Genomic DNA, 144179 nt, shown 5'->3' with positions numbered 1-144179 from the left:
TTGCCTCTCATGGAAGGCCATCCAACTGGCATTTGTCAGCACAGCAAGAGTTTCCCAGGAATATCTCCGCCAGATTGTAACACTGCTTTGACCCGCCCTGTCACCAGATTTATCACCAAACGGGCATTTACGGGATGCCAGCGTCATCAACCTAAGAGTGTGCAGGATCCGCAGTCCCAGCTGCAACATCTGTGGGCAAATGTGAGTAGAGATTTCCCTAATAAAATTATCCTTTCACTCTAATATTGTATTTGCTTACATTTCTATAAAAGTCTCACTCGATTTCAACAACGTCTTGGTGCGTTATTGTTGTTGCTAATGAGTGTATGCAAATTAATAGTGCACACAGCAATAAAGTTAGCATGAAGCTTCTTTTTCACAGTGATAAGAAAGATGGTAACACACAGGAAGCTCCAATTCCGCAACTGATCCACTGTACTACCACCAACTGGGCAATGCACACTCACAAACTACTCTGGGTGCAGATTTTAATCAGTTAAGTTGGAAATATATATGGATAAGTATTAATTAAGTTAGGTTAGATGAAAATACAGTAGTGAAGACCTGCATTATTTGCAACCAAAAATATTGTTTTCGCATCGCATTCAAAAAGAGAAACTCACGTATTGTCAGTAGGTTCAAAGCAGATTTTTTTAAAAATGCAGCGTATTGCTGGAGTTTAGTTTAATGTGTTTGGCCTTGTGCAATATCAATACAGTGAAAGCCAATATTGCGATAACGATGAATAAGTGATATATTGTGCGTCTATGCCTCAGATAAGTGCTGCTGGACTTGGGTAAGAGCACTTAGGTTTACAAACGCCCCCACGGAGGCAAATGTAATTTAGATATGGAGCCTCCTACATTGGTTAATATGACAGATCCTATATGGAGGAGGAATGAGGCGGAGAGTTGAGAGATACGGCCACTGTATTTATCAGATTCCTGCAGAATGTGCTGCACTGATATACGAGGCTTTAATTGACAATGTGCAACCTGCATGAAGAACAACTCCCGGGAACATCTTTGTTTCATTATCGTACGTTAGCTCTCCACCTCGGTGATGTATGAATTTCGCAAAAAACACGTATGGCATGGTGGCCCTCCCCGTGCCCCTGCTTTACAGCAGAACTTCATTATGATGGAGTGTGCAGTGCGTGGTTGGTGCGTGGTTCAGAGTGTGATGTATGCACCACACAAACACACACACACGCAAGCATACACACACACACACACACTCTCTCTGGCTCTGCTGCTGTATGAGTTATGAGCTCATATATTCAGATATAAGGCCCTACAACGACCAGCTCACATCTTAATGTTATTAATGAAATTTTGGAGAGAGCAGGGTGAGGGCTGAGGAGGAAATCATCAAATTAATAACTCCTGATATATTTGTTTTTTATGGAAAACTAATCCCCCCCACATTTTGGCACCGGGCCCCATTTAAAGAGATAGTTGTGCAAATAATCATTTACACAGCTTACTCAAATATAGTCAATCAGCCAAAATATAATTTCAATTCCATAGTCTTCCACTGGAGCTAAGAGGCTTCCAACAGCATGGTGCCAAGCAAAAGCCTTTAGTTTACAAACATGTCGATTTACAGTGTCTTTGGTATGTGACGAACTACATTTAACAAAGTCACTACCCTCTCAGACAAAAAGGTACAGCAGCGGTACACTATTGGTAACTAAAGTATAAATGTATCTTTAAAGTTACAACAGCAGTTTTAAATAAAGTTCTGTTACCTGAAGGTACAGTGAATTCTCTTCTCCAGAAGGAGAGCTGAGCTTTTGTAATCTTTCATTATAGATATGTGTAAAAAATAAGAACTTATAAGAATATAAGTCCTGAGGATGAAATTGGGCATATGAATTTTAAAAAAAATTAACAAATCACGTATCTTTTTAAGGGTGACTGTCTGTGAGGTGTGTGGTGTGTTCTCCATGTGTCTGCGTGGGTTTCCTCCGGGTGACTGTCTGTGAGGAGTGTGGTGTGTTCTCCCTGTGTCTGCGTGGGTTTCCTCTGGGTGACTGTCTGTGAGGAGTGTGGTGTGTTCTCCCTGTGTCTGCGTGGGTTTCCTCTGGGTGACTGTCTGTGAGGAGTGTGGTGTGTTCTCCCTGTGTCTGCGTGGGTTTCCTCCTGGTGACTGTCTGTGAGGAGTGTGGTGTGTTCACCCTGTGTCTGCGTGGGTTTCCTCTGGGTGACTGTCTGTGAGGAGTGTGGTGTGTTCACCCTGTGTCTGCGTGGGTTTCCTCTGGGTGACTGTCTGTGAGGAGTGTGGTGTGTTCTCCCTGTGCCTGCGTGGGTTTCCTCCGGGTGACTGTCTGTGAGGAGTGTGGTGTGTTCTCCCTGTGTCTGCGTGGGTTTCCTCTGGGTGACTGTCTGTGAGGAGTGTGGTGTGTTCTCCCTGTGTCCGCGTGGGTTTCCTCTGGGTGACTGTCTGTGAGGAGTGTGGTGTGTTCTCCCTGTGTCCGCGTGGGTTTCCTCCTGGTGACTGTCTGTGAGGAGTGTGGTGTGTTCTCCCTGTGTCTGCGTGGGTTTCCTCCGGGTGACTGTCTGTGAGGAGTGTGGTATGTTCTCCCTGTGTCTGCGTGGGTTTCCTCCAGGTGACCGTCTGTGAGGAGTGTTGTGTGTTCTCCCTGTGTCCACGTGGGTTTCCTCTGGGTGACTGTCTGTGAGGAGTGTGGTGTGTTCTCCCCGTGTCCGCGTGGGTTTCCTCCGGGTGCTCCGGTTTCCTCCCACAGTCCAAAAACACACGTTGGTAGGTGGATTGGCGACTCAAAAGTGTCCGTAGGTGTGAGTGAGTGAGTGAATGTGTGTGTGTGTTGCCCTGTGAAGGACTGGCGCCCCCTCCAGGGTGTGTTCCCGCCTTGCACCCAATGATTCCAGGTAGGCTCTGGACCCACCGCGACCCTGAAATGGAGAAGTGCTTACAGATAATGAATGAATTAATATCTTTTTAAGTGTTATAAGATTGCGCTCATTGAAATCACAAACTTGTGGACAAAAATTTAGGCTGTGGCACATAATATGCCAATTCTTGCAGTTTGTGTCCTGTCAATACAATACACTTCCTCTTAAAGATAAGACTGTCCAAGGAATCATGCAGAAGATGTGATAGAAAGTCAATAGACCAATGCGGCTGAAGATTTGCTGAATGCCATTAGGCATGATTTGCTTTTTCCATCTAAGGTATAAGTTGACCCAGATGGGACTCGAACCCACAATCCTCAGCTCCGAAGGCTGATGCCTTATCCATTAGGCCACTGGGCCTCTGTGCTTGTGCTTTAAGGAGTTGTCAAAATTGTAACAAGCTTTATATGTGGAATCATAGGGCACAAGGCAGGAACACACCCTGGAGGCGAAACCAGTCCTTCACAGGGCAACACACACACACATTCACACCTATGGACATTTTTGAGTCGCCAATGCACCTACCAACGTGTGTTTTTTGGACTGTGGGAGGAAACCATGCAGACACAGGGAGAACACACCACACTCCTCACAGACAGTCACCCGGAGGAAACCCACGCGGATACTGGGAGAACACACTCCACTCCTCACAGACAGTCACCCGGAGGAAACCCACACGGATACTGGGAGAACACACCACACTCCTCACAAACAGTCACCTGGAGCAGGACTCGAACCCACAACCTCAAGGCCCCTGTGACTGTGTGACTGTGACACCACCTGCTGCACCACCGTATCACACCCCCATTGAGAATATTGAATGTTTGATTTGTTTATGTTAAATAGAAAGTATAATTCCACCTGCAACTATATCATCTTGTTACCGTAAGTGGTCATTTTAATTTTTCTGAAATGAAGGGTGTTAATCTGGAGTTTGTAACTCATCATCATCATCGTCTTTTCTGCTTATCCATTTCAGGGTCGCGGTGGCAACAGGGCAAAGCAAAGAGGCCTAGACATCTCTGTCCCCCACAACTTCCACCAGCTCCTCCTGAGGGATCCCCCGGTGTTCCCATGCCAGCCAGGAGATATAATCCCTCCAGCGTTTCCTGGGTCTACCCCGGGGTCTCCTTCCAGTTGGACGTGCCTGGTATATGAGCGTTTGTAACTCTTTCTCCTGTAACAGCTTCTGCTTCACGTTGGCCACGTTTACATGCAGCCTGGTAATCCGTTAATAATCCGACTAATAGCTCAATCGGAATAGAATGCATCCATGGATACACCTCAGTCGGAATAAAGTAGTCTGATTGGGGTCATTCTGTTTGAATGAGGTGGGTAATCCTTTAAATAATCCGTTAAATAGAAGAATAACAGCCATGTAAACATCTGTATCTGTTAAAACCTATAAACGAATAATTTATCTACGTACATTCTGCGCATGTGCACACATCACATGGAAATTTTGCTTCCACTCAGTGTCTGTGAATTCCATCAGAATGACTCTTTCCCACCAGTCTTTACTGCGCACTTTAATCCAAATGTTTCTGGTCATCGGCAGTGAGACTCACCAGCTTATTTGCTTTGGGATGCGGCGGAACCTGAGGTGTTTCTCTCGCTCCTTAATATGTGAATCTCACGTTACAAATATCTCACGTTAATATGTGAATCTCGCATTACAAATATCTCACGTTAATATGTGAATCTCGCATTACAAATATCTCACGTTAATATGTGAATCTCGCATTACAAATATCTCACGTTAATAGGTGAATCTCGCATTACAAATACCTCACGTTAATATGTGAATCTCGCATTACAAATATCTCACGTTAATATGTGAATCTGAATGACTCCAAAATAATGTTAAAGCAATGAAAGAAACGACGGCACCAACTGAAGACTCGGGAAACATTTTGCTTCTCCTCTCTGACTGAATTCATTGTAATGTACAGTTACCATGGTAACGTTTACATGTCATGGTAACGTACAGTAATTGTTACTCTACGCATGCGCGTTACTTTGGATGAGATTACTTGTAGCGTACATGTAAATGAAGACTGAGAGTGAGTTTTTTTGGGACTGATGAGTAGAGTGTACATATAAACACCTTAATCTGAATCTGTAATCGGAATGAATTAAATCGGATTGGAGAAAATCTTTACATACAAACATACCTAGTGATCCTCAAGCTTCAATTAAAAGACAAAGAACTGTGCATTTAATTACGCACTGGAAATTAACCATTAAACACCATTCTTAATATAGAATACTCATTAATCAATGGATAATAAACAAACAAAAAAAATTACTTGACTTTAATAACTTTCTTTAGAAATGTTAGTTAATGAGGAAAACATTACGCACACTCATAAACACACTCACATCTCTAACACCTGGTAGGACACACACTTACTGTCGAGTTGTTAAATAAGTGATGATCTTAGTGTGTGTTTAGTGGGTCTTTTTTCTTCACTGGATACTGTAATAAAACCAGTGTTTTGTCCATTGAACACCAGGGCTTTACTGAAGGTTTCATTCATTCATTCATTATCTGTAACCACATATCCAATTCAGGGTCGCGGTGGGTCCAGAGCCTACCTGGAATCACTGGGCGCAAGGCAGGAACACACTCTGGAGGGGGCACCAGTCCTTCACAGGGCAACACAGACACACACACACACACACACACATTCACTCACCTACGGACACTTTTGAGTCGCCAATCCACCTACCAACGTGTGTTTTTGGACTGTGGGAGGAAACCGGAGAACACACCACACTCCTCACAGACAGTCACCCGGAGGAAACCCACGCAGACACAGGGATAACACACCACACTTCTCACAGACAGTCACCTGGAGGAAACCCACGCAGACACAGGGATAACACACCACAGTCCTCACAGACAGTCACCCGGAGGAAACCCACGCAGACACAGGGATAACACACCACACTTCTCACAGACAGTCACCCGGAGGAAACCCACGCAGACACAGGGATAACACACCACACTTCTCACAGACAGTCACCCGGAGGAAACCCACACAGACACAGGGAGAACACACCACACTTCTCACAGACAGTCACCCGGAGGAAACCCACGCAGACACAGGGAGAACACACCACACTTCTCACAGACAGTCACCCGGAGGAAACCCACGCAGACACAGGGAGAACACACCACACTTCTCACAGACAGTCACCCGGAGGAAACCCACACAGACACAGGGAGAACACACCACACTCCTCATAGACAGTCACCCGGAGGAAACCCACACAGACACAGGGAGAACACACCACACTCCTCACAGACAGTCACCCAGAGCGGGAATTGAACCCACAACCTCCAGGTCCCTGGAGTTGTGTGTCTGCAACACTACCTGATGCACCACCGTTAAGCCCCTGAAGGTTCCAAAATGGTTGTTTTAGTTCTCAAGGCGAGTACCAACAGTACCCACTGTTTCTCAATGGTTTTCTCCTCTCTCATGTCTTTACAAAGCTGTGAGTGAGTGAAATTGACACCGCAGTCAGCAGTGAATGTTGTGTTTGATGAGGATCTGTTTAAAAGTTTACTTTATTGTAATATTCATCTAAATCTATCATCTCTATGTTAAAATTTTAGGGTTGGCGTTTGGTGGGTGGAGCAAAGCTACCATCAGCTGGAAATGTTTAGCTGTACTTACACACTTCACACCCATCCCTCACTAACTGCCCACACCTGTGTGTTTCACTCACTGTCTCTCGTGTTTCTCTCGGCTCATGGCCTCTCGGAGCTGCTGCAGTCTGTTCTCCAGCTCCGTGTTCTCCTGATCCAGCTGAACTGTCTCCATCTTAAGCTCCCGCAGATTCCTAAACAACAAACCACACATTCAACATCTGATATTTACACATACACACAAACACCTCAGGAAATACAGGGAATACACACATCAGCTCCTATAAAGAAGTATGTTTTGTCCTGTAAAGATGCTCTTTAAAAAATAGAAAAACATAAGTATGATTACTACACTATTTAAACCAATCAGGAGGCAAGACCAACTGAAAACAGGTAGAAATGTAATAAATTAATAGTGTTGTATGTGACTAGTTTGAAAGTTGGAAGCATGTAATGATCTTAAATGTCTTTGTTTACAGTAACTTTAATATTAAACTTCACAGGAATTAAGGAACCTAAACCACAAACCTAGAGAAACAGGCAATTTTCCCTACTCCATCAAACTACTGCTGGCACAATGCATTCAAGGAGGCAGTGTTCTAGTGGCAAACAGCTTGTCCATCAAACTGTCAGATAGTGAAGTGTTATTCATTAGAACAGATACTTTAACACGTGTAAGAACTACGCTTTCCCACAGTGCATTTGCGTGGTTGCACCTAGACACCTCCATTTCACAACTGCAGCATGTACAGCAGATGTTCAGGCAGGTCTAGCATGCTAAAGATATTATTCATAAATTAGCATAATCATTCAGGTTTCCCCTAGAACCATGAACACAAGCCAAGGACTCTTTGTTTTTGAGAGTGTAGGAAACCATTAGGATATTATCGGAGGGAAAGCAGGTGAGACGCTTTGTGTCTGAAGCATAAACGTTCGCTAACAGTAAAACAACACGAAGAGCTGCGTGGTGTTCTGCAGAGATTAGCAACAGTGTGATTTACACGCTCTAATAATGATGTACATGCAGAAACAGAGAAACACACCGACCTGGCATTTAACTTCACAGACTTGGGCTTGTTGGGGAACACCACAAAGTCGTTTAGATTCATGGCTTTGTCTGAGGAGAGCTGTTTTTCCAAATATAATTTCCCCTGTGAGGTTTGGAGGAGTCCTGATGAATGAATGAATGAATGAATGAATGAATGAATAAATACATAAACAAATACTTACAAAGACAAAGACATTCCAAATGACATGAAAAAAAGACAATAATTATAATACATGTCAGATACACCCAAGACATGGTATAATGTCACAGCCACTGTGAAATCCCTGCTTGGAACCTGGATCCAAGTTCTGCATTTGAAGACGTCTGAGGGATGTCAAGGGAGTGAGCTTCATCCTTTAGCGCCTGACCTTAATTAGGTTTTTGTGGCTGCCATCAAATCCTCACAGCAATGTTCCAATGTTGACTACAAAACGTGGAGGCTGCTATATGGACCGCTGATTATTAATACCCTGTTAATGTTTTTTTTTAAACACCGTGCTCACTCACTGTCCAATCTGTTACACACATAGTAGCTCATTTCCTACTCCTCCATCAGTGCTGCTAGCTAGATGTGTTTGTATAGATGGACTAGTCCAGCAGAGACACTGAGACACTCAAGCAGCACTGTGTCTGATCCAATCACAACACATTAACACAACACAAAGTCAGTGTCAATATAGCACTGAAAAACCCAAGTCAAACACACAATGAGTGTAGGAACGAGGTGGTTCTAAAGTTATGGCTGATCAGTGTATACTTGCAGATTGATTAGTGGGACACCAACGGTACCACAACACGTGTAAGAAAGGACACTTCTGGAAAGCTAAGACGTTAAGTGTGTTATTCAGTAGCAGCAGTGAAACTGCTCACAATTAACAGACCCTCAGTTTGAACTTAACTGACGTTAAAATGCATTACAATGCTGTTTCATATCTTCCTCATACAGAAATATAACGTCTACTTAAGATATACATATACAGTTTAAGACGATACGACTTTAAAAAGCGATAAACAGTAAATAAAATGCTATATTTGACTGTAAACCAACGCCTTATCTACTCACTGAGCTTCGTTTACATTCCAGAGGCGAATGTCGTCAGGTTGTGTGTACTAACGTCTCCCTGGAAACGGTCGTTAGAATGGGGAAATCTCGCGATACTTGAGGTTCTGTTAAGAAGGGTTTTTTTTCACGAAAGGTTTGGGGCTGACAGGGTTATTCCCGTTTTAAAATGATAATAACAACATAACAAAGATAATATAATGTATTATATATATGCAGAGATTCTCTTCTAATACAACTGAAATATATTTTTCTGAGCTGCCTGCCTGAACTATAAAACTCATTAAAATTAGCTTAAATTATTAATAAAATATTAAATAAATGTTACTAATATAAACAGTAAGACCACGTCAAAATAATCACTTATAAAAATTATGCAGTAGAATAAAATATAGCAGTAGTATTTGTAATATTACAAATTACAATATTTGTAAATTATAGGAATTTGACTTCCTAGCCTATAAATATATTGAAAGTGTACTTACAGAGCTGCAGAATAACAAATGACTTGTACACTCTGTATATATTAAGTGTACCTTAATGTAACTTAAATTACATATTAGTAATGATTTAGTATAAATTAGTGGTTTCAAAATAATACACTTGAAGTACAGTCTCATTTTCCACAAGGGATACCCTTAAACAGAGTGATGTCAGTATTAGAAATCACTTTCAAAATGGCTTCCTACTCATTCCCTACAATACAATACAGTAAATTGAATTGAGGGCACGGTCTCATGTGGGTTTTTACCAAACATTTATGGCTTTCACAGACAGACTTTGTGGGTATACTATGTGTAACCTCCGCTAGGGTACATTGGTTGTACACTACTTGTTGGGGTGCACTTTCGGATAGCTTGAGTGTGCTAAAATGTGCTATGTTTTCATAAATCTTGCGATGTGTGGACATAATAAACAGCACAAAGACATAGTACACTAAGTAGTTAAAATGAGAGAAATAAAAAAGAGATCCAGTGTTAGGGGAGGTAAAATTAATGCATATAAATGTGCATAGAACATCCTTTTTTATATAATATTATTTATATTACTCCACAAGGGGGTTCTCATAGTCTAGACTGCAGCCTTAGAAGGATGTTACGCCACAGAGGCTGTTCCAATGTGAAGGATGCTTTGTGTACAACCAAGAGATGTAGCCTTCTTTTTGGGAGGTTTGGAGGACCCTCCAGATTTATCTTTCACATCCTTAAATTACCCACAATTCACTGTTCACAAGTCTCAAGATTAAGAAATATTTTTATCAGTTGGTCCAGACCTTTGAAACTGCACATCCATTCCCTTAAATGGAGGAAAGAAAGGTACTGTAAGCATCTGCAAGACACAGCATGTTTCCAGTGATGTCATCACACAGCCTCCTTATACCATTCCACGAGAAAGCTGTTGACTCCTCTGAAAGAGTCTTCAGAGGACATTTGCCTTCACGTCCTTGTTTAATGAGTGATATTTTTGTAGATTGTGGTATGAGTGCCAAAAAACCCCAAAAACAAATGTTAATAAATTTTAGGGTTAGATGTGCTGTAAGTGAAAGGTTGTGTCTCAAGTTCCTTCATACTCCCTACAAATTACATTGCACAAAAACTAAATAATTAAATAATAATAATAGCGAAAGCAGTTCTTCAACAAACACAGTGCACTAAAACAGATTTGTAGCCATTTTTGAGGGGAAAAAAATGAGAAAAATTGAGAATTTAGTTCTCATCGGTTCAATAACAGCTCTGTTGGGACTGAATTCAGGACAGCAGCTATTAAAGGACAGGGATGTGTCTTTGACGTGCACCTCCTTGTGGAGCAACTTGAAAACGTGAGTGAAAATGCAAGTGAGTGAGTTACAAGCCAGTTCCATCTGGTCCATGAGATGTGTTGCTCATGTGCAGCTGCTGGAGAGCGCATCATTTCACTTCATGTTTTTCTACTGAGATTATACACACTGTAACCACAACATGTGTTTCTTAATACACCTGAAATGACTTATTATGCAAATGTCTCAAAATGTAGTACATACAGTACGTGCAGAAAAGGTCTTCTTCCAGTTGCAGGCGAATAAAAGAAAGGTTTTAATCTGGTCAGAGACTCATGTTGAAAAGGTCTTCGTTCGGTCATGGGTCTGATTTAGCCTGCAGTTCTGTCCTGCTGAAAACAAACTGGACCTTAGTGGTGGCTGTGTATGGAGCCCAGAGCTGTGCGGCCCGCGCCCTGCTGCAAATGGACACAAATAGCCAGTAATTAGGTCTTAGTGTTTTCCTCAGGCAACAATAGGCCTGTTATTGAAGTTTGGACCTAATAAGGCCCCCACTGCTGCTACAAAAAGCCTGAGGATGGAGTGAGGGTCCCGCAGTGGGATAGAGCGCCTGAAATTGCCTAATTAAAGTAATTTCAGCGCTAAACTCAAATTCCACAGATCTTTTGTTTGAAATCTTTGAATGAACCTAAGAACCTCAGAGTCATGTGCATGCTGAGTAGCCCAATTTGGTCTAGACAAAAAAACTATTTTGCATAATGGAAAATTGCAGCTCCTTTTCTATACTTTTTCTACATTACGCTGACTTTCCTGTGTGAAACGGAACACTACTGAGATGGATTGTGTTTTCAATAATTGCTAATCAAAGCGAGACACATTTGCCAGTATGTCAGCTTGACAACAATAAATTACTCCCATGACCATTTCCTGAAGGAAATGCAGAATACTAAAAGTATTGTAACATTGTTTAGGGTGTTGCTAAGTAGTTACTAAGGGATCAGAGAAGAATTATACAGAGCAGTGGTTCATAAACTGGTGAGATGATATTCTGTCTGAGTGTAATAAACTATTCAGCAGGTTAGAGCTGCACAATTAGTTGTTTTCTTACTGTTCCTCCAAAATATAGAAATTGAATGGATGTCTATTTATTTTTATTAATTTATTTATATACTGCATTGCACTTATTACAATAAAGTTTACATTTATGCAACTTAGCCTTTGCTTATTATTCTATGACGTGGTTAATGCTTGAGGGAGATCCCTGTGTTGGGAAAGAGGGGGATGGCAAGATTTGACCAGTGTTTTTTGGTGGGGGCCACCACCAAAAAATTGAAACATTGGTCTAGAATGGTAGTGGCCAGTCTCGCATTGCCAGACTCTCTAGGGAGAGTCTGCTGTCTTTCACCACAAACCACCTACTAGTGCAAGAAAAGACACGCAAAAGGACCAATCACAAGTATGCTATTTTGTCATGACATTTAGAAGGAGTTGATTCATTTTAGACCAGTACCAGTACAAAATGATACACGCAGAAGTGCATATACACGGATGTACAGAGAGCCAATCAGAATGCATCTGGCAGAATCGTGAGAGTGAGGCCAGGTTTGTGCACTGTAAGTATAAGAATCTCCATCAACTTGTGGATGGAGCGTCTGTGGCTGAGACTAGGTGGCTCCTAAAGTATTCCAGGTGGTTGCTATGGCATTGCTAGCCTCGATCACATTAGAGGGTGTACAAATGTTTGTATGGTATTTTGAGTTTTTAATATGCATTGCTATGAGAAATATAACACTTTTAAATCTGAGCACTATAAAAGTAAACTCAGAAAATGGTTTTAAAGTTGTGTACACTTCAAAATTTCACACTCACGCTCTCTTTACTTGCTGATGAAAAGTTAGCAGATTAAAAAATTGTCAGAACGTACGGGGCATTCTGCAAATATAAGGTTAATTAATAACTGCTTGTTTATTTCATGTATTTAAATAAAACCTGAGTTGTTTTTATTATTACACTTCATTGTTGAAAGTTTGTAACGGAAGACTCGGGGCCTGGACTTGCTGAGTTCTGTTGAGTTTTATGTGTACGGAGATCTGCATAGAGTGCTGAGTTTTGTTTAACGAGAGAGGAGCGATCTTTCTGAGTGACTTATTGATGATATGGTCATTACGCTCCTGCTTTTAACAATCCCCTCATTATGTTTCACATCAAGAAGATAAAAAGCCTCTGGCCAGGATAAATAATCCATTAACTAAAGCATTACACCCAGCAGAAGACTCTTGTGTGTTTTATATATTTATGAATCGCTCTGTTTGTCCTGACGGTTTCATTAATACTGGACAAGTATAAAAGCCCTTATCCACCTGCTAGTTCAAAATAAAAGACCAAATTAAATTCCCTGTCCATTAATCCTAATGATAGCATAGAAGTTTAGACTTAATATTGTCATTTTGCTTTAATTTTTAAAACATATTACAAATTTTGCACCCATTTAATTTGGAGCTACTGCCTAAAGTCACCATGCCCATAGCCAAGCAAGAGGGATTAACCCTATTCTGGCTTGTGTGGCAGTGTAGCTCCCTGCCACTGGGTGATGGTATTTTCTTTGTCTGTTCTATGCTAACATTTTTAAAACAGCACATATCTGCAGAATCCAATAAATCCATTCAGGTACAAGAGTATTTTGACAAGTTTATCTGCCTGTGGTTCAAGTAGGACTCTCCGGTGAGGGCACAATAAGACCCTCGGGATTGGGCTGCCGAGCAGTGGAACTGTTCTCTGGAGTGATTGTGTTATTTTGAATACTTATGGGGTGAGTGGGAATGGTGGAGTGATGTTTCTCCAGATCTAAAAATCCAACATCTGTACCTTACCTCATTAGTGTTCATATGGCTAACTGCAATCAAATCTAAAGAGACATGTTTCAAAATGTAGTGTAAAACCTTCCCAGAAAGTAGTTTCTGTTTATCTGTCAGTAGCAGGTGTTCCAGAGTGAGTGAATACTGAATATAGTTCAGTTCAGGCTGAGACATTTTTTTAATGACACAAAAATAATCTGTCTTTTTATTATTCCTCTGAACCCTTATTTCACTGAGAAATATTGCTCTAGATGATCTCCCCGTGTCTGCAAGGGTTTCCTTCGGCTGCTCTGGTTGCTCAACAGTCCAAAAACACACGTAGGTGAATGTGTGAGTGTGTGTCGTCCCCCGAAGGGTGCGTACCCACCTTGTGCACAGTGATTCCGAGATATACCACTACATAGGGTTACAAATTGACACCAGTGTTGAATGAGCCTGACCTTCAAGCCCTCAGATGGCACTGCATAAGAAACTGTCATGCTACAATTATAAATATAGCCAGATTGACATCAACTATAGGCACAAAAGCCAGTGCCTCTCATGGTATCAGTGACCATGGTATGGGTACCTTGCAGCTGGGAGTATGCTTTTTCCTGAGAAGCCCATGGTTATTTCAGCAAGACAATGCCACGTCTCATTCTGTATGTGCGGCAACAAAATGGCTTCATAGACCCAGAATGCGTGTGTTTGACTGACCTGCCTTCAGTCCAAATCTGTCTCCTACGGCGCATCATTGTGTTCAGTGGCTGAAGTCTTGTATCAAGTCAGAATGGGCAAAAATTCTATTTGCAAAACGTTAACAACTGGTTTCCTCAGTTCTCAAATGATTAAACAGTGCAATTAAAAGGAAAGGTGATGTAACACAGTGGTAACATGACTGTGCCAGCCTTTTTGGACTATGTTGCAGGTGTCAAATTATAAATGTGTTTATATTTACTAAATTTAATAAGTTGGTAAGGGAATGCATTGGAAATGTATTTGTGATTTTGTCAGACAAAAAAAAATTATGTATATATATATATATAGTAGGCAACACTAATGTTTTGATCTAAAATGTTTGACTTAGTGCTTTACTTCACTCTTTCTTTTTTTTTTTGATTCCTGTGGTCTGAAATAAATGCGAAGAGAAGGAGAAAGTGCTGAGAGAAACCGCAGTCTGTGTGTCCTGCAACAACCTCAGCCCTCATTTATATTCAACTGAAGCTAAAGGCCAGAACTTTCAGATGTGATTTCACAAAGGCATTCCTACTCATCTGGACCAAGATCTCTCTCTCTGTTTCTCTCTCTCTCTCTCTGTAAATTAGAAGAGCAATGGAACTGTGTTCTCTGGAGTAGCAGGAGTAGTGGGAGTAGTTTTTGTGAGTCCGAACTTATCAAACAGAAGTAACTGACCTCACCTATGCAGCTGAGGCTGTCGTGAAATTCTCAGAGAAATCTCACTAAAAGACAGGTGTGAGACATGGCATGTTCAGGTTGAGACTTGAGCGGCTGATTGATTTAAGAGAGAGAGAGAGGGGTGAAGAAGAAAATATATGAGGCTTATATGAGGGCGAGTGAGAGAACGAAGTGTGACATCGGTGGAAGGACAGGAGAGAGAAGCGACTCAGGATAGAGAGTCGCCAAGATCGAGTCCGGAAGAGGGGTCCAAACCTGAACGACTGATTGAGAGAATCAGAGAGAGAGTCAAATACCATTACTTTAATCAGGACGACCTCCTCCTCCAAAGTGGGCTAATGTCCCCAAACATTTGAAAGGACTTCAGGAAAAAGACACTACAGAGTAGTGTATAATAGTGTAGTAAGACGCTGGCTGCTGGGAAACACCTACCTTGTATGTTCACTCTGGCCACTTTACTGGAAACACCCCCCATTTTGTATGTGTGAATTATGTAAGTAGTGATATAAGGAGTTCAACTGACCCATGCAGTGCAGGCCACAAAATGAAAGCCAAATACACACGTGATTGTCATTTTTTTCCCTCCTTTTCCCAGTTTTCCTACGTTTTCTTGCCTTCGCTGCCATCTAGAGGTCAGCAGTGGGACACTTCCAAGTCCAGAGTCCAGTCAAGTCCCATTAAATTCCGTGTTTAAACCCCCAAAGAGGTTCTGAAAATACAGGGCCAACTCCTTTTCCAGTATTCATCCAGGGTATTTTTGTTTTTCAATCTTTGTGTAATCCCCTTTGGATTTTGAAAATTGGAAACAGATGGAATACGTTTTCTCAAGCAATTTTGCAATGAAAAAATGTTAGATATAGTGACTACACTTCAGATGACTTGACTATTTCTTAATAAATTTATGGATTGATTGAAGCATGAGCCAGAAATGAAACATTGTAAAAATAAAACAATCCTACCTCATGATTGAAAGAGATCACTAACAGTCTATTATCTTATATTATCACATATATTGTAAGAATTTATTTCAGTTTTTCTATGTATTAGTACATTTCCCACAATGTAGATATTAGCTCTCTAGGCAAAATCACTTTAAAGAAGAGAAAAACAAAACATCCACGAATAGGTCAAATAATCTCATAGTATTTAAACAACAGTTACATAATGAGAAATATTAGCTATATTCGCTACATTTAAAAAGAAGTTACTTGTCAAGAACAGAGTATTCTGAATTAAAATGCTGGTTCTAACTGTATCTGGCTCTATTCAAATGATCTAACAGAAAATGGTCCAGTGTCAACAATGCAATTCATCACTTTAATCTGGGAATTATCTCTTAAATCCCTCATTATGTGAGATGCAAGGATCATGAACCATGGCTGTGAATACAGCACTTCTGTCCATATACACTGAGTCTCATAAGGCTGATTAAATCAGAGTGAATTAGAGTTTCTATCCTTTGTAAACAATCCAGACACTTGTGTTTTTTAATGGGTTTAGAGCTCAGTAGAATATTACAGAAAGGTGTTAGTGTACAGGGCAATATTACAGAAAGGGTAAATAAGGGTAAGTAAAGTTCCATTAAAGTAGAGTTCCGTTTTACTCTTTATAACATTTTTATTAATTCTAATTCAAATACCATGACACTGTAATGACATCTCTGTGTATGTTTTCACTAGCCCCTAAATGTTTCTTTAAGGAGTAGCATGTCAAACAGGTAGTGGAAAACCAAACATGCATAAATGTGTCATTACAGTGTTGTGGTATTTGAATGAGAATTTATAAAAATGGAACCCATCCATCCATTCATTATCTGTAACGCTTATCCAGTTCAGGGGCACGGTGGGTCCAGAGCCTACCTGGATTCATTGGGCGCAAGGCGGGAATACACCCTGAAGGGGGCGCCAGTCCTTCACAGGGCAACACACACACACACACACATTCACTCACACACTCACACCTACGGACACTTTTGAGTCACCAATAAACTTATGTGTACTTATGTATACCAACATGTGTTTTAGGACTGTGGGAGGAATCCGGAGCACCCGGAGGAAACCCACGCAGACACAGGGACAACACACCACACTCCTCACAGACAGTCACCCGGAGGAAACCCACACAGACACAGGGAGAACACACCACACTCCTCACAGACACTCACCCGGAGGAAACCCATGCAGACACAGGGAGAACACACCACACTCCTCACAGACAGTCACCCGGAGGAAACCCACGCAGACACAGGGAGAACACACCACACTCCTCACAGACAGTCACCCGGAGGAAACCCACGCAGACACAGGGAGAACACACCACACTTGTCACAGACAGTCACCCGGAGGAAACCCGCGCAGACACAGGGAGAACACACCAACCCCTCACAGACAGTCACCCGGAGGAAACCCACGCAGACACAGGGAGAACACACCACACTCCTCACAGACAGTCACCCGGAGGAAACCCACGCAGACACAGGGATAACACACCACACTCCTCACAGACAGTCACCCGGAGGAAACCCACGCAGACACAGGGAGAACACACCACACTTGTCACAGACAGTCACCCGGAGGAAACCCACACAGACACAGGGAGAACACACCACACTCCTCACAGACAGTCACCCGGAGGAAACCCACGCAGACACAGGGAGAACACACCACATTCCTCACAGACAGTCACCCGGAGGAAACCCACGCAGACACAGGGAGAACACACCACACTCCTCACAGACAGTCACCCGGAGGAAACCCACGAAGAGACAGGGAGAACACACCACACTTGTCACAGACAGTCACCCGGAGGAAACCCACGCAGACACAGGGAGAACACACCACACTCCTCACAGACAGTCACCCGGAGGAAACCCACGCAGACACAGGGAGAACGCACCACACTCCTCACAGACAGTCACCCGGAGGAAACCCACGAAGAGACAGGGAGAACACACCACACTTGTCACAGACAGTCACCCGGAGGAAACCCACGCAGACACAGGGAGAACACACCACACTCCTCACAGACAGTCACCCGGAGGAAACCCACGCAGACACAGGGAGAACACACCACACTCCTCACAGACAGTCACCCGGAGGAAACCCACGCAGACACAGGGAGAACACACCACACTCCTCACAGACAGTCACCCGGAGGAAACCCACGCAGACACAGGGAGAACACACCACACTCCTCACAGACAGTCACCCAGAGGAAACCCACGCAGACACAGGGAGAACACACCACACTCCTCACAGACAGTCACCCGGAGGAAACCCACGCAGACACAGGGAGAACACACCACACTCCTCACAGACAGTCACCCGGAGGAAACCCACGAAGAGACAGGGAGAACACACCACACTTGTCACAGACAGTCACCCGGAGGAAACCCACGCAGACACAGGGAGAACACACCACACTCCTCACAGACAGTCACCCGGAGGAAACCCACGCAGACACAGGGAGAACACACCACACTCCTCACAGACAGTCACCCGGAGGAAACCCACGAAGAGACAGGGAGAACACACCACACTTGTCACAGACAGTCACCCGGAGGAAACCCACGCAGACACAGGGAGAACACACCACACTCCTCACAGACAGTCACCCGGAGGAAACCCACGCAGACACAGGGAGAACACACCACACTCCTCACAGACAGTCACCCGGAGGAAACCCACGCAGACACAGGGAGAACACACCACACTCCTCACAGACAGTCACCCGGAGGAAACCCACGCAGACACAGGGAGAACACACCACACTTGTCACAGACAGTCACCCGGAGGAAACCCACGCAGACACAGGGAGAACACACCACACTTGTCACAGACAGTCACCTGGAGGAAACCCACGCAGACACAGGGAGAACACACCACACTCCTCACAGACAGTCACCCGGAGGAAACCCACGCAGACACAGAGAGAACACACCACACTTGTCACAGACAGTCACCCGGAGGAAACCAACGCAGACACAGGGAGAACACACCACACTCCTCACAGACAGTCACCCGGAGGAAACCCACGCAGACACAGAGAGAACACATCGACTCCTCACAGACAGTCACCCGGAGGAAACCCACGCAGACATGGGGAGAACACTAAATGGAACCCAGTTTATTTAAAGGTAAACCCGTAACGTCTACCATTGTGGCTAAGTGCTGTCCTCTCTGGTTTATTACATTCTGTTTCTAAGTGATCAGAAAAAGCATAAATAAGTCAGTATTGATCACCTATGGAGCAGGAATAGAGCAATATCCTCATGTCGGTTCATGATTTTCAATGTTTGGAATTCTCTTTGTTGTCTAAACATACTCCAGATGTGAGCAGAGAGAGAGAGAGAGAGAGAGAGAGAGAAAGCCTAGCATAGCAGGCTAAGCCCGTCTGTCTTTCACTCATTTACAGACACTGGGGATCCATAAAAACACATCAGACTGGTTTTTAGCACGAAAACTATGCCGTTAAGGGCCAGTGAGAACATGCATGAAACTGTATGCTACAGTAAGTGCCCAGTCACCCTCTAAACAGTGCCTCGAGTAAAGTTTTACCAGATTATTTCATCTAAAATGACCCGCCAATGGAAAAAGTAAAAGTCTCCAGTTAAATTAAATTCAAACAATTTATAGGCACTACGACTTTTCTCACAGCAAATAGTGACTATATTTTTTGGTTACATTTGATTGTTTGTTTGATTGTTTGTTGTTGCCTAGAATACAAAATATACACACCTCATTTCTTAATAAACACATCACAAATCTCCACTTCCCCATCCGCACTGACTATGATTTTTCTTAAATATAATTTTGAACTAATGCATAACTGTAATATAATTATAATTATTATAAACATTATACACCTAATGGCCTGGATGTTTCAGAGGTTCAGCAGGTTACCTCTAATGGCTGCAGGGCCATCATCTGTGCTGCGATGGTCTGTACAGCGGCCCAGACAATTTTGTCACCACAGCATTTTCTCCTTAAACTCCCGCTGATTAGACCCAGGCTTAAACTGCATTAATTTCATGGAAGAACAGACAAAGCGATGGAGAGATGAACTTACTGACAACGGCAGGGCCTGCATTATTAAAAGCTGCAGGGACAACACCAAGAGGAGTAAAAAATAATGTGAGAGGAGGAGGGGAGAGGGTGGGCAAAACACTGTAGGAATGCTAAAGAAAAAGAGAGAGTGATAAACCAGGGTAAGACCAGCCTGTTTATACTATCAATAGTTCATCTAACGTAATTAATGTTATTCTACTGCTGTTTGTCTTCTCAGCTACTTTCCTAACCATACAAAAGCCTCAGACTTGTCTAGAGCTGGGTATGGTTCAGGTAGGTCTCATTCATTTGCCTTGTAGTGTCCAAGACCCCCCCCCACCCCCCACCCCACAGTATCACAGCACAGCCCCCTCCCACCTTTTTGCAACACCTGGTTTAAGGCATTTTGGAGATTATATGGTGAATTAAGTCATTGCTGATTTCCTACTGGATACACAGTGTATACCCTCGTATCAGGTGTACTACCCTCGAGCAGATAATTGTATCTATTAAGGCTGATTATCCACAGCTCACTCTCACCCAGCTGGAGTGGCTTTTATCACTGTACCTTTCCTGAGGATGTTAGTAAAGCTGTGGATGTGAATATTTTAAACTTAAAGGCTTATCTTATTTAGTACAATGTTCTAAAAATATACCAGTTATAACTAAAAAAATATTTGCCTAAGGAATTAGGGAACAGTTTTCAAATACGTTGTAATAATCTCATAATATCATTAACTTAATATGATTACATGAAGTACAAGGCAGGAACACACCCTGCAGGGGGCGCCAGTCCTTCCCAGGGTGACACTTTTGAGTCGCTAATCCACCTACCAACGTGTGTTCTTGGACCATGGGAGGAAACCCATGCGGACACAGAGAGAACACACCACACTCCTCATAGACAGTCACCTGGAGGAAACCCACGCAGACACAGGGAGAACACACCACACTCCTCACAGACAGTCACCCGGAGGAAACCCACGCAGACACAGGGAGAACACACCACACTCCTCACAGACAGTCACCCGGAGGAAACCCACGCAGACACAGGGAGAACACACCACACTCCTCACAGACAGTCACCCGGAGGAAACCCACGCAGACACGGGGAGAACACACCACTCCTCACAGACAGTCACCCGGAGGAAACCCACGCAGACACAGGGAGAACACACCACACTCCTCAATGCCGCCCCACTTTTAAGCTCTGTTTTAAAAGATAAATATAATGATTTGTTTGAATTTAATGCATAAAACACATTATATGTACCATACCCTTTCTTTCTGACACCATGAAATGTGGTCTATGAGTAGAATCGGGTATACCGACTACACTTAAAATGATTTCACTTGCTGAGTGATCATTTTTTTTGCAGTGCAAACTCAGCCCTAATAGACCTGCAATAATGCCTCAACACTGCCTCAATCCACAGTCTAGATTCTCCACAGAGGCTCAGTACCAACGTCAGATCAGATTATTCTGCTCATTATCGTCTCCCTGAGCCTAACGAGCAGGAAACATATGGGTGTTTTCCTGTGAGGGTCAAACTCACTCCGGCTAGTCTTCATCCCCACTTCAGCATTGCTTGTAGGAAGGTCTTACTGCCAAACGAAATCCAAACTTAAAGTGGACATATGCAAGACTCGCTTTCATATTTCCACTTGGGTCTCTACTGCTTCTATAAACACTCCAAGCATGAAAAAAAAACTCCATCTGAATTTGGTATCAGGAATCATACGTTTCTACGAGCCGTTTGTATGGCTCCCTTGTTGTGACATCACATTAGGGAAATTTGCAAAGATCTACCCTGGCATTCTTGAAGGTGTTTGTGCAGGCAGAGCTAGACCACCCTATACACTCATGACTCACGTTGCGTACGGACCCGCAAATTAACTAAGGCCCCTGTCTCAAGTTAGGGAGAGTTTGTGTATCATCAGAAGATGAAGAGAAACTATCATTCAAAGTAGAAAAAAAGACTATGAGTCTGAGCTGAAGGAACAGCAGTGAGGTAAACCTGTGGCTGTTCTGGATTGTTAATAAATAATAGTCTACGTACATAGCCACGGGAATATATTTAGAGGTGGCGTGCACTGCACAGCTGCTCTTCACCACCTTAAAAGCCTTGCAGTGCCACAGTGTCATGAAGCAAACTTGGAAGCAGAAAACTGAACATAAACTGATGTTTTTATATGGTCTAGTATTCATTTAAACTTCCCCAAACACACCAGAAGAGTTTAAAAGTTGCTTAATGTTTCATACCACCTTAAAAAAGTGACGTATTTATTTCCAAGTGCTAAGTTGAGTTCTGGGCGACATGGTGGCTCCAGGGACCTGGAGGTTGTCGGTTCAAGTCTCGCTCTTAATGACCGTCTGTTGGGATTTTGGTGTGGTGTCTGTGTTGGTTTCCTCTGGGTGCTCCAGTTTCCTTCTATTCCACCTTAAGGACTGAAGCTGTTACAGAATCAGACAAATGCATGGGCTGGGTGGGCGTGGCCAGCAACATCTTATTTGCATAAAAGTGACATAGCCTTTAAAGAGCTCATTCTGAAAGGGACTGAAAGTGGCAAGAATACAGCTGGTGATATCTCGTATGGTTTCCTCCGGTTGACTGTCTGTGAGGAGTGTGGTGTGTTCTCCCTGTGTCTGCGTGGGTTTCCTCCGGTTGACTGTCTGTGAGGAGTGTGGTGTGTTCTCCCTGTGTCTGCGTGGGTTTCCTCTGGGTGACTGTCTGTGAGGAGTGTGGTGTGTTCTCCCTGTGTCTGCGTGGGTTTCCTCCAGGAGACTGTCTGTGAGGAGTGTGGTGTGTTCTCCCTGTGTCTGCGTGGGTTTCCTCCAGGTGACTGTCTGTGAGGAGTGTGGTGTGTTCTCTCTGTGTCTGCGTGGGTTTCCTCCGGGTGACTGTCTGTGAGGAATGTGCTGTGTTCTCCCTGTGATATCTCCTTTAAACTGTGTGCAGTTCATAATTTACTATTTTGTCTTGGTTCAGTTGTTTTATTTCTACCTACTCCCACCGTAAACAATTTGATCAAGACCAGTTCCAGCCATATTTTAAGGCTTCCTCAATCACACGATAAATCTGCAAAGGGTGAGGAGCGCATGCTTCCTCCAAGACATGTGAACCATGTGAATCTTTTCAAACTGCTGCTACAACTGTGCAACTGGAGCTCAAGACATTTGGAGGGGAGTGCATAGAGTCCACACCTGTTATGCCCTTAGAAAGATTCCTCCATTGGCTATGACAGTGCTTGATGTGGAAGCGGGAAAGCCATCATGCCCAACCTGTGACAGGGACAACAAATGAGATCTTGGACTCCCGGAGTTACAGTTCTCTCTGTGTTTTCACCAGAGATCAAGCCAAGCTGTATGAACTAAAATTCACTAGAACCACTTATTTGCACAGGACGGTAGGTATTAGAACTTTGTTGTGAGGATTTTATGGAAGCCACAAGAGCTTGAGGCTTGGTACTGATGTTAGATGATTAGTTCTGTGTCTTAAACTTGCCTGGCCTTGCTAAAAGCAAGCGAATTATAGGTTGTTGTTCCACCTCGTCCTTGGACTTGGACTATTCCACTTGGAGAATAGCTCAGTCTTGCTCTGGATCTTCCTTGGCACCACCCATTTATGCCCACACATGCACCTATATTCATATCCACTCATTCTGCGCTCCAAAGCACAGGCTGCAGACAAGCTGGGTGCTATTTCTCATCTGTCATGTCACAGAATGCTGTTCCAGTGCGAAGGATTCTCAGGCTACAGCCTAGAAATGCAACTGTTTAGTGAGATTTGAAGGCAATACCAATGTATCTTCTATTGCATTCAGTTAGCTCACTGCACATAGAGACATGGAGAAAAAAAAAACACTGTGGAAACCAAATTGTTCCAGAGCTCTCTTTAGAACAGTGTCTGTGATGATAAAATCATTGCTATATTTTTAAGACTTTGATAAGTTTGTACCAGTCTGCCTGTTGTGATCATGAGTGTTGGTGACCTCCAATAACGGCAACTTCTGCCAACATGCCTCCTGCATTCAAAGATTCAAGGATTTTATTGTTGTGTGTGCAGTAAACCACAGTTACACTGAACACTCATCCATTCATTATCTGTAACCCTTATCCAGTTCAGGGTCGCGGTGGGTCCAGAGTCTACCTGGAATCATTGGGCGTAAGGCGGGAATACACCCTGGAGGGGGCGCCTGTCTTTCACAGGGTGACACAGACACACACACTCACACCTACGGACACTTTTGAGTCGCCAATCAACCTACCAACGACTGTGGGAGGAAACCAAACACATCACACACGGAGAACACATCACACTCCTCACAGACAGTCACCCGGAGGAAACCCACACAGACACAGGGAGAACACATAACACTCCTCACAGACAGTCACCCGGAGGAAACCCACACAGACACGGGGAGAACACACTTTTGTTGAAAAAACAAAAGTTGGATCCAAAATGGCCGACTTCAAAAAGGCAGGAAGTTAATATTACCTACCATTCCAATTTTATTAAGGTGTATTCATATAAATGGCCCACCCTGTAGATATTACCTACTCTACTCGGCTCTACTCACTTTTTGGTCCCTGGTACCTGGGCTCATGCGCAATATCACTACACAGAATGGTTCTGGAGGCGGAGCTGCCTTCAAGGCAGAAGGATCATAACTGGTCACCAGCCAAAAGGCAGGGATGAATGTGATTGGTTAAAACATGGAAATGTTTTCAAGGAGGTAAAAAGATGGTTGCCATTTTGCATTATTTACTTGCATTGTTTAAAAAAAAATGGCTGGGAAATATAATAATGCTCTTAAACTAGAAAATCATTATTTGACAAACACATTCACAAATTCCTTTTCTGACCTCGCTCAAGCCCACGGACACTCGTCTGACTCGCTGTGATCGGACTCGTTACTCATCCATTTGACTGGATCTTTTGATCCTCGTCATCCTCTGCAGCTTAATGAATCACACAGCTGTGTCAGCACCCCCCCTCCCTCCTTTTCTGTCTTCACTCTTTTACTTGCATCCTTTCATCTCCTGCCACCGCTATTTCCTCTTTCAGCTCAGTCTTTCTGCCTCTCTTTCACACACTTTTTCTCTTAGTCTCTCTCACTCTTTCAGTCTTTAACTTCACTGTTTCATTCTGTCATTCGCTACAGCTCACCTCTGTCTCTTTTCTGTCTGTTTCAGTCCCCCCCTCTCTCTTTCTTTTTTTTCTGTCACTTTCTGTTTCATATTTCATCCTTCTCCATCCATTCTTCTTGCTCTCCTCATTCTGCTCAGTGGCTTGTTCTGACAGCTGTCCATCAGCCTTTTATTGAGGTTAATGTGGAAGGGTGAGTCTCTCTCTCTCTCTCTCTCTCTCACTCACACACACAAGAGGCCAGTGTTTTCATCATTCTGACGGCCAGGAGAGAGCTGGAGACTCAGAGACTAATGGTGGTGACTCCACCTGTCCTATGATCTAATATTGATGCTGAGCTGCTATTATGAGTCAAGATCATTCAAGGTCACTGTTTTAAATCGGACCATCCTCTCTCTTATTCTCCATCAGAAAACACTGTCCTTTACCCAGGAGTGGAAATGACCAGGATGTGCGCCGAGTCCCGCGCTCTACACTCTCTTCACATAAGTCAAGTTTGCTGATGATACTGGAGTCATTGGACTGATAACTGGAGGTGATCAGAGGAGCGCACAGCATCATTAATATCACAGCCCACTGCCAGCACAGCCTCTTCACACCCCTACCATCGGGGAGACACTACAGGAGTGTGAAATCAAGAATGACGAGACTCAGGAACTCTATCCACGCAACTGTGTGATTAGTGTGACTAGAACTGCTTGAGCCTGATACTGTATTCCATGCCTTTATTACACATGCTAAATATACATTTGGCCAAAATGTCTCATTTTCCTTCTTATTCTTTTTCATTTTATTGTTTTTCTTTTAATGGGCGGCACGGTGGCCCCAGGGTCCTAGAGGTTGTGGGTTCGATTCCCGCTCCGGTGACTGTCTGTGAAGAGTTTGGTGTGTTCTCCCTGTGTCTGCGTGGGTTTTCTCCGGGTGACTGCCTGTGAGGAGTGTGGTGTGTTCTCCCTGTGTCTGCGTGGGTTTCCTCCGGGTGACTGTCTGTGAGGAGTGTGGTGTGTTCTCCCTGTGTCTGCGTGGGTTTCCTCCGGGTGACTGTCTGTGAGGAGTGTGGTGTGTTCTCTCTGTGTCTGCGTGGGTTTACTCTGGGTGACTGTCTGTGAGGAGTGTGGTGTTTTCTCCCTGTGTCTGCGTGGGTTTCCTCCGGGTGACTGTCTGTGAGGCAGTGTTGCTATCAGTGTGTGAAGAGTGGGAGAAGAGGGTTGCATTGACAATCCAACACAATGGGCAGCACTTTGAACACATTTTGAACACAAGTGGTCAGAAACTAGTAAATAACTCATGAAAGAATAAAGTTATGTTAAAACCAACCATTGTTTTTCTTGTGAAATTCCCAATAAGTTTGATGTGTCACATGACCCTCTTCCCATTGAAAAAAACAATAGTTGGATCCAAAATGGCCGACTTCAAAATGGCCACCATGGTCACCACACATCTTGAAAAGTTTTCCCCCCTCCCATGAAAACGTTCAACAGAGTAGAAAACTGTAATATTATACCTCAGGTGGCGCTACACAGTGTCCTTGTTGGCTGGGCTTCTTATGGGGCTGTTTTTGATCATGTTCTTTTTAAAATACAGATTAATTTCCCTGTTATAGTTTTACGTTGATGACTGACACATGACTTTGATTATTCATGTATATTACTTCTATTGATTTGCTCCAGTGTTGACCCAAACAGGACGGTCTCCCCCTTTGAGTTATGGCTGCTCTGAAGGGGTCTTCCTCTTGTTCTGAGGGGGGTTTCCTGACCGTGTTGCCCCTGGCCTTTTGGGGCCTAAGTCTGAGGATTCTGTAAAGCCGCTCAGTGACAACACCAGCTGTGAAAAGCTGTGTGCTCTATAAATAAAACTGCACTGGGTTGAATAAGAGGTTCTGCGTGGTCCAGCCAAGAACTTTATTCTTATTTCGTGTGATCTTTTCATTGGCTTTTTTTACTGACACTCCACCTGTCAAAGCTCCAGCTCCAGCTCTACTCTTCTGCACCGAAACTGAGACTCTTACTTAAGCTGCTCTTGAAGATGTCATCTGCCTTGTGAGTCTCCTGTCTCTTCTGATACAGTTGTGTATTTGGGACTGCCACAGTTCTCCCTGCTAGAGTTTCCTCTGGTTTCCAGGTGTCTTTGGCTGGTAGAGGACACTGTACTTTACAGTTTTTCTAAACATAGGCTTACGATTAGAATGGTCTTTTACGCTAGAGATATAATAACACCCTGCTGTCCACTAGTGACCCACAGCCACAGTCTGTCCACAGACACACACATACACACAGCACAGACACACACACACAGCACCAACACACACACACCATCACACTACACACAGCACCAACACAAACACACACAGAGCACCGACACACAGCACCGACACACACACCATCACACTAAACATAGCACCAACACACACACACACACCATCACACTACACACAGCACCAACACACACAGAGCACCGACACACACACACCATCACCCTACACACAGCACCGACACACACACCATCACACTACACACATACACCATCACACTAAATATAGCACCAACACACACACACACACACAATCACACTAAACATAGCACCAACACACACACACACACACACACAGAGCACCGACACACACTCGCTATCACACTACACACAGCACCGACACACACTCACCATCACACTACACACACACACCATTACACTACACACAGCACCGACACACACTCGCCATTACACTACACACAGCACCAACACACACACACACACCATCACGCTACACACAGCACCAACACACACACACACACCATCACGCTACACACAGCACCCACACACACCATCAAACTACACACAGCACCAACACACACACACACACCATCAACCTACATACAGCATCAACGCACACCATTACACTACAAACAGCAACACACACCATCACCCTACACACACACACCATCAAACTACACACAGCACCAACACACACCATCACCCTACACACTGCAACGACACACACACACCATCACACTACACACAGCACCAACACATAGTTACTTACCATGATTTGTAAATACTTAAGTACGAGCGTCAGTACTGTGTCTGAGTGAAGTGAATGCACTCTACATCCTAAAGTTTGTAGAAACCCATTTTTTTGTGAATTTAGCTCCATATCGTCCAAAGATCAATAAATTAGAATATCATCAAAAAGTTTAATTGTGAAAAGTGAAACTCATTTTTAATTTAGATTCATTACAAACAGTGATCTATTTCAAACATTTTTTTTCCACTTAATGTTGATGATTATGGCTCACAGCCAATGAAAACCCTAAAGTTTTTGATGATATTCTCATTTATGGAGACGCACCTGTATCATCCAGTGTGGGCTAGAGGAGTGTGAAGACTGATGGTGTGACACAATGATCTCATCAAGATGTTTATAACCCTCATCATCATCATCATCTTCATCATCATCATCCAGAAAGCGAGAGAGAGATAAGGAGCATTTCAGGACGTGTAGAACATGGAGATGGGTTAAGAACCGGTAAACTGGAACTGATTGAGAGTGTTTATGCTAACACTGTGCTAACTAGGGAGCCTTTAGCTTCTGTTATCTATTATCTACAGTAGGGTCTTTAGAGTTATGGACCTATGCAGTGAATCACTGTTTTGATCAGTGTTTTCTTTCACTCTTTCTTTCTCCCCTCACACAAGAACACATTTAGCTTTAGATTCCATCCTGAGAGGAGAGAGCCATTCTCTCAGCTGTGTTTTGTTCTTATTGCCAATAACAGCAGCCTCCTTCATCCCTCCGTCCTCCCATCCTCCCATCATCTGTGGAGAGACGGAGAGCAAACGAGTGAAGGAGCTTTAACACCTCACCGTTCCTCCACGTTTAAGCTTCCTGAAGAGCTCCCACTTCACCTCCAATATACTCTCAGTCTGTTCATCTCACCAAAATCAACCTCCTAGAGAGAGAGAGAGAGAGAGAGAGAGAGAGAGAATCAAAGGCAAAGAGAGAAAGAAATCTCTCGGATGCCTCTCAGCAGTGGTGCACACGAGAAAAACCCATATATATCCTCAACTCTCTGTAATACTCTCTCTCCTCACTCTTTCTCTCTCTCTCTCCTTCAGAGCCACAGGACACTCCCTGGCGCTATTCAAATATACAGTGTGTGTCTTGTTATATGGACCAATCAGCCACAACAATACAACCACTGAACAGTGAAGTTAATAACATTGATTAACATCTTATTACAATAGCCCCGGTCACAGGGGGAAGTATACAGGCATCAAGTAAACACTCAGTTCATGACGGTGACACATGTCGGAATAAAGGAAAACGAGCCTGGAATAAGGACATGAGCAACTCTAATAAGAACTGAGGGGCAAAAGTGCATCAGGAGTGAAGGCCAGGCTGTACAGCCCAGTCCCACAGACAAGCTACTGTAGCATACACTTCTAAAAATGTAGCCTCCAGGGGTCAGAAAACACAGTGCATCGTAGGCATATGGATGACACCTGACCATTGTTGCAGATATTCATTATTCATTAATCCATCCTGGGCGGCACGGTGGTGCAACATGTAGGTGTCGCAGTCACACAGCTCCAGGGACCTGGAGGTTGTGGGTTTGATTCCCGCTCCGGGTGACTGTCTGTGAGGAGTTTGGTGTGTTCTCCCTGTGTCTGTGTGGGTTTCCTCCGGGTGACTTTCTGTGAGGAGTGTGGTGTGTTCTCCCTGTGTCTGTGTGGGTTTCCACCGGGTGACTGTCTGTGAGGAGTGTGGTGTGTTCTCCCTGTGTCTGCGTGGGTTTCCTCCGGGTGACTGTCTGTGAGGAGTGTGGTGTGTTCTCCCTGTGTCTGCATGGGTTTCCTCCGGGTGCTCCGGTTTCCTCCCACAGTCCAAAAACACACGTTGGTAGGTGGATTGGCGACCCAAAAGTGTCCGTAGGTGAGTGTGTGTTGCCCTGTGAAGGACTGGCGCTCCTACCAGGGTGTGTTGCCACCTTGCGCCCAATGATTCCAGGTAGGCTCTGGACCCACGGCGACCCTGAACTGGATAAGAGCTTACAGATAATGAATGAATGAATTAATCCATCCTGCTACACAGCAGCTATTTTTCAGGAATAGTTTGAGTAACATGAAAGAGTTCAGGGTGTTGACGTGGTCTTCAAATTTCAGTCCAGACGAGTCTGATCCATGGAGGCCACTGTCCACATTTGTCAGAACCTAAAGGGACACTTTGGTGGTATTTTTACCTTAAACTCACAGATATCGTGATGTTTCAGTAATAGGGAGTATAGGGTCTCTGTTGTTGCTACTGCAGGCTCAGCACTGTAGAAACTGCACTACATCTATATTTTGGAGGAGGGTTGGAACCCCCCAACCCCCGCTTCGCTCCTACTTCGCCTTCATTTCAGCACAGTGCTGTAAAAATAAAATACACCCAGGAGCAACAATCCTTAAATATTATCTAGAGTTTCTTTTAAGGATCTGGGGCTAAGGCTTGGTGCTTGGTACCACAGCACACTTTCAGGACTGAGCTGATTTGGCAGAACAAGTGGGAACACCGTGGAGCAGCCGCACACGAGCCTAAGGTCTGTGGCTTAATGTCGAGAGTTAGTTGGATTGTATGGTTCAAGACTATGTTCCTATTGTTGACGTGTAGTGTGTATATGTAAGAGCTAACCCTCCAAAATATACACTTAACATATGCTCTGGACAAAACGCAGCCCTCAAACCCAAGCACAAACAGTCCCACAGGCCCAGTGCTTGCTGTAATCGATGTTTCTGGTGAGGAACCTATTTGTTTATTCATTTATTTGTAAATGAAAAACTATTTAAAAGAGAGTATTTGCTGGTAATCAAACTGCAATTAAAAACACATTAAACCAATAAAAGCAATGCAAATGATTTGTTCTCTCCGACTTTTGAAAGCGGAGAGAGACAGAGTGGGCAGTGTAATGGGCTTTCTGGTGTTTAAAGCACTTTAAAAGCCACTGCGGAGGACATGTGGGGACAGAGGGGTGTAACCACCTGCCAGAGGCACAGAGGAGGGAGAGGAAAAAAAAAAACGAAAAAACGAGAACCTGAAAGCCTCAGTCGCCTCATCATCTATTCGCTGTAATCTTTCTGATGGAGCTGACACCGTCGCCTCAGTCTCTGTCCTCACATCACACCACGGACTGCGTTAAAGCCAGAGTTCAGCGAAAGAATCAGATTTACACAAATCTAGCCCCAGTCCAGGGGCCCAGAAAGATCTGCCGTCTGAAGTCTAACCCGGACTCTACCTATGAGACGACGACCATTTCTCAGTCTCTTTTTGCCGGTTCCCGTTATTACATTCCACTATATATTTCTTTATTATAATAGCCACTAATTTCCTTTTATCACCCCTTTACTTCTTTTCTATCCCGTGCTCTTACACGTTCCCTGCTGCAGTTGTGTTCTCACATCTAGTTAAGTTCTTTGAGCTGTGAAAGGTGACACTGAAACACTGCCAATGGATGTTTTCCACCGTCACGCCACGGTGCGAGTGACAAAGTAGCGGAGGTATGTTCAGAGAAGACTCTTTATTGAAAAAGGACAAAAACTAAACCACTAAAGCAGGAGACATAACACTGGAGAGAGACAGACACTAAACTAAAACACTGAACTAGAGGAAAACCAAGGAGAAAATCACCAATCAGAATGAAGGAGAAAGGGTAAACAATAAAGAAACCAAAACGAGACCAAAGACAGAACTAAACCAGGGCAGAGAAAGAACTTAAAACTGTGGAGAAACATAACAAAGGAATGATTTTTCATCAGATTTTTAAATGAATCTTGAAGTTTATTGTGATGTGTTTACATCCAACAGAAAGAGAGAGCGAGAGAGAAGAGAAAAAGGGGGGAGCGAGTGAAGACTATATGAAAAAGAAAGTCAGGAACACAGAGTTACAGAAAGAAACATACACAGATGGTGAAAGGTAAAAATGTAATGGCTCTAGAATCAAAATGCCATGTAATAATAATAAAGTATAATAATAAAATGTAATAAAGTGACCAGTGAGTGGAAGTAGAAGGGGGGTGTTTCTAATAAAGTGACCAGTGTGTGGAAGTAGAAGGGGGGGTGTTTCTAATAAAGTGACCAGTGTGTGGAAGTAGAAGGGGGTGTTTCTAATAAAGTGACCAGTGAGTGGAAGTAGAAGGGGGGTGTTTCTAATAAAGTGACCAGTGTGTGGAAGTAGAAGGGGGGTGTTTCTAATAAAGTGACCAGTGAGTGGAAGTAGAAGGGGGTGTTTCTAATAAAGTGACCAGTGTGTTGAAGTAGAAGGGGGGTGTTTCTAATAAAGTGGCCAGTGAGTGGAAGTAGAAGGGGGTGTTTCTAATAAAGTGACCAGTGAGTGGAAGTAGAAGGGGGTGTTTCTAATAAAGTGACCAGTGAGTGGAAGTAGAAGGGGGGTGTTTCTAATAAAGTGACCAGTGTGTGGAAGTAGAAGGGGGGTGTTTCTAATAAAGTGACCAGTGAGTGGAAGTAGAAGGGGGTGTTTCTAATAAAGTGACCAGTGAGTGGTAGTAGAAGGGGGGTGTTTCTAATAAAGTGGCCAGTGAGTGGAAGTAGAAGGGGGTGTTTCTAATAAAGTGACCAGTGAGTGGAAGTAGAAGGGGGGTGTTTCTAATAAAGTGGCCAGTGAGTGGAAGTAGAAGTGGGGTGTTTCTAATAAAGTGACCAGTGAGTGGAAGTAGAAGGGGGGTGTTTCTAATAAAGTGGCCAGTGAGTGGAAGTAGAAGGGGGGTGTTTCTAATAAAGTGGCCAGTGAGTGGAAGTAGAAGGGGGTGTTTCTAATAAAGTGGCCAGTGAGTGGAAGTAGAGGGGGTTGTTTCTAATAAAGTGGCCAGTGAGTGGAAGTAGAAGGGGGTGTTTCTAATAAAGTGACCAGTGAGTGGAAGTAGAAGGGGGGTGTTTCTAATAAAGTGACCAGTGAGTGGAAGTAGAAGGGGGGTGTTTCTAATAAAGTGGCCAGTGAGTGGTAGTAGAAGGGGGGTGTTTCTAATAAAGTGGCCAGTGAGTGGTAGTAGAAGGGGGGTGTTTCTAATAAAGTGGCCAGTGAGTGGAAGTAGAGGGGGGTGTTTCTAATAAAGTGGCCAGTGAGTGGAAGTAGAAGGGGGTGTTTCTAATAAAGTGGCCAGTGAGTGGAAGTAGAGGGGGGTGTTTCTAATAAAGTGGCCAGTGAGTGGTAGCCTCCACGTTCACTCAGATCACAGAATACTGGATTTTTAAATGTTCCCAGAATTCAGAAGGCCTCAGCTGGGGGAAGAGCCTTTTCTTATAAAGCCCCCCAACTCTGGAATGATCTTCCAAAAAATGTTCGGGACTCAGACACAGTCGCAATCTTCAAATGTAGGCTAAAAACTCATTTGTTTAGTTTATCATTTGGTAGCTAATGCTCCCCCATAGATAAAGGCGGCAGAGCCGGGGGGTCCATGGACACAGGGAATTATAGTATACTGAGACGCTGGTGCTGTCGTCCCGCCGCTTCTCGCGATCACTCAGGTTTGTTGACGGTGGAGCGGAGGGATGCCAGTGTTTCAGGATGCTCCCGTGTCTGTGTGTCCTTCTGGTTCTCTCCTTTTAGTTAATGCTGTCATAGTCAGATCTGCCGGAGTCATTAGCCACACTCTGGAAATTTTCATATTTTCTACTTTACAAACACAAAACAGTTCAAAACTAATTCCATCCCTTTACATCTTTCCGAGTAAACGACTGCCCACCTGTCTGTCTGGACACTGATGGATGACTGTCGAGATCCTCCTCCACGCTTCAGACCAGCTGCCCACGCTCCAGCAACCACCAAGTGCCTTGAAGCTGTCCCTACACTGAAGTTCTCATGGACTACTAACTATCATCACCAGTAGATTGACCAGAGGAGGATGGGTCACCCCTTGTGAGCCTTGGTTCCTCCCAAGGTTTCTTCCTCAGCTGGGGGAGTTTTTCCTTGCCACTGTCGCCCCTGGCTTGCTCACTTGAGGGTTTTACATTTGTCTTTACATTTCATGTCAAATCTTGTCTTACTGGAATTCTGTGAAGCTGCTTTGTGACAACATCAGTTGTGAAAAGCGCTATATAAATAAATTTGATTTGATTTGATTTGATTTAGTAGAAGGGGGGTGTTTCTAATAAAGTGGCCAGTGAGTGGAAGTAGAAGGGGGGTGTTTCTAATAAAGTGGCCAGTGAGTGGAGGTAGAAGTGGGGTGTTTCTAATAAAGTGGCCAGTGAGTGGAAGTAGAGGGGGGTGTTTCTAATAAAGTGGCCAGTGAGTGGAAGTAGAGGGGGGTGTTTCTAATAAAGTGACCAGTGAGTGGAAGTAGAAGGGGGGTGTTTCTAATAAAGTGACCAGTGAGTGGAAGTAGAAGGGGGGTGTTTCTAATAAAGTGGCCAGTGAGTGGTAGTAGAAGGGGGGTGTTTCTAATAAAGTGACCAGTGAGTGGAAGTAGAAGGGGGGTGTTTCTAATAAAGTGACCAGTGAGTGGAAGTAGAAGGGGGGTGTTTCTAATAAAGTGACCAGTGTGTGGAAGTAGAGGGGGGTGTTTCTAATAAAGTGGCCAGTGAGTGGAAGTAGAAGGGGGGTGTTTCTAATAAAGTGGCCAGTGAGTGGTAGTAGAAGGGGGGTGTTTCTAATAAAGTGGCCAGTGAGTGGAAGTAGAAGGGGGGTGTTTCTAATAAAGTGGCCAGTGAGTGGAAGTAGAAGGGGGGTGTTTCTAATAAAGTGACCAGTGAGTGGAAGTAGAAGGGGGGTGTTTCTAATAAAGTGACCAGTGTGTGGAAGTAGAAGGGGGGTGTTTCTAATAAAGTGGCCAGTGAGTGGAAGTAGAAGGGGGGTGTTTCTAATAAAGTGACCAGTGAGTGGAAGTAGAAGGGGGGTGTTTCTAATAAAGTGACCAGTGTGTGGAAGTAGAAGTGGGGGGGAGGGGGGAGTGGGTGATTGAACTAAGAGGCCAGTGATTGGAGGTGGAATGAGGGTGTTTTTAATAAAGTGGCCGCTGTGTCTAATGTAGTGAATAAATGGTGATTTGAATGGAAAGCTTAGTGTGAAACATCACATTCGCTCGATAGTGAACTATATGCGAACCAAGCACACTTCAGAAGACTGGAGCAAACAGCATTTGGCAAATCTGCGAGGGAAAATAGAGAGAAATCTTGTCTTATACAAATGCAAATGTAGCTTTTTTCTTTTCCATATCCGCGTGTGTGTGTATATATGTGTGTGTGTGTGTGTGTGTGTGTGTGTATATATGTGTGTGTGTGTGTGTTTCTACTCTCAGTGCAATCTGCATAAATTTGAGTCCCCTCAGCTTTCCCTCTGATTTAAACTGAAATTCAATTAAATAATTTCTTCGCTTTCTGTCTCCTCATCCCTGATGAAATTGCTTAATAACAACAACAATAATAACATCTTATCTCCCTTCACTGAGGGGGGGGAGAGGGAGAGAGAGGGAGAGAGAGAGAGAGAGGCAGGGGGCTGGTTAAAACTGGGACACTTTTAAAGACCATTAAGCTTCAGAAGGACATTTTAGTCGTAGTCATATCTCTTTGGACAAGGCTGTTTCATTTAAATATGCGGCATAATTCCAGTTCTGAAGAGAGTTTGTTTATTTGTTTATTCTTTTATAGTGAAATGTTTAATGTAGATTCATGTGGTAATTGCTCAAAAATGAACACAAATCTAAGAGCCTGTCCACACTTCCACATTTTAGAATATAAAATATAATTACAACAATTTAATACAAGATAAAACACTGAATTCTTAAGCTGCAGGCAGTGTTTATAATATTTTTACAAAACAAAAAAATCTCTGGAGCAGCTGCAACTTAGCTTAGCCATGCTAAATAACAAGAATTAGCTAGAACCGGGCGCTCCGGTTTCCTCCCACGGTCTAAAAACACACGTTGGTAGGTGGATTGGCGACTCAAAAGTGTCCGTAGGTGTGAGTGTGTGAGTGAATGTGTGAGTGTGTGTCGCCCTGCGAAGGACTGGCGCCCCCTCCAGGGAGTGATTCCGGGTAGTGTCCGGACCCACCGCGACCCTGAACTGGATTAGCGGTTACAGACAATGAATGAATGAATGGTTTTTGAGACAATGTAAACAATACCTGGCATTTAATAAATAAATAAACAAATAAATACCCAACCAACAGTGAAGACCCGAGGTTCTGACAGGAATAATACACGCTTACGAAAGAGGCCTGAGCTGTTTTTTCTCCCAGTAAAACTCCATGAAGTCCCTGTGTCTCGGCTTCTCCTACAAGACAAACATGAGAGCTGCTGTTGTAAATAGCAGCAAGAGAGGAAACACTGCTTATTTAAGCATATAACTCAATTTGAAATGCTAATATCAGAACAGGCTCAAGGGCAAACTGTGATGCAGTCCCGTTTTCATCCTGCGTTTCCAGCCAGGCACCATCCTACACATATATTACACTCCGTGCATAAAATGAATTCCGAATTTGGGGATGGGAATAATTAGAATTTCAGATGAGCGCTGTTTCCCTTTTATTATCGTTACTATCATTATCCTTATTATTATTATTGCTATTATTATGATCATTCTTGCTGCTATTTCAGGAGATCTTCTTAATGATAACAGCTTTCCCAGAAGCCATTACCCTCCACTGAACACTGCTCCAGCACCACTCCCTGACCTCAACGCTCAAAGCCAAATCTGTCTGGACGCCTGCTTGTCCAAAACGTCCTCTGAAATGAAGAGCATTAATCAGGATTTTGTTCCTATTTACCGTAGCAACCGTCTCTAATTTTCTGGGAAGTCCCAGGGCTAGATGTTGGAACACTGCGGTGAGGATCTGATGGCGCTCAACAACATAAAGTCTAGCAAGGTTCAATGAATGCAGATCCACTGCTCCATAGTCAGTGCAGGGTTGTAGTTCCCAGCCAAGGGTGGCACCCTTCAGAATGCTTATTCAAGCTGTACATGGACTAATACCAGAACTGAACTGTTTCTGAAGTTTGGTTCTTCTCAGTGGTTCTTCCTCAGGTTCTAGAATGGTTTGGGTTCCTAAGTGGAAACGCCATTGAGAAGAACCTCCTAGGTTCAGTGGTTGTTTCTCACGTTTTTCTCCATGCGAGAACTGGTCCCTGAACAGTGGTTGGTGTTGGGCAGTGGTAACACCATTGGCCTGGGAAGCCCTTGGGAAAGACTCCTAACACTGTGTTGGCCTACTTGTAATAACAGTACCTTTGCAAGCCGTTCGGATAAGAGCATCTGCCAAAATACCTTAAATATAAATGGACATGAACATGAAGAGGGACCAAGGCTCAAAAGGAAAAACATCCTAAAATCATGAGCTTCTCCGTCGTTCTCAAATAAGGTTTCCGGAAGCTGAACAGAAACTGAAATGAACGAATGAATCATGTACAGCACGACACTTAACACTGCTGCACTACCTGGTCAGGTCCGGCCTTCTGTTTCTGAAGAGCTCTGCAAACCAAAATTATAACACAACAGTACATCAGAGTACAGTGAGTAAGCTCTCAACAAACTCAAATTAAGGCCTTGGTTAGAACTACATCACCAACAAGAACCTCTGCTTATCCACAAAAAGATGCACATCCTGAAGTCTTTTCATTTGAACAAACACAGGTTTCTCTGACGTTAACAAAACTGTACATAAACACTTCCTATGAATCATTGTACAAAAACATATAAATACATGAAAAGGGTTTAGATTAAATGCCATAAATGTGTGTGCCATTGGAAGGACAGGGGCAGGACAGGTAAGAAGACCTCACCTAGCCCTTGATAAGACGACTACAGTCAGATCTTAATAATCAAACCTTAATAAATCCTACTCTCATCTGATGAAAACATAATTTGACTGAAAATTGTCTTCCTCTCGTTTTTTCTTTTTACCACAACATGTCCTGACAAAATAAATGATCATTTGGCTCTAAAAAAAAAAAAAAAGTCTCCTGCTTCCATGGCAACAGAAGCCCACACTGTCAGACTCCATCAGGAATAAAGGTGATATCCTTAACTTCCGATCTTCTGTTTCGAATATGTTTTTTTTTCTTTTCTGATATGTTTCATCACTGTTTTAAACCTGCGCCCCCTACTGGAAGTATACTCCATTAAAGACTAGAGAATTCCTCAGATCATTTAACATATAACCTTTTTACACTATTGTAACATAGCTGTGAGGATTTGATTGCATCCAGCCACAGACATATTAGCTAGGTCAGGTTGTGATATTGGATGTGTTTGTTGTCCATCTATGGTACAGAGCTCCATCACGCCGAAGAGCACAGATCCACTGGTCCTCTGCCCAATACTGGAGGGATTTATAATCCTCCAGCTCACACTTGGCATTGAGCAATGCGGTATTAGGCTCATGTGCAGCTGCTCCAGAGCACCACATTTCGTATGATGCGTTTTTGTTGTTGTGGGGTTTTTTTTTCTCCTCCGAATCTCGGGACAAAGCGTCCTTGTCTCATGGTCACACTCAGGGTCCAGCAGAACTCATGGCCAGAACATTCAGACAGAAACGAATGTAGCTGCTTAGACTCCTGAGAACAGACACATAATCAGCATTAAATACAGCACGGACACTCAGATTTAAAGTGAGCAAAAGAGTGGGAGGTTCTGGAGTGTTCAAACTCAACGACAAGCATGGGCTTGATGGTCCTAATGCCCCCTTGTATTGGACTGTGGAGCAGTGGAACTGTGTTCTCTGTGGAGTCGAGGAGGCCCATCCAATATCTTTGGGATGAGTTGGAGTGTTGTTTGTGATCCAGAACTAATCATCCACCGCCAGTGCCTGACTTCACTGATGTTCACGGTTGATATAAAATCAAGTGTAAAGCCTTTCCAGAAGAGTAGAGAAAACATATTTCCAATTAATTCATAAATACCCTTCATTTTAAGGGGAGATGTTAATGTAAATAAGAATGCTTCTGCACATAATACTGCTGATTAAATCTGAGTTTATTAAAAGCAAGAATGGAGAGGAAGGGACCGAATGAAAATCTGTTCCTCGCTGCTCACTCCTGGGCTCCCGCGCTGAACCGAGCTGAGGCTCATTCTCATTTAAAGGAACAGGAGCTGAATTGAGTCTGAACGTGGCTGTTTAGACGAGGGAACGGTGTTTTGTCATTTGATCCTTGTGCTATTTTGACAGAGGAAATATGTAAAGTTGTGGAAAAAAGTGTATAATAGGTCCCTTTTAATGTCTGGGAAAACAAGAGAAGCTTTATTTGGTCTTGAACGCTCCAGAGCTGCTGGCCTTGGGTTTTCTGTGACAGGGAAGAAAAGAACCGAAATATCAGGTGAATCAGACCGGTTAGATTTTTTTGTAAATAAAAAATACAGCTCAAAGTTTGAACACAATTTTATTTTAAGTGTCTAATAACTTTGTAATTACACATTAACATCACACAGCAGTTGTGTAGTTAATGGTGATATATTCATATATCGAGCATATATTAGTCCACGTCAGGTTGGGAGGGGGCGCCAGTCCTTCACAGAGCAACACACACACTCACACATTCACACACACCTAAGGACAGTCGCCAATCCACCTACCAATGTGTGTTTTTGGACTGTGGGAGGAAACCGGAGCACCCGGAGGAAACCCACGCAGACACAGGGAGAACACACCACACTCCTCACAGACAGTCACCCGGAGGAAACCCACGCAGACACAGGGAGAACACACCACACTCCTCACAGACAGTCACCCGGAGGAAACCCACGCAGACACGGAGAACACACCACACTCCTCACAGACAGTCACCCGGAGGAAACCCACGCAGACACAGGGAGAACACACCACACTCCTCACAGACAGTCACCCGGAGGAAACCCACGCAGACACAGAGAGAACACACCACACTCCTCACAGACAGTCACCCGGAGGAAACCCAAGCAGACACAGGGAGAACACACCACACTCCTCACAGACAGTCACCCGGAGCGGGAATTGAACCCACAACCTCCAGGTCCCTGGAGCTGTGTGACTGCGACACTAACCTGCTGCGCCATTATATTATATTATACAGATGCACTTGCTATTATAGCACATGTAAAAATAGAAATTGATGAACATCAAGGCTGTACTACTGTAAATGCATAGATCACAGTGAATACATTATTAACTGAATTGTTGTAGAGTTGTTGTTGAGTTCATTTGCTATTACACAGTAATAAGACCCAATATTTTCCAATGCTGGAAACAGCTCATAAAACATTCCAAATCCCGAAGGAAGAAAAAGGAAATGGAAGTGACCCTAAGCCTGTTGTTTACTCGCTGCTTCCTCTCTGTGAAATTACCTGCTCTCAGGTACACAGCCAAATGAAAAGAAAGAGATTACCCAGGAGGCAGTGCGGCAGAGAAAAGAGAACAACAACAGGTTCGCTGCCGTTATGAATGAGGGGAGGAAAAAAACAAACAAACCAACACACACACACACACACACACACACACACACACACACACACACACACACAGCAGAGACTAACAGTGAGCAACACACACTATACGCAGATATTATCCAGTGAACACATAATAGTAAAAGGAAGGGAAAAACTACACTCCATCCCTTCAGAGACTCTGATATGATTTTGATATATCACCCAATCAATATATCAGTCAAGTTCTAATAATACAATCCTCACCCTAGAGTCCTGGGTATGAATTTCCCATAATTCTTCACCACACCGACCCTCTCCCCGTTAGTCTGATTTCCCAGTAGTCTGTCCACCTGCTCCAAAACCTCTCCAGGAAACAGACTCTTCTTGCCAAATGCTGTTTTAGAACCTGTGGAGAAATAGGAAGCCCTTAGAATAAGCACTATATGGTCAAAAATTTGGGGACACCCACTCATCCAACTTCTAACAAGAGGGTCACTACACTGAGTTTACTAAGTAATATTTATAAAACAGACAGACAATCATATCCTCACAGTAATGTTCCGACACTGACTGTAAGGCCTTCTTAGAGGAGGAGATACTGAGTATTCATCTTCTTCATTTTAGGAGAACTACTGGATGTGTAAGTGCCGACAAATATTTGTGTTTTTACACAGTACAAAGTTTTTAATCAAAAAAGAGCTTATGACGACATGTTCCTACTCTCTCTGGGCTTGGGAAACGGAGGTAGAGTTGGAATGGAGGATTCCCGCTTCGTCTCGAAACATAAATGTGGATTGGTGATGAGGTCTGGTTTGGTGAGTTCTCCGACTGGGGTCAGCTCAGGGAGTCGGAGCTTAGTGAAGACTCCTGTAATCAAACACCATTTAAAACATCCTCCATTTTAGCTTCGAATGTAGATCATGTGTAAATCAGTCATCTTTTTCTTAAATAAAATAGTATTATGTTTAATACTGAAACACGTAAATGTGTTGTTAAATGTATAACCCCATTTCCAACAAATTTGAGACAAAATGTAAATAAAAACAAAAAGCAATGATGGACAAATCATTCAAAAAATATATTTAATTTAAATTAGTACAAAGGCAAAGTTTTAAATGTTGGAACTGAGAAAGTTGATTTTAAATATTTGCCCATTTTAAATTTGAAGCCAGAAACATGTTCCAAAAAAGCTGTTGGGACAGGGTCCATGCCGGACGTAAATTGGCCTTGCTTTACTGAAATAAACATGGCATTCCCAGAAAACGATGCTGTCTGGATAGCAGCCCGTTGCTCCGAAATCTTAATACAGGAGGTCCTCGGGTTACGTCAGTCCCGAGTTATGATGTTTCGTGGTTACGACACATCTCCCATTTACTGCATAAAGCCTTGTTTCGACTTAAGTGATTTTGCGTCGTAAACGTTGTAACGTGAACTTCGTGTGTGGTGTGCGCGGCGGAAGAATACACGGTTACGCGGCTCGGGACCGAGGAGGATAGGAGTTAGGATATGATAAGTGCTTACAGTATGTTATTTACGTACAGTATGTACGTATGTTCCAACTTACACCGAAAATCGGTTTACGACGCGATGTAGGAACGGATCAACGTTGTAAGTCGAGGACCCCCTGTATTTATCATTCAAAGATGTGTAAGTCACCAATGCCATGGGCACTAACGGACACTCGCTTTAGAACTGTGCGCTGATAACAAGCCGGATGGTTCCTCTCCTCTTTAGCCTGGAGGATTTTGCCAGATACATCAGGATACATTTTCACTTTGCCTCTGTCTGAAATGAGCCTGGGCCCAGACAAGATGGCAGTGTTTCAGGATCCTGTTTAAATCTGGTTTCATCGTTGTTTTTGTGGATGCAGTGACAGCGGTTTTGGGAAGTGTTTCTGAGCCCATGCTGTGATTTACAGAAACGTGTCTGATTTTAATCCAGTGCCATCTGAGGGCCTGAAGACCACAGCTAACTAATACTGGTTTGGGCCTTGTCCCATCTGTAGATATAGATTTCTCCAGAATCTCTGAAACTTTTGATTATTTTAATGGAAGAAATCCCCAAGTTATTTACTGTTTAAAGTTGAGAAACCTTATCCTTGAAATAAATACAGCCCTTAAATTATTTGCACATTTGTAAAACAAGTGAAGATTTTTTTTTTTTTAAATAAAAAGCTATAGACAAACTGAGTTGAAACTGACCAATAGAAGAGTTGAGTGCTCTATTTGCATACAGACGCTTTCTGTCAATCATCGGTAAGCCATGTGCCTCCTCTAAGACCCACCCTTGTACAGCATCAGAATTGCAGGTGATGTGGGGTTGCCTAGGAGACAGGAAACAGATCAGAAAAGTGAAGGCTCTAATTCATAAACACACACAGATGGAAAACTAATTCAGAGGAAGCTGCAAAGTTTTCTATTTTTTTCACTTGATACATTACAATATTTAGCACAGTTCCGATTATTTTAGCCATGCCTGGAGCAGATGCCAGCCCATAGAGCTTCTGCATCAATCTGTCAGTGCGTATATGTATCTATTTATCAGCCTGTGTCCCCAGCTATCTGTCTGTTTATCATTCATTTATATCTGACTCTATCTGACTCTCTAGTAGAAGTAGGACTGTTATTTTAAGTCATTTACACTGGAAACATAAGAAATGTGAACGCAGTTCTTTTAGATTACACACACACACACACACACACACATATATATATTATAAGCACTTTTAACTAGTTAAATCTGATTTTGAATGATAATACAAAATGTTTTCATTATAAAACACGGGCCAAAATCAGGTGAACAAAAGTAATGACATGGCAGCAATAAAGGAACTTCTCCTGCTGTCAGTTATGACTACCAGCAGCTTCTCTAACACGGACACAAAGGCAACCTAATAATGTTGTATAACCTCCTTTCTCCCTGTCACTTCCTCTGTTTGTGTTCCTTTATTAGGTATTTTTTTTACATAAACCAGCTTTTTCATTTTTTTTAGTGTCTTTTCCACCTGCTTCATCACTTCATTATGGCTATATTACTGAAGGAAGCGGTTGCCATGGAAACCAGCAAAGCACACATGGTCCTCGGGTCACCAAGACTACATCTAGACAATGTTTCACCTAAAACGATAAAAATAAGTCGAAGAATAGGCCTAAAAAACATAGTTTGGTAACACGTCCTACAAATCCTGCATTTATAACACTTGTGTTATAGCAAGAAACAGATGCCTTATTTTAATAATGCATAATGAACATGAATATCAAAGTGTACTACATTGTTATTAAAAATAATAGCCATGTTTATAATGCCTGCTGAATGACACTGTAATTAGGAAGCTCTTAAATAATGTTGAAACTATAATGTTGAAACTCTCGTTGATGCGCAACAAAAAATGTAATGGTCATAATGCTTTATTAATCAAATATAACGTTTTGTAAATATGTTACAAACACGTTATAACATTATAAAGAGCACTTAATGTATTTCTAATGTATTAAACATTAAATATAATGTATGATGTATTTCAATAATTTTATATACACTTATATATTACGCAAACGCGTTTGGACACTCTTGTCTCTTACTAAAGTTCTTTAGATTGAGAAACAAACTAAGGGTGGTTAAGGAATAAGAAGCATATTTTAAACTCTTCTGAAGCTAAAGTAATGAATTCCAGCCGTTCGTTTCAGACACTGAGTTAAGCTCAGGGTCTTTTATTAAAGAAAGTGGCAGCTTTTCATCGGTGAGTTTAGCCAAAGTGCAACCATTCCTCACTCGGCCAACAGCCGACTTTAATGAAGGCATTCATCAGAGGGAGATTACACCCGTGCATCACACAATGTGCTCACACACCGAGACACTGAGCTCCACAGCTAAACAAACGACGGCACAGTGATACTTTGGTTAAAAAGTTTGTGGACAGCTGCTAATCCTTCTGAAGTGGAGGGTCATAATCAGGAGTTTGCTCCTCTTTGCTGCACACTGGAAGATTGCTGTGAGGTGCGTTGATGGCATTCCGCCAATCAAACATTAGTATGGCCGTCCAACATCAGTACCTGACTTCAGTAATGTTTTTTGAGGCTGGAAGTCATCCAAACCTCATCAGCTGTTGGGACATGGCTGTGAGGATATGATGGTACTCACTCAGTAAGAGCATATCTGATTGAGTATCTGTAAGTGCAGTCTGAGATGCTAATTGGTGGAAAAGCAAAGAAGCGTGTTATCTTCTGTTTGGAGGTTTTTTCTTTATCACTTCAGATAAAAAAGATTTTAGGAGAACGAGAATTAATCACCGTATTAAGAGTGAGAGGCGGAAAGGGAGAGAGCGAGAAAGAAAGATAGAGAGGAAGACAGGGAGAGACCATTAAAGAAAGGGAGGTGAGAAATGATAAAGACAAATGGAGAAGGAGTGAGATGAAGAGAGGGATAAACAGGCTTTAGATAAGTTTACATTAAATAGTTACATTAAGAGAAAGAGGAAGAAACAGAGAGATAGACAGATGTGAATGGGATGGCACCAGAAGGTACAGAGAAAACGTGGAGGGTGAAAGAGAGCGAAAGAGGTTGAAGTTTTCCCATTAGAGTGAATGAGATCTTACAAGTGTTAGATTTAAAATTACTGATTATTCAGTAATACTCATTTCTATGTCAATTTACCCATAATTACAATACTCTGTTTATTTATTTGATTGTGGGATTTATTTATTATTTTTTAAGTGTGTGTGAGCCTTGATACCTCCCATTTAACGTAATTTTAAATATAATAAATATACCTGACAAAATTGGGGTCAGAGTTAGGAAACAAGAGGGTGGAGCTTTAAAAGGTTCACTATAGTGTTTAGGTTTATAATACACTATTAATACTTTACACAACCTTAAAACTCACTGTGTATCAGTCTGTTCTTCATCATCATCTTTCTCCACTACGCAGTGCCCAGGATCCTCTAGACTCTCTGGACTCCGTGGACCGACTGGTTTATGCTGGACACCTGTGCACTCCTCTGTTTCTTTCTTCTCTCTTGTCGACTCCTCTTTCTCCATCAGGTCTTCCTCAGCCCTTTCCAAGCTCCAGTGCGCCGTCTGGAGGAGAAACACGAGAGTTCAGTTTCGCGTAAATGAATGGACTATTCAGGTATATGAATGATCTAGTTTGGTGATGGACTGATTCGGTGAGTCAATGATTCTTTTTTTCCTTCTCATATGGAGTAATGTCTCATACTGTGAGTGAATCAGTGAGCTTCAGCTTCAGCTTCAAACGTAGAACCTACTACATAAATATGAAACAAAGAGCCTTCAGAGAGAAAATATATGGATATTTAAAATGTCATTCAAAAGACCTTTGTAGTTTTTAGTAGTTTGTAGAATAATGAATTCAGTATTTATCTTTTAATAAGAATTACACACTGAAATATGTATTATGCATGAAATAAGCAGCCAGTGCTATGGCTAAGCATTTCCTCTTTGGGTTTCCTACATCATAAACCTATGGATCCTATCCAGGGGGGGCTACTCATTCAGCCCATGTGACCCTCATGTGCAGTGCCCGTGGGAGTAAATTAATAAAACAGCGATAAGATTAAAGAGTTAACAAGGAACGATGTGTCATTTTAGAACATAATTACGTGAGGTGGTAACCTGTGAAATATTCAAAATATCAGAAAGAGTCCCTTTAAAAGGATGATTGCTTTCTGAGTTGGACGTGGTGCTGTATTAAAGGGAAAAGCTGAAAGCTTTGCAGCTGTGGCTCTGATCTATAAAACATCCTCATGGCCCCGGGCTCTGCAACAGCAGCAAGAACAACAACAGCAAAGAGGCAAAACTTTACAAACATAGCCTTGAGCTGCTCTAATGTAGGCCGCGGCTATTTGAAACGAGCGTGTGTTTGTGTGTGTGTTTTCTTCCTGCAGCAAGCTTTGTTCTGAGAGTTTCCTGTCAGTGCCCTGCTGGCCAGCAGCTGGAGAAGAAGGCCGCACACTTTTATCAAAAATCAATGCAAAATAAAAGTCTGCCAGGCACCAGATAGCTCAGCAGGATACGTACAAACATAAAACAAAAGTTCAGCAAAAAAAAAATCTCATTTTCACAGTTTCTCCTTCTAGTAACAAATATAACAAATCAGATTAGACTCAACCCTGAAGTTTTGCTTCTATGGTTTTGCCCTGGAGCTACAAGGATAATGTAGCAAACAGAGGGGTCTAGTAACTATTTAAATGTATTCAAATTCTTTAAACTATAGATAACTTTATTAACACGCCATAGAATTAATGAATGCAGCAGGTTTAAGGCAAACTCATTGCGAACAGAAATGTTCAATGGAACTCAAATGGAATGCTCTAGAGCAGCCAAAGCCTAAGGTCACCACGCACAACCCCGAGCAGAGCAGGGTAGTGGGGAGCAGGGGAATTGTGTTTTCTGATGGAAACTTAGGGCTGACATTTGTGATCTCAAAATTCATAATTTAAATTAAAAGACCAGTTATGAGGTTTTCTTATGACAATGATTACAACCAGAAGCCCACCTTGCCAAAGATCCCTATAGTGTGTCCAGGCAGGAAACTTAGGGCAAGGCTACAGTCCACCGAGGCGCTGAGAAGGAAGAGACTGTCACCATGGAAACATGTCTCCAGGTGTGTGACACGGTCAACATGTGGGCGGAGACTTGAGAGCAGAGGTGGAGCTTGTTTGGTCACAGTTTCAGAGGGGTGGATACAGTAAAACTGATGGAAAGAGAAGAACAGTTAGCATTCGTATTCTCCCTGATCTCTTTATCAGAAAGTAGTTTCCAATGTAGTGGGCAGCGTATGGAGGTACAGGTGTTTCTAATAAAGTGGCCGGTGAGTGGAAGCAGAAGGGTGTGTTTCTAATAAAGTGGCCAGAGATTGTAGGTAGAAGGGGGTGTTTTTAATAAACTGGCCAGCGTGTGGAAGCAGAAGGGGGGTGTTTCTAATAAAGTGACCAGTGTGTGGAAGTAGAAGGGGGGTGTTTCTAATAAAGTGACCAGTGTGTGGAAGTAGAAGGGGGGTGTTTCTAATAAAGTGACCAGTGTGTGGAAGTAGAAGGGGGGTGTTTCTAATAAAGTGGCCAGTGTGTTGAAGTAGAAGGGGGGTGTTTCTAATAAAGTGGCCAGCGTGTGGTAGCAGAAGGGGGTCGTTTCTAATAAAGTGGCCAGCGTGTGGAAGCAGAAGGGGGGTGTTTCTAATAAAGTGGCCAGTGTGTTGAAGTAGAAGGAGGGTGTTTCTAATAAAGTGACCAGTGTGTGGAAGTAGAAGGAGGGTGTTTCTAATAAAGTGGCCAGTGTGTGGAAGTAGAAGGGGGGTGTTTCTAATAAAGTGACCAGTGAGTGGAAGTAGAAGGGGGGTGTTTCTAATAAAGTGGCCAGTGTGTGGAAGTAGAAGGGGGGTGTTTCTAATAAAGTGGCCAGCGTGTGGAAGTAGAAGGGGGGTGTTTCTAATAAAGTGGCCAGCGTGTGGAAGTAGAAGGGGGGTGTTTCTAATAAAGTGGCCAGCGTGTGGAAGTAGAAGGGGGGTGTTTCTAATAAAGTGGCCAGCGTGTGGAAGTAGAAGGGGGGTGTTTCTAATAAAGTGGCCAGCGTGTGGAAGTAGAAGGGGGGTGTTTCTAATAAAGTGGCCAGCGTGTGGAAGTAGAAGGGGGGTGTTTCTAATAAAGTGGCCAGCGTGTGGAAGTAGAGGGGGGTGTTTCTAATAAAGTGGCCAGCGTGTGGAAGTAGAAGGGGGGTGTTTCTAATAAAGTGGCCAGTGTGTTGAAGTAGAAGGGGGGTGTTTCTGATAAAGTGGCCAGTGTGTTGAAGTAGAAGGGGGTGTTTCTAATAAAGTGGCCAGTGTGTTGAAGTAGAAGGGGGTGTTTCTAATAAAGTGGCCAGTGTGTTGAAGTAGAAGGGGGGTGTTTCTGATAAAGTGGCCAGTGTGTTGAAGTAGAAGGGGGGTGTTTCTAATAAAGTGGCCAGCGTGTGGAAGTAGAAGGGGGGTGTTTCTAATAAAGTGGCCAGTGTGTGGAAGTAGAAGGGGGGTGTTTCTAATAAAGTGACCAGTGAGTGGAAGTAGAAGGGGGGTGTTTCTAATAAAGTGGCCAGTGTGTGGAAGTAGAAGGGGGGTGTTTCTAATAAAGTGGCCAGCGTGTGGAAGTAGAAGGGGGGTGTTTCTAATAAAGTGGCCAGCGTGTGGAAGTAGAAGGGGGGTGTTTCTAATAAAGTGGCCAGCGTGTGGAAGTAGAAGGGGGGTGTTTCTAATAAAGTGGCCAGCGTGTGGAAGTAGAAGGGGGGTGTTTCTAATAAAGTGGCCAGCGTGTGGAAGTAGAAGGGGGGTGTTTCTAATAAAGTGGCCAGCGTGTGGAAGTAGAAGGGGGGTGTTTCTAATAAAGTGGCCAGCGTGTGGAAGTAGAGGGGGGTGTTTCTAATAAAGTGGCCAGCGTGTGGAAGTAGAAGGGGGGTGTTTCTAATAAAGTGGCCAGTGTGTTGAAGTAGAAGGGGGGTGTTTCTGATAAAGTGGCCAGTGTGTTGAAGTAGAAGGGGGTGTTTCTAATAAAGTGGCCAGTGTGTTGAAGTAGAAGGGGGGTGTTTCTGATAAAGTGGCCAGTGTGTTGAAGTAGAAGGGGGTGTTTCTAATAAAGTGGCCAGTGTGTTGAAGTAGAAGGGGGGTGTTTCTGATAAAGTGGCCAGTGTGTTGAAGTAGAAGGGGGGTGTTTCTAATAAAGTGGCCAGCGTGTGGAAGTAGAAGGGGGGTGTTTCTAATAAAGTGGCCAGCGTGTGGAAGTAGAAGGGGGGTGTTTCTAATAAAGTGGCCAGCGTGTGGAAGTAGAAGGGGGGTGTTTCTAATAAAGTGGCCAGCGTGTGGAAGTAGAAGGGGGGTGTTTCTAATAAAGTGGCCAGCGTGTGGAAGTAGAGGGGGGTGTTTCTAATAAAGTGACCAGTGTGTGGAAGTAGAAGGGGGGTGTTTCTAATAAAGTGGCCAGCGTGTGGAAGTAGAAGGGGGGTGTTTCTAATAAAGTGGCCAGTGTGTTGAAGTAGAAGGGGGGTGTTTCTGATAAAGTGGCCAGTGTGTTGAAGTAGAAGGGGGTGTTTCTAATAAAGTGGCCAGTGTGTTGAAGTAGAAGGGGGGTGTTTCTGATAAAGTGGCCAGTGTGTTGAAGTTGGAGGCTTGGGGGGGGGGGGGGTGTTTCTAATAAAATGGCGAGTAAATAAACATACACAGTACAGGTTTCCAATAAAGTGGCCTGTGAGTGAAGATCTTGTGAATATGCATCAGCAGGACGAGGACTAGTGCATACCCTCATGAATCCTGAAGAAAATTGTAAAATACCTCTACAATTAAAATGAAAATAAAAGGATCCCTGACCTTGCCTGCAGCAAGAAGAAGAGGCAAAAACAAGGAAGGCAGAGCTTTGTGTGAAAAAGTTTTGTAGGGAGATCCACAGGGGTAATTAGGTTATAAGAGCGGAGGTTTAGTACACACACGGCGGAGCAGACAGACGCTTGAATCAAAGCCATGTTCGTCCTGGAGAGAAACCACAGCAATCCATTAGAGCCCTGGAAAGCCAATTACATCAGACAAGTGGGCTGTCCCTCGCCTAAACACCAGGCCACAAATTATCACGAGTTGTTAAAGCGGTAAAATGAAAACGAACACCCAATCCATCCTCATCCGAGCGGGCAGCTATATTTCCACAGAAAGTTATGGAGAAATTGACAAACACCTCTTTCTCTGCTCATCAATCACTCTGTTTGGCTGTCAGCCTCAAGGACGAGAGCGTGCCTCTGACGAACTAGAGGAGGAGGCAGTCAATCTCTCACAAAAACACTGCGGAAAAATGACGTTTTGCTGAGGAACAGAGGTAGGAATTTAAAACATGGCACCGGCTTTAATCATTAACCGGCATGTTCTTGATCTTCAAACATAATTAAATATATTTATATATCTCTGATATAGTCGGTCTAAGACATGTTTAACGTTTCTTGCTGGTATAATAAGGGGATGCTATGCTAATGTAGCTAACGGAAGTCTTACACACTATAAGTTGTGTGCATAGTGAGTTCAGAGTCTATAGTTAGAGGATGCAGTCAACTGTGTTTACAAAGTGTGAAACTCAATGGGATTCTGCACATGAGTCAAGTGTCCCCATGCCCAATGCCATGCATAGACTAGAGGAGTGTATGAAGCCCCCAGTTATGGATTGATCTGAGTGTTGTCTGGAATAATGGAGCGAAATACAATAGCTTTGGAACAAGCTGGAATAGTGTTTCTGATCCTGAACTAATCATCCATATCAATACCTGACTTCACTAATGTTTACATCAAGGAAAGCCATCAATTTCTCACAGAAACACTTCAGAATCTATTATTATAGTCTTTCCAGAAGAGTAGAAAGTGGCGTCGTAAACTACAAATCCACAAAAATGGAGATACATGTTTTTAATTGGACAGTGACGATATTAAAGAAGTTGCATTAACACATTAGAAGTTGATTCAACAAATTCTGGACAGGTCTCTCACCTGTATGTCCCACACCTTCACTCCTCCTTCCATGTCTGCTGTGGCCAGGTAGCGTCCACGACAGTCCACGGTCAAAGTGATGGACCCTGAGTTGTCATGAGCCACAAACTCAGCGACAAGATGAGCGTTTCTGGAGTTCCAGAAACTAACGACACCAGACCCTCCACAGGACACAAGGTCAGCTCCACCTACAATCATTACATTATCACACATCATTCCCACAGGTCTCTTGAAATAACTGTGGTTACAACAGCTCTCCCTGCTACGCCACAGCAGGGTCTTCACACACCCTTTACATGCATAGAAAGATTGGAGAAACGGGTTCGATCTGTTTGGAACACACTTAAATTATTTAAAATTTCAGTCTCTCGCTCTCTTAATTCCTTCCTCTCTGGCTTCTTGGTAATTCTCCATTTCCTCTCTCTGTTTCATTGTCTGGTCTCCTCTCCTTCCGAAGCCCCACTCTCATCTCTGCCCCTCGATTATTTACCTGCTGAAGCCACTCCTTTCCTTCCTTCCAGAAAGGCGAATTTGGTGATGCCGTAGCTCTTAGAGGCCTCCTCTCTTTTGAGAGCACTAGAGGGCAGCTTATAAACAGTGCTCACTGATGATTGTCTGTCATTTGAAGTGCTAGCTTTGCTCAAGCTGCTATCTGCAAGGAAATACAAGCCAAAAGGTCATTCTTGGTAGTCACTGAATGAACTATTTTATACTCCGTAATGTGGGTAACTTTACATGTTTAGTACACAATTTCAAATTTTTATTAAAGACTGGGGCGGCACAGTGGCGCAGCAGGTAGTGTCGCAGTCACACAGCTCCTGGGTCCTGGGGTTGTGTGTTTGAGACCTGCTCCGGGTGACTGTCTGTGAGGAGTGTGGTGTGTTCTCCCTGTGTCTGCGTGGGTTTCCTCCGGGTGACCGTCTGTGAGGAGTGTGGTGTGTTCTCCCTGTGTCTGCGTGGGTTTCCTCCGGGTGACCGTCTGTGAGGAGTGTGGTGTGTTCTCCCTGTGTCTGCGTGGGTTTCCTCCGGATGACTGTCTGTGAGGAGTGTGGTGTGTTCTCCCTGTGTCTGCGTGGGTTTCCTCCGGATGACTGTCTGTGAGGAGTGTGGTGTGTTCTCCCTGTGTCTGCATGGGTTTCCTCCGGGTGACCGTCTGTGAGGAGTGTGGTGTGTTCTCCGTGTCTGCGTGGGTTTCCTCCGGGTGACCGTCTGTGAGGAGTGTGGTGTGTTCTCCCTGTATCTGCATGGGTTTCCTCCGGGTGACTGTCTGTGAGGAGTGTGGTGTGTTCTCCCTGTGTCTGCGTGGGTTTCCTCCGGGTGACTGTCTGTGAGGAGTTTGGTGTGTTCTCCCTGTGTCTGTGTGGGTTTCCTCCGGGTGACTGTCTGTGAGGAGTTGGTTTGTTCTCCCTGTATCAGCGTAGGTTTCCTCCCACAGTCCAAAAACACACGTTGGTAGGTGGATTGGTGACTCAAAAGTGTCCGTAAGTGTGAGTGTGTGAGTGAGTGTGTGTCACCCTGTGAAGGATTGGCACCCCTCCAGGCTGTGTTCCCGCCTTGCGCCATGATTCCAGGTAGGCTCCAGACTCACCGCGACCCTGAAGTGGATAAGCGGTTAGACAATGAATGAATGAATGTTAAAGACCTGACCTGACTTGAATTTGAGGTCCTGATGACGTGTGTGTATGGTCAGTTTTCGAAGAGCATTTTCAGTGCTGTTGTTCCACACAATTATCTCACCATCTCTGCTACCTGCACAAAACACATAAAACATTAACTAAACTATAATCAAATTATTACAGACAAATGTAAAAAAAATGAGTCCCTCTTATTTGATGATTTTGACCAATATTTTGACTATAATGTAGACCAATGTATCTATTTCCAATTAACCTCTAGAAAATGTCTAGTGCAATGAAGTTACCAACAACCAACAACTGAAAATGACTACTACAAACCTCTCCAAAAAATTTTGATCTTGTAATATGCAATAAAACATATATAAATTCACCAGTTTGATGCCTGCAACTTCAAAAATCTTGGGATGTAATATAAAAGTGAGAGGTGTACAGAAAATGTATGTCATAGTGTTATAAAGCATTACATTCATAGCGAGAATATAAAGATATAAAAGGAGCTTAAACTAAGGCCCTGACATTGCAAACAAGAGCGTGTTCTGCTCATCACTTCATGTCAAACTTCAGGCGGGAATTTTCAAATAGTTCAAACTTAATATGTGTCAATGCAAGATTCAAAAGAATTTAGATCCTCTTTTCATCTACTGTACCTATTATTGTGGAGTGATTCAGGAAATCTGAAAGAATACCAGTCGGTATAGGGCAAGGCTGGACACCAATGTTGCATGAGTGTGACCTTCAAGTCCTCACATGGCACTGCACATTGCCATGTTACAGTAATAAATATAGCAGCATGAGCTTGGCAGTACTTCAAACAACTGTTGGCACTTAACAGAGCCCACCAATGCATGAAGAAATGAGAAAAAACGAAAGCCATAGATCAATTCTATATGGAACCGCTAACAACGTCTCTGGCCCAAGCTCCACAGGAGTCCATGTTTCAGCTTGTTTTCTTAAAAAAAATCAACAATGCTTTTCCCTAATGGTTAAAGGGACCATACAGACTTTTATCAGTAATTGGTTAGCAATAAGTAGGTTTTTTACCCTTCTGCTGTAAAGTTGTTATTTTGGGAGATACATGGTTTAAACTGGACAGCGACGATGTACAGTTTGTGTGCTTGACTGACCTGCCTGCAGCCCAGATCTGTATATAGTGCATAATGAAGAGGAGATTCAGAAAATGGCAATCACACACTATTCAGCAGCTGAAGTCTTATATAAATCAAGAATGGGATAAAAAATCCATGTCAAAATTGAATAATTGGTATATTAAATTTTAATATTAGGTGGTTTTTCACTTTTTAAATACATGAAGAAAGAATAATCTCTTTAATTTCTAAACTTTAACAAAGCTTTATAACCTTGCAGTATTGGTGACTTCACTGCGTCAAAGCAGGGAGCTGGAGATGGAGAGGATTTTACAAAGAGGGAAGTTAAAGAGCTGTGGGCCCAGGGTCCAGGGAAACAAGAGGCTGGACCTCCATTATTCATCTGCCCAGTGGCGCTACTTATCCACCAGCACTAACAGTGTCCATTCTGCAGTCCACCCTAATCACAGCTTTAACAGAGGACCATCTCTCGCTCCAATCCAGAGCTTTACACAAACCGTGACAGGACTTCAGACCAGACAACAAAACATAGCTAGAATACAGTGCAGGTTAAAGAGACAGTATGGCATAAAAGATCATTTACACCACCTTCCCTTAACACAAACAAGGCTGTCACATTAAGACAGTACGATATAAAATACAATTTACACCACATTCCCTTAACACAAAGCTAATTAAGCTAACAGGAATACAGTACCAGTTAAAGAGACAGTACGGTATAAAATACAATTTACACCACCTTCCTTTAACACAAACAAGGCTAATGTAACTAACAGGAATACAGTACTAGTTAAAGAGACAGTACGGTATAAAATACGATTTACACCACCTTCCTTTAACACAAACAAAGCTAATGTAGCGATAGCTAACAGGAATACAGTACCAGTTAAAGAGACAGTACGGTATAAAATTCAATTTACACCACCTTCCTTTAACACAAACAAGGCTAATGTAACTAACAGGAATACGGTACTAGTTAAAGAGACAGTACGGTATAAAATACAATTTACACCACCTTTCTTTAACACAAACAAAGCTAATGTAGCTAACAGGAATGTGGTACTAGTTAAAGAGACAGTACGGTATAAAATACAATTTACACCACCTTCCTTTAACACAAACAAAGCTAATGTAGCTAACAGGAATACAGTACGAGTTAAAGAGACAGTACGGTATAAAATACGATTTACACCACCTTCCTTTAACACAAACAAGGCTAATGTAACTAACAGGAATACAGTACTAGTTAAAGAGACAGTACGGTATAAAATACGATTTACACCACCTTTCTTTAACACAAACAAAGCTAATGTAGCTAACAGGAATGTGGTACTAGTTAAAGAGACAGTATGGTATAAAATACAATTTACACCACCTTCCTTTAACACAAACAAAGCTAATGTAGCGATAGCTAACAGGAATACAGTACCAGTTAAAGAGACAGTACGGTATAAAATTCAATTTACACCACCTTCCTTTAACACAAACAAGGCTAATGTAGCTAACAGGAATACGGTACTAGTTAAAGAGACAGTACGGTATAAAATACAATTTACACCACCTTTCTTTAACACAAACAAAGCTAATGTAGCTAACAGGAATGTGGTACTAGTTAAAGAGACAGTACGGTATAAAATACAATTTACACCACCTTCCTTTAACACAAACAAAGCTAATGTAGCTAACAGGAATACAGTACCAGTTAAAGAGACAGTACGGTATAAAATACAATTTACACCACCTTCCTTTAACACAAACAAGGCTAATGTAACTAACAGGAATACAGTACGAGTTAAAGAGACAGTTCGATATAAAATACAATTTACACCACCTTCCTTTAACACAAACGAGGCTTATGTAGCTAACAGGGATACAGTACGAGTTAAAGAGACAGTACGATATAAAATACAATTTACACCACCTTCCTTTAACACAAACGAGGCTTATGTAGCTAACAGGGATACAGTACGAGTTAAAGAGACAGTACGATATAAAATACAATTTACACCACCTTCCATTAACACAAACGAGGCTTATGTAGCTAACAGGGATACAGTACGGTATAAAATACAATTTACACCACCTTCCTTTAACACAAACAAAGCTAATTAAGCTAACAGCAATACAGTGTCAGTTAAAGAGACAGTACTTTATAAAATACAATTTACATCACCTTCTCTTAGTATGAAAAAGGCTAATATAGAGATACAGTAAAGAGACATGTTATAAAATATCATTTACATCACCCCTTAACACAACCAAAGCTAATACAGCTAACAGGAACACAGTATAAATTAAGAAAATAAATAGCTAAAAGTCAAATTTATGATATTCACTGTATTATTTATAAATTACTACTAAAATGTATGCTGCAAAAACTAAAATAATTTGATAATTTGAATAATAAGCTAAATTTGATAAGCCAAAGAATGGAATAATTCAAAAGTCTGGAATAGAGGTGGGTTCTCTCTCTCTCTCTCTGTGTGTGTGTGTGTTAGGGAAAGTTGAAGCTGAGTTCAGATAAGGAGTGGAGAGCCTCGAAGGAAGTGAAAACACACTCCAGTGAGTGAGAATAAAGATGTGTGTGTGTTCGTTTCAGACATAGACTGATAAAACATGCATACACTTGGATAAAAGAAGCTCAGTAACTAACAAAGTTTTAATTATTCCCAGATGATCCAGGCACCAAAGAGGATTGCCTTTATGTTTCCATTCTCCTGCTCTTGTTCCTACATTCTTATATAATTTACCTTTTTTTTTTTCCTTCTGTTCCGTTTTCACCCGCTCCGGGTGATTGTCTGTGAGGAGTTTGTTGTGTTCTCCCCGTGTCAACGCGGGTTTCCTCCGGGTGCTCCGGTTCCCTTCCACGGTCCAAAAACACAGTTTGGTAGGTGGATTGGTGACTCAAAAAAAAGTGTCCATAGGTGTGAATGTATGTGTGTGGCCCTGCAAAGGACTGGCGCCCTCTCCAGGCTGTGTTCCTGCCTGTCCAGTGATTCCAGGTAGGCTTTGAACCCACCGCGACCCTGAACTGAATAAGTGGTTACAGAAAGTCATAGTCATACTCCAATTGTCCCCTTTAAGTAAGAAAAAATGGCCACTTTATTTGAAAAACCCATAACCCTATTTCCACAAAAGTTAGAATGCCGAGCGAAATGTAAATAAATCAGAACGCAAAGATATGCATATGCTTTAAACCCTATATTTAATTGAAAGTAGTTCAAAAACAATATTTAATATTTAGAAAAAACATTCCAAAACATTTTGGAAGCTGCAACAAAAGACTGATAAAATTTAATTAGGTTAATTGGCAACAGGTCAGTGACATGATTGGGTTTAAAATGAGTGACTCATAGAGGCTAAGACTTTCAGAAGTAAAGACAGAAGTGTTCAACATTCTGTGAAAGACTGCAGGAAAATAGTGAAACAATTCAAGAATAATGTTTCTCAACTTAAAATAGCAGTAAGTGACAAAGCCCAAAACCAGTATTGGCTGGCTGTAATCTGCAGACCCTCGGGTGGACAGGGGAGAACAGTGCTGTGTTGTTTGAGCCTTGTGGCATGTCGTAGATATTTCATCAAGACCCTCAAAACTATACTCACTTGTCGAAATGGGGAATCTAAAAGTAACTAAATGAAGAAGTGAAAAGCTGCTCTCCCACCTTACAGGTAATAGGACAAGAAGTAATAGTATCCAATACATTTGTGTTTGTGTTTAATTTGATCCTTGCGTTTATTATATTATATTATATAGAAAAATGAAGAGAGCAGGAGAGTGATTGAGAGAGAGAGAGAGAGAGAGAGAGAGAGAGAGAAATGGAGGAGTGTACCTGTAACTAGGGTCTGGTCTGGTATGAAAGCTGCACAAAGAATATCATCTCGGTGTTGAACTCCACCCTTCCACTCAGACGGCGCCACAACATACTGAGAGAACGAGTTCAGTCGGAACACTGTGATCATCCTGAACACATACAAAATTCACACAGAAAAACAAGGGGAAAATCAAACTTTGAAATTCGAAAAGCAGAAAATCTAGAAATTTTTTTTAGAAAAAATCTGAAATATTTTAATCACTTTAAAAAGCTCTGTGAGAGAATTCAAATCACTTTAAATCAGGGGTTCTCACAGCAGTCCTTAGAGCTGGTTCATAAGTTATTAATCTAACCCAAATTGCAACAAATCCAGCCTTTCACAAACATGTCCATCTCCACTGGCACTCCATTACAGAGAGGCACTTGCACATGAAGTCACACTCTCAGACGTGCAGGACTCTTCTAATGCAGAGAGAGCGCCTAACAACAGGAGTAAAGTCTAGGACTAAACCTATTCCACACTCCAGCAGAAGAAGGAAGCTGCTGTCACCTTAGGGATGGCACAGTGGCGCCAGCAGGTAGGTGTCGCAGGCACACAGCTCCAGGGACCTGGAGGTTGTGGGTTCAATTCCCGCTCTGGGTGACTGTCTGTGAGGAGTGTGGTGTGTTCTCCCAGTGTCCGCGTGGTTTTCCTCCACGTGCACGGTCCAAAAACACACGTTGTTAGGTGGATTGGCAACTTAAAAGTGTCAGTAGGCGTGAGTGTGTGGGTGTGTCGCCCTGTGAAGGACTGGCGCCCCCTCCAGGTTGTGTCCCACCCGGACCCACCACGACCCTGAACTGGATAAGGGTTACAGATAATGAATGAATGAATGAATGAATGATCTCCTTAGTATCTCTGCAGTTTCTCCTAAAAATCTAGTAGTGTCTTTTTAAATATCTCAGTCATACTGTCTTAATATCATTGCAGTTTCTCCTGCACAGCACTGAGATCAGATGGAGAGATGCTGAAGATTTTGCTGAATTTTTTCTGCTTTTCGAATATTTTTCCTAAGACAAAGAGCCCAGGAATCTCACATGTGGAAGCTGGATCTCACACTGGGATCAGATTTCACAAGCTATTTTTCTGATAATGTATTCTCGGTAAAACTTTAAGAGAATCACCATTAATTTCTCCTGCACTAATGATGTATAACATTTAAACAGTATATTTTTCCTCTAGGGTGTTGTCATCATCGGAAGTATGTGCGTTTTGTCCTCACCACACACAGTCTGTGGATTTGTAAAGACATTGTGAAAAGAGTCATATGCACATCTCTGAAACATCATGACTTAACAATCAAGGAGGAACTACCTTTAATTTGTCCTGTTTCCCCATCCCAATGATAGCCATGTTTGCATGAAGTATTGTGGTGTGTGGTCTGTATAAACGTTCTCTCAGTGTTGGAAGGACTTATTGTCTGCTCAACACTAATGCCTTCGGGACAGCCCTTAATATGGTGAGCCCTCCACATGAAAACATGCACAGAAGTGGAGTGGATGGGCCAGGAAGGAGAGGCCAGAACAATACTTGAAAAAGACACCAATGTCTGGGGGGATTGAGGACCAACTGGTTTATAGGTTTTGTCCCAGTGAAGTCAAAATTCATTTATTCATTCATTCATCTGTAAGCGCTTATCCAGTTCAGGGTAGCGTTGTGTCCAGAGCCTACCTGGAATGATTGGGCGCAAGGTGGGAAAACACCATGTAGGGGGCACCAATCCTTCACAGGGCAACACACACTCTCACACCTACGGAAACTTCTGAGTCTTCAATCCACCTACCAACGTGAGTTTTTGGACTGTGGGAGGAAACCGGAGCACCCGGAGGAAACCCACGCGGACACAGGGAGAACACACTGCACTCCTCACAGACAGTCACCTGGAGGAAACCCACGCGGACACAGGGAGAACACACCACACTCCTCACAGACAGTCACCCGGAGGAAACCCACGCAGACACAGGGAGAACACACCACACTCCTCACAGACAGTCACCCGGAGGAAACCCACACAGACACAGAGAGAACACACCACACTCCTCACAGACAGTCACCTGGAGGAAACCCACACAGACACAGGGAGAACACACCACACTCCTCACAGACAGTCACCCGGAGGAAACCCACACAGACGCAGGGAGAACACACCACACTCCTCACAGTCAGTCACCCGGAGGAAACCCACGCAGACACAGGGAGAACACACCACACTCCTCACAGACAGTCACCCGGAGGAAACCCATGCAGACACAGGAAGAACACACTGCACTCCTCACAGACAGTCACCCGGAGGAAACCCACGCTGACACAGGGAGAACACACCACACTGCTCACAGACAGTCACCCGGAGGAAACCCACGCAGACACAGGGAGAACATACCACACTCCTCACAGACAGTCATCCGGAGTGGGAATCAAACCCACAACCTCCAAGTCCCTTGAGCTGTGTGACTGTGACACTACCTGCTGCGCATACATATATGATTCATTCTTTTAAAGAGCTTAGTGACGTAGTAGCGGATTTATCTAGTGATGTAAACACAGTGTACGTACTGCTGAGTTCATCAGGTTGATTGATCTTACCATTTTAATCCATGGAACCTAATATAAATATAATTCCATTGTGGTGGCCTTACATTGATTTTTGACATGATTATATCCATTTTTAAAAGCTTCAATATTAAGAAGAGGGAGAAATTGCAGCAAATTGTGCAAATAATTAATTATATTTCTTGATCACTCATCAGCCCTAGTTTTATTACAAACCCACAAAGAAATCATGACTATTTGCTAGATGAGACTGCAGAAACGTATGTGACTCTAGGAACCTAAAAGTGTCAGAGTCCAAGTCTCAAAAAAGGCTGTGTTAGTTTGTGTCTGCCAGGCAGAATAAAGCTAGGACACGGACACACACACACAAACATATCCACTCTCAGCAGCAGCAGTGCTCCTGGCACATCAGCACTGATGCTAACCAGCGATGAAGGGTTGCTAACATCAGCGTGAGATGAAGAGAGAGAAAGACACACACACAGAGAGAGGAGGACACACTTGGAAGGATGAGAGGGAGAAACAGTGTAAGAGATGAGAGATGAAGTGTGTTAATCTAACGCAACATAAACTAGATCTGAGCTCCGATGTTCGTAATGACAGCCATGACAAACACACAGCACACAGTCATCTTTCAAATGGTGACTTTCTCTCATTATCTTCCTCTCTTTCTCTAGCTCGCTTTCTTTTTTTCAGCTTGGTGCTTATATTTCAAAACCTTGTTATAGTTAAGGGGCTTTCAGCACACATTCTGGTTCCCTCTGTCACATGCCACCGTCTTCTGGTCTCTTCTCACTGGACAATGGCCATTAAAAGATCGGGGACACCATGCCTTTGAGGAAGATTTTAATATAAATTAAAATACTCCTAGTAGGGTATAACGCGTTACACAGACAGCCTAGAATGCCTGGTTCAACAGAGAGTAGGGTTTCACTGTTTAGTCACACAGTAGAACAACTAATGAACATGTAATTAGGTTTCCTATGCTGCACAGGGAGAAGGGTATCACTTGTTGAAGGCAGAATAAGGTGCCTACAGAAGGTAAACGTGTTGTCTGATCAGCTGTTTGACCTACGTATGACACTGTGTACAACGGACTTTACACAAGGATTCCTTTACCTCTCCCAGCCGACCACTAATACTGTCCCCTTTAGCAGCAGAATCTGAGAGATTTTCACGTTCTGGCCTCTCCCTGCATTTAGGATATGATGACAATGTCCATTGAAGTCCCATACCTGCTACACACAAACACACACACACAAATAGAAAGATAGCAGCGCATTAGTATAACATAAACATAGCCAGAGGCAGTAGATAGAAGCACAAATTCAGGATGATGGGTTTAAACAACAGGGAAACAGCCAGAGATTTAAACAAACGACCTCATACACCTTCGACACCCTGTACACAGAGGAAACAATGTGTGGTGTGGGTTTTTACAATGTGAAACTAATCAGTCGGCAAAATAAAATAAAAGCCAACCTCATCATTGCATTTTTTCAAAGTGCTACTAAGACCGTGTCAGTAGAGTTCCTCATGCTTGAAGGAGAACACTAACCGTCCTGTTCTGTTATGTTAGCCAACGTATTGTCTCTGTACGATCAAAAATATGTATCTCCATTTTTACGAAGTTTTAGTTTACTACATCATTTGAACACAGCAGCTGTCCTTCACACTGTGTGAGTATGTCATGATGAACGGACCAATAGAAATGCTCCAAAATGACTTGAAATACATTTTTATATAGACTTCCATTGAAAGTTAGGAAGGTTATTTCCTTCTCCTGTAAAACTTCCATCTTGGGAGATACATGTTTCTCATTGGACAGTGCTGATGTGCCTATGGTAATGTTCCCACTAGTACCAGTGCTGATGCTACTACATCTACAGTATTTTTATGAATAGCCGGTGTGTAACACTATATAAGGCTGAATTTTAATGTTACCATGCATTCATAAGGCATTAGAAATACTGCTATACAGCTTTAAATGAATAATCCTTTTCTAATAAGGATTAAGAGAAAGATCTGTTGTGATTTACTTTCTCACTGATAGATAAACCTGCACATCCTATATAGTACTACTACTGCTACTAATAATAATAAAGTTTTAGTGTAGGTTTTTGACAGGACGTTAATATACTTAAAAAAAAAAAGGGAAAAATAGATTCCAGTTGAACCCCTTTTCAAAAAAAAACGCCTATAAGGAAGGAAGTCTCTGAGTTTTAAATATCTGTGAAAGCTCAGCAAGAGAGAAGTAAATGATGAATGATTATTCAGCCTGCAGCTCTACAGCGTAAAAATCAATGAGTGTCGTTGTCTGGTAGTGAACTCTGACCTTGACCACTCCGTCCATGCCGGCGGTGAAAAGTCGTGTCTGCGTGACGTCCAGAGCCATCGCCGAGATCTCAGCATTACCATGACAACGAGAAAACTGCCTGAACTTCTGACCTGTGTCCATGAGCCAGCAAGTCACAGCCGAGCTGGCGTCACTGCTAATGACCTTGGATTACCGCACAAATGGAAGGAACGTTATTATTTACACTATGAACAGGTATGGGCTTCTGGGCAGTGTAGGGCAGCTTTCATAAGGCTACATAACAACTACAGTACATTAGATATAGACTTAACTCTATAATAGTAATTATAATAATGGGAACAAATCAGAAACTAATAATACCAGTGATTTATGCCTTTTACTCACTCTATTATATAAACAAATCCTGCACCTACTTCATCATTCGTTAAAAGACTAGCCCCAAACAAGAAAAATATATCATAAACACAGTACGTGCAGCTTTATCCCTCATAAACTCTGTAATAAATCACTGCTTAAATATATTATTTTTTAAAAATAATCACATAATTCTACCAATCTTACCAATCTAAGATACACATTTGCCAGTTGTTTTGGTTTAAACACTGTACATTTTGGTCAGTAGGGGGAGCAGCCAATGCTTGACCTCAAAGTCTGCCTTCCAACAAGCCTCGAAATTCCATGTCTTCATTGTTTTACTCTAAGTGTGCTTTGTGTAAATGATAAGCAAATGATTCCTGGCAGGTTGGTGCTTGATAGCACACACTGAAGCTGATTCTTCAACAGCACTCAAAGCTCTGCATTTTTCCACCTCATACAACAATCCTACATCATTCAAAGTGGTCAAATCTGCACTTGATCTATGCAGCTGTGATGAATAAAGGCCATTGGGCAGGAGCTTTTAAATGTCACACTTCAGTCTCGCCTAGCCCTTCACTATGTGTTATGTTACAGCATTATGTCACTGTAATACACTGATATTTGTTACAGCCGGCTGTGTTTCACCAAAAAAAGTGTCATGACAGTGTGAGTTGTCATGACAACCTTACGCAAGAGCCCTGCAGCCTTATGAACACTGTCCAAAGACTCAACCAAAGTCTCATTGATTCAGAGAGAGAGAGAGAGAGAGAGAGAGAGAGACTCAGCAAAAGTGTTTAAACATTCCCTGCACACCTCCCTCTGCTCTAGCCCTTCCCCATTTTTCACTGTGACAGATTAAAGAGTGGGAATCTGCTCCTTTAAAATCTCACAGTAAACAACAAAGCAACAGATGCAGGAGCAGTTTGGAGCGCCTCTGATGGAGGATATCTTCCAAAAGCAACAGCGTGAGGGTCTCTCCATCTCTCCTTCTTTCCGTCTCTGCGGATGTTGAACTGAGAGACGGAAAGAGGGAAGAAGAGAGGCCCAGAATGGTTTTACTGTGGCACTACACTGCCCCCACCTGTCTGAAGAGGGAGTTGTAGAGGACGCAGGTAACAGCGCTTTCACGATTCATCACTCTCCTCCCTGACTCCAGCTCCAGCTCCGTCTTCAGCTCCAGGACGAGCAAAGAGCTGTCAAAGGTGAGAAAGAGGCGAGATCTCTCCTCATGGAAGAAGAGGAGGGTCTTACAACCCTGGATTTTGGGAAAGATTCCTGAAATGCGCTGGATACACCGCTCACTGGCCACATCCCACACTTTTAACACCTGAAGAATAAAGCGTTCAAGCAGGGAACATACACAAACTGTGAGACATTTACTCTGAAATAGAAGGAGTTTATGTGTATTGTCCTTGTTACAGGAGCAATGAGTCATTTCTTCATAATATGAAAAAAAAACATCACGTAGAGACCTGTGTCTCAGAGATCTTGTCCTAGACATGCCCATGTGATTCCCCATGTGGGGAACAGTGGAGAATAAATAAGACTTATTAATGAACTACAAAGCAATTCATTTCTTCATTTCATGTCAGGACTGTAGTCCACCTGTTTCGCTGCATAATTTATAAACCCCAAGTCAGGATTCCAGAGGACAACCACAGCAGGAATGATTTGGGTGGTGGATTATTCTCAGCACTGTAGTGACACTATGTGTTGGGCTGGTATGAGTAGATCAGACACAGCAGCATTGCTTTGAGTTTTTAAATCCCTCAGTGTCACTGCCGTACGGTGAATAGTCCACCAACCAAAAACACCTAACCAACCGCATCCATTGTCCACTGACGGAGGACGATCAACACAAACTGTGCAGCAGCAGATGAGCTACTGTCTCTGAATTTACATCTACAAGATGGACCAAGGAGGTAGGTGTGTTTAAGTGTGTACAGTCTGTTGACACAGTGTTTCAAAACTTGAGCAGCACTGCTGTGTCTGATCCACTCGTAGCAGTGCAACACACCCAAAAACCACCACCACCACCACAGTGCAATGGCACTGCAGCGCTGAGAATGATCCACCACCCAAATAATTCAAAGTGCTCCTCTCTGGTCAGTGGAGATAAGGAAATGGGTGTAGACAGAAGGTAGATGTTCCTAATCCAGTGATCGTTCATTATGTATGTATTTAGTTATTTATTTCTCCTCCTCACCTTGTCTTTTGAAAAGCTGATCAGCTGTTTTTTTTCCACCATGAACTGCACTGCCACCACACTGGTCATATGACCTCGAAGGATGCCCACAGGTTTGGACACAATGCGCGGATCCCAGAGACACACCTGGTTATTCACGCCTGCTGTGGCTACAGGTTCCAGAGAAGAAAACACAGTAAATCTGTAATGCTACCACATATCTCATAACAATCTGATTCCTCACTGTCCATGTCACAAAGAAAACCCTTATCTTGCTGGTGTTCAGTAAGAAAGTGTTGGAGAAACCCATTTACCCCCTTAGCCTCCATTTTGTCTCGGGGTAGTTGTGTCCCAATTCTTCTTGGAAAAGAGGGGTAGGGTCGAGGGGGAGGTCTATAAACCCTTTGAAACTGAGATTCTTCAAGGAAACATTTCAAACAATGGGCTATCAATACCTTGTAAATTGATAGCACAGGCAAGATGGTGACACAACCAACCAAACACAAATGTCAGTATTTTCTGCTTTAAAAACTACAAATTTGTATTACCTTATTTTAAAGTAGTTTCAATGTATTATGTCCCTTTACTTCATAAAAAGCATAAAACATAAATAAGCTTAAATAAACTTAAATGTCTCTGAATTTCCAGTTCCACATTAAATGCTGAAGCAATTACATTCTAGCGCCTGTGGCTACTACAAAACTGTGGACCTGAAAGTTTCAAACAAAAAGATGCCCAATAAGCCTCTGAACTCAGAGATTTAAGAGTGGGCTATAATATATGATTGTGCAACACTTTCTAAGACATAATGACTTAAACCTAACTATGTTTAAGTCCAGAAGCTCTGATATCACTGCAGACAGGCAGCAGAGCCCCGAGAGCTGCTCGTTTTTTGTGTTCTGGTCACGTATCTGACTCTGGAAGAGTCATCCTGTTTCGTAGGGGAAGATTTTAACCACTGCACCTCAGTTCCAAGGGGCAAGATAACACTCAAAAATGAGTGCATGGGGGAAAATTAAGATTATTGCTGATGTAATTTTAGATTATTTTGGGTTTTGAAAGTGGTCTGTGGCTGCATTTCCTGGCCATTATGTCATAGCAGACTGTTTCAATATGAAGGACCCTTTGTGTGCAGCCTACGTTCAGAGCGATTTAGAGGACGCAACTGACATATCCTTCATGGACCTCAGTTACCCACATGAAGGAGAAGAGAAACAAGACATGGCGAGCAGAGCTTACTTTAAAATTTAAGTGTCTCACGAACTGGAATTTATCCTCCTTACGTTGTAACGTGTAAAATAATTGATTCATTAAATGTTTTTCTCTACCATATTTAATCAATAGTATTTCAAGCTACATAAGTTTATTAGCATTTTACAGTACCCTAGCTAGCATATATTTTATTTATACTTTATATAAGCATATTATTGTTAATCCCAGTTGAAATTTAAAAGTTTAAAGTTGAAGTTTGAGTGTTTAAGATTGTGTCAGTTTTAATAACATTATAAAAATAGTATTACTTTACAAGATGATAATATTAACAAGCAAATACAATCTATTTGAACTTGCAGTCAATTTTTTGCTTCGAAGCAGATAAGACTTTACCGGTAATGTTACAACACAGCCTCCTTAGACTGTCTCATTTGTGTGACCTATGTTATTAACCCTAACCCGAGGACACGCCCTACCTCGGCTGCAGCCTAGGCTTTGGAAAGCTTCTAGTGGGTGGAAGTCCAAGTTTGTGATTCAATTAAAGTGTGCAGTGTGTGAAAATACAAGGAACTGGGGTTCCAGTAAAAACTAAGCTGTTGAATCTGACTAATACCGATGAGGTTGAGTCCTGGATGGTAGTCCAGGTCAGAGATTCCTTCCTTTGAGTTAAAAACAGAGATTGTAAGTGGTCTGGACTTGGACTCCTTCCTGGCTAGGACCAAGCTGTTCTTATCTGAACTGCTACAGGACACAAATGCCTCCAGAGAACTCAGGAACCGCACTGTGGAGATCAAAAACACCATTAAGGTTTAATGTCCATTAAGAAAGAAAACTCAAAGCACAGACATCTTTAATATCTCTGTGTTTTCTCATAATATCACTGTAATTTCTCTTTGATGAAACGAAATACATGGATGGGCGGGGGAAATCAGGTCACATTTAATTAGTGACCCTAGTGTGGAATGTTTTTATAAAGAGACCTGACCCTAAATCCACTCTGAGGACATCAAACACATGCGTCAGAACAATTTGAGCCATGTGTAGCAATTTTTATTGGCACATTAAGGGAGGAAAGGAGCTACAGGCAACAAAGGCAAAAAATTCTGCCACTCCAAGGATCAAACCAGGTCCTTCACACTCAAGAGGAGACGGACAGCTTTTTTGGGGAAGACACGCGTACCTTTTTACTGAGGCCTGAAGGCCAGCACGCCAGAGAGGTTCGTTCTCTCTCTCTCTCCCTCTCACTCACACACACACACACACACACACAAGGGCTCCATGTCTAATCCTAAACACTAGACGACTCTCCAGGGTGGGAAGAACTTCAAAAGAATCCCGCCTCCAGCCGGCGAGATAAAGCACCCAGCAATTTTCAATTAACAAGTCCTTTTCATGTTTCGTTGTATTTCCTTCTGCTCTCTGGTGTTTGTTATTCTTGTGTACTTCAGCTCCTATTCTCTCCGTCATTCTCAGCTGTCTCTGAGGAGCTCGCTCAGCCCCCCCCCCAACCACACACACACACACACACAGAGAGATGACTGCTGTCAGCTTCAGGTTGTGTGTCTCAGCGAGACATGAAGCTGCCAATAATATTTCCACAACAGATGCATTCAACAGCCTGCCTTACACCCAACGATTCTGAGTAGGCTATGGACCCACTGCAGCCCTGATCAGGATGAAGTGCTTACAGAAGATAATGAATGAATAAACGAATGGATTGATGGATGCATGCTTGGTGTGATCCTCCACAATCTGAAATCATACTCATTCAAACCTGAAAACATGGGAAAATGATTTGAAACCTATCATTAAAGGAAAACTAGGCAGTATGTTTAACCCTAAAACTACAGCTTGTAAACCCAGGTGAGTGTTTACATGCACTTAATAATCCATTCTTAATCAGATTTCTGCAGTTTACTGATAATTCAAGTGGTCAAATAAACAGCATACTCAGATTTCTGAGATCAGTGTAAGGTTTAAAAATCAGATTTAAACTCACATCCCAATTTCTATTGGATTTCTCAATCTGCGCATGTGTGCAAACATAACTGGACAGAGCATAGAGCCATCTCTGATACATCCTTTGAAGTTTACACGTCATTCTGCATCTGAAAATTCATCAAGTACCACTCCCCAGTCTTCACCACAAACACACATCCAGCAGCTGGGGTCTCTGGATGCACTGCGTCCAAGAACGGACGCACATTTAAAAAAAGGTTCGTCTCCATCTTGTCGGAAGTGTAGTGAAAGCTCTTAGAAGAACACCACTGCCTAATATTACAAAAACATAAGAAAATAAGATCCATGTTCACACATAAAGTGGGCCCATGTTGAAGATTTCTGTGATCTTGTTGGCTGTTGCAAACCAGAATTCTGATTATAAAAAAGGTTTTCCCATTATCTGATTTCCCGAGTGCATGTGTTGATCAGATTACTCACAAAGTCCGAGTTTTTTGCAGTGATCACACTATAAGTGTGATTCTTCACTGACCTGTAAAAGGAAGAACACAGCTTCTGTTGTTGCCTCGCCAGGCTCATCAATGCAGAAACTGCACTATGTAACTTTTGGAGGAGGGTAGGGAACCAACCCCCCACCCCCCTCTTGATTTCAGGACAGTGCTGTAAAAGTGAATAACACTCTACTTCTCTACGGAGCCCGGAAGCAAATGTACAAAATCTTATCTAGTGTTTTTTTAACAGATGGATAAAGAGTGTTTGATCCCTGGTGGACACTTATGCCCCTTGCACACATGGATGGTAATCCAGAAATGTTCCGGAGGTACGAACACATTCACCCTAGACTTTATCCTGGTAGCGCCCTAGTAAAGATTCAGGGTAAAGTTGTTGGAAATATTCCAGTACTTCTCCAGCACACACTGCACAGGCGCTGCTCTACTATCTAAAGCATGTGTTATATTTCCTGCTGTAAGAGTGTGCCTGATGCAGAAAATCACCCGTGAGGGAGAAAATCTGTGACCTGTGTGTGTGAAAGACCGCTCCGGGACATGGACACAAACTGATACTCCAGAGTTTCTCTAGAAATTCTCTGGAGTTCATGTGTGAAAGAGGCAGTATGGTTCTCCTCCAAGCACAATGAGTTGAGGTGACCTCATGATAATTGTAGTTTGTAAAGGTTTCATGGCTAGCTTCATATTTGGAAGCCCATGCTGCTTCTTTCTCTCAGCTTGGATAATCAGTGGTGGTTCATTGTCATTCTTTTTAAAAGGAATGAAAGAGAATGATTTCCACCAGGACATGGTGCTACAATATATGTCTAAAAGCTGGCAGACCCTCAAAAGTTGGCTGCCATCAAATCCTCACAACAATTTTCCCGAAGACTAGAAGCTATTACTGCAGAAATGACAGAAGAAACTCCCTATTAATACCCGTCGTTGCAGAATAAAACTGGCCACAGATGTTTGGCCACATAGTGTATCTCAGAATGCTAAAGCCCTCCTCTAATCTCTCAGGTGAAACTCATTGGGTGTGACATCAAAAAGAAGAGGGAAAACTGGCGAGGCGTCACTTTGATGGCCTTGAGTAAGCACTTACTAAACTGTGCTGATTTGCATATTAATTGATACGTGTGTAGTGAAGGGTGGAGGAGCTGTCTGAACACAGCAGCGAAAAAAAAAACCCTGAAAAATAAACCCCGAAAATCTAGCCATACTCATCTTCCAGCACACAACACTCTCCAATATCACACTCCTCACTGATGTGATACCACAGGCAGTGTGTGTGCGCTTGTGTGTGTGTGTGTGCCCTAAAAGAGCAAAGGGTTTCCAACAAAGGGCTTCTTTTAAACACAGACAAAAGAACATCGCTCCGAAATCTGTCACATAACTTTTACATAACCACAGGCCTCCAGTCAACAGAGTTTAACCAGAGAATTCTCATACACTCTGCTTTTTTTTCAGGTTTCGGAAACTAAAAATCTGCTATAGAAATTATGGTGCTCTTCCACTGCATGATACCTACTCTACTTGGGTCTCCCCTCTTATTGGTACCTGGTTGGATTTTCAGTGCCACGGCTACACCACACTGCACCCACACCCTTGAAATGTAGCTGGTGACTAATCAGCTACTCACTAAATCTCTAATGGGAAATGCAGGCTATAGAAACCAGCGTTGTTTACATAATGTTCATTCACGTGTTTGTTTGTTTTTGTTTTTTTAAAACACGGCTCTTCGCGCCATTTTCTTGTTGCACTGTCCAGCTCTCACTTGAATCTTCCTTTGACGACCAATCCAAATCCAAAATTTGATCTCTACTGTAGCTTGGAGATTTTACAAGCAGCTAGTTTGTTCTGGATGTCTGCATTTCATTGTGATTGACAAATATATCCGGCCAATCAATTCTCTGCAAGGTTTACAAGTCACATTTAGTCCCTACTCATCTCACTTGGAGCATGAGTGAGCAAGGACTATAAAAGCACCCAGTCAAGGTATAAAGTACAGAATTTGCGTAATGGAAACATAAAAGAGCGAAGTACAGTCGAGCAGAGTAGTGTAGGTACTGTAGTGGAAAAGCACCTTAATAGTATCTGATGTGTTCTTGGTATATATGTGTGTGCACCTAGTGTCTAAAGTGAGAGTCTGTTTGTCTGTGTGTGTGTGTGTATGTGTATTAGACCCACTTGTGTGTACCCACTGTGTGTTGTGTGTTCATATGTATCTATGAGACTCACCTGTCCGTACCAAGTGCCCATTGTGTGATGCGTGTGTGAGAGTGTAGCAGCAGTGATGGCGATTCTGCTGGAGCTCTATCCAGCTGATGTTGATGGTGGAGTCTTGCTCCACTCCTGCTGCTGCACTCGGATGCTCAAACAGAGAGATCAGAGCAGATCTGAAACACACAGCACTCACCTTACACACACACACACACAGACACACACGGCATAACAATAAGAAAACTGGTGTAGTGCGGGCCCAACTGTATATCCAAATGCTTATGGATCCTCATCAGCATTTGATTACATCTAAATTCATACAAATTAGTGAGGTCCAATGCTGACGTTGTAAGATTAGGTTTAAATAACAAGCACCACTCCAATGTGTCCCAAAGGTATTGGATAGTGGTCCATCACTCCAGAGAATGCACTGCTCTACAGCTCAAAACCAGTGGTTTTATTCTCCTCTAGCCCACACTTGGCATTGAGCATAGTGACTTTGGGTTCATGTGCAGCTTCTCCAGAGCATCACATTCAATGCTATTTGTCAATGCTTTTCTATTTAGAGATTATACAAACAGTCTGTATACAAATGTATATCTAAAACAGTTATGGGTGCAGCTTAAAGTAGTTAAATTAGAAAAGGTGTCTACAAACATTTAGATTTTGGTGTGTTTTTTTTAATACGCAAAAGGGATATTTGGGAAGTCTGATTTTGTCTTTACTAGTGTCTTCTCAAGAGCAAACTTCCAAAGTTTAGAGTAAAGATTAAAATGCAATCAAACAGACGTTACAGACGTGTAAATGTGTAAATTCTCAGATGTGCAATTTTCTTTCTAGAAGTATTTATGCTTACCTGTCCCCCCACATCCCCAAAGCTGAGGACAGCTCGCTCTGGACGTTTAGGATCATACCAGTAGTGGAGGCTAATGGGGGGGTGGTGAAGACCATGGAGTTTATACTGAAGACTGTACTCCGGCTTGGACAGCAGGTTGTAGAAACAGACCTCTTTACTGACACAGGAAACAGCAATCTGGACAATACAAATCAATAAAAATATAACAACAATGACCTAAAATTATAATAATAGAAGTCATTCAACAAAAAATATTGATGAGCTGCTTTTTGTGCTGTTGCTGAATGGCTTCTATTAGTTTTTCTTGTGCTCTATGCATTCTATTTATATTTAGGTGGGTCTTGAGGTGAAAACTGAACACCTAGGGAAACACCTAGGCTGTTATTTCCAAGTTCTCACTGGTTTCTCTTTGAGTGTTTACCTTGTGGACATTGGGCATCACCACCATGCCTGTTACCCAGAGGTCTCTGGGCTTGATGAAGTGGTTGGTGAGGCGGTGTGTGTGGAGCAGTTTGAGATGTTTATCCTCCCACACGGCCAGGGTGGCGTCTTTACCGAGGCTGAAGTAGCGTCCCGTGGAGGGAAGGTATGTGAGACTGTGTATAGCCTTTCTGTGAAGCATAGGGAGTGTGCCTTCAGGACTCCAGCGAGGAACTGCCGGTGCACTTGCGTGGTCCTAATCAGTGTGGATTCATTTCATACAGTGTTTAATTAGTTAATCAATTTATTAATGAATTATCAGTTCATCATGGTATCAGACATCCAGCCATCATCATTAATTAATTAACCAAGGTATCAATCCGATTATTATTAGCCTATAAATGTACGTGTTTAGCAGTAACCAATTAATCAGTTAATCACTTAACAGTTAATCATTACGTGTCTTAAAAGGGTAATATGTAACATATTGTATGTATGAAATCAGAAAATGACAAATGTGGGTCATCAGAGATTAGGAAAACATGGCAAGTTGAAGCACTAGCAGCTCTGACAGCAGTGCCGCAGATACCGGATATTCTTTTGAGGAGTTTCCGGTCCAGAGCATGGTTCTATTGGTGTTTCAGCATGTGATCCCACCCACTGCCCAATTACAGTACCGTTCCCACAGCCGAGGTTGCCAGGTATAACAAACAATAGCTGACACAAACACAGCATGTGTTAGCCATGTAAGCGAGCGAGCAAACAGAGAATGTTAGAATCCGTCATACTTCCATGATCAGAGATGGAATCATTTGAAAGATGGAGGCATTTTAGAGACATTGAAGATGGAAATCAAATATGAGGCTGGTAAATACTGGAAATATGGTGGTGACTAGTTCACTTTTAGCCTTTCGTTAGCATAGGTAGTTATTTTAGTAAAATGATGTACACTTTTCTTCAAAATAATTTGATTATGACACATTCTGTTCACCTACGACTTTGCAAAGTTCTTGAACTTGTCTTGCTCTTGTTTGTGTAGGTTTAGTGTCCTCAACCTGGCCACCTTTGTGAGCTTCATGTCTGGGGAAGCGTTCTGCGGTAGCCATTTTAAATGCCTGCTGTCAGTGTTACAAATAGCTAATTTAATCATTAATCCAAAAAAAATTGTTGTTATATTTTATAGGCACACTTCAGTCCTTATTTATAGTTAATTATGTTTCTATTTCTTTGTGAATTTCTGCAATAAAAAAAAAACATACATCTAATAATTAATTTGGGCACTGATCATATTTCAACTTTCTTATGGGTAATTATGTAAACAATACTTTCATTTATTTCTTCTGCATATAGACAGCTGTATATATGCTTTATGTGTTTTATATCCATATATGTGTATACACCAGTCAGCCAAAAAAAAACATCTCTGACCCATCACCATATAAACTCCAAGACATCATAGCATATGCATGCAGAGCATATGCAAGCAGAATAGCATATCCTCAAAGTCCTGTAAGTTGCAAGGTGGGGTCTCCACGGATTGGACTTGTTTTTCCAGCACATCTCACATAGGTTTAATTGAATTGACATCTGGGAAATGTGGAGGCCAAGTCCACAACTTGCACTCTTTGACCTGTTTGGCTGATCCTATACATACACTCTCAGGAAAACTAAGTAAATGAGACCTTGAAATATACAAGAGTGGTCCGGTTGTGTTCCCTAAAGGTACATTCTCTTCTCCAGAAGGTGATGTCAATATTTGTAAGCTTTCATTATATAACTGTGTAGAACACAAAAACGTAATATACATCCATCTGGAGATAAAACTGGGTATAAGAGAATATATGGCACAGAGCACATGAATCTAACTGTGGCTGTGTAAGCGTTACATTTGCTTGTTGTGTTTCGCAGGTCTCTAACACACCTTCTCACGGAGACCCTGCAGAAAGAATGAGGACAGTCTGTCCCAGTCCACATATCCTTCACTGGACACGTCCACGCTGTCAAACAGTTGTCCATATTCCACCACGGAGCCCTTGCCAATCACAGCGCAGCACTGGGCCACAAACTCCACCCTCTCCATGCGCGCTTTCTCATCAGAGCTCTCGGACGGCTGAAGAAGGGAAATATTGTGTAGTGTTTTGTGTAGTTGTGTTGTTATAGGGTAATTCCTCATATGAGCATGATACCCACAAAAGTAATATGATACACTTCTGGTGGAAAAAAACACCCGCAAATAGGTCCTAGACTTTTCCAGGTGAGAGAGAGAGAGAGAGAGAGAGAGAGAGAGAGAGAGAGAGAGAGAGAGAGAGAGAGAGCTGCAATCAGTGGTGCGTGCATGTCATTTGCAGTGTGCCCGGAAGTCATTTTAATGTAACAGAAATGTAGTTACAGAAGAGCTGAGCATGCTCAGTAACACAGAGGGAAATCATTTTTGTTATATATATATATATATTATTTTTTTGTTTTGTTTTGGTTTTTTTTTGCTCCTCTCAGTTTTACAGGAGACCCAAGTAAACTCACAGGAGCGCAGCCACAGCACTCACTCGGTCACAGTTTGCAGAGTCATGAGCACTGCTGTGAATTTTCTGTGTCTCCTGCATTCACTCTCTCTCTTTCTCAACCACACTCCTCCCTCACTCCCTCCCTCTCTCTCTCTCTCACCTGGAAAAGTCTCTGCATATTTACTAAGTCCTCCACGGTCAGACGGTCCTCCAGTGGCTCCACCCCTTCCACCATTGCCATGGTTATGCCTCAGAGAGCTGTCTGTCAAGCGTCAGGAAAAACAAGTGTAGATTCCCTGAGGTGTGGGGCACTTCTGTCACACTGCAAAACAGACACACACACATTCTATGTTACAACAGAGACAGTATATCTGTAATCAGACATATTCATAAAAAAAACTATGTTCAAAAGTTTGTAGACACTCCTAATGAGTGTATTCAGCTGTGAATAATCTCTATAAACAAGCATTTCGTTCAATCACATGCTCTGGATCAGTCACACACACACGAGGCTAAGCTCACCAAGCCCAACGCTGAGTGTCAGCTAGAAGGTATAAAGCTGCACTGCAGTGGAATTTGTTTCTCTGGAGTGATGGAGCCCCATCCAACACTTTTGGGATGAGTTGAAGTGGTTATTGTGATCAAGAAATAAACATCAGCACCTGAACCTGACATAACTAACATTCTCTTATGCCTAAATGCCATCAGACCCTCATAGAAATGTTCCTAAATCTAGTGAAAACTCTTTCCAAAACAGTAGAGAGACTGTCACTGCAGCATAGAGGAATTAATGCATTAATGCATATCTCCAGAGCAGAATTTTATTTTTAGTGTTAAGTTTAATTTCATATAAATGTACATTTGTCAGGAACTCTGCCGTTCCAATGTTACCCTGTGAGCTTTACAGTAATTACTGGTTTAAAAATAAAAGTCATGTAGACTGTAAAAAATGTGACCCATTAGTTACTTTAAAAAAATTATGGCCACAAAATGACACGTAATATTAATGAGTAGATTCTAATTTTCAAAGTTTTAATTAACATTCATTGAATAAATAAACTAAATTTAAGCAAAAAAATTATGTAAACGGTTGGTTGGTGTGTTCTCCCCGTGTCCGCGTGGGTTTCCTCCGGGTGCTCCGGTTTCCTCCCAGCCCAAAAACACACGTTGCAGGTGGATTGGCGACTCAAAAGTGTCCGTAGGTGTGAGTGTGTGAGTGAATGTGTGTGTGTGTCTGTGTGTGTGTGTGTTGCCCTGTGAAGGACTGGCGCCCCCTCCAGGGTGTATTCCCGCCTTGCGCCCAATGATTCCAGGTAGGCTCTGGACCCTCACGACCCAGAATTGGATAAGGGTTACAGATAATGAATAAATGAATGAATGAATGAATAATAAAATGCAGTTAAAATGTGTTTGATTTAGTAATAACATGCATTATACATATGAATTAATATAGCTCAAAAATATTTAGTAAATACAAATTAATTTCACAAGGAAATTGAATTAATATTGACTATTTATCTGAGTAAACTTAATTATTCATTCATTATCTGTAAGCTCTTATCCAGTTCAGGGTCGCGGTGGGTCCAGAGCCTACCTGGAATCATTGGGCGCAAAGCAGGAATACACCCTGGAGGGGGCGCCAGTCCTTCACAGGGCAACACAGACACACATTCACTCTCACACCTACGGACACTTTCGAGTCGCCAATCCACCTACCAATGTGTGTTTTTGGACTGTGCGAGGAAACCGGAGCACCCGGAAGAAAACCCACGCAGACACGGGGAGAACACATCACACTCCTCAGACAGTCACCCAGAGGAAACCCACGCAGACACGGGGAGAACACATCACACTCCTCAGACAGTCACCCTGAGGAAACCCACATAGACACAGAGAGAACACACCACACTCCTCACAGACCGTCACCCGGAGCGGGACTTGAACCTCCAGGTCCCTGAAGCTGTGTGACTGTGACACTACCTGCTGCGCCACTGTGCCGCCCTAAATTTAATTAATATTTACTAAATATCTTGCAAGTATTTATTTAAATTCACTAAATATCTTGCAAAAATTGACTAGCATGTACTAAATATCTGGAGAAAGCTTGTTTCTATTTACTAATATCACGTGTCACTTTGTTGCCATACTTTTTTTATTTTAAATCAACCAAATATGTCCATTTTGTGCCATGTTTGAGTCAACAGATTAATATGCATAAAAATAATACTTTGTAAAAATGTATTCAACTCTTGCATTTATTGAACTCTTGTATGAACATTTATTCATACAAAAACTGAAGTACAGAATTACAACAAGGATCACAGGTCACAACTTATTGGTGCACTTATATCACAACAATGTAGAGACTGCACTCATACCAGATCAATTTAATTAGGATTCAGCATGCACCAACAAATAGATGAATGTTAGTTTTAACTTCATAAGCAAGTGTAATGTTTTAGTGTTGGTTTTAGTTCATTCAGAAATGTTCATTTTGGTTTGGTGATATATGAAGTTAAACTAATAGCTATTCATCTATTTGCAGGTGCATCCTGAGTCCTAATTAGACTGATCGGGTATAATTGTAAACAAAATACGATATCTTGTATTTCAAATACATTACGTACATAGAATATAAACAGACATAACCTTGCTTACAGTTAAATAATTTAAACCAGGCTGTAGACAGTGAGAAAACACAGGTCATAACATTTATAGAAATGATTGGAATGGGAGTTTTTCTTGCTTTTAAAAAGTACTAATTATACTGTTTATAGTAGGGCCCTCAGGTCACGGTTGAATTTGGTTTTACAATTCAGATTCACAGAAAAATGTAAACTGGGAGCCATTTTGGGTACAGCCTCTTTTCGAACACTACAAAATGGCCGCACCACCAATTAGCGCAATTAAACCGTGAATATAACACCGTTTCTGACACAGAAATAATATCAGCAGTAAAAATTAAGAGTGGTCTGAATGGTCTACTTTAACAGAAACCATCAGGCAAAAAGAGAAAATGCTATTGGGAAAATTTTTTTTTAAACTTGGCAGGAAACTAGAGATTAAAAATAAAAACTAATTTAGCTACGTGTTCCTACAGATATTATGAAAAATGTATTCGGATATATTGAGTACGGAATGCTAACATAATACGTAAAATGTTAAATGTTTCGTAAACAGACAAATCATTGCCTCTGATTTCGTGGTGTGCAATGTCCTCTAATTTGCTGAAGTCTATGTATTAAGTGAGAGTGAGCTATTGCTGCAATGACCGTTGGAAAGTACTCTGACAGAGACTGAGCGTCCTGTCATGGCTTCATTATACCGACAACAGACACGTGAAACGACATTCAAACTACAGAAAGCACAACTTCATCTTCCCTAATTCAGGATTGTAATCACAAAAACACTTTATTTTTAATCAAACGTTGTTCCTCACCACTTGCTAGTTCTCCAGTCTGTGCTCGAATCCGGTCTTAACGGTGTTTACGCAGCACCAGTGTTTGAAAATAAAGTCTCAGTCCGTTAGGTCTCTCTCTCCCTGCTCATAGCAGAGGCATCTGGTGTTTCTTTACACAACGAAAAGAACTCCAAACGTTGAAAACCACGAACAGAAATGAGGATTACTCTATTCCTGCTCCGTGGTTTTGGTGTTTACTAAAAGTGCTAAAAAATTAAACATCTCGAGTTACAAATTACTGTCTCTGGTAATTCAGTCAGTGAATTAAAAACTTACAGACAAGTTAAACTCCATCCACGTACAAACAACTGTCGTTTATCCCCCGAAAACACACCGATCCACCTTAAAAATGCGGGGCTTAGAACTGCGTGTCCCCACATTTAAGAGCGTCTCAAACAAAATACACAATTTTACATAAAAAATTGTTCTTTCCCTATTAATAATTTAAAAGCTGTTTACTTTGGGAAGTCCGAGGACGTTCAGAACCCAGGACCCAGATAGTAGCAAAATGTTATCGGCCCACACTCCGGCCGAATCACGCAATCCAAAAAATCCAAAACACTCTACTGTGTGGTAGATTCATATACTCCTGACCCTTGAACTTACACAATAAAAAATAAAATAACTTGTCCCATTGAGACAAGTTCAGACAGGTCCGTGGGTGTGCTGACACTGTTGACCCACTGAGGGCAAAGTTGGAGGTCCACTAGTGTTTTGCAGCGTTTTCTGAGCGGACCACTGGTGATTAAATAGAATTTTACACAAAATGCCACATTTTAACACTTCATTCATAATTTAATTTACATTTTTTCCTTCATTCGGTTCTTTTGTTTATAAATTTATAAAAAAAAATTGTCTTTATAAATATAAAACTAGTAACATAGACTTCCTCTTTTTTAGACTTAAAAAATGTCCGGCCGGAACTTCACAAACGTCCGGGATTTTGTTTTTCTAGAGCTTACATAGAACTTCGAGAAGCGTTTCGTTCACAATCTAGCCCCGCCCTCGCTACTCCGATTGGTTCGCTTGAGAAGGGGGCGTGGTGAAGTAGCCTAAAATCTTCTGATTGGACGGTCTGACTGTAGAGCCACCGTTATTGGTCGATAACCTTCTTTGTAAACATTTAATTGGTCAGTCTGCACGTCAGTAGTCGTCCATTGCTCCTTTTTACAGTGGAGCTGAAAGAATGGACAGTGAGTTTAGAAAAGTGGTGGTCATAAGGTTATGATCAGTGTAGTCTTTATTTGGAGGTGTCTGAAAAAACGTCTTGCTTCCGTTTTTGTTTATTAACTTGTGTGAAAAGTCCATCATGAAAAGTGAAATCTGGTTTCGTTGAAAGTTAAAATGTTTCCTTCTTGTGAAATGTTACCTCCTTGAACAATGTCTGAGGCGTGCTCCCCTTAGTTTGAAAAACAAAAAACAGCACACTCGTTTTAATGATCCACTGCAGCACAGTTGTTCCCAGCAGTGAAATCCCCAAAGACAGACATTACCCAAGCCTTGTTTCATTCCCCAGACATTAATCTTCATACAGACTCTCACATCCTCTAAAGAGAGCAGCTTCACATACTTTACACTGCACTTTTACACTTACCAAAACGTGAGGAGAAACCTGTTGAGTAATTTACCCATAACCCCCTCCCCTTGATTTCAGGACAGTGCTGTAAAAATTACTTACACTCTGCAACTGTAGGGGGAGCCCAGGAGCAAAAACATCAAATAATAATTTGTTATACTGGGTTTTTTAAAATGCTCTATATTATATGATTTATACTGTATGTGTTTAGTGTTGCTCAGTAGAAAATCATGCTGGTTCAATTTCCTGCTTGGGTAGGCACACCATTCTTTGCTCAAGAAACCTAATAAGGAATTCCCTATGGTGGAACAATTAAAATATATCCATCCTTTATCTGTAAGCGCTTATCCAATTCAGGGTCGCGGTGGGTCCAGAGCCTACCTGGAATCATTGGGCGCAAGGCGGGAATACACCCTGGAGGGGGCGCCAGTCCTTCACAGGGCAACACACACTCACACCTACAGACATTTTTGAGTCGTCAATCACCTACCAACGTGTGTTTTTGGACTGTGGGAGGAAACCGGAGCACCCGGAGGAAACCCACGCAGACACAGAGAACACACCACACTCCTCACAGACAGTCACCCGGAGGAAACCCACGCAGACACGGGGAGAACACACCACACTCCTCACAGACAGTCACCCGGAGGAAACCCACGCAGACACAGGGAGAACACACCACACTCCTCACAGACAGTCACCCGGAGCAGAAATCGAACCCACAACCTCCAGGTCCCTGGAGCTGTGTGACTGCGACACTAACTGCTGTGTTACTGTGCCGCTCAAATTAAAATATACACACACACACACACACATTTTTTGCCCTTATTTCTGCTAAACCAACAGGAAAACACGCAGCTTTCCAAGACATACACATACTCTATACTGAATCTCAGCGAACCCGTGTGGAGAGAAAGAGAGCTGAGGTCTTTCTCGTTTTTCTCATGGTCCGGAGTTCCTCAGGGAAAAGGTCTGTGACCATGCCTGATTTTCTCCACAATGTTTAATGGCTCGAAATAATCAGAATTAGCTGATTGGATCCTCCACCAACGGAGACCAAGGCTTTAAAAATCAGGTCACAGCCATTTAATTAATATCTTTTTCAAAACAGGCTTTTTAGAGGGATTAAAAAGGGCTGAAATAGATATGGAGCACGTATTAGTGAAATCCTCAGGGTAAAAGCAAAAGGGGGGAGGGACTACATTTTTCTAAATGAAGACACAGAGAAGAAAGAAAAAAAAAATAAAACAAAAACAGAAACACGTTCCAATGAAACCTTTCCAACATGTGCGGTGCATTTATTTGAATATTTAGGCTACCAAATATTTATTAAATATACAACAACTCCCATCTGTCCATTTTCAGCGGAGTTGAGTGCTGTCAGATGGGAAGAGGAAAAGTCCAGTATTTACAGAGGGGGGAAAAAAAGATAAAGGGAAGAATAACTGAATAAAAAACAGCATGGAAACTCTGGGTCTCATCCCAGCTAAAGGAGAGAATTAGTGATTAGATGAATGGGATGGGGGGAGGAAAGAAATCAGGCCTGAAGCATATGCCCCAATGAGACAGGATTCATAAATTACACAGTCCAAAAAGTTTGTACATGTTCATACAAAGGTTATAGTAAAGGTACAAATGAAAGCAGGGGGAGCGCACAGAGAGAGAGAGAGAGAGAGAGAGAGAGAGAGCAAGAAAGACAGTTTATTTTCTTTATGCAACTGTTTTAAAAGTCTGAAGGATCAGGTTGGTTTGGTGGATCAGCCGGTTGGCACTGATGAACACGTTTATTGCCCTGAGAGAGAGAGAGAGAAAAAGAGAAAGCAAGAAAGACAAAAAAAAAAACTCATTCATTAGTAATTGTAATCATGTAAGAAAATTCAACGTTACGTTGTTAAACATATGATTATCATTAACGTATTCTTTCACAGAAAGGGTTGCCAAGTAACTGAAACTAGGCAAGTGGTAAAATATATATAAATTCAACAGGATGTTCAGTTTGGCTTCATCACATACAGAACCTACACCTTGAGGCTATTTCTCAAAACAGCATTTCTGAATTAAGTCGACCTGATCCAACAGAAGAAAAGCTGTGCTAACAGTTTTCAATTTTTTTAATTTAACTTTCCTAACGGTTCCTACAGAACTGTCCTACACTCACAATAAAAACAAATTGATCAAACATTTGTGGACAACTCTTCATACGTTAGTGTAGTCAGCTACTTCAAATTCCACAAATTCACTTATGCATTGTTTTGAAAAATGAAAGGGATGATCTGGAGCTGCACACAAGTCTAATGGTGCTGTTCCACCGCATGGGTCCAGCTCTACATGACTCGACTCCACACGGCTTGGCTCACTTAAAGCTGGTCCCTTTTCCACTGGCACAGCTTCCCTGCAAAATGGAGCGGGCGACGTCGCAAAACCCCTCACTAACAGGAATCGCTGGCTTTGAAAATCACAACAAAGGTGGCGGCGGTAAAGTCAGGTGTTGTTTACCCATCGTGTATTCACGTGTTGTTTTTGGACTGAACTCACTCAGTTTTACTTGTTGCATGCTGGATACTTTCATCGCCCATCGGCCCAAGGAGCATATAAATCTCTTCAGAACACCTTGGGGTACAGTTACGAGCTGCCGTTGTGAGTCCCATAAAAATAAATGTGAAAAATAAGTGAAAACTTTGTGCTGGATTTGAATCTGCTCTGCATTTTGTGGTGATTGACATGTCTCTCTGGCCAATTAGTGCTCTGACGGGTTTACACGTAACCATTTAGTACCTACTCAGCACGCTTGGAACCCAGAGCGAGCTGGGACTGAAAAAGTATCTGATTCCAGGAACCAGGTACTAGATTTGACCAGTGGAAAAGCAAAGGAGCCGTGCTGAGTTGAGTTGTGTAGGTTCCATGCGCCATGACATCTTCCAGCCCAATACGAAGTGTGTGCTAGAAGAGCTTAAAGGCTAAGCACCAGCTCTATGAAAGTGTCAAACAAATAAATACAGTGGAATTTGAGTTCCTAACTTGTGTTTATTGATAGTCAGAAAACATGCTATTTCTTACTAATTCAAGGAGTAAGGTTTAAAAGACCGTTGGTCCCCCCCCCAACGGTGTTCGGAAACTCTAATAGGTGTCTTGCCTGTGACGTAGATGGTGGACAACAACTCTAGAAGCTGCACTTAATTTAATGCAAAATGACGAAAAGGTGTGTTGTTTTTGGCTGCAATCATTCAATGTACAGTGGGACATCTGTGCACAAATGGCCCAAAGGAAAGGACCATCCGCTCACTCCGTTATCTGTAGCTCATTTCACTGGCGCTTTTCCAACAATATGGGCATGTAAGGACACCAACGAAAGGTGTTCAAGAGCCTCTGTAACATGGAGGTAAACAGGGTAAGGACACTCACTTCGCCTGTTTTAGTGTTAGTTAACGTTAGCTTGACTCGCTAAACTCGGTGGCTCAGATTATACTCGGCTACGTAGCTGCATCACGGAGGTTTATAGTGTCGGATGAATTCGAGTTCGACTTCGATCACATTTACAAGAATAACGGTACCTCTACATTTGAGTTTAGCTTATTGCTAGGCTATTGTCATGAATAATGTTGGTTATTTAGCTAGATACTGTCATAACAGTCAGTCATAACGGTGTTTTACCGCGGCGTTGTTCAGCTGTTGTCCACCAGTGACGTCACGGTCGCGTTAAAAAATTTCCGTAGCGACCTCGGGTTTTTCCATCATTTTAATAAAATTGTCAGTTTTAAAGCAAATTAAGCTGCTATTTTCATTTTAATTCATACTTATATATGTCAGTAACTAAAATAATGTGAAATATTCATGGAGGTCCATTAAGTGGTGCTTAGCCTTTAAATCTTCCTGGGACCGTGCTGTGGAAATGAGAGACTGAGCTCTATACAAAACTTTTGGTGTTTGTGATCATCCAACATTATGAATTTTGTAGCTGAAAGCCATCAAATCCTCACAAAAATGTTCCAATATGTAGTTTAACATTTCCCAAAAGAGTAGACTGTTATTGCAGCAAAGAGATACTTTTAATTTCAGAAGAAACACTGGATATGTCCACAATTCTTTTCATAATAACAGACTCTAAATGTACGTCTGAATGTTTTTTTTACAACAGTGCTCTATATACTGTACAGTGTCTAAAAACGTATTTGTGGGCAGAACTTAAAATGTCAACTGAGAATGAGACCTGTTTTAATGAAAGCTATCAACAAAGAGAGTCACATTATTGATTCTTTTCCTCATGCTCCACTGAAAATGAAAGGACAGTGTACACTCGGTATGCGGTCAAGTTAATACTATGTTGTGTCAGTCATGCTTTGATCGCGACACGCTTTTGGATCACGCGTGATATTTAACTAGGCTAGAATCATATCAAACAACAATAGCATGGCTTAAGGCATTAAGGAGCAAAATCAAATAGCCCATTAAAAAGCAGATAAAACAGGAGCAAATTAAAAATGCATAAGGTTCTGAAGAGCTGCTTACTTTCCATCTTTGAAATAGGTTTTCAGTGTGTCGCTGAAGCTTTTGGAGTATTTCACAAACTCTTTCTTCTGATGCTCTAGTGCCTGCAAAACACAAAGGAATGTTACCACGATGAACAAAGTGAAGGGGCTTCCCAGTTTTAACAAATGCCAATTAAGCACCAGCAGCGATGTAGATAGTGTTCTTACAAGCACAAGAAAAAGTTCACCAGTGCAAATATCATCACACAATAACATACAAAGTTGTGCTTCCTATGGCCTGGTCCACTCTTTTTCTATTGCTAAACACTAAAGTACAGCAAAAAGCCCTGTGTATTGCTTCAAATGTGTTTTAAAGCCACAGCATCCTTTTGACGAAATTGTAGTCCAACCATAAACAGAGCACAAACCCACGATATCCTCACAGACGCAGGACCACAGAGGAAACTGTCATACAGCAGTTAAATGTAATTGTCAATGTAGGGGTTTTTATTTGTAATTTGTATTGGTAATACATGTTTGTGTGTGTGTGTGTGTGTGTGTTACTCACTCTCCTGTTCTGGTACTGGTATTTTTTAAATACATTATTGACTGTATCCAGCAGCTCTTTGATGGCACTCGCTATATCTCTGTGGGAGGTAAAATGTGTGTAGTTAGATACAGCTTCAGATAAAATTCTTTCTCTCTCTCTACCTCTCAATTGTTTTTAATGAATAGAGACTAAAATTATTCTAATCTGCTCATCAAACTAAGAATTTGGAGGCTATTTAAAATGTATAAATGCCATGTGTGTCCATAGTGAAGCGTAATAAATCAACATCAGTAAACAGATCTAATAACATCTAGTTGTGCAACTGGTTTATAACAAAATTGTGTGCAATGAACATGCAATAAAATGAATATCTAGAACAATCAAACTTAATTTCAAAAGTTATCAGTTCACACATTTATATTTACAGTGCATTCATGTATTTCATCGTTAATAATAAAGGAATAAAAACATCTAAAATTGCTTTCTAAAGTCTAACATTTCATATCATTGGTGAGTATAAGACATAAGCGTTAAAGGTGAAACGGTGTGTGTTCTGTTACTTGATGGTCTGGAGAAAGCGAACTCTGTCATTGATCTCGTCAGGGATTTTGCTGAGAATCTGCTTCAGAGCTCGAGCTCGTTCATTCAGCTCCTGAAACTCTCGCTCCTGTCGATCGATCATGTACTCTACAGTTACAAAACACACACAAGTCAACGAGTGCTTATTTATTATTGTATTTATTCTGAAACAAACACGATGTTTGCTGCAAGGTTTACATTGTGAAGTAAAGACAAAGGTTTGTCTTTTGGAGTAAATGTGTCCTCTCTCCCACAAAAATGTATTTCAAAAGTAGTTTTTTGTACATTTTCATCATTATCGCTACTGACTCTTCTTCATGTCATGAAACAGCTGTAATACTGACATCTATTAACCTGGACATATCAAAGAGTCAGTATTAAACCTTTATTAAAAAAAATAAAAATAATAATAAATAAAAACAACTCCCTCATTTATTTTTAAATAGTACTGAAGACACTGATTCCAAACTTTTGAATTGGCAGGGAATGTATTAAAAGTACGCTATCAGCTCTTCATTCTCATCATAAATGAGTGCACTTCCCCTCTCCTTCCCTCTAAAGGATTACAGTGGAGAGAGTAAAGATGGGGCTTAAGGTATGAAAACGGGCCTGGCTTAATGATGGAGGTAAATTTTAAATTCAAACACAAGCCACTGCCTGGATTCTCTCTGTGTGCCTGTGAATTCATTAGGAGCATAAATCTGAAGATGTGACAAAAATGCTTGCAGAGAGAAGGAAATTAAATTATGAGGAGAAAAAAAATATTACCATAAAACACTTTTTAAAAAAAAAACATTTGTGGGGAAACAGCGCCACCCAGATGAGAGAAACTGCACAACAAGCAGCTGAACTCTAAATGGTTACAGGGTAGGTATATAATAATTGTCACCACCATTGTAAAGTTTAATCCACTTTAAGTAAACTTTACAGAGGAAGAACTAAACTTCTCTTAAATATAAATGTACATTAATGCAGTAAAGTTATTATTACAAATAACTACGGATAATTTTGTATTTCATCATTCACCAAGAAAAGGCAGCTAAAGTTTTCAAATGGGGAAATGGAATAACAACAATCATGCTTCATCTACCTGGACTAGCATCCTGGCAGAACACAGATTTAATTTCTGAAGTTATAGATGAGAGTCAGAATAAATTACACACCTTCAACGTCGTCTGCTGCCATGCGTAATAACGACTCAGTGAAGTTGATCTCCACGCTCTTCTTCTCTAAAATCTTCATGATAATTTCCTGCGTGAGTCCAGGATTCTCTTTCTCTGCCTGAACACACACACACAAAAAAAACAAATATCACTTATCCAGTTCAGAGTTGCGGTGGGTCCAGAGCCTACGTGGAATCATTTGGCGCAAGGCAGGAGCTCACCCTGGAGGGGGCGCCAGTCCTTCACAGGGCAACACACACACCCCTACAGACACTTTTGAGTTGCCAATCCACCCCGGAGGAAACCCACGCAGACACAGGCAGAACACACCACACTCCTCACAGACAGTCAGTGGGAGGAAACCCACGCAGACACAGGCCGAACACACCAAACTCTTCACAGACAGTCACCCGGAGCGGGAATCGAACCCACAACCTCCAGGTCACTGGAGCTGTAGTGACTGCTACACTACCTGCTTCGCCACCGTGCCGCCCTCTTTTCCGATTAGGCACGCTTAAACTAGGGCTTAAGTTATCTGGCTAAACAGAGATATCCTGTTTTATGAAAGACCCTCACATGTCAGATATAAACCAGATCTGAAAGCAGATTTCCAATATGAATTAATTTAGGAATACTAAAGTAAATACTCTGAAAGCTGCAATCGTTTTTCCACAGCATTTTAAGAAACTTTTGTTAAAATGAATGTTTTGTAAACCTTAATGTCAGTATGTTTGTTGTAAAAAGAATAAATGTGACAATTAAAGTGATGGGAACAATCAACATTAGCCAAGAGCAGAATCAGAAGGTCTCTGCTCCAAATAATCAGTCAAACAATTATTATAATGCTGGTTTATTACAAAGAGTTTTTTTCTTTTACATTTGAGGTCTCTGTGTAAATACAGGTGCCAAAAGAATCAAATCATGGTCAAATATGACTTTATGTAAAGAATCAAATTTACACTGAAGTGATGCAAGGTCTCACTCACTCACACACACACCCCCACCCCCCATTGGAAAACCTAATAGATCATTAAATAATCATTAAATGCAGAGTATTACATTGGTAGGCACTCTAAAAGCTGAGTCATTACAACAGAAGGTACAGGAACCTGCATGTATTTGTTTTTTGCACTTGAATTGTTTTATATGGAATGATAAGGGACAGTTTCCACTGGAAATAAAACGATTAGCGCTGATTGGATGGTATATGTGTTTGTGTAATAATTTTACATATTCTACCATACAGTGATTTTCCTCACAGCTTGGAATAAAACTAAAAACTCTGTTTACAAGATGATTTGGAGATCTTGTACTTTATAGGGACAGCTTAGCTAAAACCTACTGCAGATCCATTGTACAAGTAACAATAATAGGTCTCCCTGTTACACCCAAATACAATCCATTCACTAAGATATAAACTTATTTCTTTAGTTTTACAGTGGAGGTGGAGGGGAAATATATGTTAACTCATGTAGAGTCAGCTAACCACAGGAAATCCAATTTGTTGTTGTTGTGATGTTATTTACATTTACAGACATCCAGTTATTCAGGTGTCCAGCTATTCACTGTAGGGAGATATGGGAAATTTAATAGTAATAATGTGGGTATAATTGTGAGCATTTTGCCTTGCCTGTCCCACCTTAACTAGAGAAAGCAGTTCAGTAGTCAGTATCAGTGAACAGTTCAGTAATAGAGCTATTTTATGTGGTTTCTATCACTTTAACACACACTCGTCTAAAGGCTAAGCCCCAGCTCTATCAAAGTGTCAAACAAATAAATACAGTGGAATTTGAGTTCCTAATTGTGTTTATTGATAGTCAGAAAACATGTTATTTCTTACTAATTCAAGGAATAAGGTTTAACCCCCCCACGGTGTTGGGAAACTCTAATAGGCGTCTTGCCTGTGACGTAGATGGTGGACAACAACTCTAGAAGCTGCACTTAATTTAATGCAAAATGACGAAAAGGTGTGTTGTTTTTGGCTGCAATCATTCAATGTACAGTGGGACATCTGTGAACAAATGGCCCAAAGATCCCAAAACACCCAGAAAATGGACTAAATTTGTCAACTCTAAACGGGCACTTTGGAAAGGACCATCCGCTCACTCCGTTATCTGTAGGTCATTTCACTGCCGCTTTTCCAACAATATGGGCATGTAAGGACACCAACAAAAGGTGTTCAAGAGCCTCTGTAACATGGAGGTAAACAGGGTAAGGACACTCACTTTGGCTGTTTTAGTTGGTGTTAGTTAACGTTAGCTTGACTCGCTAAACTCGGTGCTCAGATTATACTCGGCTACGTAGCTGCATTACGGAGGTTTATAGTGTCGGATGAATTCGAGTTCGACTTCGATCACATTTACAAGAATAACGGTACCTCTACATTTGAGTTTAGCTTATTGCTAGGCTATTGTCATGAATAATGTTGGTTATTTAGCTAGATACTGTCATAACAGTCAGTCATAACGGTGTTTTACTGCGGCGTTGTTCAGCTGTTGTCCACCAGTGACGTCACGGTCGCATTCAAGAATTTCCGTAGCGAGCTCGGGTTTTTCCGTCAATTTAATAAAATTTTCGGTTTTAAAGCAAATTAAGCTGCTATTTTCATTTTAATTCATACTTATATCTGTCAGTCACTACAATAATGTGAAATATTCATGGAGGTCCATTAAGTGGTGCTTAGCCTTTAATATGCCTTAATGGTGCTATATAAAATTTTTTTATTATGCTTATCATTATGATTATTATTATTATTATTTGTAGTAATAGCAATTGGTTAATGCCTATTAATGATTAAATTGTTGGTGGAAAGCCATAGCCATGTGCAGTTGATAATATATGGTGTGTTAAGCAAGATGTCTATTAAGATTAAGCTTCCAAATACTAAACAAGCAAATAAATACCAAGATAATGAATGAATATTCAAATATTGAAATATTCAAACTATTCAAACCAGTTCTACTAAATTCAGTCAGTCCCTCTGTCCATTGTTGTCAAGGTTAAAGCCATTTCTCTTACCTTTATGAAAGCAGCCCTCAGGGTCTGTGCTGCAGACAGGTTTACTCTCTCCAACTGCGAAAAAAAACACACATGAACAGTTAAATATCTTCAATCGCTGCAGTCTGAGCCACATACGTGCACATGTTATGCACATAAACCTGTAATGGGCCAGAAAGGGGGGGAAAAAAAAGAATCATTAAGTCTCTGGCAGGAGTGGGCTTTTGGCTTTAATTAAATAGGCGCATAATTAATTCTCCAAAGACAACGTGGGTGTGAACATGAGAGGAAAACATCGGCCAGACATCGCTGAGCTCTGCTGATTGAGGGATTGAGGGAGTATAATAAGGATTATTGGGTCTTTGTATAAAAGTGTAGGACTTTGGGACTTCAGAGAGTTTACCATGTGTGTTGTTCTGTGGCCTTCACATTTAATCTATGTTTAAACTTTACAATACTTTCACTCCATCTTGCATAAGCAGCCATTAGTAATCAAAGACCGCACTTGTTAAGGTTTGTGTTTTTTTAAGCTATATTTATCCAATCAATTTTACGATTAATTCTACCACTTACCTTTAATTAGGAAAGACACATTTTGTGTTTGTTAGCATTCACTAATTGGCCACAATATTAAAACCACAAACAGGTAAATAACATTGATAATATTGTTAGAATGGCACCTAGTGTGCCATAAAGCAACAAGCGAACTACCAATTTGTGATGTTGATGGGTTATTTGGGAATATTTTGGTTAGAACAACTCCAAAACTTCATCTCTCATCTCTATCTTTACCAAATACACACCTCATTAAATACAGGGTACATCACAGCATACAGTGTCATGGAAACCATCGAGGCCGTCTCCGCTTCATTCTTAATCTCTTCCATTGTCATCGTCGTCGTGGTGATGAGAGGATGGGCGGAGCGTCATTCACTCCCAAAAAACACAGAGACGGGGCCCAAACGATTTCTTAGAGGAAGAAGAACAGACAAAACAGATTAGTCCTGCCAGAGGTGAGACAGATAAATCAAAAGATAAATTAAAACCATCAGCTTTATAATCGCTTTTACATTTGTCTAGGTCATTGTTACTGAAGCAAAACAGTAAAAAAAAAAAAAATTATTATAAAACATTAAAATCAAAATCAGGTTTATTAAAAGGAAAACAAAATCACATGTAAATGCATGTGCTGATATTAATATAGAAAACATTATTATAATTATTATAGTTATGATGAACACAGGGACATGTTAACACAGTAAAAACATGTTTTTCAAAGGAGGGGGTCATTCACTGTTGTGAATGTGGATTAAAAGAGTGGTTCAAATATTTTTAACACCAAGCTATTTAAAAGCTAATGTCAGTCATCAAGATTAGCGGCCATGTTGACGTCTTTGACCCATTGACAAGCTCTTTAAATTCAAAACAACTGTACACCAACACTACTGCCATTACACTGCTTCTTTAAGGTGTTACAGTTATTGTAGTAAAATAACTTATTTTGTTCTTATTATGTTCATCAAAACGCCTTCCTTGGTCTGAAGAACATGTATTGTAATGATGTAATGAAGTTTTTCTTTTACAAACTATTGTTCAAAGCTCATCTCAAATATCTTTAATGAACAAACAATGAAAAAAAGGCTTTTTTCTAGGTCTCCATTATTTTCTAAAATCACCATAATTCCATTTGACTCCTTGGTGTGTTGTAAGTCACTGGTGGTCAAGGTGAGTAAATAAAATGATGCATTGAAGATGTGTGGTTACTATCACCACCACTTGAAATAAAGAAATCCTGAATTCTCTACTGTCAACAATATCACTCATTTTCTTTACATCTTCAGAGGTAATGAATCACAAATCTGCACTAGCCAAACAGAGGAAGCCTGAATCTCTATCCAAGGCTTTTCTCATGACATTCAAGTGAACTGTTTGCTTTTCTATTCTAGTTATCTTAATTTCAGGTCATTTCCACACAGCCGTGGACAGGGAAATGAGTCCTGTCTCAAATCCACAGCAGAATCAAACAGTTCCAGTTTAAAGGCCTTTGCCCCGGTGAAACGGCATCTTATCTGCCTGACATTCACACTGACGTCACTACACACACACCATCAACTGTGACTGGACTTTAGAAGTATTTCTGGCTGAGTAAAAATAATACAGAATATTTCCAGCTTATAAGAAACAACACACAGCTTACAAGTCCACTAAGAATCAACCCCAACTAGCGTTTCCATTCTTTGTCTTTACTATCCCTAACAAAAATTACGTAACCACCACACGTAGAGGATGTTTACCCATGCTGCTTACTTTCTTGCAAATACACAAACCACCAATCACTTAAGGTAGGACACGACATTTGTGTTTTACAGCTGAACATTCTGGCTTCAGGAAATATAACCTCAAACTAATTAGGTTTAGTTATTTGAATTAATGCTATGTTTTTAAAATGATGCCATTTAGAGCATTTAAAAGACTCCAATAAATATATTCTAACAGAAAGAAATGGATAAGCAGATATCGGCATACTTGGGTATAAAGATTCTGGTGAGTTTCTTTATTTGTGAGCTCTAATCTGCAAATATAAATATACAAAGTACACCTATATAGTAGGTGTTTCTGAAAAAATGATCAGCAAGTGTAGACTCAAGGCAGGTGGAGGCAACTCACAGGAAATTCTGTGTAAAAACTCAAGTGTAGAAAGCTAGTGTTGTCGAGTTGCCAAGGTAACGAACACAGCTCCATGACTCACGTCTCTGCATTTCCTTGTCACAAAAGGCCAACACCTGATTCCTGCAAAGTTCCTTTCTGATGACGTTTGACTCCCAAAAGGCCAACACCCAAAGGCTGAAGACAGTCTATTTCTTCACTTATTAAAAGACAATGCCACTATTTTAATCTGGAGTAATTCTGCAGATTAAATGAACACTGCCATAAAAGTAATTAGACTAATGCACAAATCTTAAAGGCCCACCCCTCCCACAAAAAAAGAAGAAAAAAAGGAGAGAGACACTATAATATTGTGAAATTACACTCTATTGCTCACAAAAAGACATTTCATTACTTGTCAGGCTATTTCACACAGTTGAATAATACTTTACAGCATTGTTTAAATTAAGTGGCTTATTGCAGGCCATTAAATCTCATTTTACGTCCTCTGCGTATTTCATAACTCGCATTAATTTTAAATGAAAAATGAGGGCTTTGTAGGAATGAAGCCACGAACACCATAAACACAGAGCAGTTCGAAAAGCTCAGCTCCAATCTGTCCCAGTGATGCATGGAAGAATCTCCTGGCTATTCATCAGAAAGCCTTTTCATTACATCCTTTATTACACCACAGAATATTCACAGAAACATCCATAAATATCCTGAGAGGCCAGGAGTGCTCATGTCATCTCATTAAGGGCCAAGAAAATAAGCATCTCTCGTGTAAAAATGTGAATATAATCATCAATGTGCTTCCTTTCGTGTTCACACTTCTTTGAAGTAAATTGCACTAAGAGATTATTAAATAACTAATGACTGGACATTAGTTACATCTTTTGCCTTCTTGCTCAATGTAAATTTGAGGGTTTTATTGGACTTTAAATGAAATAGAAATGTATTACATAGAAATGCAATCCAATTGGATTACCATTCTTCAAAACATGTATATTTTATAATCATTAATTATGTTTTTATTATATAGCATTAATTATAATCATTATAAATTATGTTACATGGTGGTGTAGCAGGTTAGTGTCGCAATCACACAGCTCCAGGGGCCTGTAGGTTGTGGGTTCGGTTTCCTGCTCCAGGTGACTGACTGTGAGGAGTGTGGTGTGTTCTCCCTGTGTCTGCGTGGGTTTCCTCCGGGTGACTGTCTGTGTGGAGTGTGGTGGGATCTCCCTGTGTCTGCGTGGGTTTCCTATAGGTGACTGTCTGTGAGGAGTTGGTGTGTTCTCCCTGTGTCTGCGTGGGTTTCCTCCGAGTGACTGTCTGTGAGGAGTGTGGTTTCCTGCCATAGTTCAAAAACACACGTTGGTAGGTGGATTGGCAACTCAAAAGTGTCTGTAGGTGTGAGTGTGTGTTGCCCTGTGAAGGACTAGCGCCCCCTCCAGGGTGTATTCCCGCCTTGCGCCCAGTGATTCCAGGTAGGCTCTGTACCCACCGCGACCCTGAACTGGATAAAATGCTTACAGATAATGAAGGCCACTTCCTTTTTCACCAGACAGATTTTACTCTTTCTGACTGGCCCACAGTCCGTACCTGTGGTTTGTGGCTGAGCTGAAATGTAGACTACTAACATGCCATATTACCAAAGATACTGATAAAGACCATAGGTGTGTAGATACGGATTGTATTTTTGCAGGACCTACATTTGCTTACGTTCCTTCAGGAAAGTGTTCCCTGACATACCCTCCCTCAATAACCAAGGCAACTAATCCCAAAAGGCTTCCTGTGTGTGTGTGTGTGTGTGTGTGTGTTCACTACCACAGATGGGTAAAATGAAAAGACTCCAATTTCCCCAAGGCAATTAATAAAGTAACACTTCTTCTTCTTAAAGTATATCATCAGACGATTGAACTGTGGACAATGTGCTGAGCCCAATCTCTGTGTGTTAGTGTGTTCTTGCACAAGAAATTACAAGAACTTACACACTTATGAGAAAGCACTTTAACACAGCCACACGCACAAACCCACACACCACCGTAATTAATCAGCCCTTCCTGAAGTGACCTGGGTGTGTTAGAGCAGGGTAAACGCTACAACACGTAGTTCAGTAGTACTCCAGGAGAAGAAGAAGCACTTATCAAGAAATAACAACATTATTAGCCTTAATCTACCTTCAATGATAACTCCATGATTCTCTGTTTTAGTCCTGGAGTGCCCTTCTGCATAACCTTTAAGGGGTTGTCCTTCCTTATAAAAAAATGTATCAATCTTAAAAAAAAAATATTCAGACAAAAACTAAAATGAGAAAATTTAGATGTATAGAGTCAATTTATTCTGAACAATAAACCAAATATTTAATTTAAAATAGCTTCCTTGCTAAAGAAAACTGTTCTACAAAATCAAATTTTCAAATAAAGTCTTAATAACAGAATTAGACCTTCATTTTTCAGGTTCCAAATCTGTAGAAATACATTAAAAAGAGGGATTCACATTTTCTAGATCCTGAATTCCAATCCATTGTAACCGCTGATCCAGTTCAGGGCCGCCGTGGGTCTGGAGCCTACCCGGAAACATTGGGCACAAGGCAGGAACACATCCTGAAGTGGGCGCCAGTCCTTTCACACATTCACTCACACCTATGGACACCTTTTGAATCGCCAATCCACCTACCAACACGTGTTTTATGGACCATGGGAGGAAACCGAAGAACCCGGAGGAAACCCACGCGGACACAGGGCGAACTCCTCACAGTTATGTTACACAGAGCGGGGCTCGAACCCACAACCCCAGGACCCTGGAGCTGTGTGACTGTAACAATACCTGCTTCGCCACCGTGCCGCCCCAGAATTGCATTTTATAAATAAATTCAACTGAATTTATACTGTACTACCAGGACTGGAACTGATTACAATATTTCAGCCTGTACAAAATTAAATTTTATTCTTGAACATTAGAAAATGAAAAAAGAAACCAGTATACTGTGAAACAGATGATTTAAACTACACGAGAAAGATGAGAAATACCAGGCCCTAGTTAGAGAAAATATTCTAGAAAACAATTACCACTGCTGCAAAGAAGTGAATATCCTTTTCCTACAAGAAATTGTCAGTGTATAACATTTAATCACTATGCAAAATGAATAGAAAAGAATATTATACACATTTAAATGAAATTCATTTACATAGAAAGGGATATAAACTATTCCACAGAAACAGATTCAAAAGAAATTCCAAAATTCAAGACTAAATCACAAAATGGAGATTTACAAATAAACAGTACAATCCATTCTCTACAAGATGAACACCATTCAAAAAGAAAACTACAGTGCTAGCTATAGCTAAAAGTGCACTAACGTACAGGAAGAGGCAGCCGTTCTACAGAAATGGCACTTTATCAAACACATGTTAAATTCCATTCTGTAGAAATGGAAACAGATGGAATATTTCTGTTATTTTAACCTTAAGACGTTAGTTCTTTTGTGAGAAATCTACAGTTTCACTTTAGTCATCGTCAGCAAAGATAACATCACACAACCCTGACGCAAAGCTAACGGTAGATTAGCTTCTTCACCATAGAGTCTGCGTGTTTTTACACGGACATTGGTATATTTTAATTAAACGCTTTCTCGGATGTTTTGTCTAAAAGCATCTATATATCACAATAAAGCCGAAAAGAGAAGTTTAAAACGCGGTTAAAGCTAATGACTGCGTTGTTCTTGGGTCGCGAGAAAATGTTAGCATGCTAAATAGGCGTCCTCGTAGACTGTGTTACTTCATGTAGCGCCTGTTCTGTCGGTTAACTTTAACCGTGTGTACTTACTGCGTTAAGGAACACAATCTCCTCTTCTTTCGGCGGTTTATCTCCTCCAAAACTCTATATATTTTCTGTCCCAGTAAAGACGGAAGTTTTCTCCATGAACATCTACAAAAATAAGGGAGGATCTGTTTTTTTTTTTCGGTGGCTAGAAATGAATCGCAAGGCGGAGACACGTAGACTTGTAGTTTTTTTAAAACGTAAAGCAGTAAATGCAAGGCGTCGAGTACTACAAAAAAGACTACAACTCCCAGCGTTGGCTGTGATTGGCTGCGCTCAGGTGTGACGGAAAAGAGTGATCTGCTTTTTGGCCATTCCCTGCTCTCTCGCATAATCAGCAATTCGTGTTTTAAAGATAATTTTTATTAAACAATATGTTACTAGAAATTACAATAGTATTATTCTAAAAGCAATATATTGTAATTTCACATTAAAAAAGCAATTAAAGTGTTTTAAATGTATATGTATATATGTATATGTAATAATATATATGTAATATATTTATTACTATATTTTATATAATAAATAAACTTGCTTTTTGACCACTAATAGTCATATATATAACATATATGTTTATTAAATACGATTTAAATGATTTGTATATAATAATTGATATTAATTTTAAAATAATATAGAAATAAATATCCCATTTTCTTAAAATCTATTTCTCTCCACTTGCTGGTTGTTAAGCTGTATTTCCTTGCCCTCTATGTCCTCTATACAATGTCAACAAGGTTCTTTCTTTGATTGTTTCTTTTCTTTGCTTTCTTCCTTTCTTTCTTTCTTTCTTCCTTTCTTTCTTTCTTTCTTTCACAAATATTATGCTGTAGAACAGGACGCTCATTTTGCAGTAAAACCCCAAATCCCAAAATATATTGTCAAAAATGAAACGTCATTAAGATAAAGAATATATTTCTGTATAGCAATAGAGTGCTTCCAAAACACATATGAATTCCACTCTACGGAAATATAATCCTCTTTAGAGATGTTTTAATGAAATAACAGTTTAAAGACAGAACAACTGTATTTACACGATTCTACATTTTATATAAATAGTAAACCTGCATATTGTACTGAAGATATGGTTAAGATTTGCGTGGACCAATCAGGAGGAAATGGGTGGGGCCTGAGAGAAATAAAACCATGGCGAGCGACGCGTGCTGAAGGACAAGCTGAGAGCAGAAGACGGGAGCTACGACTCCACCTTTAATTATTACCTAAAGGATCACATCTTCCACCTTAAATCACACGGTAAGCCTTTCATGCGTTTTTTTTCCTTTCATATTTTCCTGTAAATAGATCGTTTTCATGCCTTTATGCGTGTGAAATTTGACAACAGAGGCTTGAAAATGATATTTTGGTTGATAATTTGTATTTACAGCGTGTATTTCCCATCATCAGTGTTGTTCTGAGAAGTGGTAAACAAGCTATAATGTATGTACAGGGACAAATATATTTTTTTAATGGTAGAAAAAACGAACTTGTGTGATTTGTGGGCTGCTAGATTAATATCTGTAGAGATGTATGTTTACATTATCAGGACATTCCATCCCCTCCATTAATCTGTATGCATAAATATCAACTTTGCATTGTCAGGTAGGGGTTTTGTTTGTTATTTCAAGGTTGATTTAATAAGACATCTTTGAAAATTATATTGAAAAAATTAGAAATGGAATATATTCCATTTCTCACTTATTGTATTAATGCAATAGAATAGATAAGTTGTGTAGTGAATTAACCTAGAAACTAAGCAAAGCCTTCTGAGGATTTGGTAAAATGTGACTGAAAATAGTGGAAATACCATTCAAGGAGATAATAGAATACCATTCTGTATAAACTATTCACCAGAAATAAAATTCCAGTAAAAATGACTAGAACACCATTCTACAAAACAATATCAACAACGGTAGTAATATGGTTAAATCCCAAAAGACCTGTATTATTGGTCTGATATTGTTAACGTCCATAATTCCGTATCATCGCATTAGAAAATCCAAACATTGTGACTGGAATATGCAATACCTGCTTGGATTAAGGCTCTCCTGGTGGATCCAGCTGCTGCAAGTGGCTCACATCTGGATTCTGGGGAGCAAGTCAGTGTGAAGGCGTGCGTTTTCTTCACAAAATCCCATATGGTGTTTGTGTAAATGATCGGCTGTTGGGCTCTGGGATTATTCTTAGTGGCTGTGTGAAATGGCAGGTTTGTCCTCTTCCTGTAGCAGTGACATGTGGTCACATGGGGATTAGCCACGAGAGAAAAGCTGGAGAAATTGAGACAAATAGCAGCTGGAAAATGTAGAGTGAGGTGGTCAGTAGAATAAATGACATAGACTATGTTCAAAGGTTTAAAGACATCATTTCAAACCTGTAAATGTAGTGTGTATGATCTCTGTAGAAAATGAAATGGGACACTGGCTGTAGCCCATGAGCCTAAGAATCACCAGTGCTCAATGCTGAGTGTTGACCAGAGGGGTATAGGTCCTCCTTAGCAGCTGAACTGTCGTCTGGAACTCCATCTAATGTTGGGATCCAAGACGAATCATCCACCATCAGCACCTGACCTGATGCAGTGACGACAGAAAGGTAGAGACTGTTATTGCAGCAAAGAGGAATCAACTCTCAGTGCCGTTCATTTCAGACGAGACGTTGAATGAGCCGATGTCCAGATTCTTTTGGCCATATAGTGGATGAAAGGCGTGGTCTGGATTGTAATGTATCACTTTGACGTTTTCAGTGTGAATGAAGGCTCCTTTTAGGGTGGTCTTCCCCAGTGTATATTGATCTTTCTGATGGATTGTCATGAAGGAGGATTGTGTGCTAATTTGCAGCAGTGAGTGATAGTGGCTGCTCCGAAAGCTCTTTATATTTCCGCACACACACAAACATTCGTACACTATACAAACTCCTACACGTTCATGCACACTCATAATGCAGACGCTTGGACAGAAATGCAACGGAACAGCTTAAGTTTTAAATCATAATTGTGTCTAGTGGGTAGGATGTTAGTCTTTCAAATCTAGATTGGATCCCCATACCATCAGACACAGGCTTTAGTAACAAACCAGATGAACCCTCTCTTTTTTAATCTGGAGGATGCTTCCTCCATGATTTCCAAACATACATTCATTCATTCATTATCTGTAAGCACTTATCCAGTTCAGGGTCGCGGTGGGTCCGGAGCCTACCCGGAATCATTTGGGCGCAATGTGGGAACACACCCTGGAGGGGGCGCCAGTCCTTCACAGGGGAACACGCACATTCACTCACACCAACGGACACTTTTAAGGTCGCCAATCCACCTACCAACGTGTGTTTTTTGGACTGTGGGAGGAAACCCACGCAGACACAAAGAGAACACACCAACTCCTCACAGACAGTCAGTGGGAGGAAACCCACGCAGACACAGGGAGAACACACCACACTCCTCACAGACAATCACCGGGAGGAAACCCACACAGACACAGGGAGAACACACCAACTCCTCACAGACAGTCACCCGGAGGAAACCCACGCAGACACAGGGAGAACACACCAAACTCCTCACAGACAATCACCCGGAGGAAACCCACACAGACACAGGGAGAACACACTACACTCCTCACAGACAATCACCCGGAGGAAACCCACACAGACACAGGGAGAACACACTACACTCCTCACAGACAGTCACTCGGAGGAAACCCACGCAGACACAGGGAGAACACACCAACTCCTCACAGACAGTCACCTGGAGGAAACCCACACAGACACAGGGAGAACACACTACACTTCTCACAGACAGTCACTCAGAGGAAACCCACGCAGACACAGGGAGAACACACCAACTCCTCACAGACAGTCACCCGGAGGAAACCCACGCAGACACAGGGAGAACACACCAAACTCCTCACAGACAATCACCCGGAGGAAACCCACACAGACACAGGGAGAACACACTACACTCCTCACAGACAGTCACTCGGAGGAAACCCACGCAGACACAGGGAGAACACACCAACTCCTCACAGACAGTCACCCGGAGGAAACCCACGTAGACACAGGGAGAACACACCAAACTCCTCACAGACAATCACCCGGAGGAAACCCACACAGACACAGGGAGAACACACTACACTTCTCACAGACAGTCACTCGGAGGAAACCCACGCAGACACAGGGAGAACACACCAACTCCTCACAGACAATCACCCGGAGGAAACCCACACAGACACAGGGAGAACACACTACACTCCTCACAGACAGTCACTCGGAGGAAACCCACGCAGACACAGGGAGAACACACCAACTCCTCACAGACAGTCACCTATAGGAAACCCACGCAGACACAGGGAGAACACACCACACTCCTCACAGACAATCACCCGGAGGAAACCCACGCAGACACAGGGAGAACACACCACACTCCTCACAGACAATCACCCGGAGGAAACCCACGCAGACACAGGGAGAACACACCACACTCCTCACAGACGGTCACCCGGAGGAAACCCACGCAGACACAGGGAGAACACACCAACTCCTCACAGACAGTCACCCGGAGTGGGACTTGAACCAACAACCTCCAGGTCCCTGGAGCTGTGTGGTGTGACTGCGACACTACCTGCTGCTCCACCGTTCCGATTTTCAAACAAAATTTCAAAGTTTGATTCAACAGAGCACAGGACGCTTTTCCACCTTGCCTTAGCCCATCTTAATTGAGCTCAGGCCCAGTGAAGGTTGACATGTTCCTGGATCATGTTTATGTATGGTTTCGTCTTTACATTAGTGAATTTTACCCTGTGTTTGTGGGTGCGGTGATGAACTGCGTTCACAGGCAGTGGTTTTGGGAAGTGATTCTATGACCATGCAGTTTTTTTCACTACAGAAAAGTGTCTGATTTCAATTCACTGCCACTTGAGGGTCTGAAGATCACTGCCAGCCGCTATAGGTTTGTGGCCTTGTCCCTTTACATATAGTGATTTTTTTAATGATATGTGCTGTAGACAGTGAAATCCCCAGTAGGGGTGGGTGATATGGACCTTAAATAATATCTCGATATAAAAAACATTTTATTTTAGTACAATCTAAAAATTTCAAACATTCAGAAGAAACAACAAGTAAATGTGTAAACATTTGCTTCTTTTGTAAACAACTGTAACTTACCAAGATTCTGACATTGTATAAAATTTATATAGAATGTTGATATTTTAATTCCAAACCACCTCCACACAACTGAAGTCACTCGTCACTTGGAGCAAGTTCTTACAACACAGAGCAAATTTCCACCGCACCTGTCGCTGTGCCTAAATGACTCGCATAATGAATGTATGCCATATTACATGTAACTGCATGACGTCATTAAGTAAACAAGTCAAAACATCACAATCATGTTATAGGGTTTTTTATTGTTTGAAAAAAAATTGTCTTCTGTCACCACAAGGGCTGTGCCATATCATTCATTCATTATCTGTAACCGCTTATCCAGTTCAGGGTTGCGGTGGGTCCAGAGCCTACCTGGAATCATTGGGTGCAAGGCAGGAATACACCCTGGAGGGGGCGCCAGTCCTCACACTCACTCACACACACACACTCACACACACACATACTCTGACCTACAGACACTTCTGAGTCACCAATCCACCTACCAACGTTTGTTTTTGGACTGTGGGAGGAAACCGGAGCACCCGGAGGAAACCCATGCAGACACAGGGAGAACACACCACACTCCTCACAGTCACCTGGATTGAGACTCGAACCCACAACCTCCAGGTCTCTGGAGCTGTGTGACTGCGACACTACTTAATACCTAATAAATAAATAAATATCATGATAATAATGATATTCTGAGTTGGTTTTTTAATGACGCCATGCAGTTACCCATATGACATACGTTCTTCACATGAGTCATTTAGGCACAGTGAAGTACGGTGGAAAGTGAAGGAATTTACTCCAAAAAAGAGTGACTTTGGACTTTGTGGAGATGGTTTGGTTACAAAATTTCAAATGCACACAGAACCATGGGATTATGTTAAAAATAAAATAAGCATTTAATATTAATTAATATTAAATACATTTAATTTAATATAATTATTATTATAAAAAAATTGTTGCAAAAGTCTGTTCTTGAGATGAAAGTGTTTTGTTCAAATCACCAAGAATATTGTTATTGCCAAAATACCCTGAAATATCATAATATAGTTTTAGGGCTATATCACCCACCCCTAGTCACCACATCTTAAGTTTTCTTTTGAAAAATGTTGCTGACATCTAATTTAAAATGGCCATATTTTTTTTTTCAACATTTAAATTTTTTGTCTTTGTTCTGATTTAAAATAAATACAAATTTACATTCCGTTCTTATTTACATTTTGCACAGCACCTCTCCTTTTTGGAAACAGGGTTGTTGACAGTAGTACAGGAACACTGATTTCTGTGAATCATATAGCTAGTATGTGAAGTGTGTATGTTTAACCTATATGATAAGTGGCATGGCATATTTGGTAACCTAATGTGTTCATGTGAGCAAAGCTTCTTTGAAATTCCACCAACTTCCAAACAATTCCTCATAATTCAGTTTTTGATGTAAACAGTGATGTAAAGTATTCTGGTATGAAATGGTTGAGTGTAGAGAAACATGTGGACGGTGCTGAATAGAACCAGGTGTCTCCATGTCTACAACTCAAATACAGCCTGTTACAGTAATCCCTCGCTACTTCGCGGGTTTTTTCAAGGGGGCTTATGGCCGCTATATCGTGGATATTGAGGGAAAATCTAGGAAAACCGTGAAAGATGAATAGCCAAAAGTATTTACATGTATTAGACTGGGCCTGTAGGTGACAAAATATATCATTTACAAGTATTTCTTACGTACAGTGCATGTATTGTTCACGTCCACATCCGAGCGAAATGTGCTTACGCTAAATCACAGCTTAGGAATGACTCTATTAAAGAAACTGGTGAGATATCACATGTAGTTCCAGCTGAAAAACATTATAGAATGACTGTTTAATGCAAAGGGGGGGTTGTTAACAGCACAGGGAGGGGTTTAAAAGTCCAAATACTTGTTAAATATATCTTTTCTCTACTTCGAGGAAATTCGTTTTTCACGAGAGGCCTTGGAACGCATCCCTCACGAAAAACGAGGGATCACTGTATTTGCTTTTACCAAACAGTCTGCTCCAAAATATTGGGAGAACAAAAATTATATATATATATTTGATTGTTTGTTTTTAAGGAATATTTTTGCTGTTCATCCCTCTACACCTCCCCAGCAGGAATGGATTTCTAAAATGTGTCATGCCCATATAAGGAATTTTCTGTGTAAAGTTAATGGAATATTGAAAGCTAATTGCACATTTGAAAATGTAATTTACTGCTATCATCTGTAAACAAAACAACACCAGAAACATTGTTCTGTTAACCCCTGAGTTAGCTGTGTTTGGCTGTAGCTGATGGACAGGCCACTCAAAGATGTCATGTTTTAATGGACAACCAAATGGAGTTTTAGGTGCCTGCATTTTGGCTGATTGGTTTTGGTGGAACAGTGATATCTGACTACAATTTATGTTAAGATGGTAGTTTTCTGGTGGTAGTTTTGGCCACTGTGTTTGGCTGCAGTGACCTTGGCCCCCTGCCTTGTGTTGAACTGAATGGACTCTTTCTTTGTGAGGCTGTTCGCAGGGATTAATAACCTCTTCACCTCTCAGCCTTCACCTGATGTCTTCAGGGATTCCTTAAGTCTCACATGACCAGCTGATTTCATTTTTAAAGACCGCAGTGAGCATTTTTGTAGTTTGTTGTCTGCATGGTGTTTTGATCAATACATGGCTAGAAGTTCAAATGGTTCACTGCAGTAACTGAGAGGCTGAGAAAAATGTTTCCCTGTAAAGTTACACTTTGCAAATGTGTGTGTTCAGTCAGTCATACGGTGTTTGAAGTTTGTTACACACTGGCGCTATAAGGCTAATGCAGTTAACAAGTAACAATATTAGCATTGTACTATCTTCTAGCATACATTGTCACACACACACAGTAGTTCAGTCTATAATTAACTTGTTATGAAAGGGGCAGCCATGGTCTACGGAGTTAGGAAGTATGCTTTGGACCGCTGGCCACTAGCTTTATCCCCTCCCCCAGCAGGAAATTAGGGGTGGGGTGAAGGAACAGTGCTGTCTCCTCCCTCAACGTTCATGGCTGAGGTGCCCTCGTGTGGACCTTGACACTGTATCAAAAAGTTATCTATAAACATGAGCCAAAAAATAAACAGAATTAACTTTGTAATGTAATTCTTGTCCATCTTTCTGCTGAATGCCAGGTTTTCAAAGAAATTAAAGTGTGTTACTTTGGTTTTTTCTTCTAAAATAAATGTTTTCTGCAGTGACATTCTACTCTTATAGGAAGGCTTATGCTATTGGTTGAAATCTGTGGGGATTTGATGCTTTTCGGCCACGTGAGCATAGCGTGGGCAGGTACTGATGGATGATTAGTCCCGATTGCAAACAACACTCCCCAGGAAGTCTTCCAGGAAGTACTGGAGGAAGTGCCAAACCCCAAGAAAACAGTTCCACTGCTTCAAAGCCCAATGCAGAGGGGTTTATACCCCTCTAGCCCATGCTTAGCCCACTGGGTGAAGCAGATGATTTCAGTTAAACTGACAACGCAAATGAATACTAACATAAAAAAATAATTCACCCACTGCTGCCCTCTTAAGGCGTTAGTAACAAACTTCACACAATCATCACCCACTCCAGCACTCTAAAGGAGTTATTTTAACAAATACAACGAACAAAGATACTCATCGATGCACTCCAAAAGGAGTTAACCGACATCAAATAAACAAACAAAGCATTGCTGCTGCCCTCTAGAGGCATTATTAGCAAACATCAAACAAACACCTCCTACTCCAGCCCTCTAAAGGAGTTATTAACAAAGATTAAAAAAACAAAAACCTCTCTGACGTTCTAACAAATGTCAAATGTAGTTCAAAAGTTTTTTAACAAAGTAAACATACGTTGCTCAACGCAGCCTTCGGAAAGCAATAAAAATGTTATTAGCAAAGAGCACTGCTGTCCTTTAAAAGAACAATTAACGAACATTTAAATAAACAAATCGCTCACCTCCACCATCTGAAGGTGTTATTAATAAACAGCCATTAAACAAACATTGCTCACCCCTGCCCTTGAAAAACTGTTAAACATCGAGTAACCAACATCTCCTCACCCCCTCCCCTTTTAAAGGTGTTAACTAATATCAAATAAATTAACATTGTTCATCACTACTCTCTGAAGTATTTAACAAACATCAAATAAACAAACAAGGCTTTCTTTCATTATTTATATTTTAGTTTTTAATTGGGGGATGAAACCATTTCTTTTCTATTTCCCTTCTAAGACTACCTTGACTCTTATGTTGATGATGTTAACTATTGCTCAGGTCCATGTCCATGGTACCATCTGCTAGAAACATAAAGCTGCTTCTGTTGATTGTCTCTCATTAAGTGTAATGTCTTGGGAACATTTTTAAACCATTAACACCCTCCTTAATGTGCTGTACAGCTGCAGGCACTTTAACAGCAGCAGAGCGTTGACAGAGCATTACTGTACATCTGCTTCAAGAACAAAGATACTGTAGAAACTGCGAAACTCTTTCCGCTCTAAAATCTTTTAAAGGATCTTTAAGTAGTTTATTGGCTGCTGGCATTTAACCATAAGCAGTTTTTTGTTTTGAAAAAGTCACATGTTAAAACCTGTATTGCATGTGTTTTTATTTTTGAAAATGATCAGATGTCATGTTTTGGAGTATTAAAGTTACACTATCTGTGATTTTACACATTTACTGTATGTCATTAAACAACTCATTTCAGTGTAGTGGAGTTAAGACATCATCTGTAGAGAAAGAAGCCATACAATGCTGTTTTGCTATTCTCAAGGCTTGTTTTCATCCACTGGACAACACATAGCCCCGCCCTCTAGAGAATTCAGCTCTCCCCAGTGAGGGAAAAAAAAAAACCTATTCTTCCATGAATACAAAGACAAGAATCAACACTGGACTAACTCCTCCGGTATGGAGAACACCAAGCTCTGCTGAAAGGCTCCAACAGGACTCTGAACTCGGTTATTTTCCTAGAAGCGCTCTCCCGGGTCAAGTGACTCCTTTCCCTGTTGTTGCTGGTATGATGACCCTCGTCAGGAAAATTCCACCTTAAAATCTCCTGTAAATTAAACTTCTAAAGTTGCGGACACACTGTTTTTTTCATGTTGTTTACTTAATTACATTCAGGGTGCTTTATTTACTTTTCACAGTGTTTATCATTTATTTAAGGTGGATCGGGAAATTGGAATGAAATGAAATTCAAATGAGATGTTGACTACTACAAAGAGAGAGAATTCACTGCTGCTTGGGTCACGACGGCAAACTCAGTCTGTTTTTTTTTCCCCTTACTCCGGACCTGTAGGAGTCTGGGTTTTCTACCCTCCCGGCTGAAGGACAACATCTGTTTTTAGCTCCCTCGCTCTAGTGAACAGTGCTTTCTCGTGCTTTTGCTGTACTGCCTTAATGCCGACGGAGAATGACTAAACTCTGTGACCACACAGTGAGTCCCCAGAGCACACTAACTACTCCTGTTCTCTCTATAGATTTCTATATTCCATGTTGATTGTATCCATTGTGTGTGTTTGTGGACCTCTGGAAGCACTTTGGATGATGGAAAAGCACCCAAAGTAAATAGGATATCATCTTATAATGTTCCATGTGGGTGACTTGCATAACGCTAGCTGTTACCGGTATTATAAGTTCATCGTGAATAAGCCTTTGTGACTATTTCAGATTTTGCTCCCAACAACCAAGTTAAGACCGGAGGTAGGGGTGAGGCTGAAGGGGAAGAGGGTCGCAGAATTGCTGTTTGTTTGGCTCTGAGAAGCTAATGCGACCTCTGCTGAGCAAAATCTTGGATGGAGCACCTTTTTAAAATAGTGTAGTAGTTAGGCTGATCAGACTTATAAGAAGTTTGAGAGTGAGGAATGGGTGGATGGAGAGTGGTGGAGCAGATAAATTAATAGAGATTTGAGCTCCTAGGGATGTGAATGATTGATTATGACACACTCCCAGCTCCAGCTTCATTTTGAAGGTGGCCCAGAGGGGACTTCCCTCGGGAACAGAGACTCCGATTGCAACTACGTAGATCAGAGGTAGTTTGTGTTTGTCATTCATTCTCTTATGTTTTCTAAATGCAGAGGAAGCCTTTTTAATCCGATCGAGAGATACTGCTCTCTACTGAAAGAAGGAAAGGATAAGTCTGGAGGTTTCTCTTTCTCTCTCTGACTATGACATCTTGACTAAAAAAGCAAAAGATCCGAACAACAGCAGCAATAAAAGGCCCAGGAAAACATGCCACAGTTGTATTCAGTTTTTAAGTCTTTATCATTGAATCATGAAGCTTCCACACGTACAGAATATGCTCAGAAAAAGATTAGGAATGTAAACACTTGCAGGTGTCTACCTGGCTATTCTTGCTACCTGGCTTCTGTTTACCCAGTTGAATCAGATGGAAATTTAACTTGGATTGGCCTTCCAGATTAAGGTGTGTTCGTGAATGGTTTTTATTATCATTAAGCTGTTAATCTGGTGAGTGATTGAGAGAGAATCAGTGTCGACGTAAACACCCCTTCCTGAGCTCGTCTCTGTTTCTCTGATGGATTAGCTGTGTCTGTTGGAGATCACGGTTCTGAGAGGACGTAGAGGTCAGGATCAGCTTCATCAGCACAGCCACATTTCCACACTTCTTCTATGCATGGCTCTTTCCTCATTACCTTTACATCTTCACCTGAGAACCTCACCTGCTCTCAATCATTTATTCCTCCATCCACGTGTTGCTCTGATTGAGAGCAGTACAGTTTTGTCGTCTTTCATGTCATGGCCGTATAAGGAATTCAGAATCTAAACAGGATTTCTGTATGGCAGAAATCTTACTAGATTTTACATTGTATCCGTACATTATTTAACAATGTGTGATGTTGATTATAGATTGTCACTGCCCAATTAAAATATGTATTGTTGATTTTTAGTTTGCTACATCATTTGAACACAGCAGCTGTCCTTCACAATGTGTGGAAAAATTCATGACGAATGGGCGAATAGAAATGCTCCCAAATGACAAAACCTTTTACATTGACTTCCATTTAAAAGTTACCTCAATATCTATTAGAGAAGTCTCCATAGGTTATAGCAGTGGTCCACAAACGTCCTACAGTGCCCCACATTTTCACAGGAGAACATTCCACTCATAAATGTCTTGTTTGACCTATATTTATGTGTAAAGCCAGTCAAAGATGATGAAACTAAGGGCAGCTGTGAACGGGTGAAAGGTGGATAAGGAGAACACAGACTAGTTGGGGAAATGCTCTGTAGAGGTGCTGTTGTGGTGGTTGGTGATGTAGCACGTAAAGATCACATGGAACTGGTGGCACTGAGCATGCATTAACGGTGCCAGTGGGGCTAGGTACAGCCTTAGTCAGCAGGGAGGCCAGTGTGGATTTACGGTTGTTGATGGTTAAGGGTAATGTAGGACTGTAAATCTAGATCTGAGTGGGAGTTAGGTCTGGGATGCCAGACTTCACTGGTGAACCTTCTGGAGGTCTTGGGGGTTAATTTAGCGAAACACTCCTGGAGGTGCCTACCTGATGACCCCTGTGAAGAGCTAGTGATGCAGTGGGTGTTTTTGTTACTCAGGGAGTAGCTTTAGTTAAGGGTAGTTGGTTGCTGATTGGATCATAAATGGCCACTGTGACCTTAGTGGTAAGGTGTAGGAACAATGGATGATAACAGGACTTTTTTGTGACTGCAGGTAGGAGGAGTGTGGTGGGCCCTATGTGAAGCTCTACTGGATTGACATAATATTTTATACCTTATCTTGTGTATGGTTATAATATTGGCACAGCAGGCCTCAGCTAACAGACTGTGTTTGTTGGACTGTGTTTTCAGATCCAGATGGAGCTCAGGGGGGATCTCTTCTCTCACTTAGACACACTAATCTCCACAATTTTAGCACTAAAGGGAATAATATCACATTTTCTTCATTCATTCATTATCAGTAACCGCTTATCGGGTTCAGGGTCGCGGTTGGTCCAGAGCCTACCTGGAATCATTGGGTGCAAGGCGGGAATATGCCCTGGAGGGGGCACCAATCCTTCACAGGGCAACACACACATTCACTCACACCTACGGACACTTTTTGAGTCGCCAGTCCACCTACCAACGTGTGTTTTTGGACTGTGGGAGGAAACCGGAGCACACGGAGGAAACCCACGCAGACACGGGGAGAACACACCACACTCCTCATAGACAGTCACCCGGAGGAAAAACACGCAGACACAGGGAGAACACACCACACTCCTCACAGACAGTCACCCGGAGGAAACCCACGCAGACACAGGGAGAACACACCACACTCCTCACAGACAGTCACCCGGAGGAAACCCACGCAGACACAGGAAGAACACACCACACTGCTCACAGACAGTCACCCGGAGGAAACTCACGCAGACACAGGGAGAACACACCACACTCCTCACAGACAGTCACCCGGAGGAAACTCACGCAGACACAGGGAGAACACACCACACTCCTCACAGACAGTCACCCGGAGGAAACCCACGCAGACACAGGGAGAACACACCACACTCCTCACAGACAGTCACCCGGAGGAAACCCACGCAGACACAGGGAGAACACACCACACTCCTCACAGACAGTAACCCGGAGGAAACCCACACAGACACAGGGACAACACACCACACTCCTCACAGACAGTCAACCGGAGGAAACCCACGCAGACACAGGGAGAACACACCACACTCCTCACAGACAGTCACCCGGAGGAAACCCACGCAGACACAGGGAGAACACACCACACTCCTCACAGACAGTCACCCGGAGGAAACTCACGCAGACACAGGGAGAACACACCACACTCCTCACAGACAGTCACCCGGAGGAAACTCACGCAGACACAGGGAGAACACACCACACTCCTCACAGACAGTCACCCGGAGGAAACCCACGCAGACACAGGGAGAACACACCACACTCCTCACAGACAGTCACCCGGAGGAAACCCACGCAGACACAGGGAGAACACACCACACTCCTCACAGACAGTCACCCGGAGGAAACCCACGCGGACACAGGGAGAACACACCACACTCCTCACAGACAGTCACCCGGAGGAAACCCACGCAGACACAGGGAGAACACACCACACTCCTCACAGACAGTCACCCGGAGGAAACTCACGCAGACACAGGGAGAACACACCACACTCCTCACAGACAGTCACCCGGAGGAAACCCACGCAGACACAGGGAGAACACACCACACTCCTCACAGACAGTCACCCGGAGGAAACCCACGCAGACACAGGGAGAACACACCACACTCCTCACAGACAGTAACCCGGAGGAAACCCACGCAGACACAGGGAGAACACACCACACTCCTCACAGACAGTCACCCGGAGGAAACTCACGCAGACACAGGGAGAACACACCACAGTCCTCACAGACAGTCACCCGGAGGAAACTCACGCAGACACAGGGAGAACACACCACACTCCTCACAGACAGTCACCCGGAGGAAACCCACACAGACACAGGGAGAACACACCACACTCCTCACAGACAGTCACCTGGAGGAAACCCACGCAGACACAGGGAGAACACACCACACTCCTCACAGACAGTAACCCGGAGGAAACCCACGCAGACACAGGGAGAACACACCACACTCCTCACAGACAGTCACCCGGAGGAAACTCACGCAGACACAGGGAGAACACACCACACTCCTCACAGACAGTCACCCGGAGGAAACCCACGCAGACACAGGGAGAACACACCACACTCCTCACAGACAGTCACCCGGAGGAAACCCACGCAGACACAGGGAGAACACACCACACTCCTCACAGACAGTCACCCGGAGGAAACCCACGCAGACACAGGGAGAACACACCACACACGGCGGCATGGTGGCTTGGTGGTTAGCACGTTCGCCTCCCAGCGCTGGGATCTTGGGTTCAAGTCCCATCTGGGTGGAGTTTCCATGTTCTCCCCGTGTCTGCGTGGGTTTCCTCCGGGGGCTCCGGTTTCCTCCCACAGTCCAAAAACATGGAGGGTAGGTGAATTGGCTTCTCTAATAACTGTCCTGGTGTGTGAATGAATGTCTGTATGTGTGAGCCCAGATATGGATTGGCGCTCTGTCCTGGGTTAAACCCTAGTGCCCGATGCAGTCCTCCAGGTGGACGGTCGTTTCTGGTTGAGAGTACGCTGTGCGCGTTTGGCTGCTGCTTCTCGCCAGTGTGTGTGAATTGAGCATTCTGAGCAGTGTAGATTGTAAAGCGTCCTTGGGTGTCTAGAAAGGCGCTATATAAGTGTAACGATAATAACACCACACTCCTCACAGACAGTCACCCGGAGGAAACTCACGCAGACACAGGGAGAACACACCACACTCCTCACAGACAGTCACCCGGAGGAAACCCACGCAGACACAGGGTGAACACACCACACTCCTCACAGACAGTCACCCGGAGGAAACCCACGCAGACACAGGGAGAACACACCACACTCCTCACAGACAGTCACCCGGAGCGGGAATCAAACCCACAACCTCCAGGTCCCTGGAGCTGTGTGACTGCCACACCTACCTACTGCGCCACCGTGCCGCCGCTCACATTTTCTTTATGATCACAAAATAAAACAGTTCTATATAAAACCCTCAAACACTTGAAAAACATCAGGGTTCTATTTATAGTTGAGGGTATGTATAGAACCGTTTTCTTTACTAAAGAACTTTTCAAGAACCATCACTTTTAAGTGTATATATCCGCTTTCAAATTGTACTGTTGGTTTCATTGCACCAAAGACCAAAGCAGGTTAACTCTCCCCAAAGTGATAGTGGAGGTGGACATTAGAGAGTTTAATACACTGCTGGATTCACTATGTACTTTTCTAACAAGACAGGTTAAAGTCAACTGATCAAGAATGATTGGGATTGGTGGTTCGCTGCTTGAACTGAAATGTGTAGAATGATTTCAAAGCCTCTTAACAGTCAGTTTGGTTCTGTTTACCTGCGGTCCAGTCTCTGTTCACACTTCTACAGAACCATGCCAGAGTTACTTTGGAAGATTCTCACCCTGAGACTATTAACTCAAGCCTAATCTACTGCTACCCTACACTGTACCAACCCTTTTTTTTATCGAACCAAACCTGCAAGGTGTGAACACCTTTGTTTTCACTTGAAAACAACAAAACACAACATGTCATTTGAGCAGGGCTATTCAGACGCATGCACATGTCTGTGTCCGTCCTTTGTGTGATGCTAGTCTTTGAGCTGGACACAGAAAAGTCAGCTGTGTGTTCTGTTCGAGCCTCGTCCTCTTTTCCTCTTTTCTCCCGCAGTCTCAGTTTGGTTCTGTTTCTCCACCTGGGACAGATAGTGTTACACTTGACCCAGCCAGAGGGCTCTGGAATGATCCACTTCAGTCATTTTAAAGGGCACAGTCCATGGGAAAAAATGAATTTTCCTCAATTGTTGGTAATGTACAAAGAGAACAAATGTTTAGATGCCCACTCACACTATGGATCTTCTAAAATGTAATTGTATTCATGGGGAGTTAATTCCTTTTTTGCTGCAAAAAATAAAACCAGAAACAAACTGTACTCCTCTGGGAAGGCTTTATACTTGATGATGGAATTTACAGCAGATTAATGTGTTGATTTGATGGCAACCGGAAGAAAGTTAGTGAGGTCAGAAACAGATGTTGTATACACCACTCCAACTCATCCCAAAAGTATCATAAAGAGTTCTATACCACTCTTGCAGACTCTTGGCATTTAGTGTGGTGAACCAAAGCTCACGTGGACCTCATTTCATTTCATGCTATTACATCTCTTTGAAGATTATAATAAAATGGCACATATAGAAGCCATTGTTTTTGAAGAGGATGAAGTGGCTACAGAAAAGTCAGTGATCAGTGTTTAGATTTAGAATCACTTTATTTCTCCACTGTGAGTGAGTGCACACATAGGAATTTGTTCTCTGCATTTAACCCAATCTGTGCAGTGAAACACACATGACAGTAGTGAACACTAGGGGGCAGTGAGCACACATGCCTGGAGCAGTCGGCAGCCCTAGCCACGGCACCTGGGGAGCAGTTGGGGGTTATGTGCCTTGCCCAAAGGCCTTCAGTCATGACCTGGGCTCTGGGGATCGAACCAACAACCTTGCAGTTACAAGCCCAGTTCCCTAACCACCAGGCCACGGCTGCCCCTTTAAATGGCTACTTATTACCAATTACCATGCTCCTTATCCTCCATTTTACCACATGAAAGAGCGGCCTCCGTTCTGCAGCTTTTAACCACCAAAGTACAACTTATGCTGCAAATAATAGCATCTAAAACTGTAAGATAAGAATTAAAATTTATTATTTCTCAGAATTTAGGACTCGCACCAGTTGACAGTTTTATACAGCAACCCACTGACCAAGATGTGTTTTTTTGTTTGTTTCATTTTCATTTTCCTTCACTGTGGAAGGACACCCAAGCACCCAACGACACGCAGACACTGGGAGAACACACTTCAGTGAAACAATAGTGAAATAATGTTAAGACCTGGCTGATGAGGCCACAACATGGAAATGGAGGATGATCCACACTTAAGTTTTTAAATAAATAAAACAGTTCATTCATTATCTGTAAGCGCTTATCCAATTCAGGGTCGCGGTGGCTCCAGAGCCTACCTAGAATCATTGGGCGCAAGGCAGGAATACACCCTGGAGGGGGCGCCAGTCCTTCACAGGGCAACACAGACACACACACATTCACTAACGGACACTTTTGAGTCACCAATCCACCTACCAACGTGTGTTTTTGGACTGTGGGAGGAAACTGGAGCACCCGGAGGAAACCCACGTAGACACAGAGAGAACACACCACACTCCTCACAGACAGTCACCCGGAGGAAACCCACGCAGACACAGGGAGAACACACCACACTCCTCACAGACAGGCACCCGGAGCGGGAATCGAACCCACGACCTCCAGGTCCCAGGAGCTGTGTGACTGCAACACTACCTGCTGCGCCACCGTGCCACCCAATAAAACAGTTGAGTACATGATTTCAGTGTTGGCAGTGTAAAAGGAAACAGCAGGACAAGACCAAATAATGAAGAGGACTCCTGTCCCAAGTCCAGTGGAGTTCAGTTACGCACTTCGAGCAATTACAGTTGGCTCCTGTCTACAGTGAAAACTGGAAGCTACAAGGTGGATGAATATGACAATTTAGCAGACTTCCTGCATACAAATGACAGCCGTGGTCTGGGGGTGGAGTGGAGAGCTGCAGCACGTGAATTAACAAAAACAGACACGTGAATTTGTAACATCTTGCAGACTACGTCATTAAGAAGGTCAACAGCAGCTGTGATGTGTGAGAAATGCAACGTTGCACAAAAAATGAGAATCTTATTGGAGAATGCAGTATTTTACTGGGACTTAATGAGATCAAGATGGATACTCTTTACCAGCCATAGGATGAAGCCTTTGACCTCATGTGTAAAGCTGAGCAGCTGTTCTAGGCGAGGACAAGTTTTCCCTCATGGAGCTTCATGATGTAGTGGCATTGCTGGAGAAGGATAGACCTAGCATGCTCCTGGAAAGCGAGCTCCTCTCATGCCCTGATCTGGAAATAAATCACGACCAGGTACATCAGGCTGGGATTATGAAGAGTCCAAGAGGGGAAAGCAAATTGACAACCAGGCCAACACCAAGCACCTTGACCATTGCCATGGACACTATCACCCGCAGCTTCATTTTTAAGCTGTGGAGGGTCTGGAAGCCTGGTTGGTCCAACAGCCTCATCACCATTCCTCCAGCCTCAGTAAACTTCCACCAGTTTGGTCATTGTTATGCTTTGTTGGGTTTTGAAGCTTTTATTAATAAGAGCTTGTATGGTATTTTTTACCTCATTTTCATATTCATCATTAACATAAAACAATATTCTATTTTAAAGTTGTGCTGATTTCATACGCCTCATTTCTTCTCCAGGACTTACGTTCTTTTATTTCACACAGTTCTGTAATGAATGCTTACATTTACCTCTCCTTCTGGAGAAGAGAATGGAATGTACCTTTAGGAAACACAACTGGACTCTGAAGCCACTGTTTTAAATGGACATGTACATTGTTTGTACTTTGTGACCAATTATACACCTCTGCTGTACTTTTAATTTTATTTATTTTTTTCTGAGACTGTATCATTCATTTTACCCATCCATCCATTATCTGTAACCCTTATCCAGTTCAGGGTCACGGTGGGTCCAGAGCCTACCTGGAATCATTTGGACGTATGGCAGGAACACACCCTGGAGGGGGCGCCAGTCCTTCACAGGGCAACACACACACACACACATTCACTCACACACTCACACCTATGGACACTTTTGAGTCACCAAATATACCTTTTTGGACTGTGGGAGGAAACCAAAGCACCCGGAGGAAACCCACGCAGACACAGGGAGAACACACCACACTCCTCACAGACAGTCACCCGGAGGAAACCCACGCGGACACAGGGAGAACACACCACACTCCTCACAGACAGTCACCCGGAGGAAACCCACGCGGACACAGGGAGAGAACACCACACGCCTCACAGACAGTCACCCGGAGGAAACCTACGCGGACACAGAGAGAACACACCACACTCCTCACAGACCGTCACCCGGAGGAAACCCACACAGACACAGGGAGAACACACCACACTCCTCACAGACAGTCACCCGGAGGAAACCCACGCGGACACAGGGAGAACACACCACACTCCTCACAGACAGTCACCCGGAGCAAGAATCGAATCCACAACCTCCAGGTCCCTGAAGCTGTGTGACTGCAACACTACCTGCTGCACCACCGTGCCGCCCTTCATTCATTTTATCACAGTACTAACATCTAACATGGCAGCTATGCAGTAAACCTTTTATGGTAGATGTAAACCCACTGATAAACAGAACAACTTCACATGTAACACTTACCCTTCATCAATAAACAAAACTGATTTGACTGATCAGTGACGGCTAATAAAATACAATAACCACATTCACTAACGACGACAGCTAACGAATTGGGTCAGGTTTAATGGGTGGGGTCATAATTACATTCTTTGTAAATTCTGTTTTAGACTGAGACTTTTTAAACAACACTATTACTCTATGATATTTTGTTCAAGCAAATGTTTCTAGCAGGGTCACTGTTCATAGGTTTGACCTCAGACAATACTGAGGCTGAACAGATGTGGAGAGAAGGATGACAGATGGATGAATGTTATGAAATCGACCTGTTTATGAGGCGCAATGTCACTGCAGTAAAAACTGCCACTCACTGCTTCAGCTACCACACACACAAGCACGCACAGGTCTATTATTTTCTCTCTCTCACACACTCACACACACAAGCAGAATGAGAATAGGGTGAATATTCTGTTTTCTTTGTTTGTGCAGAAAACAATGTTGCTAGGCAACCATCGAAGCACAGTCAGGACATGAAGTGGTGTGTGTGAGAACATTGGTTTAGTATTACAGTGATGGTCCAGAAGAGAGAGAGAGAGTGTGTGTGTGTGTGTGTTCGATCATTCATTGCACACACACAGAAGAGTCAGCAGCATATTCTCTTAGTCATACACACCTATAGTTAATTTAACCATGGCTGCCCCCGTGTTGAGAGGCCTGCTCTTTGGATAAAATAAACGGGTTCATTCAGGGACCGGCTTTTCTGAACTATTTTCAGGGGTGGTGTTGTGTTGTTAGTAGAGATGGAAGGATCGATCGGCTATGTATCGGTATCGGCCGATTTTTAATCAAAATATGAGATCGCGATCGGCCGATATTTCTCAAATTTAGCCAATCCCGAGCTAGCGTTTCATCCAGGAGGAGTCTCCTTAAAACCTACCGGTAAAGTCCCTGCAATTCCTATCCGAACTTTTAGAAAACATGTCGTCAGTCTGGCAGTTTTTTACCTTATGTGACACAGACTCATCCAGGGCGTTTTGTAAAATTTGTAAAACCAATGTGTCTCGTGGGGGAACCGAAACAAAGTCATTTAACACTACTAATCTGATACGGCACTTAATATCCCACCTAAGGGTTTTGCGCAAACAAAACGGGAGCCGTGTTCCGGTGAAGAAATGCCAGGACCAAGCCAACAGAAAAATCACGAATAGATTCCTTGTCTGCCATGTACAGTGAAATACTGGAGGAAAGCATGGAGGTCCAGGAGAGCAACAGTCCGATCGCATCCCAAGTGCGCTGCTATTTTTCGGAGCCCACCATCCCACGGAGCGCGCGAGCACTAGCGTATTGGAAAAGCAATAAGGCCCGTTTTACCGCTCTTGCCGGAGTCGCTCGAGCCTATCTCTCTGCGCCTTGCACAAGTGTGGATAGTGAAAGATTGTTTAGCGTCGCTTCAAATATTCTGACTGAAAAGAGGAACAGACTCATCCCAGAAAGCTGAAATGTTACTCTTTGTGAAAAGAAATATGCCTTTAAAACTCAACATTAAGAACCAGTAGTTCGGCAGCAGGTAGTGTCGCAGTCACACAGCTCCAGGAACCTGGAGGTTGTGGGGTCGATTCCAGCTCCCGGTGACTGTCAGTGAGGAGTGGGTGTGTTCTCCCCGTGTCCGCGTGGGTTTCCTCCGGGTGCTCCGGTTTCCTCCCACAGTCCAAAAACACACGTTGCAGGTAGATTGGCGACTCGAAAAGTGTCCGTAGGTGTGAGTGTGTGAGTGAATGTGTGTGTCTCTGTGTTGCCCTGTGAAGGACTGGCGTCCCCTCCAGGGTGTGTTCCCGCCTTGCGCCCGATGATTCCAGGTAGGCTCTGGACCCCCCGCGACCCTAAATTGGATAAGCGGTTACAGATAATGGATGGATGGATGGATAGTTCGGCAGATGGGCCTTTTTCCCATTAAAACAGGCCCGGTTGTTTAATTTCAAACTTTCCATATTTTATACCTGCTGTTTTATTAAATCTATAATTCATCCAAGACCTAACTGCACAATTTCAGTGACGCTATGCAGACATTTATTTTTTAATTTATTGTGTAACAATAATTCAATATCTACATTTAATGGTTGCAATTTTTCGTTTTTATAATAACCCAGGTTCTGAGTTTAATACCTGCAATTTTGACTGTATTTATGTAATATACTGTTTTTTCGTGTTAAAATAATTAATGGTCTAAATTTAATGATTGCAGTATTTTATTTATTTGGTGTACTGTTTTAAAACAATTGTAAAAAGAAATATAAATCAAAACTAACGGTTGCAGTTTTTCATTTAAAATAACCCAGAATCTAATGACTGCAGTTTTGACTGCATTTAATTACATTTTGTTTTTTAATTAATGAATGGTCTAAAAGTAATCATTGTTTGAATTTATTTTTGTATTTATTTCTAATTTTCTGTATTATGCTGTTTCACATGAGTTCGTTAAAAATGGTAATAAACCATTTTAGACCAAGATTTGTGTCTTGCCTGCTAAAAATTGCATGTTTGCCCTGCAGTGGCATATAGCCCCGCCCTCGATCGGTATCGGCTATCGGCCGATCTTGCTGAAATGTGATCAGGGATCGGAATCGGCCTCAGAAACGTTGATTGTTCCATCTCTAGTTGTTAGAATGCACCTAAAAGTTGCAGCACTCTTCAGACATTTCTCTCTCTCTCTCCCTCTCTTTCCCTGTGCCTCTGTTCAGCCGTCAATCCATTTTGTGATGTTTGTTCTTGGGCTGGTGCTGATGTTGTTGCTATGGGAGAGCCGTTGCCAGGCAGATGTTCCCGAGGATGTGACGGCGGACTTTTCCGTGAGACTGTACCACCAGCTGCAGATGGTGGCGGGAGAGGAGAACATCGTCTTCTCTCCCCTGAGTGTGGCCCTGGCGCTGGGCATGGTGGAGCTGGGGGCTCGTGGCTCTTCTCTGCAGGAGATCAGACAGACGGTGGGATACGGCCACTTCAGAGAAGGTAAAAACACGATAATAGTAGGCTGTTAAATTTGATCATCGTCAATAATCTTAGGTTCAAACATTATTTGTTTTATACTGCAGTTTTTAATCAAGAACTAATCATCAATATCAGTACCTGACCTCACTAAAGTTCTCATGGCCGAACTACCATCAAATCCTAATGTCCATGTCCAGAGATCTTTTGGATATAAGCCTCCCCAGAGAAGTAGAGGAACAAACTTTTGAATGACGCACTTGGTTTCAAAGAAACCTTGGGAACAGCAGGTGTCTACAGACTTTTGGCCATGTGGCTCTAATTGCTTGTTTGACATTGTGCATTAAAGTAACAGTGTGTGTTGTTTGTTGTACATTGTGTACAGATGAGGAGTTTTGGGTGCTGAGGAACCTGACCCAGGCTCTCTCTGCAGATGAGGCTCAGTACGTGGTCCGCTTGGCGAACTCTGTGTTCCTGCAGAGTGGCGTCCACTTCAGCCCTGAGTTCCTGCGTCTGCTGAAGCAGTATTTTCAGGCCGAGGTCGAGACGGTGGACTTCAGCCAATCAGCCGCTGTAGCCCAGCAAATCAACACCTGGGTCGAGAACCACACAGAGAGTGAGTAGACAACACTCAGGACACGGTTATTCATATAAACAGACGACCAGTTTCTAATAAACATTAGAAACAATCAGCATTTTTTTTTTATTAAACTTGTATGAACTTAAATGAGAAAATTATAAACAAATTAAGTAAACACTCCTATACACCACAATAGGAGATTCATTCATTATCTGTAATCGCTTATCCAGATCAGGGTCGCAGTGGGTCCAGAGCCTACCTGGAATCATTGGGCGCAAGGCAGGATTACACCCTGGAGGGGGCGCCAGTCCTTCACAAGGCAACACAGACACACACACACATTCACACTTTTGAGTTGCCAATCCACCTACCAACATGTGTTTTTGGACTGTGGGAGGAAACTGGAGCACCCAGAGGAAACCCACACAGACACAGGGAGAACACACCACACTCCTCACAGACAGTCACCCGGAGGAAACCCACACAGACACAGGGAGAACACACCAAACTCCTCACAGACAGTCACCCGGAGGAAACCCACGCGGACACAGGGAGAACACACCACACACACTCCTCACAGACAGTCACCCGGAGGAAACCCACGCGGACACGGGGAGACAGTCACCCGGAGCAGGAATCGAACCCACAACCTCCAGGCCCCTGGAGCTGTGTGACTGCGACACTACCTGCTGTACCACTGTGTCGTCCCCCAATAGGGGATGTTATTGTTAAAATACATGCATGTCCAAAAGCAGAGCCACTGTTTCTGTACTTGGTGTCCAGTCTCTCAGCTCCACTGACCGTACACAACCACTTTGTAGTTCTACAATTAAACTCTAGTACCCCCTGTGGCTCTGCATACTTTGTTAGCCCCCTTTTTCCCTGCTATTCAATGGTCAGGGCTCCCATAGGACAATCACAGAGCAGGTATGATTTGGAGTGGTGGATCATTCTCAGCATCACAGTGATATTGACGTGGTGGTAAGTGAGGATCAGACACAGCAGTGCTGTTGAAGGTGGTCATAATTCCTGCTCCGGGTGACTGTCTGTGAGGAGTGTGGTGTGTTCTCCCTGTGTCTGCGTGGGTTTCCTCCGGGTGACTTTCTGTGAGGAGTTGGTGTGTTCTCCCTGTGTCTGCGTGGGTTTCCTCTGGGTGACTGTCTGTGAGGAGTGTGGTGTGTTCTCCCTGTGTCTGCGTGGGTTTCCTCCGGGTGACTTTCTGTGAGGAGTTGGTGTGTTCTCCCTGTGTCTGCGTGGGTTTCCTCTGGGTGACTTTCTGTGAGGAGTTGGTGTGTTCTCCCTGTGTCTGCGTGGGTTTCCTCCGGGTGACTGTCTGTGAGGAGTGTGGTGTGTTCTCCCTCTGTCTGCGTGGGTTTCCTCCCACAGTCCAAAAACACACGTTGGTAGGTTCATTGGCGACACAAAAGTGTCTGTGAATGTGTGTGTGTCTGTGTTGCCGTGTGAAGGACTGGCGCCCCCTCCAGGGTGTATCCCTGCCTTGCGCCCAATGATTCCAGGTAGACTCTGGACCCACCGTGACCCTGAACTGGATAAGAGTTACAGATAATGAATGAATGAATGAACATGTGATAGCTTGCGCTTGTTCAGCAGGATTGCAACTTTATTGAGGCTATATTAGCCTTGCCAAAATTTGCAAGTAACATGAACCTGCTATTTTATGATGTGAGTTTCTTTTGCATCATTATTGAGGACGTTAGCATCTGAGATAGATCCGATTAAATGTTGGTCACGCAAATAAAGGTGATGTTTCATGATTGTTTACTTTTTACAAATAGATTGTGGCCTTAGCAGTTTTACAATTCACTATTTTTTACAAAACTATTCCTGCTCTGTTTTCCTTCTAACCACAGGTAAGATCCATGACCTGGTGTCAGCAGATGATTTCAGCAGTGTTACGAAGATCACTCTGGTCAATGCCGTTTATTTCAGAGGGAGCTGGAAGAACCAGTTTCGACCTGAAAACACCAGAACCTTCTCCTTCAGCAAAGACGATGGCAGTGAGGTCCAGACGCTCATGATGTACCAGCAAGGGGACTTCTACTATGGTGAGTTTCATAATGGACAAAGATTATAAATGAGTCAGTGCAGATGTACTAACTATAACATTCGCAGCATTCGTTAGATAGTTACCTACAGTGGCTTAGTTTTTGATCATGTTGGTGCTTGGCTCCTTAGTTCCATAAGGAGTATTGCCCAAGGACTTGTACTGGTGTGGCACCGTATGCTTTTCCCAGGTATTTGAATTGAACCCTAGTCTTCTACATATTTAAAGATGTTGCCTAATACACCAACCACTAGCTTCATTCCGTCTGAAACTCGAGTCTAATATTTTGTAGGGCAGTAACTTCATTCTGAGCCATAAATGGTTCATTTACACAATTCATATCCAACCTAAGATGTAGTCAATCATCCAAGACATAAATTACATGTTTAAACCTGACCCACGTATTAACAGAAAGTGGCAAACTAAGGTTTGGCGTATACTTTGTTCAGATGAAACTAAGATCTACTCATTTCATCAGACGGAGTTCTGCTCTCAGGAAGCTTTGCAGAAAACCAAATGTATGTTCGGGTTTAAACGAGGTTTTAAAAGAGCGGTTTTAAGGTAAAAAAATAAATAAGTACTACATAGTGTTGCTTTAAAAAAAGAAGAAAATTCCTGATCTGAATTTTATTGAACACCATGTGTGGGATTACTCACCTTTCATCTCTGTAGGCCTTATCTGGCAGTGGGGAACTGACCCGTAATGATCTGTTACTAAACAAATTTCCTGCTCTTTTCACAGTGTTACTGAGCCAAACAGATTTTATTATAGATCTGAGTGGGTAGCTGTATGTTTAGAGGTGTGGAGCTGAGGCGTTGCTTGGTGTGATGTGGGGGAGAGTGAGAACGAGCAGCAAAGGATCTGAAGGGAGTCATGTCTCAAAATGACGTCAACATGCGCTCCTCGCCTCCAGTGTCCTGACTTTTTCCTACAAATATAAACATGGATAAATCAGGGCATGTTTATACACTGTCATTCAGAAACCGAACTTCTCTCATTCTTTATCTTTTTACAGATATTTAATAAGCCTTAAGTTGTAAGATTAAAGGTGTTCTGTAAGTGTGTATCCCATTTCACCTCTTAGCATTAGCATTTAGCCCTACCCCTCTGTTGAGAATAGTGTTGGGTTTTTTCTGTATTGCCTCAAACATACCATTCCTCCTTAAAAGATGTGGAGCTTCTGAATGTAAACAAACCAGAGAGAACAGTGTTTCTCCACAATCATGGACATACTCCTTAAATGGCAAAGCAGTTAGCACCTGTGGCTACAACATTTAAGGTGGAATTGGAGGTTCCCAACAAAAAGCTACGACTGAGCAGCTGAATTCAGCTTCATATCATAGAGTTAGAAACGCATCGACAAAAATGGTTCTTTATTAAACCAAAAGTGGTTCTTCTGTTGTATCTCTCAATGATCCTTTTGTAGCACCTTTTATTTATAAGAGTGTATGATAGAGGTCTTCAAATCCAGACCTTGACAGACCAGTGTGACGCTACACATGGCCTGTCAGGTAGTCGGCCATTTTACAATCCCGGCCTGGAACCTGGATCCATGGTCAGAATTTGAAGAACTCTCGTCTGTGGGCTCGGTATTCTGTGTATTGTATGGGTTCTATCCTCTTTTTATTCAGCGGGTGCTGTGCCCTGCAGGTGAGTTCAGTGACGGGTCTGCAGAGGCTGGAGGAGTGTATCAGGTTCTCGAGATGCCGTATGAAGGAGAGGATGTCAGTATGATGATTGTTCTGCCCAGACAGGAGGTTCCCCTGGCCACTCTGGAGCCCATCATCAAAGCTCAGCTGCTGGACGACTGGGCTAACAACGTCAAGAGGCAAAAGGTCGAGGTCTACCTGCCCAGGTCAGAAAGAAAATACCCCTTTAATCCCTTCTTTCTCTTCCTCTATTCAAACCACTGTCCCATATTTATTCCTTTTTTTTTGTTTTTTTCTTATATTACTGCCCTTTATTCATCCAGGAGGTGATTAGAGAAAGTCGCTGACCTTTTCCTCACCTGTCCATCCTTTTATTCCTTTTTACATCCCTATATTTTAAGTCATTTCTTCCTTTATCCATTCATCCCCCTCTCCCTTTGTCCATCCCTTTACTCCTCTTACTGTCCATTATTCATCCAAGATGTCGAAGGTAGCGGCAGAGAGAGAACTACTGACCTTTACTCCTTTGTCTTTTTACTCTCTCTATCCTCTTTTCCTTCTCTCCATCAGTTTATTCAGTTCGTAGTCGTTTTTTATCATTTTCTCCATTTATTCACCCTCCATCTTTCCATCTTCCTTTCCCTTCATTCCTCTATTACCGCTGTTTATTCATCCAAGAAACAGAAGGTGGAGATCTTACTGCTCAGGGCAGAGAGGCACTGCTTATTCATCTGCAGTTGGCCTTTATTCAAACCCATTCCCCATATCCATGTTTATTTGTGTGTTAAAGTCCTGTACGTATCCCTTTACTTTTAACCCTCCCTACATCCTTCTGTCCCTTTAATTGATTCCTCTCTACCTCAGCGAAGGTCATTTGTTCAGCTAGTGTGATTCTATTCTGATGGATGGTATTTAATCATTTCTTTACACAGGTTTAAGGTGGAACAAAAGTTTGATCTGAAAGATGCTTTGCAGCAGCTGGGAATTAAAAACATCTTCACTAAAGACGCTGACCTCTCCGCCATGACCACAGAAAAAGCAGGTACACCATGCCCAGTGACATGAGTGGAATAGTGGAGTATAAATCCCCCCCCCCAGCGTTGGGCTGTAGAACAGTGGGACTGTTTTCTCTGTTGTAACGCAGCTCCTTCTAAAACCTTTGGAATGGTATCTGTGAACCAGAACTAATCATCCAACATTAGTTAGTACCTGACCTCACTACTGTTTGTGCCCGATTTCCCTCAAAACCTCACAACAGTGCGTCAACTTCTTGGCACACCACACCACACTCCTCACAGACAGTCACCCGGAGGAAACCCACTCGGACACAGGGAGAACATACCACACTCCTCACAGACAGTCACCTGGAGGAAACCCACGCGGACACAGGGAGAACACACCACACTCCTCACAGACAGTCACCTGGAGGAAACCCACGCAGACACAAGGAGAACACACCACACTCCTCACAGACAGTCACCTGGAGGAAACCCACGCGGACACAGGGAGAACACACCACACTCCTCACAGTCACCCGGAGGAAACCCACTCGGACACAGGGAGAACATACCACACTCCTCACAGACAGTCACCCGGAGCCCTATTATTATTCATTCATTGTCTGAAACCGCTTATCCAATTCAGGGTCATAGTTGGGCCAGAGCTTACCCGGAATCACTGTGCGCAAGGCGGGAACACACCCTGGAGGGGGCGCCAGTCCTTCACAGGGTGACACACACTCACACCTACGGACACTTTTGAGTCGCCAATCCACCTACCAACGTGTGTTTTTGGACCATGGGAGGAAACCAGAGCACCCAGAGGAAACCCACGCAGACACAGGGCGAACACACCACACTCCTCACAGACAGTCACCTGGAGGAAACCCACGCAGACACAGGGAGAACACACCACACTCCTCACAGACAGTCACCCGGAGGAAACCCAAGCGGACACAGGGAGAACACACCACACTCCTCACAGACAGTCACCCGGAGCGGGATACGAACCCACATCCTCCAGGTCCCTGAAGCTTCTCAGAAATATTCCCACTCCCACACAATGACTAATATCAGATAGGAAGTTGCCTCAGAGTCTAATTCTGGAACTAAGAAAAATTAAAAAAGTCTTGTTTTTGCTGATATTTCTGCAAGAGCTTTCAGGTTTCCTGGCTGAGAACTATTTTAGCTGAGAGCTGTGTGGAGGAGGAAGATCTACACAAAGTGTGTGAAGTGTGAATTTTTGTGGTGGGGAGGGATTTTTATTTTCATCTTTCTTTCTCAGCCTCAGGGCACAACTGCAACTTGTCTTTGCTCTGAAATGTTGATCTCTTCAACAAGACTCCACCAGGGCTTAAAAATAGACAGAAACACTTAGAATTCATTCAGCGTGGTTACCCTGCTGAACACTGCACCCTTCCATACACACACACACACACTGGACTGAAATCTACAGTCTGTAGAATTACAGAATAGATTATTTCTTCTGTTTAATTAATTGGCTTATTTATTAATAATATAGCGATTCTTAAAATTAATAATTCCATGTAATGTCTTGAATCTTTTTTGACTATATTTTTTTTCTATAAAGCTTAAAGCAGCCGTTCCTGATCTATGCTGTAGCTGTACGTCATGCTAAATTTACTGACAGAAACAGACCAATACAAATTTAAAACAGACACGTGTTTCTTCGACCTTTATTAAAGTTAAGAACATTGTTTACCTTTGTTTTTGGAGACGGGATGGTGATATTCCAGTGTTGACGTTCTGTAAATAAAGAAATGAAGTGAAAACCCAATTTTCTGCATCAGTAACAACACACACACACACACACACACACAGAGAGAGCTTCATGAATTATTCACAAGGGCTGCTTAGTGAGAGAATTCATTTTTCATATGAATCTCGTTTCTCTCCCTACCCTCCTCTCTCTATTCTGTCTGTCCCCTCATTCATCCCTTTCCTTGTCCTTTGATTTTTTCATACTCTCTATGCCCCTTTTCCCTTCTATTCCCCCCTTTTTTATATATCCCTCCCTCTGTAGATGGTAGTCTGTTTATAGGTAAAGCTGTCCAGAAGTCATATCTGGAGGTGACAGAGGAGGGTGCAGAGGGAGCTGCAGGATCAGGTTACAATTGTTTATTTATTCTCTTCATCACTATTATAGTCATCTGTTTATTCTCTCCATCATTGTCTCATTGCCTCCTGTAATTACACACTAAAGAGGATTTTAATTTTTATCATTCATTCATATTTTTGATCATGTATTTCTACCAGTTAACATATACTTTTTGTTTTATTTTATGTTCTTAAATTTTCATTAAATCTCACAATTTATTTTTTCATGTCACCGCAGCTTACTTCACGCGTGCTTGGGTATTTTTAAAACTCTATATTTCATTATCCGGTCCTCACAAGCACCATTTTCTTTAAATATTAACCATGCTGTTAATCGCTGTCATGCCAAAAGCAAGTCAAACCAGCAGGCTGCGATATAACGCTAACAATAAAGGCATATTAGCCAATCAGAAGCCTTAAAAAAGAGCGCCATTTTGTCTGCGTCCTCCATGCACATAATTACCTCAGGTAAACAAAGGAGACAGCAGCACACACTGACATCAAACAACGAAGATAACAGCACATTTTTGACACTTGAACCCCAAATCTCAGCTTTTCTTGTTTATATATCAACACTGAATACGCTCTAATTTCATAACCCTGGAAGGGCTTTACAAAAATGTCCATTTTCCGTGATCTATAACTGTGTACGAAAGGCTAAAACCGGTAGAAAATATTTTTAAAAACAAGTGTACGCATGGAGGCCTTCAGGAGACTGATCAAAATCATGAACAAATGCTAATAGCGCCCACTCTTGGTCATTCTGTTTCATCGCATTAACACATATACATCCATTTTCTCTCCTTTCTAAAGCTTTTTCCATTCCTCTGGTTTCCTTCCATTTCTTTCTGTCCCTTTTTCTCCTCTCTACTATGCCCTCTTTCATCTATATTTACTAGACTTTTCTGTGCACTTTCTTTCAGCTTTCCATAAATACATTTTTGTCCTCTAGAATTTTTTTACCCCATTGACAAATAAGTAATTTTACAGTAACACATTTTCTCCTGCAGGAATGATTGCATTGACCCGGACGATGGTGCTGTACCCTCAGGTCATGGCTGACCATCCTTTCTTCTTTGTCATTAGAAACAGGAGGACAGGTATATCAAACAACAGAATGATCGTTTTTAGCATAAGCACTTTTAAACAACCACTCCCCACCCTAATTAATTTAGTCAAGGATCTGCTAGCTCTAGAAATGTATGACTCAATTTTTTGGGACAGTTCATCACCAATTACCTACAGATGGTTGAATTTTATTTATTTATATTTATTTTTTTAAATCTCCTGGGTGCAATTCTGTTGGATCTATAGTTATAGCTTAAGTTTATTAACCTGTTCAGCTGGATTTCTCTATGGCAGAGAATTCTCTTTAGTTTCTAAATTTCTAAATTCTCTTTAGTCGTGTCCTGTGGTAAACAATATTGTTCCAATAATTTTTGGTCCCATTACCACAGATCCTTTGAAATACAAGCTAAAGGGATCAAAATATAAATTCAACAACATGCTAACAATGCTGGACACCACTAGGTCCTCTAGGGGTTAAGGCCAATTTATGCTTCTACATTGACTCGACGCACAGCCTACTTGTGGCCTGCGTAAGTCCCCTATGCTGTTGTGAGCATTTATTTGTTCTACGTTGTTGTTGTCACTCTGTAATTACACCACCAAAGCACTAGGGCTGGATCACAAATATCTTTCTCAATCCTATGTAATACACAATGTAGAAATGTAGCTGTATTATGTATATGTAAAGTGCACAGGGAGTAGGGTGCGAATTTGAACAGTATTGGGCAAAGGGTAGGAATGATGTGGGACTTGCCTTCTACCTGCCCACTCAGCCTCAGACATAAGACACAAGTAATAAAGGCAGTAGTTTATTATAGTTAGAGTCCGGTATTGCCTTCAAATATCTGCCCTGTGTGCTCTCACCAAAAACAAAGCCAATAAAATATAAACAAAAGGCAGGTCACTCCTACAAATCCTGTTCAAGCCGGATTCCAACAAAATACAACATGACTATTGCCATGGTTTGGTCTGATATTGATGGGCAGCCAGCTGGAGCAAGGGATTAGCCTGGATGGAAAGAAAATGGCAGCTCTCCCAACTACAGGACAAAGTCATTTTAAATTTCCCACCATCAAAGCCAGCCAATAGGGAGTTGAGAACCTCCACCAGAACAGTAACCACCTGAGAACAATCAGAGGAGAGGGACAACACTACAAGCTCTCCAAAGCACAGGGGACCTAACTCTACCCTAACATATTATAAGTAAACAATATGCTAACTGCCGAAGCTAGTTGAATGTCTGTTTACTGTCTATAATAAAGTCTTTATTATTGTTTTATTGTTATATTAATGTAGTGAACTGTGTGTGGTTTTTCTGGCAGGATCTCTCCTGTTCATGGGGCGAGTGATGAACCCTGAAGTCATCGATTCGTTTGATCAGGACTTTGATTCAATGTAACAGGCATATGTTCAGTATTAATCCTATTTTAATTCAGATTCACAACTGTACTCTTAGAAAACACACATGGCCTAAAGGGTGCAATCTCACTGCAAATGCCATTTCACTCCATGGTTTTCCCTACAGAGAACCGTGAACACACATACGATATGAAAATATATATATTATATAATTGTGACTGTGTTTTGATACTCAGCTTTAACCACTGGACAAAGAACTGCTGTAAATATCTTTCTGATATATCTGCCTCTCTGGTCATACAAGTGACTTTAAAAAGTGTTTTAATATGTGTATATGGGCTAATTTGCTTGGTTTATTTTCCACCAGCTGTTTAGAGCATGCAGGCATTCTGCACATTTTGTTACTGTATATTTGCCATTGTGTTACATAGAAAAAATTAGATATTTATTACAAAAAGGTGCATTATTTTTCCTCATTCATTCATAAGATATATATTATGTAAACCACTCTGAATCTTAGTAAATCATATTTTTTTTTCTATATTTATTATAAATGTGGCTACAGTACTGCTGAAATACGGATATGCCTTATAAATATAAGTTATGTCTGTCTGTTAATCCGAGGTTTACGAATGTACAGGTAGTGATGCAGGGTTGCCATAGTGACCCCCTCAGCTGGATGGTGACTTTGGTGTTTGGTGTACAGGGATTTAAAAATAAATTAAAAAAACACACACCAGCTGTATTCTCTCAATTTCAGAAATAAACATGAATGTGGAAGAATCCTCCCATGCCTAGCGTCATTTTTGCAAAATACACATGTATTATGTGTCCAATAGTTTGTAGACACCTCATTTCGGTAGTGATTTTAGTGTTGGAGTGTTGGTGCTCCATCCAATATCCAGAACTAATAACTGCACTTCAGTACCTGACGTCGCTAATATGGGTCTTAAAATCAGTAGCAGCAAAGCCATGACACTGAATTAGGATATTATTATTTAAATAATATATATATTTATTATAGGAGGTAGCAGGTAGTGTCGCAGTCACATAGCTTCAGGGACCTGGAGGTTGTGGGTTCAAGTCTTGCTCCGGTGACTGTCTGTGAGGAGTGTGGTGTGTTCTCCCTGTGTCTGCGTGGGTTTCCTCCGGGTGACTGTCTGTGAGGAGTGTGGTGTGTTCTCCCTGTGTCTGTCTGGGTTTCCTCCCATGGTCCAAAAACACACGTCGGTAGGTGGATTGTCGACTCAAAAAAAGTGTGTGTGTGTGTGTGTCACCCTATGGAAGAGCGGCACCCCCTTCAGTGTGTGTGTTCTGGACCCACTGCGACCCTGAACTGGATAAGTGGTTACAGACAATGAATATTTATATCTTTCCAATACCTGGGCACAAAAAATGTGTTCTCCCTGTGTCTACGTGGGTTTCCTCCGGGTGACTGTCTGTGAGGAGTGTGGTGTGTTCTCCCTGTGTCTGCGTGGGTTTCCTCCGAGTGACTGTCTGTGAGGAGTGTGGTGTGTTTTCCCTGTGTCTGCGTGGGTTTCCTCCGGGTGACTGTCTGTGAGGAGTGTGGTGTGTTCTCCCTGTGTCTGCGTGGGTTTCCTCCGGGTGACTGCCTGATAGGAGTGTGGTGTGTTCTCCCTGTGTCTGCGTGGGTTTCCTCCTGGTGACTGGCTGTGAGGACTGTGGTGTGTTCTCCCTGTGTCTGCGTGGGTTTCCTCCGGGTGACTGTCTTTGAGGAGTGTGGTGTGTTCTCCCTGTGTCTGCGTGGGTTTCCTCCGGGTGACTGTCTGTGAGGAGTGTGGTGTGTTCTCCCTGTGTCTGCGTGGGTTTCCTCCGGGTGACTGTCTGTGAGGAGTGTGGCGTGTTCTCCCTGTGTCTACGTGGGTTTCCTCCGGGTGATTGTCTGTGAGGAGTGTGGTGTGTTCTCCCTGTGTCTGTGTGGGTTTCCTCCCATGGTCCAAAAACACATGTCGGTAGGTGGATTGTCGACTCAAAAAAAGTGTGTTTGTGTGTGACGCCCTATGGAAGAGTGGCACCCCCTTCAGTGTGTGTGTTCTGGACCCACTGCGACCCTGAACTGGATAAGTGGTTACAGACAATGAATATTTATGTCTTTCCAATACATGGGTTAAAAATTTATAAATTTATTCATTTCATTATTACAACAATGATTCAAATTCTGTTGAGCTCTCTCTCTCTCTCTCTTTCTCGCACATATTTACACATACATTAGATGTGTGTCCTATTTGAAGGTCAAAGGATTTATTATTTAGCAGGTGATAGTGATTTGCTGCAGTATTATAAAGCAGTTCACCATCTGTTATCAGAACGAGTGAATGATAAAACAGGAGCTCTATTTGGCAGCATTTACAGAGGCAGATCTAATCAGCATTAACACTGCAGACATCCAACATATGTCCATTTGGAGCTGGAGCACTATCTGGCAAGGACAGAGCATCATTTGGCTCAGGAGTAGAGAGTGAGATTAATATCTGTCCCTGCCTAATTTGGAGCACACGGGAAAGAGGACAGACTGTGTGTGTGTGTGTTTTGTGTGTGTATACCAGTTTTGGATGCCATTCGTTTCAGCACAACAGACCTATCAGGATTAATTCAATACACTGAATATCACAGGTATCTTTTAAAGTTAAAAATTAATATATTTCTGCTGTTGTGCCTTTCTCCATTATTTTTGGATGTTTTTTTCTAACAGTGACGATATGTTGAATAAACTATTTTTAATTTTTTTTTATGTATAATTGCTGTGACCTAAAAACTATTAATAATGCCATAAAGCATCTTAGATGCACACTATGCTTCTCCCCCTTTTGGCAATAAAGCTTTCTTTGAGAAAGATGGCAGAAAGCTCATGGGATGCAGATCAAGCGCAGCCAAGCTAAAAATAAACTCATTAATTAATTAATAATCAGAAAATAATATAATTTCATATCTGTGTTTTCTTTTCTATATTAAAATAGTGCAACAGTTAGATTCTGTGTAGTGACAAACAAAATGTGCCACATCAGCTCTAACTTATTAGCTTTCTAAGAAATGTCTGATTGGCGGTGTCCATGGCTTTAGTGTCAGTGTGCAGATGCAGGTTGAAACAAAACTATTCTGTGCATGGGATCTCAGATGATGGAGTGTTTTTCAACCCTAGTCCTGGAGGCATACTCAAATGTGTATTTTGGTGCTCTCTCTGTTTTAACCCACCAGTTTCAGCTCAATAAGCTGATCATTTTAATGAAATGTGTTTGGGACCATTAAATAACAGAAAGCATGCACAACCATATGCTTCCAGGACCAGGGTTGAGAAGTAGTATTTAAAAACATTACAAGAAGAAATACAACACGAACACATTTAAGACTGGTCATTGTAAAATCATATAATACTTTAAAATGCTATTTAGTACAGTTCATCGTGTATTTGAGAGAAGTTTAATACAAACCTAGGGTGACCAGACGTCCTCTTTTACCCGGACATGTCCTCTTTTTTAGACTTAAAAAAAATGTCCGGCCGGAATTTCACAAACGTCCGGGATGTTGTTTTTCTAGAGCTTACATAGAACTTCGAGAAGTTTCGTTCACAAACTAGTCCCGCCCTCCCCTACTCCGATTGGTTCGCTTGAGTGGAAAAGGGGGCGTGGTGAAGTAGCCTAAACCCTTCGGATTGGACGGTCTGACTCTAGAGCTACCGTTATTGGTCGATAACCTTCTCTGTAAACATTTAATTGGTCAGTCTGCACGTCAGTAGCCCCCCCCCTCCCCAGTCTGAGGGCCTGAAGACAACTAGCCATTAGTGCTAGTGCTAGGCTTTGCCCCTTGTATATGGAGATTTCTCCTGATTCTCTTTTAACGATAATGTACCATAAATGATGAAACCCCAAAGTTCTATACAATTTTAAGTTGAGAAACATTATTATTGAACTTCTCTTCATCTTAATATTGTTACTGTTGTCAATTAACCTAATTAATTATTTTTTGGAACGTGATATTGGCACCAAATTAAAAATGAGCATATATTTTACAAACAATAATACAATTCTCAGTTTCCGTTGTACTATATTTAATTAAATATAGGGTTTAAGCTTTTGGCACATAGTTACATTCTGTTTTTAATAGCATTTTGCACAGCGTCCCAACATTTCTGGAATGGGTATGACCTTACGTTTTAGTTTCTCTGGGGCGTTATTAAGAGCTCAAAGTTAACGCGAGGTCGTTGTAATAGACTTGTTGTATATGTGTCTGAAATAACTCTCTCGTGCCTCTTGTAAAACCCACAGACCACAAACTCGACGTTGTATTATTATGTCGTCTCCCGTGTTTGCACCCTCTTTCGTTTCGTCATGAATCGATTCGTCAATTGAAACGAGTCGGTTCATAATAAATGAATCATTGAAGACTCGTCGGTTGAGCGCGATGCCATGGTGGGAAAGCTCGGTCTGTTTCTGCTGGACACTTTCAGCGTGTGTTAATGACACGAAGAGGACATGTCCGAGAGGTGAGGCATCAACTAAACATTATATACCGCATTAAAAGGCATGACTCGGTGCAGATTGTGTGTAAGTATGTGTTGTGTGTGTATATATGTGTGTGTGTGTGAGAGAGAGCCCATGTTCATTTGTTTATCTGTACCGTGACCCTGAAGTTCCTTATATTGAAAAAGTTTTAAGTTTATAAATCATTTGGACATTTTGGAAAAATCCTCTTCACCTGTGTAGATAAGCACGAGCTCAGGTGTGCTCGGGTTGTCATGGTGACGGCTTTAATCCGGGAAAGAGTGCAGAGTTCACGGTAACCTTAGCCTTATTTGAGCAGAACTGCGGCTCTCCTTACAGACACACAGCTCCAGGACTGATTTGTAGTTTTGAGAAGGCCTTGTTCTTAACCATTTTATTTTAATATGTTTAGTATGTTGCAGGTAGCACTCCAAGGTGCTGTGAGGCTATATTATCCCCATTCATTCATATGTGCAACCCATCTTTTTATTGTTCCATCCATCATCTGTAACCACTTCAGTCTGATCATGGTCAGTGTGCCCAGAGCCTACCAGCAAGCACTCAGTGCAAGGCAGGAACACAACACAGGGCGTCACACACATGCAGAAAATATAGAACACAAGCATTTAGATTAAACATTTCTGTTTGTAGACACTCCTTCTGCTGAATGAACTCACTCATTAAAGATGAGAGAACATTGTGGAAACAGATATTAAACTTTTTAGAAAACAATAAAATTTAAGTGGCACGAGTCTAATGTCACTGCTCAGTGCCAAATGTGGGCTACAGGGCTACAGAGTCCACCAGCACTGGGATCTGGGGCAGTGGAACTGTGTTCTCTGGAGTGATGCATTTCCATCTGATATCTTTGGGATATCTTTGTTGTCACAGGAGGCTTATATTTTGTGTGTGTTTATTTCTCTGTGTCTGACTCCAGTTCCTCAGGAGTGAACACCAGCAGTGGCAGTTTCCCCAAATCTCACTCATCTCACTCCTCTGAGCTCAGTGACACACACACTCCTCTCTCCGTGGAACACACTCCGGACTCCGGCATCGTTGCCACTCCAGTAAGCTTCTCTCTGTCTCAGCTGTTTCAGTGCCAAGAACACATAGAAAGGACTTGAGTTAGAAGCTGTCCTTGATAGAAGGACAAACAGAGAACACATGTAGTGATGCCTTGGCAGGTGAAAGCATCTAAACCTAGTGAATATGTGTAATATTTATGAGAATATTACAAGAACATTGTACATTTCATAGACGTTTGCACGTGTTTTAAATAAATGTATCAAGTGAACAAGCATAAGACAGTGATGAAAATTACATGACAATAAATATTCTAAGAACAAGTAAAACATATCTAACCTTATCATTCCGGTAATATTGATCTATTTCTTAAAATATGCTCTTATATATTGACTAGCTTTAAAATAAAAATATAAGTGTGTTGTGAAATTGATAAGAATCACAGAGAGCCACATGGAGATCAAATGATGGAATACATTTACATAATATATTAATATATGTTTTTGGATCAATTTAACTAAGATTTGATTTGCTAACAGACTCGGGATCGTTCACAGTTGTGGTGAACTTAAGTAAACATCCATGACTATAAAATTAGGGGTCCAAGCACTGAAAGTGCTGGAGCCATATTGTTTTTGTTTCGAATTTTTTTTCTCTGATGAAATGCGATGGGCCGCCCAAACCGTAAGGCCTACAGACCTGAAGTTTGGTCAACTGGTAGTAAACCCTCCCCGTTACTCAGGCGCAAAGAATCAGCCTGATGGTGGCGCTATATCTCCTACCCCGTGTGGCGTAGATACGAAATTCTTATTTTCCCTGATTCCTCAGGTCAGACCCTACAAAAAAGCCTCAAGAACCCATAAGCTCCGCCCACTTAGATTTCGAGCTAATTTACATTATATGCAAAGTCACACACATTCTTGAGCACGAACTAGTCCCTGCAAATATGTCTTTCCCCTAACTCCGGCCGCCCCCTCTCTCTTCGCCAATCGCATTGGATAAAACAATGAAACGTAAGTTCAAGCCTTAGTAGGGCATTTAAACATCAGTCTTGCAAGAAATCACACATCTAAACAATATTTAAGTATCTCTAACAGTGTTGTAATTCTTTGTGTGCAAAACTGCATGTGGAACACAACACATTTCCATTTTGCGACAGATATTTCACTCAGTGTAAAAGTTAGCTTAGCGGTTAACTTCCTTTTCTCTGAGGTGAAAAATCTACCGCCATTTTAGTCCTTACATGTAGAGTACGGATACCAACACAGGACAAACGTGATCTCATTGTGAACCTCTCAAAACCACTGAATGTGGTAGAAACGGTCTCGTTTGACTGTCACAAGCAGGGGAGGTGGCCGAAGTTAGGGGGCACCAATAATCTTAGCAGTATTGGCACCGACTTAAACAAAAGTGTTTTTATCTAAAAGCATATTTTCTGTCAAATTCAAGCGAGTCTTGGACATTAATCTACACACATATGACTCCTGAAAAATGTTGATTTGAGTGAGTAAAGTACTTGTATTTATTTACAGTAAGCTAAGATTTCCAATATTGTAAATAAAGTAATTGCGCTACCCAATATGAACATAGCAGCAGAATCCTAAGAACCTGACCTTTTAAATTGTATGCTTATTTTATAAAAAGAGAGAAATGAAAATTGGACAGTGAAGTTGTGTATAGATTCAGATGTCAGTTAATTTAAAAAAAAACCTGTATATTTACAACAAATAACAAAACACACTTTATTTGGTTAATTTAAGGATGTCTACGTCTGTGGTAATCTTCGCAAGTTCACAGCATTCTCAGTGTCCCTTCATGACGTCTAATAATAAAGTAACCACATTCAGTACACATCACAAATTTTGGCACACGGAACCAAAGAACCAGCAGCGCTACATTTAAACTGCACCAATAACTGTGGTTATGATTCTCAGTATTATACATTTTATATAATTATTTCACTCTTCATACAGTTGGTCAGTTTTCTTTAATCACTGACAGAGTTTATGACATTCACAGAAAATGATGTTGTAGGAGGAAAGAAGAAAAACTCTATAAACATATTTTCTCTTTAACCAAATGAAATAAAATACACATTTTAACGTTTATTTCTGTATTGGGCTGTGTTTTTGTCATTGTTGTAATTCTAAAAGTAACAAAACATACTGATAATTAATTATTTTGATGCTATTAAAAATGGCAAGGCAAGAAATCCTGCTCAATCTGGCAACATTAAATGGGCAGGAATCCATTGTTTTCCAGTTGTCAAAAACATGCTCATGAAATCACCAGCTGCTCTTTAGGTCGTCATGACAACAGTTCTGATAGAAATGGTCTAAACTTACATTGACTTTTATTTTTGTAAAGTTTATTCTCTAAAAGATTATGTGAAATTACAAAAATGTGTTAACGTCAAATGAGTTTAAACCCATGTAATCTCCAGCTCCAAAAAATGACCAAGTCCACATTTTCAAAACCCTTCTGATGCTGCTAATAACAAATCCAGAATAGAGTATTAGAGAACGTCTTTCTTTCCACAAAAATGATGTTTGTCTAAGGAGAAATGATCAGATGTCAGTTCTTAACAAGAGAGTGCTCACAGACCAAAGACCAAGAATGGTTCAGAATCCAAGAGCGAGATCTTATTCTACACCGTTTAGATTTAAATCATACAGAGAATATTTGAGACTTGGTTTAATGAAGTATAATATTAGGTTTGGGAAGTGTAAAATGGGTTTAATGGATTCCACTCTGAGTAAACAAATAAATAAATAAAAAATCCCCAACAAAAACAACTTCTGCAAGAACTCGGCATTAAAAAAACTCAGTTGCATGTTGTTTGCTTTATTCTTCATCATTAAAAGCAATGTTTTCCCTTGTTCACTTCTCGTTCCGGAGTGTACACAGTCTTATATGAGGTTGATTTATTAAATGTTCAGGTAGAAACACACCTGGTCTTTCTCCCTCAGTGTGTATAGTATCACTAGCATAAGGGTCAGAGTAAAGGGTGGTCCCTCTGGGTTAAGTTACTGACCACAGCTAAGCCATGAATAAACTTGAGTGGATGTAAAAGTAATCTAATCTTTAGAAAGAGAGACGCCTTCAGTCGAGGTCACAACCAGTGACTGAGCATGAGTTCACTCAGTCCACACCGCTGCTTCAGGAGTAACCAAACAAACAAAAGCAGGAAATAGCAGCTTAAAGCAATGTTTTATCAAATAGTACTGGAAAATACACTACAGTAGAACGTTTACATTTAATTACACTTAGCAGACGCTCATTCAGAGTCATCTTTGTCATCTAGTTCAGAGAATACAGCATCACCAATAAAAAAATAATAATAATTTAATATTTTAATATTAAAATTGGTGGCACGATGGTGCAGCAGGTTAGTGTCGCAGTCACACAGCTCCAGGGACCTGGATGTTGTGGGTTCGAGTCCCGCTCCGAGTGACTGTGAGGAGTGTGGTGTGTTCTCCCTGTGTCTGCGTGGGTTTCCTCTGGGTGACTGTCTGTGAGGAGTGTGGTGTGTTCTCTCTGTGTCTGCGTGGGTTTCCTCTGGGTGACTGTCTGTGAGGAGTGTGGTGTGTTCTCCCTGTGTCTGCGTGGGTTTCCTTCGGGTGCTCCGGTTTCCTCCCACGGTCCCAAAAACACACGTTGGTAGGTGGATTGGCAACTGAAAAAATGTCCGTAGGTGTGAGTGAATGTGTGAGTGTGTATCACCCTGCGAAGGACTGGCGCCCCCTCCAGGGTGTGTTCCTGCCTTGTGTCCAATGATTTTGAGTAGGCTCCGGACCCACCGCGACCCTGAACTGGAGAAGCAATTACAGACGATGAATGAATTAATTATTAAAATTATCCAAACCCTTTTTCAGTTCCAACTTTTTCAGTTCCAATACAGATACATAAAGTTTGCATATTGGTCGGTACCCCACACTGATCCAATACTATTACTAAATTAATAAACCATATACCTCACCTTTTGGGAGAGACTTAAGGCATTAATAGTGACTTAAACATTACTTAAAACATAACAAAATATAACCAATTAACACAGACATAAATGTACTGAAAGGCTATTTATTTGTTACTAAAATACACAGTTGTGAAGGACCTTGGCACAGTTCTCAAATTCAGATCAGAAGTTCTTAAAATATAGTAAAAATAAATGTATCAGCCAAAAATTAAATAAGTAGCTTCACTTTGTCAAACAAACAAAGAGTAATCAATTGTATTTTTAAATATTTAGAGTAAACAAATCCAAAATATAATCTAGCAGCTGAACCTGAGAATGAACAAATGACTTGGTCAAATACAATCAGTAATCAGACACTAAACATGCAAACATTTCGTCCAATTCCAAATAAAATTTTGCAATGTTTTTTAATTTAGCTTAAATAACTTGAATTGAAAGTGAATGGATCGGTTCCATGGATCGGCTTATTTATCTGATACCTGATCCAGCTAATTTTGTTAATATCGGGACAGTTATCTGATCCTAACATCGGATAGGTGCATCCCTACTAGGTACGGGATTAAAACCAAGACCTGAAGAGAAATACACAGTACACACAAGTGCAAACGAAAGCTTTTAACATTGCTGAGGTCTGGAAAAGAGAAACAATGCAATACATTAAGAAAATTCAGGATCCCTTCCTACTTCTTCCCAGTACAAAATTAATACTGAACAGTGTCACAGAATATGTGTATGGTCAACACTTATTTACTAGAGCAAAAGAAATGGCTTTGTTTTCATTGCTCACCGGTTTGTTTGTGATGCAGATCTGAAAAACCAACTTTCAAAACAATCCCTCCATGATCTTCCAAGTGTAGTTCTAGGCAGGTTCTAGATCTTACTCCATTCCTCCTCTAGTATTCACTTCAAGTTCCTTTTTAACTCCCTTTACCCATCTATTTTTAACGTAATCAGTTGAAACATCCACGACCACTCAAACAGACCCATAGAATATAGAGACTGTTCTGTTAGTGTCCTTTTTCATAAACGTCTACAATGTCTGTTATTTTTGATGCAACATTGTTTATCTTTCTAATAGTTTCTGACCTAATGAGGAAATACATTTAAAGCCCTGTTGCTTAAACCTTCGATCTTGGTGAACAGGCTCAAAATTGATCGTACCCTGGCCATGAAAGTACTTTAACATCCCTTTACAGGTTATTATTTTTACTATATTACTATATATATATGACCAAGATAAATTAAAATGATGAAATGAGCAAAATGTGTATCACGATATATTTCGTAAATATGTTCGGTACGATATAATCCCGATATCGATGTATGAACAGTGAAGAACCTCGGAGAACAAACGAGAAACATGACATCAGCATCAAACATAAACATACTGGCTTTGTCAATATTAATATTTTAAATGGAGTGCGCTGAAATGACGACAGCGCCCTGTAATGAAGTCAGTCAGTGACAGATGTTGTAAATAATGTATGTTGAAATATTGAATATTTAAAAACGTTATTGAAACATTTTATATTGTGATATGTATTAATATTGAATTATTGTCCAGTCCTAATCAAAACCTAAAAAACTCCAAAAGGTTTGGATCACTAATTTAATTAAGTTTTCGAATGATTTCTGAGTTGTTTCTCTCTCTCTCTCTCTCTCTTTATTTTAGCTGCCATCCAGCCGTTTCCGGTTCACCTCGTGGCATCACCTGGATGAACACGATGTCCGTGGAGACCAGCTCAGCTGCCCCAGGGTTCGAGAGGGTGAGGAATATTTTTGGACACATTCTCGTTCAGCGTTCTCAAATCAAGTGCATTAATCAGGAGTGTGTTTCACTTTGCCACAGTAGTAGTCTTTGCTACACCAGGACGGCTTAGATATTAGAACACTGCTGTGAGGACTTGATGGCATTAATCAAAATATAGAAAAGTCCAGCTTTAAAATGGAGTTCCATATATAGGCAGTTCCTTATCTAGTCAACTACAGAATAATGCAAGGATTTGCTGGATTAACATCATCTATGCCACATATAGTACCTTATTATGTTTGCTTTAGGGTTAAATGCATGACACATTATAAGACAGAGGCATGTCATAGTAATGTCAGAGTTCAAAAAGCATTGTACCATCTGTTGATAAGAATATTATAAACATTTTAAGGCACTATTGCAAGGTTCTGGTCTACAATGATCTAATGAGCACATTTTATGAAACCTGACTTCATGAAGTCAAATACACTTGCTTTGTATTATACATACGATGCCTTAAAGGAGTGATTTTGTGACTGACGTCTTGCTGCAGGGCCTTCAGAAGATGAGTGTTCCCTTAGGGATGAAGACATCTTCCTCAGGAACGGAAGGAGGAGGAGATGGAGGACAGACGAAGGGCAGAGGTGGGAGGAAAGGCTGCAGGAGAACTGGGAGAACTGTGTGGTGAGGCCTTAGATTCACCCTTTTACTTGCATTCTCATTCTCTCTCTCTCTCTCTCTCTCTCTCTCTCTCTTTCTCTCTCTCTCTCTCTCTCTCTCTCTCTCTCTGACTTGTGAAGCTTCACAGCTTACTTACAAACTGTGGTAAATGCAATGGCACTGGACCTTTATATGCTTGGAGGAGAGCCCTAACTACCAGTTCTGTTATGCTACTTAATATACACCTGTATTGTTTTGCATTGTGCTAAATGATAGAGAAAAAAAGACGAAGAGAAATCCAGCATCCAAAGCGTTGTTACTGAAGCATAAAGTAAAATAGAAGCTTCTTTGGGTTCCTGAAAAGCGCTATATAAGAGCAAAATATTATTAAAGATTATAGTCTCATTAAATGACGATGGGGACCTAGAGGTTGTGGGTTTGAGTCCCGCTCCGGGTGACTGTCTGTGAGGAGTTTTAGTGTGTTCTCTCTGTGTCTGCGTGGGTTTCCTCCGGGTGACTGTCTGTGAGGAGTGTGGTGTGTTCGCCCTGTGTCTGCGTGGGTTTCCTCTGGGTGACTGTCTGTGAGGAGTGTGGTGTGTTCGCCCTGTGTCTGCGGGGGTTTCCTCCGGGTGACTGTCTATGAGGAGTGTGGTGTGTTCTCCCTGTGTCTGCGTGGGTTTCCTTCGGGTGACTGTCTGTGAGGAGTGTGGTGTGTTCGCCCTGGGTCTGCGGGGGTTTCCTCCGGGTGACTGTCTATGAGGAGTGTGGTGTGTTCTCCCTGTGTCTGCGTGGGTTTCCTCCGGGTGACTGTCTGTGAGGAGTGTGGTGTGTTCTCCCTGTGTCTGCGTGGGTTTCCTTCGGGTGACTGTCTGTGAGGAGTGTGGTGTGTTCTCCCTGTGTCTGCGTGGGTTTCCTCCGGGTGACTGTCTGTGAGGAGTGTGGTGTGTTCTCCCTGTGTCTGCGTGGGTTTCCTTCGGGTGACTGTCTGTGAGGAGTGTGGTGTGTTCTCCCTGTGTCTGCGTGGGTTTCCTTCGGGTGACTGTCTGTGAGGAGTGTGGTGTGTTCTCCCTGTGTCTGCGTGGGTTTCCTTCGGGTGACTGTCTGTGAGGAGTGTGGTGTGTTCTCCCTGTGTCTGCGTGGGTTTCCTCCAGGTGACTGTCTGTGAGGAGTGTGGTGTGTTCTCCTTGTGTCCGCGTGGGTTTCCTCCGGGTGACTGTCTGTGAGGAGTGTGGTGTGTTCTCCCTGTGTCCGCGTGGGTTTCCTCCGGGTGACGGTCTGTGAGGAGTGTTGTGTGTTCTCCCTGTGTCCGCATGGGTTTCCTCCGGGTGACGGTCTGTGAGGAGTGTGGTGTGTTCTCCCTGTGTCTGCGTGGGTTTCCTCCGGGTGCTCCGATTTCCTCCCACGCTTCAAAATGAAATGTATGTAGGTGGATTGGTGACTCAGAAGTGTCCGTATGTGTGAGTGAATGTGTGTGTGTGTCTGTGTTGCTCTGTGAAGCACTGGCGCCCCCTCCAGGGTGTATTCCCGCCTTGCGCCCAGTGATTCCAGGTAAGCTCTGGACCCACCGTGACCCTGAACTAGATAAGCGGTTACTAGATACCTGGAATCATTGGGCACAAGGCGGGAATACACCCTGGAGGGGGCGCCAGTCCTTCACAGGGCAACACAGACACACACACATTCACTCACACCTACGGACACTTCTGAGTCACCAATCCACCTACCAACATGTGTTTCTGTGTTTCTGGTGCATTTAATTCACCATTGTTTCAAGGCTTGAATAACAGGAATTTATATGTTGAAAACATGGTATATTTCCACTGTCACCCCCCAATATTTTTATTACAAAGTGCCTCTGACAGATATTCCTTCTCAGTTTTGGCCCAGTTTGTGCTCCACAGCTCAGTGGTGCATAAACCCCATATACTCACTGAATCCTCATTGAATCACACACACGACTGTCTCTCTCTCTATATATATTGCTTCACAGGAGCTGAACCTGTCCTATCAAGACCTGGGAGACCCATACCAGCTGGAGAACTTCACTCGGATCCTGCGGAGACTGATCCGAGTGGAGCGACTCCAGCTGGTGGACAATGCTCTGCAGGACCTCAGCTCAGTCCGACTGCCAAGGTACAGCTCAGAAAGGCACTGGTGAAGGGGGATTATGTTGAGAGGGAGGGACCTGTGGGTGCACTGTTGAACATCTGGGTCTGAAATAGGTGAACCGTCAATGATAAACATTTGGACATAATTTAAAAGGAGCAACACGTCCCTTTTGCAATGAATATTTATTAAAGTGATTTATTATTTATTTTTTTTTATTACTTTTTATTCCATTAACGTCAAATGAAAGTTAAGAGAGTTTTTTTTCGCCTTCTTTCATAAAGAGACCATTTTTGGAGAGCATTTGTCTGTCCATGCAGTGTGTGTGTGTGTGACAGTGAGAAAGAGAGTAAAGCTGTGTTTTTGCCACAGTTGTAAAAGTCTGAATCTGCATCGGAACCACCTGACATCATTCGGTCAGCTGCCAAAGGTTCCTCAGATCCAGCACCTGTGCCTCTCAGAGAACAGCATCTCCACCCTCTCAGAACTGAGTCTGCTCCAAACCACCCCCCTCCACTCCCTCACTCTCAGGCTCAACCCTTGCGAGTTCCTGCAGGACTACCGCTCACGGTGAGAGAAAGTGACGCAGAGACTGTGAAAGAGATGGAATGGGCTGCTCACTAGAACTTGGAACAGAATCATGTGTAGATGTACAGTATATGAGCAGGAGGCCATTGTACCGCTCCAAGGTTACATTCTAAAGCCCTGCTTTGCCAGAAGATCATGTCATAACAGTGTTAAATGAGCTCTCAGCTCCAGGATCAAATAAACTCTCGCTGACCCCCAGCTTTGTGTTTGTTTTCGTCTGCAGTGTGTTCTCCTGTTTGCCAAAACTCAAAGTTCTGGACGGCATCCCAAAGCTGCCAGAAGACTCCGTGCCTCCCAAGCTCCCAGCATCCTCCAGGTTCTGCGTCATTCTGTGACGAGTAGCAGCAGAGTGACAACACGCAGAAAGCAGCACGCGCCATCACCACAATCTCACGTACTGTACAGAGCCGGATTTATCCTTTTTAAAATGCACTGTTTGTACATAACACACCGAGGCAAATTAAAGCACTGCTAATTTTGTACTCTGGGTTTTGTCGTATTCTTGTTCAGTTCAATAGGGTTCTGAATTCGGAAACTTGTTACACCGTGCGCCCAACTGCTCATATAGTACCCACTATGAGAATCCAGTGTGTATTATGAGTTGCTGAGGGTGTGATATGAATTATTTGGTATATTTTAGAGTATTGAGTATATTCTTTTTAAAGAAGCATTCACTGATAATGATTATTTATTCATTCATTCATTCATTATCTGTATCCAATTCAGGGTCGCGGTGGGTCCAGAGCCTACCTGGAATCATTGGGCGCAAGCCAGGAATACACCCTGGAGGGGGCGCCAGTCCTTCACAGGGCAACACAGACACACACTCACAAATTCACACCTACAGACACTTTGGAGTCACCAATCCACCTACCAACGTGTGTTTTTGGACTGTGGGAGGAAACCGGAGCACCCGGAGGAAACCCACACAGACACAGGGAGAACACACCACACTCCTCACAGACAGTCACCCGGAGGAAACCCACGGAGACACAGGGAGAACACACCACACTCCTCACAGACAGTCACCTGG

General features: G+C 42.1%; 5 protein-coding genes, 1 long non-coding RNA gene and 1 other non-coding gene across 17 annotated transcripts in view; 2 read left to right on the top strand and 5 right to left on the bottom strand.

Moving 5' to 3' along the window:
* Positions 1–189, bottom strand: part of zbbx (zinc finger, B-box domain containing) — a 65360-nt gene extending 65171 nt beyond the window's left edge. The window contains exon 1 of the mRNA XM_066684489.1: positions 1–189. This exon is cut by the window's left edge and continues 135 nt beyond it. Coding sequence (XP_066540586.1) covers positions 1–189 — 189 coding nt within the window.
* Positions 190–3205: 3016 nt separating this feature from the next.
* Positions 3206–3278, bottom strand: trnar-ucg (transfer RNA arginine (anticodon UCG)). Its single transcript has one exon. It is a non-coding gene; the product is annotated as a tRNA-Arg (tRNA).
* A 32303-nt stretch (positions 3279–35581) lies between these two features.
* On the bottom strand, positions 35582–78783 carry LOC136709167 (cilia- and flagella-associated protein 337-like). Of its 9 annotated transcripts, none has more exons than XM_066684207.1 (21): positions 78165–78782; positions 74589–74750; positions 73849–74037; positions 71929–72183; positions 71508–71684; positions 70670–70847; positions 66595–66762; positions 64791–64939; positions 63666–63911; positions 62246–62410; positions 61030–61145; positions 57339–57469; positions 52413–52514; positions 51256–51417; positions 50766–50953; positions 46779–46976; positions 45147–45340; positions 42466–42587; positions 40985–41131; positions 40529–40670; positions 35585–36142 (listed from the first exon to the last, which is right to left on the bottom strand). In XM_066684207.1, the coding sequence occupies exons 2-21, from the start codon at positions 74667–74669 to the stop codon at positions 36001–36003; spliced, it is 3252 nt and encodes a 1083-aa protein (XP_066540304.1). In that variant the 5' UTR covers positions 74670–74750; positions 78165–78782; the 3' UTR covers positions 35585–36000. The 9 variants fall into 9 exon arrangements, with proteins under 9 accessions (XP_066540307.1, XP_066540309.1, XP_066540311.1 ...); XM_066684208.1 differs by having other exon boundaries at positions 78495–78782; XM_066684205.1 differs by having other exon boundaries at positions 77868–78781.
* A 1807-nt stretch (positions 78784–80590) lies between these two features.
* pdcd10a (programmed cell death 10a) lies at positions 80591–95850 on the bottom strand. The gene is made up of 8 exons (XM_066684898.1): positions 95694–95850; positions 90023–90188; positions 89241–89294; positions 86223–86340; positions 85041–85167; positions 84499–84577; positions 83971–84053; positions 80591–81256 (listed from the first exon to the last, which is right to left on the bottom strand). Exons 2-8 carry the CDS (start codon positions 90110–90112, stop codon positions 81175–81177), a joined length of 633 nt encoding a protein of 210 aa, XP_066540995.1. The 5' UTR covers positions 90113–90188; positions 95694–95850; the 3' UTR covers positions 80591–81174.
* A 22630-nt stretch (positions 95851–118480) lies between these two features.
* On the top strand, positions 118481–129319 carry serpini1 (serpin peptidase inhibitor, clade I (neuroserpin), member 1). Its single transcript, XM_066685120.1, has 8 exons — positions 118481–118730; positions 119092–119322; positions 121158–121352; positions 123003–123207; positions 123934–124043; positions 126044–126127; positions 127128–127217; positions 128508–129319. Exons 1-8 carry the CDS (start codon positions 118481–118483, stop codon positions 128582–128584), a joined length of 1242 nt encoding a protein of 413 aa, XP_066541217.1. The 3' UTR covers positions 128585–129319.
* Positions 119170–132152, bottom strand: LOC136709694 (uncharacterized). The gene is made up of 5 exons (XR_010804517.1): positions 131994–132152; positions 125723–125766; positions 122009–122280; positions 121172–121347; positions 119170–119299 (listed from the first exon to the last, which is right to left on the bottom strand). It is a non-coding gene; the product is annotated as an uncharacterized lncRNA (long non-coding RNA).
* A 731-nt stretch (positions 132153–132883) lies between these two features.
* On the top strand, positions 132884–143635 carry LOC136710087 (dynein axonemal assembly factor 11). 3 transcript variants are annotated; one of them, XM_066685720.1, is made up of 8 exons: positions 132884–133045; positions 133456–133478; positions 133981–134110; positions 139715–139808; positions 140346–140476; positions 142443–142585; positions 142931–143128; positions 143370–143635. In XM_066685720.1, the coding sequence occupies exons 1-8, from the start codon at positions 133019–133021 to the stop codon at positions 143479–143481; spliced, it is 858 nt and encodes a 285-aa protein (XP_066541817.1). In that variant the 5' UTR covers positions 132884–133018; the 3' UTR covers positions 143482–143635. The 3 variants fall into 3 exon arrangements, with proteins under 3 accessions (XP_066541817.1, XP_066541819.1, XP_066541818.1); XM_066685721.1 differs by lacking the exon at positions 133456–133478 and having other exon boundaries at positions 132895–133045; positions 143370–143634; XM_066685722.1 differs by lacking the exons at positions 133456–133478; positions 133981–134110 and having other exon boundaries at positions 132885–133045.
* The last annotated feature ends 544 nt before the right edge of the window (positions 143636–144179 follow it).

The sequence above is a fragment of the Hoplias malabaricus genome, chromosome 11, assembly GCF_029633855.1.
Source record: "Hoplias malabaricus isolate fHopMal1 chromosome 11, fHopMal1.hap1, whole genome shotgun sequence".
NCBI classification, from domain to species: domain Eukaryota; kingdom Metazoa; phylum Chordata; class Actinopteri; order Characiformes; family Erythrinidae; genus Hoplias; species Hoplias malabaricus.
The sequence above is the reverse complement of the archived record's forward strand: the minus strand, read 5'-3'. Positions and strand labels throughout refer to the sequence as shown.

Excerpts from the sequence above, each read along its gene's own strand:
- pdcd10a (XM_066684898.1), bottom strand. The coding sequence starts at position 90,112 with ATGACAATGGAAGAGATTAAGAATGAAGCGGAGACGGCCTCGATGGTT. Across the intron at positions 89,295-90,022 it reads TGTACCCTGTATTTAATGAG|TTGGAGAGAGTAAACCTGTC; the intron begins GTGTGTATTTGG and ends TTTTTTTCGCAG. Across the intron at positions 86,341-89,240 it reads TGAGGGCTGCTTTCATAAAG|GCAGAGAAAGAGAATCCTGG; the intron begins GTAAGAGAAATG and ends GTGTGTGTTCAG.
- LOC136710087 (XM_066685720.1), top strand. The coding sequence starts at position 133,019 with ATGACACGAAGAGGACATGTCCGAGAG. Across the intron at positions 133,046-133,455 it reads GAAGAGGACATGTCCGAGAG|TATGTTGCAGGTAGCACTCC; the intron begins GTGAGGCATCAA and ends TAATATGTTTAG. Across the intron at positions 140,477-142,442 it reads AGAACTGGGAGAACTGTGTG|GAGCTGAACCTGTCCTATCA; the intron begins GTGAGGCCTTAG and ends ATTGCTTCACAG.
- serpini1 (XM_066685120.1), top strand. The coding sequence starts at position 118,481 with ATGTTTGTTCTTGGGCTGGTGCTGATGTTGTTGCTATGGGAGAGCCGT. Across the intron at positions 121,353-123,002 it reads GCAAGGGGACTTCTACTATG|GTGAGTTCAGTGACGGGTCT; the intron begins GTGAGTTTCATA and ends TGTGCCCTGCAG. Across the intron at positions 124,044-126,043 it reads CATGACCACAGAAAAAGCAG|ATGGTAGTCTGTTTATAGGT; the intron begins GTACACCATGCC and ends CTCCCTCTGTAG.
- LOC136709167 (XM_066684207.1), bottom strand. The coding sequence starts at position 74,669 with ATGGCAATGGTGGAAGGGGTGGAGCCACTGGAGGACCGTCTGACCGTG. Across the intron at positions 57,470-61,029 it reads TTAGTGGTCGGCTGGGAGAG|GATGATCACAGTGTTCCGAC; the intron begins GTAAAGGAATCC and ends GTATGTGTTCAG. Across the intron at positions 40,671-40,984 it reads GTTTCCCAAGCCCAGAGAGA|GTTCTAAAACAGCATTTGGC; the intron begins GTAGGAACATGT and ends ATTTCTCCACAG.